This window comes from Maylandia zebra, linkage group LG8 (assembly GCF_041146795.1).
Source record: "Maylandia zebra isolate NMK-2024a linkage group LG8, Mzebra_GT3a, whole genome shotgun sequence".
Taxonomy (NCBI): Eukaryota; Metazoa; Chordata; class Actinopteri; order Cichliformes; family Cichlidae; genus Maylandia; species Maylandia zebra.
In genome coordinates, this window is record NC_135174.1 from 13861136 (window position 1) to 13963877 (window position 102742).

General features: G+C 39.1%; 7 protein-coding genes across 17 annotated transcripts in view; 5 read left to right on the forward strand and 2 right to left on the reverse strand.

Annotated features, from left to right (window-relative positions):
- The window catches only part of LOC101482104 (heparan sulfate glucosamine 3-O-sulfotransferase 2), a 5782-nt gene extending 3926 nt beyond the window's left edge, over nt 1-1856 (reverse strand). Inside the window, exon 1 of one of the 2 annotated variants that reach the window (XM_076887418.1) lies at nt 1704-1856. In XM_076887418.1, coding sequence (XP_076743533.1) covers nt 1704-1780 — 77 coding nt within the window. In that variant the 5' untranslated portion in view covers nt 1781-1856. Of the gene's footprint in view, nt 1-1046 lie in introns of both variants that reach the window. The other variant, XM_004571363.3, reaches the window with a different exon arrangement.
- Nucleotides 1857-13249: 11393 nt separating this feature from the next.
- lrrc4bb (leucine rich repeat containing 4Bb) lies at nt 13250-21939 on the forward strand. The gene is made up of 3 exons (XM_004571364.2): nt 13250-13840; nt 17801-18402; nt 18521-21939. The coding sequence occupies exons 2-3, from the start codon at nt 18160-18162 to the stop codon at nt 20495-20497; spliced, it is 2220 nt and encodes a 739-aa protein (XP_004571421.1). The 5' UTR covers nt 13250-13840; nt 17801-18159; the 3' UTR covers nt 20498-21939.
- Nucleotides 21940-35529: 13590 nt separating this feature from the next.
- Nucleotides 35530-43006, forward strand: LOC101482992 (testicular acid phosphatase homolog). Of its 2 annotated transcripts, XM_004571367.4 has the most exons (12): nt 35530-35680; nt 36156-36289; nt 37345-37440; nt 38395-38481; nt 39443-39589; nt 39828-39926; nt 40830-40925; nt 41367-41499; nt 41734-41816; nt 41931-42037; nt 42302-42483; nt 42690-43006. In XM_004571367.4, the coding sequence occupies exons 2-12, from the start codon at nt 36200-36202 to the stop codon at nt 42797-42799; spliced, it is 1230 nt and encodes a 409-aa protein (XP_004571424.2). In that variant the 5' UTR covers nt 35530-35680; nt 36156-36199; the 3' UTR covers nt 42800-43006. The 2 variants fall into 2 exon arrangements, with proteins under 2 accessions (XP_004571424.2, XP_076743537.1); XM_076887422.1 differs by lacking the exon at nt 39443-39589.
- On the reverse strand, nt 42995-69102 carry mybpc2b (myosin binding protein Cb). Of its 4 annotated transcripts, none has more exons than XM_012924734.4 (30): nt 68965-69033; nt 63751-63765; nt 61896-61916; nt 60677-60700; nt 53893-53961; nt 53637-53785; nt 53419-53536; nt 53259-53307; nt 53012-53068; nt 52730-52899; nt 52417-52549; nt 51762-51886; nt 51517-51622; nt 49718-49884; nt 49207-49372; nt 48988-49094; nt 48862-48891; nt 48614-48756; nt 47225-47384; nt 46984-47088; nt 46710-46898; nt 46464-46598; nt 46179-46346; nt 45931-46019; nt 45456-45651; nt 45210-45349; nt 44148-44307; nt 43617-43753; nt 43343-43529; nt 42995-43148 (listed from the first exon to the last, which is right to left on the reverse strand). In XM_012924734.4, exons 1-30 carry the CDS (start codon nt 68984-68986, stop codon nt 43126-43128), a joined length of 3360 nt encoding a protein of 1119 aa, XP_012780188.2. In that variant the 5' UTR covers nt 68987-69033; the 3' UTR covers nt 42995-43125. The 4 variants fall into 4 exon arrangements, with proteins under 4 accessions (XP_012780188.2, XP_076743534.1, XP_076743535.1 ...); XM_076887419.1 differs by having other exon boundaries at nt 60677-60697; nt 68965-69031; XM_076887420.1 differs by lacking the exon at nt 60677-60700 and having other exon boundaries at nt 68965-69055.
- A 17323-nt stretch (nt 69103-86425) lies between these two features.
- Nucleotides 86426-90639, forward strand: LOC143419996 (receptor-type tyrosine-protein phosphatase eta-like). Its single transcript, XM_076887860.1, has 7 exons — nt 86426-86651; nt 86761-87006; nt 87585-87830; nt 88562-88819; nt 88935-89165; nt 89780-90037; nt 90431-90639. The coding sequence occupies exons 1-7, from the start codon at nt 86441-86443 to the stop codon at nt 90637-90639; spliced, it is 1659 nt and encodes a 552-aa protein (XP_076743975.1). The 5' UTR covers nt 86426-86440.
- Nucleotides 90640-93957: 3318 nt separating this feature from the next.
- LOC101483456 (stonustoxin subunit beta-like) lies at nt 93958-96602 on the forward strand. Of its 2 annotated transcripts, none has more exons than XM_004571368.2 (5): nt 93958-94088; nt 95073-95105; nt 95242-95307; nt 95403-95545; nt 95760-96602. In XM_004571368.2, the coding sequence occupies exons 1-5, from the start codon at nt 94040-94042 to the stop codon at nt 96186-96188; spliced, it is 720 nt and encodes a 239-aa protein (XP_004571425.1). In that variant the 5' UTR covers nt 93958-94039; the 3' UTR covers nt 96189-96602. The 2 variants fall into 2 exon arrangements, with proteins under 2 accessions (XP_004571425.1, XP_023010101.1); XM_023154333.2 differs by having other exon boundaries at nt 95245-95307.
- Nucleotides 96603-99672: 3070 nt separating this feature from the next.
- The window catches only part of plekha4 (pleckstrin homology domain containing A4), a 15679-nt gene continuing 12609 nt past the window's right edge, over nt 99673-102742 (forward strand). For 4 of the 5 annotated variants that reach the window (XM_004571370.3, XM_004571372.3, XM_004571373.3 and 1 more), the window contains exons 1-2: nt 99673-99812; nt 100227-101187. In XM_004571370.3, coding sequence (XP_004571427.3) covers nt 101147-101187 — 41 coding nt within the window. In that variant the 5' untranslated portion in view covers nt 99673-99812; nt 100227-101146. Of the gene's footprint in view, nt 99813-100226; nt 101188-102561 lie in introns of those variants that run through there. The other variant, XM_004571371.4, reaches the window with a different exon arrangement.

Here is a 102742-nt window from a genome sequence, read left to right on the forward strand (position 1 = left end):
CAATAAATAATTCCCTTTCATGGCTGTCATGTTTAAATATTATAATAAACAAACACGACTACAGCTGAGATGTCTAGGAGTTACAGCGGGCATGCAGGACGCTGTTTGCACTGTTCGCCTCCAGAGGTTGGATTTTATGAGAAATTTGATGAACTGCTCTACAGTATGTCAAAAGAAGAATAAAAAGGGAGAGAGAGAGCGCGCCACTCTCCTGCCAGTATAAACACAGCACATTCCTCAGAACTTCTCTGCAATAAAGCTTGAAGTGAGTCAATAAACTGCAGAAAACACATCCAGCATGTTTACCCAGCTCCAAGTCTGATATACACAAAGAAGCACCAAAACAGAGGGTTCATATTCATCACTGATTTTTTTAGGGAAATCAGATGATTTTACATTCTGTTATTATATTATATTGTCTCTTTCCCCCCATGATTCCTTACCTTTTCAATTTTTTTTCTCTGTAGGAAATGTAAGTAAATTTAACCACTGCAGAATTTAGACCAGGACGGAGGGGAGAAAACAGATTCAGGCATAAAACAGAAGAAAATGAGGCGCTACACCGCTTACCTGAATTCCACTGTAATTCCCTATGTACCATGTGAAGGCACACGGTTATATTGGCCTGCAATCGTTATGACCTTTTAGAAAACGAAGCTGGAAATATAGTGTATCATTCTCCATAATTTACTATCATTAACATTTAGTTTGGTGGGAGAGAAACGGCCTAATCAGATATGCAGAATTATGCAAGCACAGCTGACTAGAAGCCACAAATTTCCAGACACACTCGTGGGTCTCTGCGGGAGCAGCAGCCACGAGAAAAGGCTGCTCTTTGACCAGTTTCTAGATTACATAAACTAGTTAAATTAGTTAAGCTAAAACCACTTTAACCAAGAATCTTAAAGTCAGATGTTGTGCAATAAAAGCTGACTGAAGTCCAATCTGGTGTAATTTCCTACTTATTACTATGATTTCTGATAAATTGCGGGATTTGTGGAGCAGATGGACATGCACCTGCACAGGTGAGACACACGTTGTCTTACCTGTACCACTCCAGGCCTCTGTCATAGTTCCTGTCGAAGAAGTGTGTTTCGGTTCCCGCCGCGCGCACATCCGGATGTATTCTTATGAACTCGAGGACGGCTCTCGTGCCTCCCTTTTTCACACCGACTATGATGGCATTTGGTAACTTTTTATTGCCGAACTTTAAATTGCTCATAGGCGGGCTGGGCGTGCCGTTCCCGGCGGTGTGATGAGCGAAATGGGGTCTTTGGTCGGCTTTCAACCGAGACGCCTCAACAGCGCTCAACCTCGCGTCCGACGGTAAAAGGCAGGAGAGGGATTTCTGAAGGCGCCTTTTGGCTCCATCTGCTCGCTGACAGCTGGGCGTCGGATCACCTGACGTTTGCATGATGGCACCGTCAGGGAATAGAGCGCAGTAGAATAAATATGAAAGGAAAAGGGATAACAAGCAGATGGACGTTCCTCTGAGCCGGTGTGAGAAGGGGAGAAGTCGACCGAAGAGGAGCACGCATGCCATCTCTCCATGAGTATGAACAGTGCATGATTTTTTTAATTGATTTTTGCGTTCCGTCCTTTTATGATTGTCTTAGCGGCTCCACGGGCTTTAAAGAAGAAAAACAGCAGACTTCAAGTCTGTTACCACAGTCCATCTGAGTCCCATCGCTTCAGCTCCTTACCTGAAAAGGTATCTTCCCCTGCGCACCGAGTTGCGAAGCCATCCTATTTTAAAACTCCTGGACGCGTCCGTGGCCATCACGCAAGGATGCAAAAGCTGTGCGCGCTCTCTGGCAACTTGAGCGGACTGTCAGCTCCAAACCGGCTGAGCGACAGAAAAATATTTCCACACAGTGACGTCACGGTGTCTTTGCATTAAAAATGGTAAAAAAAAAAAAAAAAAAAGAAAAGATAAAAAGTATTCATCTGTCTCCACTTGCTCATCTCACTTTACCTTTTATCACGTTTCATACTAACATCTAAGCACCTAGTCGACTCTTTGTTCATTTAAAGGTAAACATACAGAATGTTTGTAAGTATTAATATTTGAAGCACTTTATTAACGTAAAGTGAAACATTTTTGTTAATAAAATCAATAGTATTAGAGCTGATTTACACCAACACACCGGAAAACACGAGAGTAAAAATATCTTTAAATATCTATAATTTAACACTTTAAGATCCAGCAAGCTTTGCTCTTCCTGTTGGACCAATCACAGCACTGGTTCAATCTCTTCTGATGCGGTTAAATTTAAACACACTGAACACAGTTGGGTTTTTCCCCCCCATTTTTTTATGGTTCATGACCTTAAAACTGTATCCAGTCAGCAGAGAGTCATTCGAGTGTTCAGAAGGTTGGATAAAATCAACTCTCTAAAGTCCCAATGTGAGAATTTACCTCACACTCCATTACTGGGAAAATTAATCACCACCTACTAATAATCAGTTTCACTTTTAAGTTAAAAAAGGACTATGTGAGACTGATGTCTTATAACTATTCTGGTCTTCGTTCATTTGATAAAGCATGATCCAACTTGTCATGCCATCTGAACTTTCGTGTTGTGTCCTGAATTCCCAATTAAAAGTTTCCTTACATTAGCACAATCTGGCTGTAGGGGTGGGCAGATTGATCCAAATATTGATACTATTGATACCAACGCTGATATTTGCATCAGCTCGATACTAGCACGAGTGGATCGATACTTTGTATCCATCCTCTAAGTTAAGTATGTAGCCTTTTTGTGTTGACTGCCAGGCCTATTTTATTTATAGCCTATAGCACACTGTAAAAACAGAAGTTGACCCACACACATTTACATTTCAGGTCTCAACAAACAAATAAACCCTACTTTCAAAATACATGAAAAGCTGAAAAGGTGTTTTTTAATGTGTTAACTAATTATTGTGAAAAGCCAAACTCACAGTGATTTAGTGATCATTAACATGTGTTCAGAATTTGCAAATTCATGATGATTTATGTCATAAATCATAACAACTGCTCTCTCATACATAAGCTGCCTTCATAGGTTAAAAGTATCGGTATCGATATTGGTATCAACAATACTGTCCCTGTATTTACTTGGTATGGGATCGATACCAATATTTGCAATATGACACATGTTGTAAGACTGGACTTTCTGTGGTCTCAGGGCCTCTTTGGACTGGTTTAGTTGTCCACTTTGCTCCTTGTATTGTTTCCCAGCTTCTATATCAGTAGTCTTGTTCCTGATCTTGTTAGACCTCCCCTCTCCTTGTAGCAAGTAGGCATTAAAGCATCGTTGTGTGGTCATACACTTCCTGATGACAAAAACAAATGCAGACAAGCTCACAGTGGAAAAAGAAGAGGATGAAAGCTCCCCGGACTGCAGAGACGCATGGGGAGGAGTTGAAGTGTCACAGTGGTGCTCCTGCGGGTGTCTGCGCCCAATCTGAGAAGCCTCTGATTAAAGAATGATTTATAGGGGCTGGTTGGAGAGACCCGCTTAGCAATCCGTCTAGTGAATGAGATTTTTCCTCAGGAAGAGGGCGGGTAAATCAAACCTCGGGGTGAGAAGCCTGCTATGCTCAGCGATGGGGCGCAGTGATTAAACGTTATAATCACCTCTGCCATGTGCACAGCTTGACTTTTCAGTGGAACAATCAAAAATATTGTTGAGGAAAATCAGTTTAACCTCAGTTTCATTTACTGAACATACGGTTTATCTTGTTCTAGCTCATTACAGAGAAGGACAACTTTTTTTTGACTGATATAAACTATGACAGAAGTGCAATGTGGAACAATCTAGTCAGTGCCATTTTTTTAAGGAAAAAAAAGATATGAAAGACCACCCGGGCTTTCCAGGAGAAAATTTAAGAGTGAGACATTCCCCTCCTTAGCCATTCAGTTTAACTAAGACTCATATTTAGATTTGAGATTCCAGAGAGAGCGGTGGGGGTGTCAGGCTTGACAGCATGAGTCATGATCTATGTTTAAGGAATGAATGATGTGTCTGTAAATGCACAACATATTTCTTAAAGTGTTTGATTGTCTTTGGGAGCTCACTGAATACGGGTGCCAATGACCACTCACTCCATCAGAGGCACGGCTCATTTGTCAGAGGCAAGCGAAGCCTGGAGGGAGGGTTCCTCGGCTTGTCCTGACTCCGATCAGACACTGGGGGAAGATACAGATGAGCCAGGCAACTTTATATTACAGATGGGTGAAGAATCACTCCCACAGTTTCCGTTCACACCCTCTTTGGAAAAAAAAGTGCACACACAGAACTGTTTTGTTAAGTGACAAACATGTAGTCACACAGTGTTGCTTGTATATCAGGAGGCCAATTAACAACATTTTTATCTTCTTTTTTAATATACGGCTTGAAAGGAAGAATTTATTCTTGACTTCAGACATGCAAATTGCCATTCTGAACACAGCTGAAGGACTGATTCCAGATTTTTAGCAGGTGGCATCATGCACTGCAACTGGTCTGGTGTATTTTTGTGTCTTCAAATTCCCTTCTTTTTCAACATGCCTTTTTTAGGGGTTAAAAAGGGCATCCAGTTTTCTCCAGCTGTCAAATATATAAGGATCACTGGATAACATTTCTACATGACATCTATTTCCTTTCAGCATGCCCAGCAATGACACAACACTGACATCTGCCGGCCACACTTTGGCATTACAAAGTGCGCCATAACAGATAAGATCGCAAGTGAAAACGAAAGCAAGTCCTCAGCGTCAGGTTCCTGTATCAGAGGCTAGCAGTGAACGGAAGAACAACAACATGAATAAAAGTAAGTTTAACTGCTTATATATATATAATTTCTAATCAGAAATAGGTTACTACCACCAAGGAGCTTGAATAAATTGTTTTATAGAATATATGTGTGAAAGTGAAACTACAATACTGTGCAAAAGTCTTGGGCCTCCCCGTTTCTTTAAATTTTGTTCCAAAGAGCTGTGATTTCATGTATTTTCTTTTTTGGTCTTAAGTGGTCTTAAGCCATAACTCTCTTTTGACGGTAGCTGCTTTTCACTCATTTTCAGTCCAGTCTTTGTAGCTGACCATTTGGAAAGCTTTGTTTATGCCACCTAACACCGACCTATTAGCATTAGCAAGCATTAACAAGGCACCTAACTCAAGAGATGTACTGGTGTTATGCCAACACATAAAGAAAGCGAAGCAAATAAAGTCACTGTATCTTGTTAATAGGTGCCTGTTCCAAAACACAGCATTTGTTCCCATTTTGTTAATTTAATCCTTGAAACACGCCAAAGATAACTCAGCTTAAACAACATAAAATGGCATTTTTGCACCAACTATGTGACTGCCTAAAAACTTGTTACATGAGTGGAGGACAAAAGAATATGCGGCAAAACCTATATACAACAGGAAGATGAGTATCTGAAAGTCATACCTTTAAAACAGGAAAAAAAATCCAGCCAAGACCTGACACATGACCTGAGAGATCCATCTGGCTCCTCAGTTGTTCCATCTACTCTAAGGCAAATAGAGAAAAAAAGGCTGAGGTATGCTAAATTACTGAAGAACTGGACTGAAAATCAGCTGCAACAGGTCTAATGGAGTGATGAATCCAAATGTTACACCCCTAGCAGTTGCCTGTGTGGGTGTGTCCTATCATCTCATGCCTTAGGTGCCATCTTTTTCTTTTGTACAGCTGACTCACATCAGCAACTAAAGGTATTTAAGCCCAGAGAAAGGTGAGCTCTGGTGCCAGAGAGCTGTGTGTGTTTGGTGGTTGCAGCTAGTGAGCTGTATTTTGTGATTGCTTGCTCCTGCTCGGTGGAGAGGAGTGTGTTTGGTCACTAAACTGTTCTTTGCTTTTCAGTTAACTTACCGATGCCTGAGTTTTTGTTTGTTTCCTTAAATGGTGATAGCGGCTTGCCCGTCTCTTTTAGTTGAGTTATAAATAGAAACTTTAATAAAACTCTTTAATTTAACAATTTTGCCTCTGTCTCCTTTTTCTGACCCGGACACTTTTCAAATTCAAAATCAAATTTTGTTACTTTCCCTTATCACCTGGACCCCTTTTAAAGGAACGTAACACCAAATTTGAAATTTTTGGTTCAAATCATTATCAAATCATGGAGGAGGTCAGGAGGCAAGGCAAGTTTATTTATATAGCACAATTCAACAACAAGGTGATTCAAAGTGCTTTACAGAGACATTAAAAAACAAAAACAAATAAAAAGCATGATTTAAAATTGAAAAGGAGGTGAAACGGTGAGTTGTATCTATTTATCTGTAAAGCATGTTGGAGGCTCTGTCATGATTTAGGGCTGCGTTTCAGCCCCTGGTGTTGGGGGTTTTGTCAAAATTGATGCAATTAGAATTGTAGAAAAGTGGCATCAGACTTTGATTCTCCATCTGGAAAGCACTGTTTTAAAACAGCTTCATTTTTCAGTACGACAATGATCCCAAACACTGCCAATGTAGTAAAAGCACATTAGAAAATACACTACTACAATACTCCAAAGAAAAATACACACTAGAACAGCATCTGTCATGGATTGGCCTCCCGAGAGCCTGGACCTCAACATTATTGAAGCAGTGTGGGATCATCTTGGCAGAGAACAGAAAAAAGACAGAATCATCCAAAGAAGAGCTTTGAATGTCTTTCAAGAAGTCTGGAGAACTATTTAACTGTACAAATGAAGAGAAAGCTGACTAAGAGAGTTCAGACTTTGTTGCAGAATAACGGCGGTCATACCAAATATTGACTTTCAAGCTTGTTACAATTATATTTATGTATTGTATTTCCAGTTATCTTTGCCTATGTTACAGTAAATTCTGCCACTTATTTAATTTTTTCCTTGCTTTTACATTATTTCATCTTGGAAAGTGAAAAGTCATACAAAAGATTAAATTGCTAAGTATAAGAGTTGTGTGTACTTTTGAGACTCCCTGATCTCTGGGATCCTAGAGTAGAACAACAGGGCCTTGAATAATCTGAAATCTGATGCTATTCATTTTTTTCTTCCAACAGAAAAAGTAAAAATTTATTCACATGTTGATGGACAGACGATGGACTCTCATGAGAAATTTCTCAAAAAACTCTTCAAACGAGGAGCAATAAAAGTGGAGAAAGCTGATGATAGTGAGGCTGTTATTGTCTTCGTTCCCATTGTCAGTCGTTTTGAGACGGACATAAATTCAGCTTTATCAAACATTTCAGGTAAACACACCACAATCTATGATAAGTGTTTTGTTTGTTTTGGTATTTTTTCTGCACGTTATCACTCGTGTTTTCTGTTTGTCTGTCTCAAAGGAGATAAAAAGGTGATCGTGGTGGCCTTGCATCACACCTATGACCCAAACTACACTGTGCCACATAACAGAAAGATGGACGACAAACTCGTTGTTAACTGTTTGTTTTATGAGAAGAAAGGACTTCTGTCATGTCCTTGCAACAAAGAGGCAAAGAAGATGGTCTGCAAAGAGGTAATTACACAAGTTACGTTGTTTTTTAAGCAAAAAGTGCTGGATACGCAGATACAAATAAACATGGATTCATCTGGATTTGCATCATTTTTACATGTATTGGTCAACAATAATACAGACCAGACTATACTGGTATCTTCACACTGGCTCTGTGTGCCAGGTGGTCAGTATGTTGTTGTATGTTCACGCCCACAGGCAGAGGTGGAAACAGCAGTTTCCACCAGATGTTTTCTGTAATATGAGCCAAATAATCTAAGCTTGCATATAAGATCTTCCCATTTGGAATATTTGAACAGTGCAGTTGGATCAAAGTTCTGATATTCCAAATTACACATGTCCAATGGGAACACTCTCACTGCCTGCAGTAATTTCAGCAGTATTAGTTGTTGTTTAATTTACCCTGTACTAACTGCGATGCATTCATTATTTATTTATTTTTTGCAGCTGAACCTCCCAGGAAAATTCTGGCAAAGAAACAAATCAAAGAAAGATCCTCAAGAAAAGACCACAAAATCAGGAAAAAAAGAAAAGACAAAAAGTGAAAAAAACCAAAAATAATCTGCATAAATTTAAATAATTGCTTAGACACTTCCTCTAGGACTGACGTTTGTAAATTGCTTACTCAGCTTCGGTCCGATTGTACTATATTATTAATGAGTCTGCATGAATTTAATTGCTCATTATTTATACTTTTTCCTTTCCATTGTGGCTGATCAATTAGCTTATTTGTTGCTCTGTTACTGAACAAAACATTGTAGCTTGACTCGTGACACATTCTGCTCATTCAAATGTACAGAAAGGTTGCATCACATGTAGCCCTACCATGGCTTAATAAAGGAATTTTATGATCCAGGCTTAAACTGATTCTGTTGTCATCTATTAGACTTCCTCATTCACAGTACACAAGGCTAATGTCAACATGCTAGCATGTCCAAAAACATTATGTTAAAGTGCTTGATGAACCTTTGGTCGAAATCATTGTATTCATATATTAGCTGATGAAACAAGCTAAATTCATGTAAATACTGTCCAACCTAGTGGTGAGGTAAAGATAAGGAGCAAACAGAAGAGAATAAGACTTTACCCTCTTAGAACCATTAATATTTAATACAATGATTGATTTGAACTGTATTCTTAATAACTTCACTTTATAGGATTTAAGGTGGGACTTGACATGAGCTTTGTAATGTTACACCTGTTGGTTATAAATTTATGAAAATTGCTTTTAATTTTTTATTTATCTACAAAATTACAAAAGCAAATTTTCCAGTGTTTGCATTTCTATAGTCCATCCATTCGCTTCAGCTTATCCTTTTCAGGGTTGCGGGGGGTGCTGGAGCCTATCCCAGCTGTCATAGGGCGAGAGGCAGGGTACGCCCTGGACAGGTCGCCAGTCTGTCACAGGGCTAACACACAAGGACAGATAACCATTCACACTCACATTCACACCTAGTGGCAATTTGGATTATCCAATTAACCTATCCCCACAAGCTGCATGTCTTTGGACGGTGGGAGGAAGCCAGAGTACCCAGAGGGAACCCACGCAAACACGGGGAGAACATGCAAACTCCACACAGAAAGACCCCGGCCTGATGGTGGAATTGAACTCAGGACCTTCTTGCTGTGCGGCAACAGTGCTAACCACCGTGCTGCCTATTTCTATAGTACTATAGAATATTTAATCACCTGTTTCCTTCAATCACAATCACCCTGGCTGTGAATGCACCAGACTATCACCAGTTTCTACATCACATCAAAGTCCAGGGAGCTGACAGGAAAAGACAGACATATACATTGTCATGCCTGCTGTGTAATGTCTGGAAATGTCCAGGTTGCATTGCATGTGTAGATGTCTGCTTTTCTGGCTTGGGTTTCTGCAGCAGTGACTTTGCAGCCTTTGACTTCTCCTCCACTCTTCCCTTTGACTGAGGAAGCTTTAATGATAAAGATGTGTAGCGGAATAAGAATGACTTGCTGAAGTGTGCAACATTTGCCGAGGTTTGGCACACGCAGGACACTGATATCCCCTGGGACATCTTGTAAATCATATGCTGATCTGTTTGATGGTCTTTGTGTGTTGCTGACTTTGTTGATTCACGGAGGCCTTGCATAGTAATAATCTGTTCGCGGAAGGTTAAAGCTCGGTATTCTCTCATGTATTGACCCAGATTTTTGGCAGGGTCTGTGGTTTATGTCATGATCTTTCTTGGCAATTTCATTCAGTCATTTTGCATTTTTAACATTTTACAGTCACTCTGCCAAATTTTCTTGACACAGCTCTTGAGACTTGCCTCAGGATTCTCTGTACCATGTTTCCTGCAATATATGGTCTATATCAAACCTCCAAGTGCATAGGCACATCTCTCAATGTGTGACATGTTATGTTACATGAAATGGCAGCGACTCAAACTGAAAACAAACAAAGGAAGATGACTTTATTTTTTCTTTCTAAATTTGAAAGAATTTATAGCTGTATGCTTAAAGGTTGTGAGAGTTAGCACACTGATCAGGAATAGTACTGTTTTTTCAAACTTTGTGTATCTCAACCACTTTAGCTCCACCTATAGGTAGAAATCGGCCACACATGCAACATCTGATAATGTGCATGCATTTGGCAAGACAGGTATGACTGGATTCTCCAAGCAGACTTCATGGCATCCTATTATGACACTTTCTTCTTCTTCCATATTTTGACATTTTTTGCATTTTTAATTTTTTCCCAAACAAAAAGGGGGAGGGACGTTAAACCTTCTACTGTATGTGCCGATGGTCAGGCTGAAGGCCATGCATGGAATAAAGATATTTTTTAGCTATGCAAATGAATGAAATTTAGTACAAAATGTTGCTGGTAAACTCCTTAAAGGAAATCACTCATAACGAATGGTAATTGCACTACACTCTGTTGCTCACAAGATGGCAGTTGAAGATAATGTTTTCTCTGAGTGGAGCTCAGCTGGTGTTTAGGAGGCCAATATAAACAGAAGAAAACTCTTAAACTTGGTATTTTAGCAGTAAAGATAAAAAAGAGGAAAGAAATTAAGAAAATGCAAGTGTTTTACAAAGTGACAATGTTTAAGGAAAAAATAAAATAAACATAATAATTATCTTAAATAGGTTACAAATTATATTCATGGATGAAAATTAGTTGAAACCGGATGACTTGAACAAATATTTGGACCTAAACGTTGTGTCAGTATCCACCTTGATGTTAGCATCTTACACCCAAATTCACAAAACAGTGACTGAAAAACAAACACACAAGTTTAACTTTCCTCTTTCAGTTAATCTTCTCGCCCTCGGTGAAGCTGTGGATTACTTCCTCCTTGGATTAGCGCGCACACTGCGGGCCCACATCTGCATACGAACGTGGCAGCACGCCAGCGCACATCCAAGTCCTCCAAATCATATGCACAAACACACTGTGTACAAACCAAAACTGAGTTCTCACAGACAGGAAGTGATGTCACTTCTTGTCTCCAAGGAGATGGAGGCAGTTGCTAAGATACTGTGACACCAGGATTTTTCTCTGTGTTTTTTTCTTTCCCTCTCCCTCTCCAGCACGCGCGCACACACACACACACACACACACGCACACACAGGGATATCGCCACGAATAAGTAGAAACTCTCTCGTATCGCTCTTATTCTCTGGCACCAGATGGCAATGAGCGCCAACTCAACTTTTTTTTCTTTCTTTCAATAAAATCTCTAAAAATAACAGAAATATAAGTTGGTTTAAAATTTCACTTGAATGCCGTTGGGACCACTAAACAGATCACCTGTGTGCTCCGACTGAACCAAACGTCAGAGGTGCTGCTCCAACAATTAGCAACATTTTTATTCTTCGCTTTGAACTACGTGCAATTACTCAGTCACCCACTTCCAGACCGGCGAGGCCTGTCGCTCCTAAAATGATACAAGTGACTGATGTGTATCAGCACCCCTCCAAAGCTTCCACACAGTGTGAGCTGCACCTCTCTAGTGCTATCAGCATGCCACATATGTCTTGGCAGTAGCATGTTGCTGCCAAATCCTCTTCACCCTCCCTTTCTCCTCCCCTGTGGCTCCTAACACAGCATTAAGAGTTTATGGGGTTTGGGTTGTATTAGAAATGCCATGTGCCCGTCTTCTGGATGGCGGGATTAGCTCTCTCTGCTGTATTTCGCGTCCGAGAGCCTTCCTGCACTGATGACACAAGCAATACAGCAATGAGCGTTTGTTCATTTACTGTGCACAAATGCATGTCCTTCTCCCTCTCTCCAGTCCACCGCTCCTACACACACGCTCAAGGGTGCCTGCGCACACACAAGCGTACTATACATGCATAAAGGGAATATCAGATACAATGTGCAATGACACAGTGAGGACATAGAGTAGAAAGTGGGGGGAAGAAGGAGAGCAAAGGCACAGGGTGGGTTTGGCAGGGGCGGCATGGAATCATTTTAAATGGTGCGGGGGATGGAAGGCGAAAAAGATGTACGGAGAGAGGAGCCGAGAGTGGTGGAAAAGCAGTGAAAGGCGTCCAGGGCTGGATGAGAGACGGAATATGGGCTAAGATTTTAACATGAATGAGAGGGAATGAGGGAAGAGGAAGAAAGAGGGAAAGGAGGAATATCCTCTGCACCACTGTGTGACTGGAAATTTAATAGAGGGAGAGAGATAGAGTGAGAAAGAGAGGGAAGGGGAGAGAGGTAGAGGGGTGGGAGAGAGAGAGCCAGAGGAGGGGGAGGGTAGAGGAAGAGAGAGGCAAAAGGCACAGAGACCTCATTGCTGTGCAGCTTTCAGTAAAAGCTAGTGGTTGTGAACAATGCTCACTACGGCATTCACCGAGAGGGAGGGTAGGAGCAACTGAAAGGGTGAGGGAGGGAAGGAAGGCGCGAGAGAGAGATGGAGGGAAAGAGAGAGGAGTGCATATATCTCGGGGGTCTTTCTGAAGCATCACTGGCCTTTTCTGTCCTTTGACCTTTAGTGTGAGCTGAGACAGAGCAAAGATGCACTGAGATTTATTTTTACCCACAAAGTAGTCTTTGGTAGTTGTAAAGCTGCAAAGGGGGCTTCTCTTCTTCTGTACTTCAGACACGTGGACACATACATGACAATGCTCAATGGAGGGAAATCACTTGTGAGCTAACATCTCTTTAACTGGCCACTTACTTGGTCATACTGTTCTCAATTCACTAATTACATTACATGAATTGAAAACCTTAACAAAATATTTCACGTCTACATTTGCAAGGCTCAGATGTATGGTTTAATTCACGGTCAGGATCTTCACAGGCCTGCAGTGTATGTGTTCTACATGTTTGGGTGCTGACAGGAAGTAATAGTGCTGGTGGCTTCCTTATTTACAGCTTAAATCTAACAAGTCCAATACAGAAGCCTTTCAAGAGGGTGGGAAGGCTTGGAGTAAACACTCATATGCACAGTCTGCAGAAAGCAGGCCTCATTGATTTGCTAGATATAATCTTACAAAAACAAATGCTCTTGCTAGCTACGGGAACATTACAGAGTCTACAAAACTCTTTGAGTGAATCAGAAAGGTTTATTTCTGTTAATATTTGGTGGCTTTTAAAAGAAAGTGCCCATAAAATAATAATAAAATAATAATAATAATAAATGCTCAAAATCTCACTTGATAGGGAGAAACGAACTGACTCAGGTTACCCTCCCGATCATACAGTGCTGCTGAGTCATATTAATAAATATGTGACTACACTGCTACTCATAACAAGCCCAGAGCTTAAGTTTCACCGGGGGATGTGAGACACAAAACACGCGGAAAGCAAACACGTGAAATATCTCTCATTTTGGAATCCGGCTCTGAACGTTCACTTTAATACACCCAAAGAAACGCAGCCACATCCACGGGTCGGTGCTCCTTCGTCTCTTCTCCTAATGCTGTCTTAGTCGGATTCAGACTGAAACATACGGAATGTGCGTAAAGAGCCGCTTATGCTGGACGCAAACTGCTCTGCCCAGCGGGCGCCGTCGCGTTTGCTACCTGCGTTCCTCTCCAAGGATGATAAGGCGCATCGATGCACTCGTCCCCGACCTCGTTCCTCCGTGCCATAATTATAACACCATTTTTTTCCTCGGCGATCCCGAAGCCGATCTCTGTTTTTTTCCGCGCGCACGCGTGTGTGTGGATTGTGTTCATCTTTAACCTGCCATCACTGTAGCCCCCCGCGTTGCGTTGGCGCTGCGGATCTAGCCTACAAGAACAAGAGCCAGCTCACAGCCGTGGAAACAAGCGAATCAATTTAGGGAAGAGCAGGAAAAAAAAAGAGGAGAGACTGATAGCGAGGTTGGGAAACTGACGATCGGAGAGGGGGAGAGAAAACATCGACCTCACGCCGCAGACGCCGAAACATTAAGGTAGGCTATTTTGGCTGTACAGGTAGAAGGGAGGGAAATGGCTGGTGTAATTATTACATTTGTTACCTAATCGAGAGTGATGCTGAAAACAGTCATGAGATGCCAAAGGAGGGGACAAGAAATTGAGTGTGGCAAAAAGCTGAGATGCATAACAATTTAAGCAAATAATTAACATGAGCACACAGTCCACGTCGATGCCAGTGGAATAAATCTGTGCTAGTTGCATTAAAAGGAATCGCTTCTACGCGCAAACCTATGTATTGCACATCTACACAGGTGATATTTCCCAGTCAGCAATGAACCTAAAGGTTATTTTGCGTGCAGTCGTGTTGTTATTGCCGCCGAAGAGAGGATGGATGCAAGCCATTTTGTAATGCAGCATGTGCAGAATTAGGCCTATTCAGAATTTCAATTGCGTTCCCGAGAAGGTGCGCCGTAGTGAGCGCAGCTGCATAGATGAATAAGGCCATTCTGTTCAATTGTAGGAGATATTATGCTACAGGCTATATGATGAGGAGAGATTGCAGATCAGAGGTTGCGACTGCAGGGTAGAAAAACATGGGCAAGTTATGGGTTTTTGAGATGTGATGGAAAAAAATAAGAAAAATAGGGGGAAGAAGAAAAAAAATACAACAACTTGCAATTGTTAAAAGTCTGAAGACGTTTGCTACGAGCTTGTCTTTTTTTCCCCTCTCTCTCCCTCTCTCTAACAGTGGTTGATGTATCCATACTGGTGAAATACGTCCCATCCATCCTACCCCAATTCCCACGTCCTGAATCAATCTGGTGTTGTCATAGTTACAGTAGATGATCTTGGCCCTGCTGCACCTGTGTCGCTTTGTGTTCATCTTGAGCATCTGTAAATACATGAGGTCTAATTGGGGCTTGTATTCAAAAAAGCAACCCACAGCCTCAGTTTATATTGAAAACAACAGCACCACAATTTTTTTTCTCCATTTTTCTGTTTTTTGGCCTCTTCATAAACCTTAATGACAGTTGTGGAGTGGAAGACATTGATACAATCAGGCACTCGCGATGATGTGATTGGTTTGTAGCAGTTGGTCAGCAGCTTTTAGCTAATTTGTCTTTTAACGAGTGAGCGATCTCTCAGGCCTGATCGAATAATCAATATCTACATCGTTGCAATCTGCTTTTGACACGAACACAAAGGGCTAAAATAAAAAAAAAAAAACAAACAAAAAAAAAACAAAGAGAGAGAGAGAGAGAGATTCATTTAAGTGAAATTGGCTTGAAGAATTTAATGTGGCCAGTGTTTCAGCTATGTCAAGAAGCCCTTGAAAACACATTTTGCACAAAGATCAGAAAGAAGGCCAACTGCGACAGGATCAGATGGGCCAAGATTCTAGAAATAAAGACCATCGCAGTGTATTTTGTAGCTCTCGAGCTCTCCTTTTGTCAAGAACTTAAAGATGGCAGGTGAAGTCAACAGGCATGTTTGCAGGTTCAAGGTCTCTCCCACAATACAGCTCTTTACAATACAATGTGGTGCTCTCCGCTGACTGGTTGCACCACCTCATTTAGTGACATTTCCCATGTAATGCAACGAACAAATGCAGCTCAAGTGCTTAACTGTACTTAAGGGAAAAAATGCTGCATTAAACAACTTATTGATTACAAGGGCCAGCTGGTTTTTAATTCAAGGGGAATGCATCTTTCCCTCAGTGATGCAATGAAGGAAGCAAGTTTGTTTTAACAAAAGGCTGTGTGTGGGGCCAAAACTTCACCATTAGCTTACATTTCTTTCTAGACTTCAAGTGTCATGAAAGTGGCTGGAGGAATTTGGAAATACTTTCCATCCAGCTGTGTTTATATGATACTTTGTACACCGCTCAATTTAAAAGGAAAAAAAAGGGAGGAAAGAAAGGCATAGCACCACCATCGCTGTGTGTTTTTAATGAAGTAGCAGCGTATGAAACACTGGTACTTCTTTGGCCGGCTGAATATTAATGATGTTTTGCTTTGATGCTTTCATGAATCATTGCAACTATCAGACCTCTACTCTGAATCAGATACAATTCTGATGTCTAAGAGAGCCAGTCAGATTATTGAAATGCATAATTAGCTGTGAGATGGGGATGAGTGGGAGACTCTTCAAGGAAGGACAACAGTGTAAAGAGCACCATAATGAGGACTGGTGCAAAGGAGCTGCTTACTGTAATATTTAGGTTTATTTGTATTCACACGTCTACATTCATTAGCTTATCTGGGATGTACGTATGTGCTGTCATTTAGTTGTGTCAGTTACAGTTACGATGGTCGTAGATCTGGATGTGGGCATGTGTCGAAGAGAGAGAATGAGACAGGGCGAGAGAGTCAGTGGGATGTGCAAAGCATCTGAAAAAAGTCTATTTTTAGCGTACATTCCCTTACGAGCTTTCTTAATAGCTGCTTTAACTTCTTCGAAGTATGTTTTAGATGAAAACCAATGTTGACCTGATCCTCAGACCTTGACCATTAAGATTCGTTGCAGATTTGTTCCTGCTGTTGTTATGCTGAAGGCCAAAGTTCAACCCTGTTCTATCTCCTATGAACAGAATTCCAAAATTCAGCTTTGGCTTTTCTTACCGAGTGTGTTATAATAGCAAATACTGCAAGCATACACTATAAGCTTTGAGTTAAATGCATTTTGATTTAGACAGCAAAGGCGCTGTTTATCCATTTTGGACACAAAATGTTGATCAAGCTCAGCTAAACACAGTAATGTGGAATAGGGCACTGGACAGTAAAAACACAAGATGGTGAGTGAGCAGGTTGCCACAGCAACAGTGTTTCTAGGCGCATGCATCGTCGCTGCATAGGAGAGGAGATGCTAAGGACTGCCATGGAGCTGTTTCATAAAAAAAGAAAGAATAAACAGTTTATTACATTAATAAGAGATTCTTTTATTTTTTAAAATGCATCCAAGAGTTATTTTAAATGCCATATCGATAGAGGTGACATTGTGTTTATATTAGTGTCAGGAAACAAGGATCTTTTATCATTTGTTCTCAGACATGACAGACTTGTGACTGCCAGAGTCATAGTGACGAGAATTATGTGCTTGAGAAAACAATGAGCACTTTCTCTTTCTAATCATTATAAGGGGAACAGCCCAAGCATTTCTAAATTTAGTGAGTCTGCTGATGCTCGCAGCCATTTCTGTTGCAAGATGTGTGTGTGTGACACTCGATTAACCAAAAACAAGGCTTTTGAAAAACACAATGCACATTCAGGAATTCAACCCCCCCCCCCCCCCCCCCCCCCCCTCCAAAACAAACAGAAAGGCTTATTTTGCACCATTTTTTCCTCTTTCTGTATAATCCAGTTGTCATATTCATGTCTGGTTCATCAGTTTTAGTTGTTGGGGGAATCTTGTCCGATTTAGCGTGGCATATTGGGCACCGCATGTGCATTGCAGTAAAATGTCAAGAGTCAATAATCATTCCTTCATGTCTTAATTTCTAAACTACTGCATGCAGGCATCATTTGTTACCTCATTTGTAATGCTGTGCTGCTGATTCATGATGGATTGCATGAATTTCTGCATTAACCTTATGGCCACATGGACTTGTAACTGCATACAACCACTTTGCATTCTTTGGGAATGTGAGAGTCTACCTCTGTCAGTGCGTATTTGTCTTGAAGAATGCCAGTATCATAAAGTGGATGCTGCAGCACTTGTGACCCAACTTGCAGTTTTAGAATTTTGTGTCCATTTCAGACCATGACCCTGATGTTAGGTTTAAACCTAAATGGCAGCTGACTCAGTGGTTGATAGACATGTCTTTAGAATAGAAAATTGTACCATTATTCCAGAGGAGATATTGGTGATATTTAGAGATTTTCAGTTCAGTTCTGCAAATAGTCGCATGTGTGTGCTAGGCTTGTAAAGTAAATCTTTCTGCACTGTGCACTCACTTGACCTCCTTCCTCTCTCTTCTTTTGTCTCTTCCCTTACAGGGAGAACCAACAGTCTCCATCGTGACAACACTTTCACAAGCAAATCCTCCCCTAAATTTGATTTCTCTTCTAATAATTGTCATGGGAAGAAAATGCAGAGTTCTCTAAAATGAAAAATTGAGAAAGCCCAAGTATTTGATTACCAAGGAACTATGAGCAAAAGCAAAGTAAGAATCTATTATTGATAAAGTCTTTAATATAGCATTGCACTTTTTTCCTCAGTTTTTAAGTGGCTGCTTGAAGGAGCAAAAGAGAATCAGAGCGTTAAATATGAACATCAAGATAAGCACCTGAAGTCGCTTGATTGGAGGTGACCTATCAACTTCTTAGCAATAGGGGTAGGTCATGACTCAGTTGCCATGCGTGTTGTCATGGTGACCAGTCCAGGTACCCCTTTCCCCCTCCTCTGGTTGGTCCAACTTTTGTTGTGGTTTCACAACCATGGACCTCAGCTGACAGAGGCAGCACCCCCGTGCCCCTCCCCCTGTATCTGCTCCAATCAGGCAAGCCGTGTCATCTGTACAAGGAGGAGTTTAGATCAAATCCCTGACAGTATTTCAGAGAACACAAGATACCTCAATCTACAAGAGAACTCAATTCAGGTAATTTTGGTTTCATCCACAAATGGAAAACACATTAAGACTTTAAAGATAGATACCTTGAGAGCATTATGTTTAATTTTGCTACAATATGCCTCCCTTTTATTTGTTTCCACACTAGGTGATCAAGTCTGATACATTTAAGCATCTGCGACATTTGGAAATCCTCCAGCTCTCAAAGAACCACATCCGACAGATTGAGGTGGGAGCTTTTAATGGTCTTCCTAACCTCAATACACTGGAGCTTTTTGACAACCGTCTTACAGTGGTGCCATCCCAAGCTTTTGAGTATCTAAGCAAGCTAAGGGAACTATGGCTAAGAAACAACCCAATCGAGACGCTGCCGGCGTTTGCCTTTCATCGTGTTCCCTCTTTACGGCGTCTTGACCTAGGGGAACTCAGGAAGCTGGATTTCATCTCAGAGGCTGCCTTTGAAGGTCTGATAAACTTGCGCTTCTTGAATCTTGGCATGTGTGGCTTGAAGGACATACCTAACCTCACCCCATTAGTGCGACTAGAGGAGTTGGAGCTATCAGGGAACCAGCTCGGGATAGTCCGGCCTGGATCCTTCCAGGGTCTAGTTTCACTTCGCAAGCTGTGGCTAATGCACTCCAGAGTGTCAGTCATTGAACGCAATGCCTTTGATGATCTCAAAAACTTGGAGGAGCTGAACCTCTCTCACAATTCCCTGCATTCCCTGCCTCATGACCTCTTCACCCCTCTGCACCAGTTGGAGAGGGTACATCTAAACCATAACCCTTGGGTTTGTAACTGTGACGTTCTCTGGCTCAGCTGGTGGCTGAAAGAAACAGTTCCCAGCAACACCACTTGTTGTGCTCGCTGCCACGCACCCCCAGGTCTAAAGGGCAAGTACATTGGAGAACTAGACCAGAGCCACTTTACCTGCTATGCCCCAGTGATTGTTGAGCCACCCACTGACCTCAATGTCACTGAAGGCATGGCTGCTGAGCTGAAATGTCGTACTGGAACGTCAATGACCTCCGTGAACTGGTTCACTCCAAATGGCACGCTGATGACCCACGGATCATACCGAGTTAGGATCTCAGTGCTCCATGACGGAACACTGAACTTCACAAATGTGACCATGCAAGACACAGGACAGTACACTTGCATGGTAACCAACTCTGCTGGAAATACCACTGCATCCGCCGTTCTCAATGTATCTGCTTCGGACCCCAGCAACACCTACAGCTATTTCACCACCGTCACTGTGGAAACACTAGAGCCAAGAACAGACGAGGAGGAGTCTGCAAGACAGTATATTAACGAGACCTTCATAGATTTTCCTAATCCTACTGTCCACCAACCTGGTGTTACTATAACGCCTTCTCTCTCTTCTCTCTCCTCACTGTCTCCACGAATCAATAGAGCTCCTGAAAATACAGTGACTGAGCCCCCAGAACATGTAACTAACATTCCAGGCCTGGATGATGTAATGAAAACAACTAAGATCATCATTGGTTGCTTTGTGGCCATTACTTTCATGGCAGCAGTAATGTTGGTGGTCTTCTATAAACTCCGTAAGCAACACCAGCTACACAAGCACCACGGCCCAGCCAGAGCCATTGAAATTGTGAATGTAGAGGATGAGATCGGAGCCGGAGCAGGAAGTGGCATCTCAGGTGGTTCGACAATGAATTCTGGAACAGGTGGAGAAGGAACCCTACGGATACATCATCCAGAAATAGTCAACCTTCCCAACATTGGTCGTACCGATACGCTAAACCATTACTACAAGACACATCATTTTAACAACAATGTGATGGGTCTTAGTATTGGCACTGAAGGGATGGGGCCAGGAGGGATCCTGAGTAACAAGAGCCAGCAAGGTCAAGATATTCCTATCTCCTGTACCTCTGTCCCGATCTCAACATCCAACTTGCTCACCTCATCAGGCAACGGCACCAACACCATCCCCAGTTCGATGTCCCCACCACTCCCCATGTCTCTGCCTATGCCTACCATGGGCTTACATGGATCGATAAAGGGTTTCATGGGCCAAAGCCAGAATCCACAAATGGAACCTCTTCTTTTCAAGGGGAGTTCGAAGGAAAATGTACAAGAGACTCAAATCTAACAGCAAAAGTGAGAGTATTGAGTGAGAGTGAGTGAGAGAGAGTTGACGACAGAGAGGGGATTGATCTTGGGTTTATGCGCAGAATGATTAGACACTAGAGTGCACTGACATTACACTAGGAAAGAGGATAGACTGAAACGGCAATACACAAACACATAGACTTATCTGTGACAGTGTACTGAGCCAAGGATTACCACAATGGCCCACTTGTGTTTGTAGTAACGATCATGGCCATGGAGATCAAGGAATGGACATTGCTACAATGTAAATCTGTGCCAAAGCAAATGTTTTTTGCAGTTTCTACAAGCTGTGTCCTCATAGGAAAAAAAAAATAGCCTTTCAGAGTAATCAGTCCCCAAACCGTTGTTGGCCAGCAGAGTTGAAAGACACGCACAGCACTTGCCACACTGAAGATCAGAGATATTGCAGAATAAAATCCAAGAGACATTTTTCTTCCTCAAAAAACCACGAGCCACATTCTCTCTCTAGTGACTCAAAAGACTCCCTCAAGGTGAAAATTATGTAGGCATAAATAGATGGACAAAAGGGTACAGTGCAAACTACTGTGAAAAATCCACAAATTATATAAATATATTTTCATCTAAATATGTATCATTGCAGACTCTGATGCAGACATATTTTGGGGTGGATGTATAAGCTGGTATAGTTTGTTTCTTTGTGAATAATCAGGGGCGGCGATAGTTGAGGTTTGTTATGATATGTTTTAAGTTTGGCTACTTCTCAGAAACATAAGGGCTCAATTGCAACACTCATTGTGAATCTTTGAATTGGCTTTGTGGCATAAAGTCCATTTAGGTTGTATTACAGTAAATGCAGATCTCTGTTTGACAAACTTTTGTCTGTTGTTTCAGTAATAATCATTACAAACTTTTGTGTTCTGAAAGTGTATTATGTATTTTGTAAAAGCCAGCTTCTTGGTATTTGAATTGACAATTCTGATACTTAAATGCCAGCATCAATTAATGGTAAAAACAAACACGAACAGGTAATCCAATGCAATGACCTGTAAGGGTAAATTAAAGTGTTGACAATGTGTTATTTGAATCAGATCAGTAGCCAGATATTTGCTTTTAGACTGGAATTTGATATGATCTCCTTGCTCGTGGTTACCATAATCATGCCATGAAATGCTGTCATAAGGATGAGTCGACATCTATCTGCAGCAGCTTTCAAGAAGGGAGTGAACATCCATCTTAAGAAGATTGGAATGAAAGGAAATGTACAGTATATTAATAATAATAATGTCTGGTTGTATGACAATTGTAAGATCCACATTTTTAAAGTGTAACTTTCATATGTTAAATGCCATTTACGCTTCTTGCGTTTCAACTATGTATTTCTTTATTTTTGTTAGTTTGATATAATGTGTACAGTTGTCTAGCCATGTATCATTACGTGTGAAATAAATCAATCATATATTGGGTTGTATCGGGTCAATATGGCAACCACGCAGGTTAAGAGTGAGACATTGTGCCGTTCTCTGTGCTAAAACCTGGATTGAATGTATGGTTAGTGGTTTAGCCATTAGTCACCCTGGTAATGACACGTACTGTCTGTCCTGTTAACGCGGTCAGACAGGCTTTTAGCGACTTGCCTGTGGATGGGCTACACTTCTGGTTTTGGAAGATGAATGTTTTCATGATCTAATCCTTTAATGAAGGCGGGTTTGTCAAAAATTAGTCTTCGCCCATGGTAATTCTTCTGCTCTTGTGCTGACAAAGTTTGAAATGTGAACAGACAATTAAGGAAAAGTAATGTTTGTTGCAATTGAGCGCAAACTGGACAAGTAACCAGTTATTCCAGACAATGGAAAATCAGTGTTGACTGTAATGAAGGTCTAATTTTGCTGGGATGTGTGTGTGTGTGTGTCCCTCAAAGCTACACATTGTATATGAGGTATTTTCTATTCAAAAGAAGGATTTTGCCATTAGCAATGAGCTCATGCGTTCTGGAAGAAGGCATAAAATGAAGTATTGATAGTAACAGTGATGATAATAAGAGTGATGCTGCTAGACAAAATCCAGAATCGGCTCTCACATTGTTATATCTGTGAATGGAACATCTTCTAATGCTAGCAAGCTAAGGCATTTTTCAAGTATGCCTTGAACATATGTATTGATTTTTTTGTAACTTGGATTGTCTAAACTGCAGCCATTTCTCTATTATTTCTCAACCTTATGTTATTATTTCTGGTCATAAATATAATTAAAAAAAAATATATAGTCAATGTAAATCTGCAACCTGTCCAACAGATTTAGAGGGCAGGATTTGACTGTATCCCCACAGAGACACAAAAAGAATCTAAATTAATTCTAAAGACGTAACATATGGCTGCCCCCTTGATGTGCTACATTTGGTGCTCCGTCGTCAAATTTCAAAGAGCATACTAGATACCTCCTTGTGTGCCGGGAATGAGGGTACATTTCTCCACGTTAACCGTGGAACAAATCTTTTACCTGAACATTACTGTAGCAATGTTTTATTATGATGATGATGACTCACCTAATCAGCATGGAAATGTTCCTTTCAAATCTCTGAGCATCCGTAAAACACGACATGCAAGGTTATCATCGTTATTATTAACGTTTGAAGGAAACGCAGATGGCTTTTGTTGCATCTTAGTATTGTGGCTGCCATTGTACTCTGTGTTCGATGCTACTGCAGAGAAAGCTCATTCTCGTAATGTTCAGAACTATATGACCCCTTTTAATGAAGTTGACAAGCTTGAGACTGTACATACCGATCATCTGTACCTAACTGTAGCATTGAGTTTGGCTACAGATGGAGTTCTGACATGTTTGTATCCTCTGCATCACCCATTGCTTACAATGGATGCTTCTGTCCAAGTGACATTTATTGGTTTGTTGGAGGCAAAACTCCTTAATGAAATGGATTATGGTATCTGAGACACCAAATTGCGAGACAAGAAAGTGGACTGACCTTTTGGTTCTTTAAAGGTAAGCTGTTCTGTTTGATAAAACAATATTAAAAAGATAGTCTGCTTTAAAAGATTTGAAAGAGAAATGTGCAAAGCAACAGAACTTTTAGATTCCTTTACACAAAAAAACTATATATAAAAATGTCATGTGTTTTCTTTTCTTTTTCTTTTGTGTTTTATTTCCAGTTGTTGGTTGTATCTTAGTATGTGGTATTATCAGTTTGGGCCTTTATGGATTGTCATTAAATGTCATTTTTTCCCCTTCAGAAATTCATCCAGGTACACAGTGTGACAGAAGAGTGTATTTCTTGAGTTATAGCAAAATCAACATGTGCAATATTTACACTTCAATGACTGTCATGCAGTGACTGAGAGGTATTTTATTTCGCTGTTTACTATTTGTGTGATTTCAGTTTTCTGCTTCCTGTAAGGATATAGTCTTTTATTAGAAACATACCACTTTCCTTTTTTGTTGTGATTTCATTCTACAGAACACAACCACAACTATTCTAAATACGAAATGCATTAACAAGTTTAAAATGACAAAATGACCTTTCAAATAAGTTATTGCGTGAACTTTTATAATATAAAAGGAAAAATATGTCAAGTATAATTGTGTTTAAACTTTATTTTCTGACCTACTTTTCGTTTACTACACACGTTTGCTTTTTCAGAGGTTAATCAGGAAAGAGGAAATACTTTCAAAATAAGGTTTTGGATCAACACTATGGCTTGCCCCAGTCATGTTAAAAATAATTACATTTAGAAGTATCTTTTAGTACGGAAATGTAATTTTGTTTCTTGCAGAATTATAGCAAACATGGCTATATACACTCACTGGTCACTTTATTAGAGTTAGTACAGGCTGGGACCACCTTTTGTCTTCAGAACTGTTTTAATTCTTAATAGCATAGATTCAACAAGATGCTAAAAGCATTGCTCAGAGGTTTGGGTCCATATTGACATGAAAACATCACACAGGTGATGATGATGTGAAACCACATTCCAAAACCTTGAAATTTGGGGACAGTGAACTCATTTTCATGTTCAAAAAAACCGCTTTGAGATGATTTGAACTTTCTGATATGGCAGGTTATCCTGTTGAAAGCAGCATTATAAGATGGATACACTGTGGTTATAATATGATGGGCATGATCAGCAGCAATACTCAGGTATGTTGTGATGTTTTTAAACGATGCTTAGTGTGTACTAAGGGTCCCAAGGTGTGACAAAGAATATCCCCCACACCATTATACCACCATGAGCAATGTCGTTTATGCGAAATTCAAACCCTATTATATTGATATATATCATATGTTGCAGCAGAATTGGACACTTATCAGACCAGGCAATGCTTTTCCAATTTTCTATTCTCCAATTATGGTGAGCCTGTGTGAACTGTAGCCTCAGTTTCCAGTTTCTTCTGCTGCTTAAGCTTATTTCACAGCGTTGTGCACTCAGATACACTCTACTCCATACCTTGGTTGTAATCAGTGAATATTTAAGTGACTGTAGCCTTACTGCCAGCTTAAAGCAGTCTGGGCATTCTCCTTTGACCTCTGGTATTTCAGTCCTGAGAACTAAATGAACGATTTTCTGTTTTTTCTGACCATTGTCTGTACACCATAGAGATGGTTATGTTAGAACACCCCAGGAAATACTCAAATACTCAGACCAGCCACGTGGCACCACCAACCATGTAAAAGGACATTCAGAGTTACTTAAGTCACTTTTCTCTAATATTTCGATATTTGTTTTTTAATGTCAACAGGTTGACTTGACCATGTCTACACCTAAATGAGTTGAGGTGCTGCCATGTGAAAAATGATCTGTTATACTTTGCTGATTGAAATCATAAAAACAGATACATTTTTATCATTTATTTTGGAAATGATCTTTCTAGCAACATTGCAATTAAAGAACAAACATTTAACACAAAGTGCTCCACAACATCACCTGCAGTCTAGAGTTGGCCTACATCAAAGTACAACTGACACACACTTCATACTAGCTGCATTTGCTTTAACTGAGCTATACAGAAAAAAGAAGGTACACAAAGGTCATACCACTAAGTCCATAATTAAGGTGTACTAATTGAATAAGAGGTGCTGGTGTGCCAATCACAATCTATCAAATTCAACAAAAAAAACTAACAACTCTGGAATCACTATAGCGTGGAAACCACGTTAGTAAATCAACTGGTGCTTTGTGTTATATTAGGGTAATTATAAATTACCCACTCTGCCAATTTTTATTACTAGTATAAATTTACTTACAAACAGGCTAAAAAGGGAAATCAAACAAACAATCACTTCTTTCCGGTGATTAGACATTTTCCATGCAAGGCAACTGTGAAACGACTCAGTGGCTATGACACCAACATGAACAGAACTATGCGCCTGACACTGTGGCTTCTTCTTGTTCTGCATCATTATCACTACTTCTTTTTCTGAAAGGGTTGATTGTGTGTTGTAAAGTGTTCTTAAGCTAAGTGAAATGAGGTGAGACTGTATACGCAATCACAGTCTTGTCTGCAAGATGTATCATAAGTTCAAGCCGCATTATAAAACAAGTTCAAGGGAATAAGCATTGCAATAAGTGTTGCATCAGCTATAAGCCATAACCATGAATCTGAATGTGTTTAGATAAAATGTTTGGACCTTACATCGGGGAGATTGTATCTGAAATATCTTTGGGGGCACTATGTAAAGTCATTTTCTTGAATGTAATTGTCCTTGGCTTGTACTCCGGTCTCCAGAGACCTCAGTCCCCACGAGATGTCTTACACATAATGTTAAAGGCTTGCACACCAAAATAGCAATAGACAACACAGCTTCAGTATAATATGGTTAGGCTCTATTGAAGTATTTCTGAAGCCAGTAAAGACATCAAAAGAAATGTTCTGTAACACCATGAGAACACCATGAGATGACACATCTTGAAGCATATTATAATTATCTGTTCTGTAGCATTTTTCCTGTTTGTCAGCTTGTATTAATAGCGAGCAAACATATGGTACGGAGAATGTGCAAGACTTGACTTGAATTTGTCCTTTTTCTGCCATGTTTGAAAAGAGCAATACTCACATGGAGCGAGGGGGGTGTGAGAGCGAGAAAAGAGTGTGTATGCTGCAGAAAAAAATGCATTAAAATGTGCCGAAGATGAAAGAGAAATGCTCAAAAGCGAATACATTTTTAGCATTCTGTGATCTTGGCGTGCATATAATGTAATGCAAGAGGGGTACATTTAAATTAGCAAAGGTGGAATTTAAAATACCGGTTTCATCCCTTGCAGCAAGAAACAACCACAGTCCACAGGAGGTTTATATATCAACAAAAATCTCCACTTGTAATTTTAAACTGTGCTTTCTATTAAAAGGGAAAGAGGAAAACCTGATTTCTGTTTGCAAAATTCTCCCTGTGCAATCACATCTCCTTTGCACAGTTGTAGAGCAGTCATTTCCTATAAATCCACTGTGCCTGCACTATCCTCTCCTCTTCCCTTCTCCCTTCAAATTCAATAACCTCCCAGCTGTGTGTTTCTCCAGGGATTCCCCCAGCTCCCCTGGCCCACAGACAGACTGCAGAATCTGTGGGGAACCTGACACAACATAAACTCCACTGTGAAGCAGAGGTGTCAGAGTCTGTGGGCTGCATCGAGGAGCCATGGAAATGCAAAGGCCTTTTTATTTCTTCACACTTTAAAGGTTGAAGGGACAAATGCATGCGTAAAACACAAGAGTAAAGTGTTCGATATGAATGTGTGAAAAAGTACAACCTATGACCTATTTATTCATTGTAATGTGAAGATTCACTAACTACTGTCGGGCTTAACTCTGGCTAAGGAAGCATGAGAAAAGCTGTATGGAATTATATGAGAAAAATGTGACATTGACCCACTTGGGTATAGTTTATGCAAGACGGGTAAAAGGAAACCAGTGGCCCTTTGATTTAAAGTCTGCTCTTTAAAGATTCATTTTTGACTGTTACATGAAAGTATGTGCTTACTACTGATGTACTTTGAGGGCTTTTTTATACTGTACTGAACATACAGTGCTTTGCTTTTATTTTGGTCTATATTTAGACCCCCTCAGTATTATTAAGAGGCATTGAGCAGATCTTTTTTGTTTGGTGATACAGTTTCATTTTTCACCCAAAATAACTCAATTATTAATCCAGGCATAGAAGATAAACAAACATACCATAGGGAGACTCTTTTTGCTAGACATGTATAGCCATCTCGTGTAACTTGCAAGCACTCAGAAGCCCTTGTAACCCCAGACAGTTCTTTCCCTCTACTGGGGATAAAACACTCAACCTGACCAACAAGACTTGTCACCCGGAAAAAAAAGCTGTATATCTTTCTCTCCACTGAATATTGCCAAATGGGTTTGGAAATAGAGCCGCTGCTTTATGTGTGTGGGGAATTAGGCTGATGGCAACTTATGTCTGGTTTGCTTGTGTTCTAAGTTGTTTTTACTCATGCGCAAATACTTTTATTGAAATTAGTATTTCTTACGACTGTTTATGCATAAAATAATGTATATAAGGTAGGGCTGTTCAAAATGTAAAAATAATATAAAGGTGCTTTGGAAATCTGACTATTATTAATAACACATCAGACCATTTTAGAGTCTAATTTTCTGTATTAGGTCAGAGACAAAAATATCTCTTGGTGATGAATCCAAATGACAATCTGAAATAGCCTCTTTGAAAAAACACAAAGCAGGCTTTGTTATATTGCTTTATAATCATGTTATGTGCTACCACAATATAACACAAAGAAACCTCACCAGTGTTTGTTACACTGTAGGGAAGGTATATGGTGGGTGAGGAGGTTTAAAGTAATTACTTTCCTATTAATATTCTCTTTCCAGCATACATCGTAAACTGACACATCCTATGTATTTACTGGAGGAAGATCTGTAGTAAATTGTTCCCCAGTGCATTCACTCCCACATACTAACACATTTTTCAGGCAGTGGAGCTAATGTTGTTATTAGATTATTACACTTACTTGAATATTGATTTGCCGTAACTGCAGGTATAGGGCAATGCCTCTACTTTGCCTTGTTAATGTTGTGGCACTCTATGCATTTAATAGCACTATGAATTATCTAGAGACTTTTAGCCTACTTTGATGCTGTAGTGGTATTCAGATATTCAGCTCTAGCACTCAAGCCAGTGAAGGAGCAAAATATGAAGCCACAGCTAGCAAGCAGATAGCTTAGCACAACAACTTGACATGAGCCAGGGAATGGTATTTTGAATCTCCTGTCCAAAGGTAAAATCAGCTCACCTGCTACTCCACTGCTCATGAATTCGGTGAATAACTTCTAAATCTTTGAATTCATACTTTTTTTTTTTTCAAAAGTGGAAAAATTACACACTGTAGCAGTGGTTAGCCCTACAAAGCTAGCTTAGTTAGCAAGAGTAAGAAATAGCACAGCTGATGCTTGATGTACACTCATTTGTCATTAAATATTTTTATACATAATTGTTATGCACAATTATGCACTTAAAAAACATTCAGTGTTTGTGGCAAATGACGTATACAATTACCGTAAATTGCTTCCCTTTTTAAAGTTTGAGTTTAAAGCTAAACTTGTAACTATGTCCTTGAATCCTAGTTTTATTTTTTAGCATAAAATACGGTATATTATCTAATAATTATAGCCTAATTATTATGTTAACTGTGACAACCCAGGTGACAATGGACATGTCTGGACAGGTTGTCATCTCTGAGATAACACCTTGTACCTTGCCTTGCTTACACTAATACTATACTGCCAATTTAGCAACACTGAATCACCTACAACATGTAACTTTGGAGTTATAAAAGAAGACATAACATCTAAGCAAGCTGAGGGAGAAAATGCAAACACTAGACAGAAAGCCCAACTGACAAGCACAGTCAAAACAGATCCATCTTAATGTTAAGCAACAAAGTGACCTGAGAATTTGATCTCCCAAACAGTGGAAGAAATTATAATAAATGCCCAACAATACAACAGTGCAGCAGCACACATGTGACCAAGTCTGCTTATCCATAGTCATTCCAGCAAAGTGTGGGCTAAGCTTGTAGAAGAACAACAAACAACACAGTTTTCTCAGATTTGTGCTCAAAAATTTCTTCTCGTGTTAGGGAGCTGCCTTAAGAACCAGTAGATTAGGAACCTTTGTCGAGTTTAAAGTCAGAATTCTCTGTGTTATGAAAGCGGCTCTCTTTTTACCTGGATAAATCACTGTGATCAATTATACTGAATACACAACCTCAGTTTATATCGTGAGTTTCTGTTCGAATGATCACCTTTTCAAAGATTCTTTTGTTTAAAGAATTTTTTCAATTGCATTGCCACTAGAATGTGCATGTATTCATTTTGTTATTCATAAAATGTCTAAATGTTTTTATTCTTGATTCTAATCTGCTGCTTAATCTGTTTTACACTGCTGGAAGCTGCTAGGAAACAGGACACACATTTAAATCCATTCAGTCAAATTAAGATTAATTTCACTTTGATCTGCTAACAAACTAAAGTGATTTCAATGTCGTCTTTATTAGGCTGTGGGACAGTAACTTTTAATGACTAAACGGATCCATTTTAAAGTTTCAGAACTCTAATTTGCTGCGGTCGCCTTGGACATAAACAGTAGCACTGAGAGCGCACTCAGTGATAAAATAATTAACTTAAAATTTTTATTTTACCACTGTGTGAACTAAATCCGCATGTCATAATTTTCTGCAGAGTTAACCTTGTCTTTTTTGTAAGAGTGTCACATTTTTGCAGTTACTTTTTATGTTCTTTATAGATTTTAATCAACATGTTATCATAATTAGGTGACACTCATAGGCATCATTTTGTGTGCATGAAGAATCATGTGACCTGTGAAATGCCCCCTTTTTATGTGAGGCCTGAAGCAGAAAGCCTGAACTAAGAGAGAAAGATGAAAACTACTGCCACCACTATTGCCAACTGAGGTGTGGGTCATTGTCAAGCCAGTTGTGTTGAACATTGTAGTATACCATACCCCTGTTCTAGTTTGGTGCATTTCTTGCAGTAGTACCAACTGTGGGCCTGGCAATTTTAAGGATTCCTTTTGATGGGTTAGCTTTTGTTTAGTCAGAATGTGTGGAAAACCCTTTAAACTGGTCATCAGCCCCATTTTTTCAGAAAAGGGGGTTATGATTTGAAGTTTGATTACACAAATAGTAAAATGAAAACAATAATTTAATAGCAGAACATTTCTCCATAGACAGGCAAAATTGATATCATCGATGCCCACAGATATAAACAGATACTTCCATGTGTACCAAAAATATGATACGGTGATCAAAATGTACAAGACTGTAATTTCTCTAATGAAAGATATACTGACTTTTGTGAGAGTTAGTGGGTGGTGAATATAAGTAATGAATATAATACATTATTTATATAGTAATATATAATATAAATATTAATTTCCTTGTAAATTAATTTGTCAGAAATTGTTTTTTTTTATTTAATTTGTATTGAAGATATTTTTGAAACTGACCAGTTGCTTGTCCAGTTTTTTTTATTATTTTCTAAAATGCCTAAAGAGATTCACTCTGACTCCAAGATAAATGATGTAAGCAAAATTGTTACATTGTTGCATTTTTCTATCTGATATTAGCAAAGTGTTTTCTAAACTTGATATATATTCAGAGGAAAATGTGTTTGTGCATGAAAAGAGTTCCTAAGAAAAGGTGGATTGTCTTTTTATTTGTATCAAAAACATGAGATTTTTCTTGGTATTTAAAAAGATGATTCATGGAGAATAGAATACACTTACCTCTCCAGATTTTAGATGCCCATTTTGCTTATTCTCTGTTTTTCCTAAAGATGGACGTTTTTGTCCTGAGGGGGTTAAGAATATTGACAAGAAGAGTTACTGACTGAGTAGACAGCCAGGTTATTGACATGCAGCAGAGTACTCCAGGTACCTAACAGTCTAAGCAGTCATACATGTTTGTGGGTTACATGATACATATTTGATATGATATATTTGTTTCACTCAGGGCTGATCTACTGAGTTTTGCACAAGCAGTCAAAATTTTATAGAGGAAAGGGAAGGATGTGGGCGCTTGTTTGCAGGCCACATGAGCTTTGCTTGCTTCACATCTTTACATATTGGGAAATTGATGCAACACTGCTTTGTTCTGTTGGCTTACGATATATATGAAGAGATAATGAGATTGTGTTCTGTTCTGATTGAAGGGGATGATGACATCGATATGAAATAGCTGTGGTCTTCACATGGCTTCTGTGCGTGATCTACACAGATACATCTTTGTCTAATGGGTCATTTGACCTGCACCAGTTTATGCTGATTGAATCACAGTGAAATAAGCATGTAGCACATTGCCAGCTATATACACCAGGTAGGCTAGTCTGTTTCCTTTTTCTTCTTAACAATGCCTGAGAAATGATTGAAACTAGAGGCGACTTCTATAGAAAAAAAGCAAATGGCCAAGCGGACACAGTCTTCAGTATCACTTTGTGCACAGCATCAGTGATCATAAGAAACATACAGAGAAAATAGATTCTCAGTGACATTTATGCAAATGAGACTGTGGCATGTGAGTCTGCACCCAGCATGACGAGAGGGGAATTCACCATCACTTGGCTGCTCTACTGCTGCTGCTGCTGCTACCATTAGCATTAGCATTGTTCACACATCCCCTCATCTTAGGCTGCTTCCACACCCCTCCTTCTCATCCTCTCTACCCCAACTCCTGACCGTGTCTCCACCCTCCCAGTACCACCACCCCCACCCTCGTCTCTGCCTGCCTCTGCGTCCTCTCTTTCCTGTTCTCGCTGCAGTGTTGCTATAGCAACGGAGAAATGTGGGAATACCTCCGTCCTTCAGAGAGGGGGATGGAGGAGGGGTAGGGGGGAGATAGAGGCGAAGAGGAAGAGGATGGGAGAGAGACGGAGAGTTAAGCGGCAGACAGAAGAAGAGACAAGAGCAGAGGAGTGGAGGGAAGACTGTTAATTAAAAGACAGACAGAGAGGGGCTGCGACTCACTGAATGGACACCATTGCCTGTCACTGAGACTCCTGACTCACTTAGTGACTCCAACCGTTTGTCCATCTCCTCTGGCCCCTAAAAGCAACCCCCCCCCCCCCCCCCCCACACACACACACACACACACCACACACACACCACACACACTACCACCACCCTCCCACTGATATTCAGTCTCTGCGATGAAGAAGATGCCACTGTTATCAGGCTGCAGAGGGGTGTGAGTGTCTGTGTGGGTGGGGGTGGGTTCGACTCAGATGGCATAGTGTCGCACAGCCATGGCGTAGCTTCACGCTGAGCCTTACGCACGCCATTTGTTTGACGATCCATGTGTTCTGGATGTCTCCATTTGTAGTGAGGCTGCAGTTTCCATGACAACGCCCAGACTAAAATAGCACCCCCTTCCTCCCCCCAACCCCCACCACCAGCTCTTCTCTCATACACTCATAACTGTTCACTCCTGATCTTGAGGCTCGTTCTAGATGTCCCATACTGCTCGTCTCCATTCATCATATGGACTGAAGCACTAATACCGCCAACACCATCATCAGCTCCACACACACAAGTGCATACACACGCACACACACACACACACACACACACACACACACACACACACATGCATGCGCACGCATACACGCCACTCATCACATCTCCTCCCACCTCTTATCTCCCATTTTCAGTCTCTCGGTCGCCCTGCAACAGATTCTGTCAACACGCATCAGCCTCTGCGTTGCCATGGCGACGGTCTTGAAAATCGCTGCAATTATTTCAGCAAAGACAAAAAAAACGAAAGAAAAGAAGAAAAAAAAGGGAAAAACCACACTATAGCCACTCGGGGGAGGGAAACTGATCGAGTGAGAGATGTCTGCCTGTGTGTATGTGTTGGTGCTTTATGTTTATGAGAGCAACAGAGGGAGAGAGTGTGTGCGTGTACATGCATGTTTTGCGACCCTTCAATGAACCAGTGTGTGAATTTTAGCATTTTTCAAACAAATATGCAAATGTGGTGATGTGATTTTACATTATATATGAGTTTCTTTTGGCCCCATATTGTAAAAAGCATTTATTATCCTCCACTAAAAACCCTAAATGGATATGCAAATATATGTATATGTTACTGTGAGATGAGTGCAGGTGGACTCGCTGACCCATTTTTAAAGGGGTGCTTTTCAAAGCCAACTTGTACCAAAGTCTGTATCACACACATGTTGCCCCCATGCGTGTGTGTCTGTGTTTGTGTATCAGTGAGAGGATTACTGTGTAGTGCTGTGGTGTGGAATTGAAGGGGTTAAACAGATGTACACACAGACCACTGCACAGTATCAGAGTTTTAAATTAGTTCCGACATATGCTGAACGTCAGTGCACATATACGTTTTAAAAGCTGGCATTATAGTTGCTACAATGGACTTTATCACAAGTTCTTTAAGGTAAAGTTCTTTAATGGTCCCCATGCAGAACATTAAAAAGGACCAACAAGCAGGCAGTCAAATAAAATGTTCTTTAATGACTTAGAGAAAAATACAGAACAAAAGGCTCTGCAGGAACATGCAGATCTCTCAAGTGTCTCGCAGAGTTTCCAGAAAGGGAGCAAGGAAACCAGGAAAGCAAAATAACCAGGAATAAACAGGTAGATCACATGATGATATGGAAAAGATTGATGGAAAACACGCAGATTACACACTAGGGAGAATGTTAATAAGGCTCAGGTGAACTGAATCAGACGCTAAAGTGGGTGTGAAGAGAACAAAGAGAGGAAGTAATAGCACAGAAGCATGTGAAGGACTAACCTTTAAATTAAGAAAAAACAGAAAAGAATAAAGTCGCAGAGAAACAAGAAGACAAAGAGAGGCGAAACATGGAAAGCAGAGAAAAAAAGTAAAATACGCGAAACATGAGGGCAAAACCAATTACACTAAGGTTACAAGCTAAACTGTGGCAACTAAAAATACTTTAAATCCAGTGTGTTTCTGTTAATACTGTGTGACACTGTAAAAATTACTATAAGGCAAAGAAATAATAATACCTGATTTTTTTGTCTTCTTGAAAATAAATCCCAGTCTGCATTAAAAGGACAAAAACTAACAGCATTTTAGTCTTTGCATAAAGTACACATAATTAGCATTGCATACATAAACAACTGAAGTGGCATTGTGATAAAATCTACAAGCCTTTAGAAAACACTTTAGTGAACTATACAAACAGAAGAATAAAGATATAAATTATCACCAAACTAAAAGCAGAACTGGACACATTTAATCTTGTTGTTGTTTTAACAAAGTACGCGGGATTCTCGCTCAGTATACAAGCTGCCAGTTATGCTCTTTTTTTCTTTGCAGATCATTATCTATAAAACCTAATTTAGTATCTAAAATGTTACTCTGACACGCCACCTCAGTGAATACTTTAAATTGCTTGTTACAAAAGATGCTATCTTACACTTATCAAACACGATGGCAACGCTGCATAGCTCTAAATCTTTACACTTACTAATCCCATTGTATCTCATAAAGCTACTTTGATACTAACAGATACTTACATGTGTGCCATGTAAGGGAAAACACTCCAGGCCCTGTAATTTTAGGGCAAAACCAACAGTGGATGACATAGCAAGTTATAATGAGTGTTTGTGGCTCTGGGCCAGTGCTTAAGTGAGGACATGTGTGTTTACGCATGCAGGAGTACAATTTTAGAAGCCAGGTGGGTGCATCTACACTTTGTCATGGTGCTATTGTAAAGCATCTAAATGTGGGGGTGCTTTTAAAGTGAAATTATCCACACAAGGGTCACACGTTTTCATAAGATCAGAAGCTGACACAAAAATGCCTGCCGTGGCGGGCTGTCATGTCATGTGCGCAGCGGGGAATAGAAGGAGACAGTGACTTGGACTCCAGTTGACAATGGAGATAGACTGGGACCAATAATCCCAGAGGAGAGGTGGAGAGAAAGACAAAGAGGGAGAGAGAGAGAGAGAGAGCGACACCCACGCAAGGCCAGGTAGGGAGGCTATAAAAGCACTGCCTAAATTTACTGAAACATGCACTTAGTGTCAGCCTGGGTGTGAGTGAGGATTTGACACACCCACCCACACAAACACACACACACACATATATATATCTATATGTCTGCGAATCATTTGTACTACAACACCAAAATATGTGAACAAGCAGCTGAGGTAAGTGCAAATCTTCATTTATATTAAAAAAAAAAAGCATTTTGTTGCATGCATGCGCACGCTGCATATTGCGCTTTAAGGTTTTAATTAATGTTTGAATCACAACATAATAATAATTTCTCTTAACTGGAAAGAAAGAACACTATTATCAACAGATCAGTGGCTCAGCTTGTTAAAAGATTATGGAAATTTACTGAAAGTGACTTCAACTTTTAAGAACAAAGTAACCCAAATTAAAAAAAATATATATTTCAATGATTATGTTACATGCTTAGTTGATTCCTCTTATCATAGTCAACATGTACTTCGAGTAAAATATTATAATAATAATATAAACCATATCCTAAGATCATGACTGGTACACACAGCCCACTTTATCTCCATCACTGCACTGTTTCTGTTTCTTTTTGTTCCCTTATTTAATGGGAAATTGTGATTTTATAGATTAACTTTCTTGATACTTTTCGTCTTTCAGTGAAAGAATTTTGTAAAGCAGGTGACGCTCGACTAGCTGAAAAGATGCAGAAGTTGCAGAAGAGTTTGGGCTGTTTGTTCCTTCTCTGCTGCATCTGTTTGACTGAATGCCGGGTGCTGAAGTTTGTTGTAGCTGTAAGTTCCCCCATTTGTCGCCTCCCCCCCACAAGATGTTTGACAGCATTTCTTTGTTGAATCCTGTGATTATTATATAATCTGGAAGACACTTTGCTGTGCATGGTTACTGATTGCATTGTAGTTTTCCTGCCCGATCAGTATTATTGTTTTTGCACTTTTTTGTGTAACAAAGGATTACTTTGAGCCTAAACTCCAACAGTGTCTAGCATATCTCTCCCACACACTGCAGCTTTATACATAAACCTCTTTACATAACACCTTATTACCCAACTGAATGATTTAAGAAAAAGAAATCACACTATTCTTATGATTTGGCGTTTCATATTTTTTATTTTTTTGTATCCTTTAAAAAAAAACTTGTATGTGTATGTTGCTTAAGTGCTTTAACCACTTACCTTGGGACAGCATACAATAAAATTATATATCTGCTACATAACTATTACGGCTTAACCAACTGCTTGACAGTAAAAGTGTGTTATCAGCTAAATCCACTAAATTCCTGCTAGTCTTCAGCAACCTCGTATACAGCTCCACTGAATTTCATTGAGTTTAGATTCACAAATCTTTGGTTTTTTTTTTTTTTTTTGAAAACTATTATTTTTAGTTATTGATTTAATTACTTTACATACATAAAAAAAATCTCATGTTGTTGTGCAGCAATTATATTCAAAAGCCTTTGGATCTTTGCTGACTTGTGCTTGTGTTATTGTGTTATTTTTATGATGTGTTTCACTCGAGTGGTTTGTAAAATTACTGTGGGATCAACAAGAGTGAATCAGATGTGTGCACAATCCCGTTAATTCAACCTTTCTGTTATGTCACGGCTCAGAAAGTGAGCTGTCAGGTAATAACACTAATGCAACAGTTCTAACGATTGTGCCTTGATGACATCATCAGAATGACACTTGTGCCTCAAATCCTGCCCACGCTGTCCACAGTCACAGATCTCTATTTATTACCTCTGTCTCAGGGTGATAATCTTGTTTAAGTGTGCAGTGTAATGCTAACACAGCAGCATGGCATCATGTGACAATATCTGTTTTGCTGCTCAGGTGTTCCGGCACGGAGATCGATCACCTATTGAGTCATATCCCAGGGATCCATATGGGGAGGAAGTGTGGGCTCAGGGTTTCGGACAGTTGACTGAGGTACTTGATTTGTCATTGACATTTTGGTTTGTTGTTAACAAAACACGTGAAGAGATTTTGGTTGTATAAACTGAATTGTCTAATAGTTTTACTCTAGCTCTTGTTTTACACAAAATCATTTGGGCTGTGGTACGGAGGCCCTACAGTGCAGAAGAAACAAAAATTGTAGAAATTGCAATACAGCATTTTAGAAAAGAGAAGAATAAAACAAAATACATAATAACAGCATAGCAAGAAACAAACAACAAAACAGTCAAAGCTGTTATTTATCTTAACAAACAAATTAGAAAATAACACCAAGAGGAAAAAAAATTAAGTTACACAACAGAACACAGAATATTACATAAACCTTTTTTTAAAAAAAAAACCCAAAAAAACCCCCAAAAAACCACTGACATTTAAAATTAATAACAAAACAGAAAATTACATTTCAGTAGTTTACAAAGTATGTCCTTTCTAAATGTTTCTAGTTTTCTCTTTAATGTTATTTTGTTTTGCGCTTTAAGGCCACCATACTTGAACTGGGGTGACACACAGTTCACTAAAATATAGGTGAAAAAGTCAAACAAAAGAAAAATAATAATAGAGACTTTATGCTTATAATTTGACAAGAAATTCATAAACAGGAGGATCACAGGCTTAACACAATGAATGCATCACTGTACTTCAAAAACTGCTGAATTCATTTACTTAAAATCTTTCACTATAAAATACACTTTTAACAGACTTCGGGCTTTAATTAAATTCCTTCCTCCTGTGACTTTGCTCTGTTGTCGGGCAATTAGCTGCTTTACAGTGTATAAACTCATTATTTTGTCTTTGAGAAACACTGGTAACAGGGTAAAAGTTGCTTATCTATGTAAAAAGGTTGATTAGGACCATAAATCTGCAGCGTTTTCAGTCAAAAGGTCAAATTCTGCTAAAAATGTAAAATGCTGGCAATTTTCCTTCCAGCTGGGCATGAAACAGCAGTTTGAACTCGGCCGGTTTCTAAGGAGGCGTTACGGAAATTTCCTCAGTGAAGACTATAACAGCAAAGAGGTAGGTGTATCTGTGTATGCAAACACATATGCGTATCTGCGTGTTAATTGCTGTTTCCTTCCCCATCTTTGTTTAGGTGAACTCTGTTGTGAGCTTCCTAAGCCTCTTGTCATGCGTGCCCTGTAAAATCAAGTGCGCGTACGAGCAGTCACCATCTGTCACGTCTGTAAAAACATACAATAAGTTAATGAGCCTGACTCATTTTGGTGAACTCACTGTCATGACCGTGCAGTGTGCTAAACATGGGAGGGTAATGTAGCCCGTGGGCTTCATGTAAAGTACAGCTGTCAGCAAATATGCAGCTTCTGTGTGCTGGATCCTAAACACACTGACATTATAAGAGATTTGCAATTTCTTTTTTGCCTCTGCTTTGTCATACTCGTTACCTTCCTTTTTCTCTTGCTTTAAGTGCTCGTCTTTCTCTCTTAAACAAAACACAATTACCACAACTAATGACAGCTGTTCTCAGAACTTATCACTGACAATCTCTTGCCTAAATCTCAGTGAACTTGTGCCATACCTTTTCGCGTGTTGCCATGTCTGTTTTACGTTCACAAAAGGGGGGCAAAACAGAAGCACTCCTGGTATCACAAGAACATCCAACCTTATCTGCTTGATTTATGATGTGTAAAAACCTGATAGAGAGTGACAGAGAGCTATAGAAGAGGGAAGACTGATGTCAGAAGAGATCACAGCAAGACAGATTGTCCCCCCCTCCCCTTTCCTTCTCATTCATTTGACTCTTCTATGACTATTTGGGTTAAGGAAGTACCTCAGTTGACTTGGGATGAGTACTGCTTGCAAAAATAAAGGCAAAAACTTTAATGAGATTTCTAAATGTAGAAAAGAAACGTAAGCCTCATTTACCCCAGAACACAGCACATAGTCGGATCAGTGAAACCACTCCAGTACCAGCATATGAATGCTTTTTAATGCCATGTACTCTCTGTGATTACAACAGATATATGTGCGGAGTACTGACTACGACCGCACTCTGATGAGTGCCCAGGCTTGCCTTGCTGGGATGTTCCCCCAAACCAGACCCATCATGCCCCAGTTACTGTGGCGGCCTATTCCAGTGCACACCATCCCCAGAGCCCTCGACAAGGTGGGCTGCTGAGCCACATAAATATTTTCTTTTCACAGCAGCAGCCACGCAAAGCTGATTACAAAATTGTATAAATTATTTTGGGCTTTTCTCTGTAGCTCCATGCGGCCATCTGTGTGCATCCCAGCTGTGATTCCCCACAGTGTTAAAGTGTGAAATGAGCATACATTTGTGCCCACAAGAAGTACCTCGAGTTAACGTTCATTATTTCCACTGATGTTTAACTGCTGTTTTAAAGTTGCTGAGGTCTCCAGGTAAAGACTGTCCAAGGTTCAGCGCTATGATGACGGAGACCTTCGAGAGTCATCCCTACCAGAAGTTCCTTAAAGCTCACCAGGTAAGACAAAGGCCGTCTCCACACAGCCAGACAGACCTCTAAATACACTGTTCTGTAGCCCATCAGCATCTGTTCAGTGACGTGAATGCTCACAGCCCAGTTTGTGTTCAGCATATCTTTTCCGTGAGTCATGTGCCTGCTAACCAGTGAAAACTTGTTTGTAACCCCGTCGTTTAATATCATCAGGCTTACACAATCAAAATTGCTGCAAACAAAATCGTGTCCTTACCTCAGCCTCTCCTGGTCTGCTTATCCCGGCCCTAATTTGTAAATTAACTCACATGCTGAAATGCCTATTTCAGTAAGTATATACTTCACAGTTGTTGATGTCAACGTAATCAGCACCTCTAGTAGACGTGTTTGTTATGCTGAAGACATCATGTCCTCTCAGTGATTTTCTCAGGCACGGTGACTCCAGTGCCTACGAAAAGCTGCACAGTGCAATTTCTCTCACATTCTCAGAGACACTAATTAACGGTTAGATTGAATTAGATTAAGAATTACAATAAAATGGTTTTAATTAAATGGAGTCCCACATGCGGCCTATTAGGGTGATAGTTGAGATCAGGCCAGGGCATCCTGCATTGAATTTTAACACCCTCTGCTGGAGGCAGAGTACCTGCAAGGTATATACACAAACCAAACTGGTGCCACGTATCACCGTGTTATCTGACCAAAGGTTAAACTTACAGTCATCGCCACATTAATGAACTACTAATGCTAATTTATGCAATTTTTGATTATAAACCCCTAAAATAGATATCTAATCAGTGTGCCTGGACAAATATCCATAAATAAATGGAATGTTACTCATAAAAATGGTAATTAAACTGTTGTGTTCCCTTGAGCCTTATTATTTAAAGAGTTTAAACTGATGTCCTTATTCTTTTCTTCCCTGTGCAGTACTTTGTGGAGGCTCTCTCTAACCACACTGGCTACCCCGTGTCCAAGCTGGTTGGTAAAAAAATATGGAGGGTCCACGACACTCTTAACTGTGAGGTATACTTTAAAGCAAGCCCACAAATATTTCTGCTACCTGTATTATGCACATTACAAGCTGCTACAAAACCCAGATGCAGAGAAGTGACAGAGAAAAACACAAAAAAGGAACAATAATGTGCTTTCGTCAAAGTATCTCCAGAGAAATAGAGCGAGGGTAGGAGTGCGGGGAAATCACTTTATGCATACAGTAAAAGACGAATGGGGCAACATATTGAAATGATAATTAAAGCATAATGAGATGGGTGGATTCTAGGCCAGGTTGAATATGTTCATTCAAACTTGCAAAATGAGCATCTGTTATCTTCAGACTGGTGCTAAAAATAGACGGGATAATAGAAACTATAAAGTACGGCCATTTAAACCTCGTTTGCTGCCATGTTGTATAATGTGATTATTAGCGTAAGGCAGTGCCGTAATGAACATTCTTCTCTTTTGCAGAGGATTCATAACTTGACTCTGCCACGCTGGGCCACCCAAGAGGTCTTGGACACCCTGAAGAGAATAGCTTCCTTTGAGGTCATGTACAGCATCCTCAGTCACAAGCGAAAAGAGAAGGCCAGGCTCTCGGGAGGTGGGAATTCACATTAGAGGCAATTAATTTAGAGCACTCAAGAGGAAAAAAAAGAAGAAGAAGCTCTGTTTATCTCATGTGACTGCTGGCCGAAGCTTTGTTTATTAGCACATATGAGCTAATGGGACAAAGATGATTACAGGGCCAAGACAGGATGCTCAATAAGGTCAAAAGGATTGTCTTGGTATGTGAGAAAAATTAATTTGCACTGTTGACATTGTGGTAATTCTCCAGGGGTCCTGCTGAATGCCATCCTGAGGAATTTCTCTAAGGCTGTAGCGCAAGGGAGCACTCTCAAATTCATTATGTACTCAGCTGTAAGTGCATTGCTTGTGTACGAGCACACATTTATAATCTGCTGTGTAAACTGCTGCTTGATGTACTGTATCTCCTCGCCTTCTTATTGCTTTGGTGCTTGTTCCTCGTTCCAGCATGACTCTACACTCATCACCCTCCAGGCAGCTCTGGACGTGTATAACGGGCTTCTTCCTCCTTACGCTGCCTGTCAACTCTTTGAGTTCTACCAGGAGCATGATGGGTAATGACTTCCTTCCAGTTTTATTTCCTGCACTATTCTCTTTTGCATATTCAAGCACACTATGTAGGTCAGATGCCCACCACATTTTGAGGTATCGCGGTTTTCTGTTTGGATGCACCGAGCAAATACCTTTCCTTTGTGATCTGAGGAAATTTGGCAGCCGCCCAGGGCTGCAGTTGTGAAAGCATCACATAATACAAATACATTTGCATAACACTTACAGATGTGTGTCCTCTCATTGGATTCGTCCTAATAATTACCCAGATCCTATTCTGTGGAGCTGCACTACCACAATGACTCTCGGAACAACCCCTACCCCAACCCTGTGCCAGAATGTAACGGGTTGAGCCCTTGTCCTTTATCCTTGTTTAATGAGCTGGTGAAGGACGTACTGGCAGATGACTGGCAGGCCGAGTGTGGGTTTAAGACAAAATGGTCAAGCACAGGTGAATAAGATAAAGTTTATAATCTGTGTCTATGTCTGTATTTGGTGTTGCCACCAGGTTTCTCTGCAACATGTTTATTATTATTGGGGGGGGGGGTTTGGAGGGGGGGCTTGTCTGGGATTATTCAGAACACACTGCCTCATTTAAACATATCAAGGCTTTTGGATATTTGCCATGTATAGCTAAACAGTTGTTGTCTCCCACAGGTACCATAACAGCTCTTGCAGTGGCTGTGGGACTCCTGGCGGTGGCGCTGTTATTCAGTATAGGGGTGATAATCCTCAGGCGGAGAGGACAGTACTCCAGGGAAGTGTAGCAGAGATGATTGACACACTTGTACCATGAAATATATAAATATAAAAATGCTTCCCAACTAATGTTCACTGTAATATGATCGTGATAGTTATTGTGTGCTTGAGCAGATTTGAGCCTTCATAAAGAATACACAATATACATAAATAATCATGAAATAATTTTTTAACAGACATAAAATGTAATCAGAATAAACAACTTTTACAGCAAGGATCACTATATTTTATTTGATTCAATCTTGACAGTGTGCTCTCCTCATTGTGACGTCCACTGCTTACATTCACTGTTTGGCTCATAATTTGAATTTCATATTCGTTGCTGTCCAGTTTCTCACTTCTCTGGCTCTTTGTAAACTGTGAAAGAACAAGAGAGATAGTGGTTGTCAGCTTTTGTTAGATTGGAGTCCAAGTGTGATGGCAATCATTGTTTTGTTGTAAAGTGTTTAGCAGAACCATCAAGACTCATCCTGTCCTAAAATAACCAAAGTTCCTCCTGTTCCTTCATCTGTCCTCCTCTACCCGCTCAGACGGTTGCCCAGTGTTCTTACCTCGGACATCAAGTGTGCACTCCACTTCATCCTTGCCCAGTTCATTGACAGCCATGCAAGAGTATTTCCCTCCATCGAAGGTGCTGGGCTTTCGAATGTTGAGGGTCAGAACTCCTTGATTGTTCTGCATCAAGTACTTGGGATCCTCCCCAATAATCATCTTGTTCTTCATCCAGACAATCTTAGGCTAAGATTTGAACAAGCTGAGTTAAGAAAGCTAAAGCTAAAACTTCTTGGCTAATTAGTGGACTCAATTTTTAACATGTGCTTTTACCTTAGGAAAGCCTTTGACAGCACAGCTGATAGCAGTGCTGTAACCAGCCACAACACTTCTATCCATCAGCGGCTGAGTAAACTTGGGAGAGCAGCACATGTCTTTCTCCTTGTAGGGCTTTGATTTGAGTTCCAAGCCTTCAGAAGAGGGTGGGAAGTAAATCAGGGAAAAAAGGTTGCAAAAATCAGAAATGAACTGTATGAACTTAAACATGCAGCTCACATGTTTAAAAAGAACAACAAAAATACAACTTTGCCACTAAAAATATAAAGTACTTCTTTGAATTATATGCAGCATGAGTATATGAAATCAAAAGTTTACTTATTTATTAAATAGAAAATCATTAAGGATAATATGGTTGGTATAAACTGAATATACACCAATGAACTAAAGACCAAACACCACTGGAATAAATGGCTTACACTGTACTTATAACTTGGCTAACTCAGATGTATTTAGATGACTTAAAATCAGCATTTTAGGCCTAAATATGTGTTCAACTGCATGTAAATATTGGAAACACTGTCATACCTGTTTTGCCAATCACAGCCGTGTTCTTGCTCATGCGCGGCTCCTCGCTCAGGCCACAGAGATTTTCGCTGTAGATGCGGAACATGTATTCGTTGCCCATGACCAGATCCGAAACTGTGCAGTTTGTTCGTCTATTGTGCTCATAAACAGTGAACCATTCCTAGAAAGAGAAAAGAAGTGATAATATTATATTAAACCACAAAATCCCCCACAAATCTAGCATGGAGAACAAACCAAGTGTTGCTAAAGGTAAAAGAAGCAGCATTTGGTAGCTAATGTTAGCAAACCCAAGATTCAGATTTGGCTCCTTCTCTGATGCAAAGACGACAAGAGTAAGCAGGATTGGCCAGAACAAATCAGTGAATCAGATAAATAGCATGTTATTCTGTAATTCTCCATAAAGCATAAATAAATATGCTTTTGTGCGAATGCAGCCAAAGCACACACTTCATCCTGTCAGCTGTGATCTCTCTGCTTTGAATGCATGAAGCAGGTTGGTCAAACAGACTCGCAAGACCTGCAGCTCTTCATAAATCCACTAAGCTATAAACTGTTTATATAAACAGATGTCTGCATAATCTGTAGGCAGGGGCCAAGATTTCTGGTTTGCTTGTATATCACGTTCTGTTGACCAATCACGCTTGAGCAGGCTTTGGCAGCATGCCGATAAAACGGTCTATGTGGAGAACAAAAGAAAGGCCGCATTTGTTAAAAGGTTTTATTTTAACTTGGAGTTAGGAATAATCCTTGATTGCAAAAGTTAAAAATTAAGTTAAACAGTATATAACAAATAGCTTAAATAAGCAGAATGATATGTAGCACAATAAAATAGAATAGACCATGCCAAAAGAAACTAATCTGAAACCACTAATCTGAAACCACAACAAAGTTAAATAAAAACGTGAATAAAGTAAGAAAGCAGTGTCCCTGCAGGTAAAGTGAGTCATGAGCGATGATTCAGAGAGATAACGTCCTGCGTAGTATACAGGTCCTCGCTGGACATCTTGGCAGGTGACTGTGGCGCTGACGAAGACTGAAAACACCCCCATTTCCCTTTCTCACCTTGGTCTTCATGTCTGCCTTCTGGATAGTGTATCCAGAAATATCACAGTTGCCATCATCCTTGGGGGGGTCCCACTCAAGTGCTGCATTGAAGCCCCAGACGTCAGTCGCCTTCACATTCAAAGGTGGCCCAGGCTTGTCTGTTTGGGGTTAAACTTTTATTAGTGTAAGCTTCTAAACTCTGATGAATATTGCATCATCTCGTGTGCTGTTGGGCTAAGTCGTCTAGAGTCCTGGGAGTCATACCAACAATCCTGATGTTAATGCTGGCCCTGTCCTCCATGTTCTCAATCTTCAGAACCAGCTCATATGTTCCAGAGTGCTCTCTCTCTGCTGAGCGAATGAACAGAATGCTGTCCACGTTTGAGTTACGCACGTTGACCATCTTCTCGTCAAGCGGTTTGCCATCCTTGAACCAGTTTGCGACGGGGCGTGGCTTGCCCTGTGGTGCAAAAACATAATCAAGTTTTATGACTTAAAAAATGTAGCTTCAGGTTGTTTTTTTTTCTTCATACTTTCAATACTCAAATTATTAAAACGATGCACAAAACAAAAAAACAAACAAACTAAAAAACTAGGTTTTGTTTTCTAAAGTAAGCTCCTAATTTATTATTCTAATGCTTTTTAGAACATAAGAAAAAAACTAAATTTGGTTCTCACTAAGATATCACTGTTACTGATTGTTATACTGATTAGTGCACAGAAACTCATCCTTTCTAACCTGGAAGGGGATAGTCAGGTTGATCTTCTCTCCCACTTTCCTGATGTACTTTGTTCTCAGGTCACGAGGAAGGCGGATCTTTGGATGTTCTGAAGAAGAAACAGACATCCTGTTTAAACTTCTTATCATAACATGAGTATGAGTATGAGTCTCTGTGGTCAACACAAAGAAAAACTATGCTACACCCAAATGTGCTATTTACATTTATACTTGCTCACTTTATTTGGCTGTGAATCTGACTCACTCACCGACGATCTCACGGATGGTGACGGGCTGTGACATTATAGCAGGAGGACTGCGCCCGGCAATGTTTACTGCCACCACCCTAAAGTTGATCTTCTCTCCCACCGGGAGGCCGCGCACCACAAATCCCTGTCTCTCGCACAGCTCCTGGTTTGCCACCACCCACTCAGTGTCTACGTTAAAAGAAAACTTCATGTATTAAATTAAACTAAGTGTGATCTGTGTCTCTTTCTTTTTTTCATTCATTCAGCTGTTTTCATTTATTACACGTAAATATACGGCATTATCACCTCCTTCCTTGCAGTATTCAATAACGTAGCCGTCGAGGCCCCCAGCTCCAATCTTCTCTGGGGCGAGCCACTTCAAGCTGCAAGTGCTGTCTGTCACATCGTGGACTGTCAGACGCGTTGGCTCGCTTGTTGGGGCTGAGGATGACAGGAAAGGAGACTCAAGAGAATCAGTGACTGGCTTCACTGAGCAAAGGAGGGACAGGGAGTTGCTGAGAAAGAGCACGTAAGGACGACTGTGAAACGTACCAATAGGCATGAACGGTTTGGAGCTGAGACTTGGCTGAGACATGCCAATGCTGTTGACAGCGAACACCCTCATCTCATACAGAACACCTTCAATCATCCTCTTAGCCTCGTATGTGGTTGATTCGTACACGTCAAAGTTGAGCTTTGTCCATCTGGAAGAGCCTTTCTTCTTCCTCTCCATGAGATAACCTGGTGGAGTAATAATGCAGTTACATGAACAGGTTGAATAATAATTTTGTTTTCCTTAAACAAATTAATATAATGCATGTTCCACCTTTAACTGGTGCACCGCCATCAAATTTAGGAGGGTCCCAAATAATGGAGGCGCAGTCCTCTCCCACTCCTGTGCACTTGATATTCTCAGGGGGGTCGGGCACATCTGATAAAAAGATTGCAGTTTATTTAAATACAACAGAGAAGATAGGTCAAACTGGTATTTGCAAAAAAACATCCCCTTTCTGCTGCCCACTATGAGGGGAAACCAGCTGATGTTATCCTGTAAAACCTTCACTTACCCACAATCTTCAGAAACAGCACAGCCTTGTCCTCTCCGGCAGGGTTGGCGACAGTGATGGAGTAGTTGCCCTCATCGTCTCTCTCCGCCCCCTCTATGACAAAGCAGCTGAGGTCTTTCCTGGACTCCACCCTTACACGTCCTTCAGTGTCTGTGATTGGCTAACACACGATATTAAAGCAGTTAAAACATGCCTAACAATTAGGGTTTACTTGTAACTTAAAGTTGGGCTAATAGAGATTAGAGTAGGGGTATCAAACATAAGGCTTCGGGGCCAGAATAAACCCACTCACATATCTAAACCAGCTGAAGGCAGAATCTTCTGACTGTTCATTGTTTTTTGCACGAGGAAATATTGTGTTGCAAGTCTTTAAGAGTGGATCACATCATGGGAAGGGGCTGTCTGTGAACTGTTAATTTTATCCAAGCCAGAGGTCTGAATCATCCTCTGTTTTACAGCCAAAGACATTACTCAGGGCCTGCAGTACCACACTGAAGTGAGGCGGTTAAGCCAAAGAGCTGTGCCAGTGCTTTTCATAAAGTTACAGCAGTAGTGTTTCTTTGTAATAAGACAGAAGACAGAGCAGGAAAAAACTGAGGCATGGCGCATTTATGAAGCTGCACTTCTTTTTCTGAAGACATCTCAGACTTTTCATCATCTTTTTTGTGGATGGATAGTTCATAAAGTGTGACCATTACAAGAATGTATTGTTTATACTGCAGGGAGATTTATCTTTTTTATTCACTTTTTACTGTCCACTTGTTCTGCCACTTCAGTCTGCTAGTGATGAAATGGTGGCACATGAACTAAAACGAGTGTTAGCTGGTGGCACTTGTGCAAACCAGAAGGGCATGAATGGACCACTTGGACTGAACTTAGGTTGAGTGTAAAATAAGAAGAAGGGAGCTGTCTTAGTATGACACTGATGGCACCTAAGGTCTGCTCATAACTCCACATGTTATCATTAAATTATATTCTAAAAAGTTTTCATTTCCACACATGTCCTATTATTTAAGTTGTCAAGTTATGCAATTAGTTATTAGGAGCAGAACCACGCCTTCTTCAAGCTGTTCGTCTCGTTTACGTGCCCCACCCTCTGTCACCTTTTCAATTCTTTAACTTCTTCACTTCTATTTAGTACATGGGGACTTGCAAGGCCCAGGAGCCGCTGTCAGTCCCTTTTGAGGCTTTCCCAAAACCACAGCTCAATTCATGTCCAAGCCATTCACCTTTACCTACCTAAATGCTGACAAACTGAAAATGAGGCCCAGCTAGTGAACTAAGAATATTTCCTTTACAATTTTATCTCATTTTTAAGTTTGCTAAATCTATATGTCCATATATCTAGTTTAGTTTTAGTTAACTGCAGCTATTTTTTGGAGCCCTTACATTATCTCCTTTGGACCAGACAACAGTTGGAGCTGGCTCGCCAGTGATCTCCACATCCAGACGAAGCTTGTTCCCAGCTACCACGATGATAGTGTTTTGGGAGACCATGTTTCCAGTGGTGTCCAGGTGGATTTTTGGAGGTTCTGGTTAAAATACAGCATTCAAAGAGAGTCATCAATCAAGTAGGCTGTCTTGGGTTTGAACTATAAACAGGATGTTTAATTAAGATGTAAATTACAGGTACCTACCTTGCCTAGGCACATAGTCGATCTTAATTTCTGTTATGAAAGAGAAAAGAGGTGACAGTATTATCCAGGCTGCTGGTGACTAATTTTTCCACAGCAGGACCTTTGTAATTGTTCGGTCTTTCTCACCCAAGAAGTTCAGTTTGGCAGAAAGTGACAGGGCATATCCATCAGGTACAAATGTGTAGTCTCCAGCATCCTCTGGCTTCACATTATCAATGACCAGTCGGTGAAACCTGAGACAAGCAGTGCAAAAGATATCATGTAGTTTTATGGAAACATCTGTGTCAATAAAACCCCCCAACTTTGTTCACATGAAGGCAAAACCGTTTGGTATCGTCTTTTCACCTTCCAATGTGGGTCATTTTGATGCGCTCGCTTGGCAAGACCTCCACGCCATCTTTGTACCACTTTCCTGTGACCTTGTCGTCAGACACTTCACACTTGAACATAGCCTGATCTGTTGCCCTGACTGTCAGATCAGCGATGTCCTGCAACACCTCCAGTTCCTTTTCTGAGGAAGGCCACAAAAGCATAGATCAGGCAGGAGACAGACTGTGTAAGTGTAGCAGGAGAGGAAATAAGGACACCCACTGATCCACTCATCTTGACACCCACTGCCATGAGTTGTTACTTTGTTTTTAAAGAGAGATGCTGAGCCCTTGGGCCAGCAGTCTTCTGCAGTGAACGTTTAAATGAGAGAAACCCTTGGCTACTGTATATATATTACCTTTTGATACACATGTGTGAATGCTCTAAAAATATTATCATTATTAGCTTGGCTTTTCTAAAAGTTTATGTTTTACTCTCACTCAAAACTAAAATAAAGACGTGAGATTATTATGATTTCATGTGGTACCTTCCACCTCCAGTTCTCCTTTGGTATGACCCCCATTTGTCCAAGCGTGGTACATTCCGATGTCATCCAGTGTAGCTTCCTGAATGATAAGTGTGTGCTTCTTTCCATCCTTCTTAAAGCGATATTTTGAATCTTTGTCTTTGTGAATCTCTTGGTCTTCAAAAAACCTGGAAATTAATATAAAACAGATATTTTTTAAAAGTTGTCACTAAAACTCTCTAAAAACAAACTGTAAGGTGAAACCAGCTCTAACTTTACAAGTCACACTGCAAAATGACTTTGGAAATGTATGATTTTAGATTAATCAAGATTTTACAAGATAATATAAATCTAGCTGTGTATACCACGTTTTTAAAAATATAATTAATTTCATTCTTTTGCTCTTTGTGCTTTTTATTAGGTTTTTCAAAATGCACCTTTAAATAAGAAGACACAATATTAAATTTAGCGACGCTGTATCAAAATTATCTCAAAAATAAAAACTCCAGTGAAACAAACTGAAATAAACTTCAGAATTTGAGCTTGAAATGCTTTTGTTGACTGACGATGTTCAAAGCCATCTAACTTCCATATCAAAATCTACACATTTGGTTGAATTTGTGACAAAATCTCCTGAATCAAGCAGATCAAATAGCCTCCACACATTTTGACCAGAACCAAGATTTCCTACAATATAGTTTCATCTGATATGAAGATGAGAAGGTCACGTTTCTCTTAAGGTTCCAGCGCAGCATTTTAGGTTGAAGTCTGAACTTTGACCGAGTCATTACAACACTTCCTGCTGTTCTTAGAATCATTGTCCTGCTGCATGACCAAATTTGGGCTAAGTCACCTCACATTTGACTTAGGAATACTTTAATATACAGATGAGTTCATGGTCAGCCAGATCATTAACCCTCCACTACCGTGCTTGAGAGTTGGTTTGAGGTGTTTGTGCTGATATGCTGTGTTTAGTTTTTGCCACACACGGCCCCGTGTATTATAGCAAAACATCTACAATTTGGCCTTTGTACAGTGTACATTGTTCCAGAAGTCTTGTAGCTGATTCAGATGCAACTTTTTACACCTAAGCTGTGCTGCCATGTTGTTTTTAGAGGCTTTCCCCTGGCAACCCTTCCAAACAAGCCACACTTGTTCAATCTTACTCTAATCTTATTCTCATTAATCTTATCATTTTAGGTGCTAAAAGAGGCCTGTAGATTCATCTTTTGCAGGTTTGAGTATTGCATGGACTAACTTTGGGGCGACTTTGCTGAGACATTTGCTCCTGGGAAGATTGTGACATTGTGTTAATGTACATCTGAATGCTTCAGATCACCAAACTGCCAAATCTTTTCTTTTATAGCGCTCACACTTGCTGATTGATGACTAATTGATAACTAATCAAGTGTATTGTCCTCTTATGCACGCGGTAATGGTGTTCTTACGTTTTTTGGAGAACTTTATGGAGTCCTGTGAAAACTATTGTTTTCTACATGTGACTTTAAATCAGGGGTGGGCAATTCCAGGCCCCGAGGGCCGGTGTCCTGCAGGTTTTAGATCTCACCTTGGGTCAACACACCTGAATCACATGATTAGTTCATTACCAGGCCTCTGGAGAACTGCAGGAGCTAGTTTAGCCATTTAAATCAGCTGTGTTGGTTCAAGGACACATCTAAAACCGGCAGGGACACCGGCCCTCGAGGCCTGGAGTTGCCCACCCCTGCTTTAAATGCTTTTGTAAAAAGAACAAGTTAAAAAACTTTCAGCATATGTACATAACCTGAATCTTTATTGCTGATAATGTGAATTTCACTCACCACATCACGTGGGCACCCTCTTCCGACACCTCTATCTCAAACTCCACTCTTTCTCCCACAACCACGTGATAGTCATCCATCAGCTTGGTGATAGTCACAGGGGGCTCTGAACACAACAGAGGAAGATTTTACAATTCATGAACCAAGCACTGAAACTTCACTTTTCATGCTTTGGGACAAGACGTGCTGCTTTACTGTATTCTCAGATCGCTACTGTTACCAAACAAGCAGAAGAGAAAGTGCACCTTTGACAAACACCTCTGTGAAACACTTGTCTTCCCCAACCACGCACTCATATGCAGCATCGTCTGCCAGGGTTGCCTTATTTATGGTGAGTGTTCTGACATTGCCGCTCGTCTCCATGATATACCTTAAAAAGACAGTGTTTTTTCATCAAAAAGAAAGCACCTCTGAAAGTATTTCCACTACTGTATAGTATCAGATCCTTCCGTTTTAAAATGTGGATTTGAATCAATCTTATGACAGTTGCAGTGGTACATATTTTGTCTAGCAAAGCCAACACATATATTACAGTTTTCTGCCAGGATACAGTATTTTTCCCACATTGGGACATTTAAGGAAACAGAGATCTTTGTCCTGCTTGAGTTTCTGGATTTGGGGCATATGATGTCTTGGCAGTATGACTTGCTTTAACCCACTGGGAGGCCTCTTATGACTGCCTAAAAATAAAACATGTTGATGGCAGCATCGTTTCTGACTGTGTCGCACAGATAATTTTAGCTTGATATTTTTAAGCACTGCCCACCAAGTCAATCTAAGCTTGATGATCTGATGATATGACACACTACTGTTTAATTAAGCCGTACCCTGTACAAAGCACACAAAAAGATGCGTGTGGATAACTGGTGTGTGTGTGTGTGTTTATGCTTTTAATCATACTTGGCTGAGGGTTTGATCTCCTGACCATTCTTCAGCCATTTGACCTGAACATTGGGATCCACCACTTCACACCTCAGGGTAATTTTCTTGCCCTTATCCACTGAGTAGCAAGATTCAAGCTTCTTCAGGAAAGCTGTAGTTGAAAACACACAGAGAAAAACCTTAAATTAACTCATTAACTCACGTATGTCATACCCGCTCAGCCTCATAGTGCCCATCCTCTTGCCTTCTTCTTTCTATCCTTTTCCTCTCAATCATATTTGCAATACTCCTCCACTTCTTCCCCTCCCTTCCGTTAATTGACCCGACTTACCCTCGCTATGTATAACAGGCTCGGCCTTCATTTTTTTCAGACGCTTCAGCATGCCCCTCAGGTCAGTGATGCCATACTTAAAGGCGATTTTCTCATACTCGCTTGGGTGGGCACTCTTAAGCAGTTCCCACACATCTATCTCTGGTTCTACTTTTTCAGGTTTCTTCTTCCTGGCAGAGAAATAAAAGGGGGTTTCTTAACAGGTAGGGCAGAAGAAGCACAAAATACAATGAGGAAATCATACTGTCTCCTCGATAAACAAAACAATGTCAAGATTCTCACTTAGCAGCTTTGAGCAGAGCGCTGAAATCCAGATCTCCCTCATCCTCTCCAGCGTCACTGCATGTACAGAATCAGACTAACTGTAACACACATAATGCATTTTGCCATGGCACAACATTAAGTGTACTATACTGTCAAACCAATGTGCTGTGAGACATGTTCACACATATATACACAGAAAAAAACATTTTAAAAAGTCTATGCATGCATTTTCCACAAGATGAAACACAAACCCCAGAGCACTTACGCTCTCTTGAAGGCAGACAAAATATCTGCCTGCTCGTCCTGATGTGCAGCTGTAATAAGAGAAGTTGCAGAGAACGCACATTATTCCTGGATCAGATCAAAACATCAGTATGTATAGAATCCGTGGCAGCCTTAGCAGGCGCGAGTCTGTTTTCACTCACCCTCAACAGAGATCTCAAAGGTGGAGCTGTCACATTTGTCTTTTGAAGTCACTTCACACCTGTAACCACCAGCGTCTCCAGGGACCACTTTGATGACCTTCATTTCATAAGTATAGATCTTAGGGAGAAAATATTCATTAGTTCTTAGCTATTTCTGAAGGAAGAGGATCGGCCAACACGGTACAAAAAAAATATCTATGTCTCTCTTTGACACACACTTTAGTATTTCTGTCGTAAGTTTCTTTGAACTGCAAATGTTTTCCAGCCTTGCTGCCAAGGTCCAGCCACTTGCCCTTCAACCATTTCATGGTGGGTTTTCTTGTCAGGCTGGTGGAGTCGACCTTGGCTATGAAAGTGACATCCGTTCCTGCCATTCACAAGCAACAGTTAATTCACATGACATTATATACTCAGATTGCATATTACGGATTACTGGAGACAGCAATAACACAAGCATTCATTTGTGTATCTAACCTGCGACAGCGACTACATTATCCGGCGGTTTCTCCACAAAGAGCCCAGTGAGCTCAGTAGACTGAGGCTCTGAAAAGAAGGAGTAAAAAAGATTTGTTAAATCAGTAAATCATTAAAATCTGGAGCCCATTTTTATAGATTCATTTAAGACATGTGCTGCAAAATAACATACAACAAAAAATAATGTTCAAAATGCCAAAATGCAAGAGACACGGTGAATGGTTTGGATATATCTTTGCTTATACGGAGGATCTAAAGTACATATAAAACACATACAGTATAAGTCACATTGTTTCTGAACAATGATACTTCCATGCACGATGGGGGCACTTTTTGGACACTTGCTTGCTGATAGAGCAAGCTCAGTAACAGCAGATGAAGTGTCCTGCTTGTTCACAATCACTATATAAAAATCTGAAACTATTAACAAATGCACCTGGTGTCCTTTATGCATCAGCTTTTTTCTACCATCATCCAAGATTTGGCATTCAAGGTGCTACTCTATAAACAATGCACACTTGTAATTGGCATTAGGTTCTTTTGTTGCGTCCTACTCTACAGTGCAGCTCTCTGCTTTGTTTTCTGACAGGGAAAATAAATGTGCCTAATAAATTCAGTTTACTAAACAATCACAGCCAAGACTTGGCTTGGAAGCCATGAGAAGCTACTCAGGAATACAATCTCCTCTTTGAGCATGACCAACACATAGCTGGCACACATCTGAATTTCATCACGTTTTCACGCATTGCATTGTCACAGTCCTGCACTGTGCTTTCACATCGTCCTCATTCTCCCTCCAGTGCAGGGTCTGCTACAAAAAACAATTATCCCACTTTCACATTTGAAAGTATAACACTTCTAAGTTATACTGTACCATAAGTCTGTATAAACTCAAGGTAAGTAAACAACAGTTACACAATGATTATTTTAGAGTCATTGCATCGAAACAACACACAGTAAAATGCAACGATTCTCTCATAATGATAAGATCATGATCTCAGTAGTCATGATCTGAGCTTCAAATAATCAGTTTAATCATCAAACATCGAATCTAATATTTGAAATTATCTTGATTACTTCTGCTGGACTGATTTCCAAGGCTGCAATCAAATCAGATACTTTACCCCACACAGAGCAACAACAGAACACCCCATGCTGCCTGAATAACAACACCCCCCCTCCCCCCCCACAAATATTACACAAAAATCCCAAGCCAGCACTGAGTTTAATTCACATTCAAACTGCTTAGTATTTACAAAAAAAAAAAAAAAAAAAAGCTCAAGTGTTTATGGGAAAAAAGGTAGATCAGAATCCAGGTGTGGGTTACAGCGGTCAACTGAGAAGAAGTGATGTCCAGTCAAGTGGCACAGAAAGCACATGCTAAGGTTTTATCTATTAGGACATTATTATATAATAATAATTATAAATAACACAGTCCATATCAGGTTCTTAAATTATTTAAATACAACTAATGACATATTATAGTGTCCCACAATTTGTTAATTAAATAAATAATAATTTAAAAAGGCATTTTAACTTACTTTTTTGTAAAAAGTAAGTTAAAAAGCAGAAGCAATTTGTTAAGCGCCACCTTAGTGCTTCTATGGGAATTAAGATGGTAAGTAGCAACCAGGTGTTGTTGATCAAATGCGCTTGGTTAAATGTGAATAAATGTTGAATGCAAAAATTAAAAGAACTTGAATTTATCATTTATATACTGCTTTTAAATAGAATCAAACGACAACATTAATCTCACATACTTCACCAAATAAATCATTGAGGTGTGATTTAGATTTAACTTAAAAATCTATTTTTATATCCTGTTCTTATAAGTTATAAATCTAATACGTAGTATAAACTTAGTATAAATTTTGTTGCAATAAATTCAGCCAAGGGAATGTTGGATTCCAATACTTTTTTTTTAATTGGCAGTAACTTTTTTGCAGACATCCATTACTAGTATGAGAGCCCCGAAACAAACTGCAGTTGGCCAAGTGATGATAATCCCCCCACACATTATACCCCTGTGAGCATGGCTTTAAACAGCCTTGGTATGATAAGCACTTCCCACACAGAAATTGACTCTTAAGAGATACATTAAAGGCAAACTCAACTCAGAGGAGTGGAATAAACTTTCTGTAGCCAGGACAGGGGATCAAAGAAACGGCAGACCTGAAAATATTTTAAAAATCTATAAATCTATATTTAAAATGTGGACTGTATACAAAAGATATTTGACCCCCCTGATGATTCTTTGAAATTAAATTTAAATGCCCTGAGTAATTACTGCATGACTAAATCAGTGCACAAACTCAGCCATATGCCACAGTGTTGAGTCAATGATGTTGTTCAGCCTGATATATTAATAACATTGATCTTTGAAAAAAAAAAAGACTTCTCAGATCTGACTTAATGAGGATGAAAAATATATTTTTTAGTGACATTATGTTGAATTATTAAGATAAATTAGTCTAGAATTTGATATAGACATCATAGCTTCTACATTAGGCTGATTTTGGTACATTTCTTCAGATTCCCTCTGTTTCTATCTTCATCCTGGCTGCGTTTGTCTGTATTGCTAACCAGAATGGTGTGGCTTGGTGGATTCGTGGTGGACGATGGTGATGATGAGAAACTGTACTCCCAGTGTTGGGGTGAAATATGGCCGACAGCTTAAGATCAGTGGTTCTTATGTTTCCCTTTGAAGGTTTTGCACATGTTCAAGGTTTTTTTGTCTTTGTTTCATGCTCCAGTTTTTCCCACTCACACTCTACCACTAAGCTTACCCTTTCTTCTCTTATATATGTGCCATGCTGAGCTGTGTCTGGATCATCTGCAGTACAATGTACCTTTCCTCCCTCTAGGCAAATGTTGTCACAGCAGGAGTAGCTTGCTGAGTTCCACATTCAGCGATGGGCATTCATGACATCAGAGGAGATGCACACTTATGAATGGTAGGAAAGGAAAAAACTGTGGTCATACATCCACCCCTGGCCACATTTGACAGGAAATTTATAGAGGTGCCCAATTTATTATTCATGACCTCATATTGACTCTCTAGCCCACTTTTTGCTTGGCAGGCCACTACTTTCTGGTATGATTCAGCACAGCAACCAGCCTTCCCTACATGGCTGCCTTGTTGTGAGGACACAAAACAGTCTTGACACGTTTGATAGAGTCTGTGACTTCTCATCTTTCCTTTGCATACCTCCACGTCCATCATCTGTGTATTTCCAACAGTCCAAAAAAGAAACACTTTGGCAATCGTCCTGGTAATACTGGCATCGCTCCCAAGGTCCAGTCTGCCAGTCTTAACTCCAAACATATTCCTAACATATGACAACATACACCGCAGGAAAGAATTTACATTTCTCAGTTGCCACTAATGCTGCACCTTACCTCATACTAAGAACACATAGATGTTCAAATTGGAAAAGGAAAACCCTTATAAGTGCTGTGTTTCCCTGTTAAGCACAGCAAGTCTTGGACATTTTGCACACTTCTGAAAAAGTACACCAAGAAATTAGCACCCTTCAGCTCCCTGGGGCCTTCACCCTTCCAGAACCATTCCATGCAATCTCCATCTAGTTCATAGGTGTCAAACTCTGGCCCGCGGGCCAAATTTGGCCCGCAGCCTAATTACATTTGGCCCGCGAAGCCATACCAAATTACTATTAGAGCTGGCCTACTGGTATTATACAGCTAATATATATATCGTTTAGTATTAAGCTTTGCTTGTTCCATATTCAGTTTTTCAGCAAAACTTGTTTGAGTCCATAAGAAAAGATTCATTCTTATACCTGGAGGAAGATTTTGTTTTTCAATAAATATTAGCGTTAGCCCGCGACTTTGTTCCAGTTTTGAATTTTGGCCCACTGTGTATTTGAGTTTGACACCCCTGATCTAGTTAGTCAAAATAGAGCAGACGTTCAACTGATCACTCTGGCGTCACTAAGGCAGATGGGGACAGCTTTGTATCAAGAGCTCTTAAATTTTTCTTGTAAAACCTGAGCTGCAGCACTGTAGCAACACTTTTAGATTTAGCCTTTATGACACTTTAACGAAGTTTAGTTAGTCAAACATCTCAGATCCTTTGAGCTGACAAGACATGAGCCTATATGCAGATCACATGCTCTCTGGAGGAACTGCGTTTGATAATGTCTTGGATGACCTCACTACCTGACCTCTCCTTGCAGTTTCCTAATACAGCATGATGTTAAATTTGAGAAGCAACCATAAAAAGTGTCATAACATCAGATGACACTTGGCACGTTAACAGCAACAGCTGCTATTGTGCCCCAATGAGTGCCGCACACGAACCACAGCTGTGTTTCCACTCTCATTGTTTAAATTGCCTGAGGGACAGACGCACAAGAGGGTTGGTATCATAGGTCACAGATGGAGAGACAATAATTTTCACATGGAGAAACAAATTCTAAATTGCTGAAAGAACATAAACAAAATAATTTGTCTGTGAGTTGTCTGGTAGCATCAGTGGATACCACCAGTAGGGGACAGAAATGGATGAATGACATAAGAACGCTGTCACACACTAGGATGCCTACAGTGTTTTCTCTTTCTGAAGCTGCTACTGAGATAGATACACAGACAAGCCATCTTTAAAAACACTGGGAGAAAAAGTGAATAACATGATTATCTCTGTACACTCCCACCTATCAAGAGATTAGATATGTTAGGCACCAAATGATCTGACATATCAGGATGACATACTGCTGGCAGAGAAGAAAAGAGAAAATAAAAAGGAGCCAAGCTGACTGGGTTTCAACATATCCAATATGACAGCATTCTGGGATCCAGTCGTGGGTTGCCAAACAAAGTGTAACCAATGACTTCAGGAGAAGGACAACCTTCTAGCACCCAAGGTTCACTTACAGAGTGAAGGTTGGACCATGCAGTTAGACACAACGTGCCCTTTAAGGTGATGGATGATGCACAAATATTTGTGCCTGTCACTCCCATCTAGTGTGATGGGGTGAATTTAAACTTTTCCTAACCTTAACCAAATAGTTACCTAAAGATAAATATGTGGCATTTAGTGCCTAAACCTAATAAGTGAGTCAAAGTGAAAAGTGTGTGAAAAACAGAAAAAACCACGAGCAACCATCTGTTTGTCTGGGTTTCTCTCGGGAAGACAAGTTAGAATCCTGCACCATGGGAAATAGCTAAGCCCGTGGCGATAGTGTGACGCTCTGGGCAATGTTCTGATGAGAAAATGTGTCATTCGTGTACATGTTTGACTCGTATCACATATCCCGTCAATCGACATTGTTGCAGACAAAGTAGAACAAGTTATGGTAATGTTATTACCTGACAGAAGTGGCAAACCTTCAGGCAAACATTGCATACAGCAGAACGTTCAAATTTGTTCATGAATTAAACATTGGAGTTTTGAGTGTTAACTCCATAGTTCCCAGTTTGATTAAACATCTGTGGGATGAACCCAGAAAACAAGTCAAAACTATGAAGACCCTACCTCACACTTTACTACTATACCTGACAGGAGCAAGGTATTCAAGTGCCTTCAGGATCTCTGAAGGTAACTGAATCCGTCCTGCTAAGTCTATCCCATGACAGGTCGGAGGAAACTGTACAATATTAGGTTATTGTTTTAAAACTTATGGCTGATAAGCACTGAGAGAAGTAGAATCTCTTTTTATAATCCCCAAGAGGAGCTCTGTGGCATACCACAGAATTTTGGTCAAACAGCTTCATGCACATTTTATGAGCTCTGTAGTGAGTGATACTTTGTCTTGGCAGACAGCTATCTCATCGCAGACCAAGAACCTTGTGTACAAACAACTTCAATCCAAAGAAGTTTTGTATGCAACCAACTGGTTTTAATAATATATGTTGTAAAACTGAAAAAATAAAAAGCACCACAAAACCTCCAACAATGCAGCTCCCTCTCTAGGCAGTGTTTTCTTTTAGGGGAATATTGTATTTTGATATAAATATTTTGGAGGAGCACATAATGGCTAATAGATATTAATTTGTAAATAATTGGACGTGAATAAAAACAAATATTATACTACAGTATATTTCTAACTTTCTTTAAAGATATAGCACATTTAAAGGCAGCTTGAAAGAAAGGCAGATGTGAAATGTCAAAATGAGGTCAGAGGTCAAATATGACATAATATTTGGATAATAACTATGCTGTAGAATTTTAAACAAACTTAAAGAAAAAAATACATTTTATGAAATTTTTTATCTTAATTGAACTTAAAGGTCAAAGTAAAGCATAGCTCTGTATGGCATAATTATGACTGATCTTCAGATCAAACTATTGATGTTAAAGGAGAGGTCAGAGGTGAAATCTTTACATGATATTTTGTCGACAATACTTTTAAGATTTGTACTTTCCAAGTTATAAGGCTTTTTGTCAATTTTCATCCAGAAATCATAAAGTTTATTTTGAAGGCCTTGGTGGATGTAAGAAAAACATTTGTTGACTGTTAACATGACCCAACTCTACAGTTTTATCAGAATTGCGTTTACAGACAGAATGAGGCACATGCAAATGCTAGGAAAACAAATAACCTCCAAAAATTTAAAAAAAGCATTAAATCTGTCCAAACTGAAGTAATCAAATGATTTCATCTAATAAACTGGACCCAGGCTCACTAAACGATATATTATGTGACAGTTTGACTAGCACATAATACCGATATTTCACTGATATTAATCTTAACACTCAAACAGATGATTTAGAAAACTATAGTTTCAGCAAACACATCAACATAAAATGCTGCTCTTTTCTTACCATCTCCATCAGCTTCTGTATCTGCTGCAGACAAGGAAGCAAACAAAACTGAAAAAAGCAGCTATGAAGCAAAAATGCTTATTGTTGCACAAAAACCACTTATTGCTGCAACAGAGACCAAGCAACACAGCAACATGGCTGTAACACAAGCATCATGCACTGTCACATTTTTCATTAAAATTCGCTAACATCCAATCCACCTTGAATATGCAAATTCAAATATTTTCCTATTAACACATTCAGAGTTGCTAGGTAGATAAACACATTAACTATGGAATTTTTTAAAAAATAGAAACAGAAACATACTTTTAAATGATGTAAATAACAAAACTGTGCAGTTTTACTCGCTACATGTGTTTCACATGTTTAGCATATAAAGCTTAAGGTTAAAGTCGACCTATTGTGCTCATTACCAGCTTTATTTCAAACTCTTCTAGAGTAGCTCCACATGTTTCATGGTTCAAAACAACCCTCATTCATTTCAAACTAGGCCTTGGTGCAGCCACATTGGTCACCCTCTGTTTGAAGCAGCTCCTCCCTTTTTAACACCTTCCTCCCTTTAAGGAAACTTTCTAATGCTTAACTCATCCTTGCAAGAAGAAGATTTGAAAAGCAGGTGGGAGCTGGTGTGCTCACTACCAGAGCAGTGTATTTCCTTCCTATGACATCATACAGATCTAATAGCAGAGCAGTTTAGAGAGCTCTGCTTACATGTACATATGGTGACCTCGGTATTTGAAACCATGACCATGTACCGAGGCAAAAAGTAAAGCATAGTAGGTCCACTTTAATTTCACACATAACATATACTATGAGGTATATGTATATAAAGTGTATTAAAAAAAGAGCCAGGTAAGAAAAATTATCACAACATGTGAAATGAATAATCCTGTTATTCATGTCATAACAGCACAGCAGTCAGATATGTTACAGTCGGTAACGTATCGCTTAGTTCTGTGAAGAAAAATCTTTGTGAAAAAAAGAAGATTTAGCCCATTTCGAGAATACACAACAAAAAGTTGCGAGGATCACCTGAGACCAACCTACAAACTTGCAACCTGAAGGAATCATGCACATACTGTAATTTTCACACATTATGTCACATATGAACTCATATGTGAGGACATTAAATTGATACCACAGGCATATACATTAAAATATAACACTCAAGGTAAATTTAGTGCCTCCATGTCAGTTCATTCCCACGATTCTGCCTTACCTCCATCTTCAGCAGGTGCATCTAAGGAAAATGAAGGGACATTAACTTGGAGTTCCAATATACACTAGAAATAGTTACTACGTGCAGTGAAAAAGAATGTCTTTGTACATTAGACAGACACTGGGGCACCTACACATTACACCTACAGGGCATGGAAGCTCCTGGTGCGCAGTTTTTATGCTGATGTTCATGGCAGAGGAGATTTGGAGCTCGGGAGCTACTGAGAGCTATGGAAACTTTCATGCACAATCTCAGAACTCGGTGACCCTACTCGACCCGACTTTGCAATAATACTATTTACAGTTGATCATGGTTTATCCAGGAGGTAAGAAATGTCCTTCCTAGGTCCTTGATTTTATACTTCATTATATAATGTATGTGCTTTTGTGTCGTGACCCTGAATTACATAAAAGGAAGGAAAGGAATGGCTGGATGAATGGATATACTTTAGTCCTTATAGTGTATTATTCCCTGACACTAATAGACCACCACATCTTCTTCAGGATGTGGCAGAGGGAAAATGAATAATGGTTAAGTAACTAATAACAACAAATGTTGAGACCTGGAAAATGTTATATTTGGAAACGCTGCAAATGTAACAAAACCAAAAACTCACAAAAACTCATACAGTGCATGCCTGCAGTGAAATGCAAACCAAAGGTCACAGTGAGAACTCAGAGTCTACAGATGTGGAAAATGCATCCAGTTGCAGTCAGTCAATGAACTATGTTAAAATCCTCAAAGACAGCTTGTCCTGTCTGCTTCACACACACAGTTCATTTCTGTACAATCCAAAACTATTCATATTAACAAAGAAAAGAACAGTTGTTCTGAAAAGGAAAAGCAAAAGAAGGAGTAAAGACGATGATTATTTCTAATTAGAATGGTTATGAATATAAACAAACAAGCATGTTGCTTTGACATACACTGCATTCATGTGCAGATAACATGGTGTAATTTCCTTGATTTTACATAATCACAGTGTAATATTAAAGTGTCTGCTTGTAGTTAGCTCTGGTGATGAGATGTGATAGGCCAGCTAAAAAACGCAAACACACTAAATGGGAGTGGCACAACAATTTCATTATTCCATTCAGCAGTTTCCTGTTGTCTCATGATGTGATTGAATTTTAGGCCTGTCTTCTTGACTCAGTAATTGCTCAACTCATTATCTAGCAATAGCAAAACCATTTGTTCTGTATTCATCAGGTAATTAGTTTTACAGATTAGTTAAAATGCATTTTTCAACACTCAGTTCAACTCAAACCCACTCTGTGTCACTTATCAACAATGCACAAATCCTCAAAAGTCTCAAAAAAAGAAGCAAAGAAAGTCATTGTCCTTCTTCTTCTTCTTCATCGGCCTCCACTGGGGCTACAATTAGTGGATGTTTGTTGGACATAGAAAAATAAAAAATAAAACCATGACAGTCCCATAGGAAAACTAACATTAGAGACACATGGCCACACTAAAATATGGCTTGTGGAAACCAAAGCACTTCTGCCAGAGCTCTTTCTGTATGGCTACATAATTTGAAGACATTGGTTAAACAACAATTTCATAATCCATTTCATAAAATATTCTCAAACACTATAAGATAAAAATAGAGACCACACAGTCGCATGTAGGCATGCAGGAATAAAATGAAGATGCTCACTCGCTTGATAAAAAGTTTATGAATAAATAATATCAGTGGACACTGATTACACGCCATTATAAGCTGAAGCCTGCCTCTGTCTGATACATGCAGTTGACATGATATATGAGTGAAAAGTGAAAATGTGAGAGCTATAATCATGTCACCATGTGATAATGTAAGACACGCAAAAGGTCAGTTGTGGAGCAGTTTACTTACCCACCGCTGGTTTCTCTGAAAAACACAAAAAGGGGAAAAGGGTTAGAAAAATATATTCAGAAGTTATAGAAATGTACTGTGATCTGTTACATTTAAGAATCCTTTATCTGTTTTCAAAGGATCCTTCCTCTCAGGGAAAACGATATCTTTAGTAGACTTACTGTTTTGCATCTTTAATAACACCTAGTCTGACGATGGTTAAAGGTCCTGTTTGTCTGAGGGTAATGGCTTTCTACAAAATGATGACGTTTACCATGTATCTTATTTATTAGTGAAGCTACTAATCCCAGAATGTAAATTTTAAATATGGCATACGGTAAGAAGATACATTTTACATACAAAGTAGCCACTTTTTAAAAAGTAGCTTTAACAATCACATCCAATGTGATTGTTAAAGCCTAAATATGGTAAAAGCAACTTGTCAATGGAAATAGAGGCTTATAATACACCCGACTTCCACAGTGTCTTGCTGGGGGTCACTGGAGTAGCTGCTAAAGGCCAGGGATGGTATCTTATGACCTCCCTGAAGTCATACCATATTCTCTTAGCTACACAAAGTTTCCTTGAATAGCCACTCCAACTTGACCTGGTGTGGTTTACTGTCCACATGTTGTAAATTTCTGGATAAAACAGGTGTTGTGACAGAAAATATAATCATGATTTATTGTGTTTCTCTTTTTAAAAGATCTTAAATGTGTAGAATACAATACTAATACATGCCTGCATGCCTCATAACAACATTATATTTAATGCTACAACTGCATTATCTCATATGACATTGTGCTAACAAAAGGAAAAAATGAGACAGCTTGATAATTTTTTTTCAGTAGAAGAAGCTGGAAACAGATATAAATTGAAATAGTATTCAGAGAAAAACGAGCTTTTGGTTTTAATACTTCATATATCCTGTTTGAGGATTTAAGACCTGCATTGAGTGTAAATCTGCACCGGCATCTGCTATGTAAGTCCACATGGAGAGAGAATCTTGATCATCTTCAACAAGTCTGTGATAAAGCAGTGTAATGAACTTCTGAACAGCTGCTTCTCACAGTCAAAATAGTCCCCTCAGAGACTTTCGGTGGTTTCATGTGCAGTTCTGCTACTCATATAATTAGGAGGCTTTTGAAGATGCGCTGATAGATGTTAATATACAAGTATATTAAAAAAAGAACAAGACTTACATTATCCTTATGACAAACACAATTATTGACATTTTGGTGCACAATGTCTGTGGCGCAAACCTGACGCCACAGACATTGTGCACTTTGGAAAAGTGGTTGCAAAGCAAAACAAAAAAAAAAAAACAAAGAAAAAAACTATAAAATTAGCCCATAGTGATATATATTATAAAAAAGATTTTTTTTATAAATCTTTTTTTTAAAATAAATTTATAAATTTAAGAAAGACGCACACACAAACAATAACAACAATATATATTTTTGTGTGAAAATATAAAAACATTTCATTGGTATAAACATAATACAGAGATGTCATCAACCAATAATTCTGGCCGGGCAAAGACTGCTTTTAACTGGCAGAGGTGACAGGAAAGAGGCGCATTTTCACACATGCATAGAGATCAGAAAGTGACACTGTTTACTGGAACAATGTGTCAGTGAAGCCGACACATTGTTCTCAAGAGTGTGAAGTCACACTATTTAATGCATGTATGTCAAGAGGCAAGGGGTCGGTGTTATAAAAAATCATAACTCTTTGAATTGTTGACTTATATTCAAAGAGTTTGGCTTCTGTAAGAGTCAGACCTGTATTTATGATACTTAGGATACTTTTAAAACCCAATTTTGATGACCTAGAATGCTTTTTGTGAAAGTAATATTTGTGTAATAAGTTTCAACTCCATCTCTGTAGTCGCTGTTTGTGATTTCTAGGTGATTATACTACACTGGACACCTGGGGATAAGTAAAAACTAGGTTTAACTAGGTACTACACTTCATGCATTATTAAAAATTCCTAACAGCTTGTCATTACTTGTCAAACAGAAACACCAACTTTACACAGATGGTCAAAAAATGTAAAAAAATGGCAGGATTACTCCATTTAAACAAGTTGTCTGTCCACTCCTGTCAAAATCTTCTAACTTGAAGTGACAGCTTCAGAAAACTTGGCTGAAAGTCGCTTCTCTTTAGTACTGCCATCCATCTCTGCCTTCTAAGTTTATCTTTTGCGAATCAATACAAAAAATAAATCAATCTGAACAAGACTAACCAACTCTACAGCTCTGCATACTTTTATAGGTACAATTCAGCCACAGAGATAAGTTGCCAATGTATATAAAGCACCCTGATGCCAGAAAACCCCTTTTAAATTTTGATATGCTTGAACTACTTTGCATATGAACATATACTGTAATGTAGCTGACTGACAAAAACAGCTTTGTATAATTTTACACTGATACACTGACACAGAGTTTCAGAGAAGTCTCAGAGGATAAAAGTCATTTTTAATGACTGACATAAACTAGATATAAGTATGATTGTTTAGTGTCAAATGTCTGCAATACTAAAATAATGTAAAACAACATATAACATGTTAAAACAATAACACGGGCTGCGCTAGCTGTACTATACTCACGGACATCTTACTTTGAAGGAATTGATTTCTGGGGCCTGGAAATTGAACAGCTAGCTGTGGAATGCCACTGTATTACTTTCAGAGGGAATTTTCCCGTCACTGCTGCTGCTATTTGAATTCAGTTTGGATCAATGCACTGCTTGGATTCCTCCATCAGCTGATGCAGAAGTCGTCCAAATGACTGTGGTGAATGGTTATGGATAATAAATGGATAACCCGGACGTTTCCCTGCACCAGGCAGTCAAACACGTTCTCTGATGTCTTGCTTCAGCACTGCTGCCAGGAAAGATTAAAAAAAAAACCTTTCTTGCCTCATGCCACAATATCTGCATGTGCTTGCTAAATTTTGACGATTAAGCTGCTTATTGTGTTATATATGCAGTTAATGAAAGCTCTGCCACTCAGTGAGGAAGTGACAGTGGTTTCTAGTGGTGGTACTTTATTATATGGATTATGAAATCACAGATTTTGCCATCAAGAGTGACTTAAAGACAAATGTCTTCGCCAAGTGGACATTAATCATTTCATCATTTTAAGTTGAGGTTTTTGAACCCTTTTGAAGATAAACAGCGCAGAGGGATTGGAGAAACTTCACAGAGCAGTTTTGATTCAGCTTGTGCTCATTGTGTTTCATCAGGACACAGCGATGAAAGGAATTATGACCGTGGATCATACCATTGCTTCCAACCACTGACTAGAAAACTGTCACACACTTGACTGACTGCTCTGGAGCAGTGCCACATTAAAGAGGGCATCAGACCTGAAGACCAAGAAGGAACTCTTTTGGTGAAAATGACAGATTACATAATGATTTATCTCAGCCGGGACTCCAAAACTGTTAGGCAAAACCCGATACGTCAGGGCGTGTGAAACTCTATGAAAGTAGAAAAGGTCAGGGCTTACTGCAGAGTATTTTTAGCTGTTAGTTGAGGGTGTGATCTGAGTGCTGTTAAGTGAAGTAGCACAGAAAATCTTTGAACTAATGTGGAAATGTGAAAGGTAATTCAGTTTGTGGGTAAATAGTGGTGTTGCACGCTAGGTACAAAATGTCACCAAAATTCTTTTCAATAAGAGTATTAGTTGAGAAAGTATTTAAAAAATATATTTCGTCAAATATTTCCTAGAAGCACCAAGCACAGCTTAAAAACGAAAAAGTGCCAGGTTATCTGATCTTTGTATTTGAAGCTTTGCAGTTAAGTTTGGCTTGGAATGACAGAGCAGTGGGTGGTGCAGGCAGAGTATGCAAAGTGGAATCATATTCATAACACTTTGGCTCTATATGGTGAATAACAGCAGTGCCTGGTTAGGTTTCTGGGATAAAAATAAAAGGGCCATGATTAGATCTTTAAAAGGATTAGGGCAAGGACAGATGCTGGGAAACAGAATCAAATATTACACAGTAGAATTAAGAATAATGTGTGAACAACTCCAGCAAAGCCTATGACTTTCACTATCACAATGTGGTCAGCGGGAGACCCCTTGGGGGAAAGGGTTTGGGAGGTTCAACACCCGTCAGCACAATCTTGCCCTACAAAACTCGGCTATCCCAAGAGATCTATCAGGGCAACTGAGACTGTCTGCAACCTGAGCCTGCTATCAGCTTAGTCGGTTGATTTAAGGTGATACTGAATGGGTCAATGTGGAAGATAGTAGTGAAGGTCAACAGGCAATTATATATGAGAAGGCATGATGCAATCAAGGATGTCAAATCCCTATCCTATTGGGCATTACATAATCCAAAATGCAGATTATCATATATAATAGCAACAACAGTTTTTCACCCTGAATGCTGCATTGAAAACAAGTACTGTGTATATGTTCTATGAAGTGAGTCAGCTACAGTGACACAAGCTGACCTTCATATAGGACTCACGTAAAGCTCCAGCAGTATTTGCTTATGGAGCTGCTGCAGCTGGAAGCTTGCCAGTTCAGCCAACAAGAAAGCAATCTGTGCTCCGATGTCATAAAGATATTCAGTCTAGTGATGTAATAACAACTGGCTACGTCATTATTTACTCCGTCTCAAATCTTCTTTATGGACAGATAACAAGAAAGCAGACAGGTGAAATGGGAATATCCTTGACAAATGCGTAGTATCAATAGTGAATTATTTCATTTATCAATAAAAAATGATGGCTATTTTCCATCATATTTTGTATCAATCACTTTGTAATATTAATATCGGGTTCAAACTCATGGTCAGTCTCACCAGTAGCTATAACATTAATACCAAAGCCACTTTCACCTCATTTAAGTTTGGTCATCTGCTTGTATTTTCTGCCATAACAGCAGACATGCTGCACAAAATACTACAAAACCATCTTTCATAGTACTCTTGTTTGTTTTTCACAACCTATAGGATATGTGTAGTGTAAATAAATATGCATATATTATTTTTAAAATAAAATTTCTCAGTTTTAGTGCACTATGTAATGATTATATATTTAACACTGAAAAAATGAAAACAAAATATAGGGAACAATTCACATTATCCATTAATTTCTACAACATTTGTGTGAATTTACTGTTATTTATATTTTTCAAGTCAACACACCTCAGTATAATGAAACTCTCTAAACTAATTACAATGAAGTATGATGTTACAAAAAGTATCTGCATACCTTCAGGGACTGGCTCAGGCATGGTTATTCCTGTGTCTTCTGTTTGCTGCTGGAAGACTGAGGGCTTGTGGGGCTTTTTTCCTTTTTATTTCTCCCCTCTCTCTCTTTCTGTTATTCAAAGCTTTCCTGGCACTCAAGTCACCCACGCCCTCCAGTGAGCGAAGAGTTTTGGAGATATGACACCCTTGGGGAGTTCAAAAAGAGACGCACCCAGAGTGAGACCTTGTTAAGGTGGAGACAAAAGAGGATAATGTGATGTTGAAAAGGGTCACATTTGCAGGATGACGAGATTAATAGGCTTACTAAACCTGTTGAGCTTTTGAAACTTTGCTGGACACATACAGAATACACTGAAACGAGTACTAGGCGATTAAGTTTTTGACACTTTATCTAGCTCCTTGCAGTGTCAGACTAATCTCTCACTTATCACCTTTTATGCTCACATTAAAATTGAGATCAACAAGCATTTGAAAGATTATCTTTAGGTTTATTTTACCTCACTTAATACTTTGTTAGATATGCTGTACTCCCTTAGATGTAAGCTATGTAGCTATATATGGTAATACATGGCTGACCCACCTAACATACATTAAATTATATATATTTGATAGATGCCTACAGTTTTTCAGAATTTAACAAGTTAGCAATCATCTAGCCTTGCATCCATGTAAAACCTAAATAATTTGCAAATTTTTACACTGAGTACAACTATTTATAAGATTGTGTAAGAATATTTAGAAAATATACTTCATTTGCTTTCTAGCAGACAATTAGAGAAAGTGCAAAATCATTAAATATGAGAGAAGCTACTTTCCTTTAAATATGAGAGAAGCTACTTACCTTAGCACGAAGATAGAACAAAAAGGAAAAACAATTTGTCTTTAATTTCATAAAATCAAGACAATTTGCATATAAAGTAAGCATAAAAAAATTGTGGTTTCTTTATTAGCAGTGGCATGTGTTTGGTGTTTTCCCCTACTGAGAGGCTCAAGCTATTTTTTTTCTGCTAAGCTAAGCTAACCCTTTGCTAACATTCCTTTCATTAGCCATCTCCTTTTATTTCCCTCAAGAATTGCGCTCAAGTTCTTACATAAGCAAAGGTACCAACATGTTGTCATCTAAAGTAATGTTAGTTTGTATTGTAGTGCTCCAAAACGTGGCTTTTCTTTTTCCTCAAGACAACTGAAAGCAACACTTAAAATACAGGTCAATACCTGAAGCTTATGTTGGTGTGAACAGTTGCAGCATGCTTTTATAGGGTTTATAGAGTTACCCTTTGCAGCATCTTCTTTTCCCATACATTTGTTTGTATAGATTCAGATACTATATATATCTTCATCAATGGATGCCTTCTCCTCCTTCATTTATCAGAAATGTGCAGGCATCAGCTAGAGTCAATTTGGAGACAAGACCTCTGCCCCTGGGGTCAAAGTGTGAATCCCTGAAAGGGACAGGAATGTCATCCGTGGGCCCAACTGTCTGCAAGTTAGATAGCCTAGTGGTAAGACAGGTGGTCCCTAACCTAATATAACTTTAGTACCTACTCTGCAGTAGAGGCTGGCATATCTCTAGAAAGGGAAAAAGATCATTGGACTCAGGTAATTTATCTGATGTATGGTTATTTGGCTTTGGACAGGGCATCTTTATGCTGATACCTATTTTACAAAATATTGAAGCAATTGTTTTTTTAAACTCTTTATAATGTCAAAAGCTGATATAACTGAGTACAGTTCCTTGCACTATGATAACAGCATGTAAGTGGTGAATAGTAAAGCTCATGCATGGAAAGTAGACTGTGCTGTTTAAAATAACCCTGATGCAAGAAATAAAATTACAAAGAAGTTTGCGCTTGGCAGCTAGAATGACTGTGTGCATGCGCAGTAAGAGACAGATAAGTCCAGCATGTATATTAAGTTTCTCAGAGAACACTTTGCGCAGTTTAGCGCTGCAAAAAGCATTTTAAATAGTGATGAGATGATTAATTGGCAACATGAAAATAACCCTTCCTACTCAGCACCCAGTGTAGCTAATGTTATTAGTCAGTGATTATTCAGGAATATGTGATAGAGTTTTTGAGGCAGTGTCTGCAAGCAGAAATTTAAATTTTGAATTGAAAGCATTCTAGCTGATGGAGCAGGTGGACTTTAAAACAGCATTTAAGAAGAAATGCTGAAATTACCACTTCATGCCTCTAGCATTCAACAGCTGTTAAACTGACAAAACCCTCAGGAGGCCGGGGATGCTCTCTTATATGGCTTTGTGTTATTCCTGTTAGGTTTTTTTCACCTTCTTACATGTTGAATTGCATGCTTCACTGTTTTTATCTAAACAGTGTAAACTGTATTGCAGATATTGACATACTTAATATTACCCCTTTTATTAATCTAGAGCCACAGAAGTTTGCAGATGATTCTGACGTTCGTGACTTTGTGTTACGGCAATAATTTTTAAACTTATACAAGATTTCTTCAAATACTCTCAACAATCTGATAAGAGAATGAAACGGAGGGAAACTTGAACTATCTAAGGACTTTTACTGATCGACAGTCGCAGATGTAATTTGTAATTTGCATTTCGTTCTCCTGAAAGAAAAGCACATCTTTCAACATCTGCTAATATATTATCATTCTGATTTACCAGATTTTATTGCTTTAGCTGTCTGACTTGCAGTTGTTGATAAGCTTTTATGAGGAGCCCCGTGGTTACTGCTGAAGACACAAATAACTGTAATCTATGGCTGTCGTGCCAAAAGATTTGCCTAAAGATGAATTTTTTTTTTCTAACTCCTTCTACACATTGAATTAATTTCAAAGCAACAGGAACAGAATCTTTTTTGTACCGTCTGTAATTAGATGGCTTAATTTAAACATAAAATTCAGTAGCAGTACTTCCCTGCACTGCAGCAGCTTGGTAATTTACGCTAAAGACTGACCAATCACTTCACTGCCTGGTGGGCAATATAAATATATTAGGGTTTGTTTTATTTTATTTTGTTATGGTAACTCCCTACTTTAAGTGCATATAAATATATATTTTTTAAAATCTATTTATTTTCACGGGGTGTCTTAATACTATATACAATCTGAGCAACCCATATTTTCTGTACCTTTAAGACAAATGAAGGTTTATGTTACAAGTATTCACATAATGAACACTCTGTCATCTACATTCAATAAGTCTAATGGCATTTTCTGCCTGAAATGTTTTGTAATTAAATTAAATGTAATTGATATCAATATTTTTTCATTAGCAGAGTCATTAGTCAGTCATCTGGAAAATATGTCAACAGCTTGGGGCATTAAAAATGTCTGAGTTTGTATCTTCCAGTTCAAAGTGTCTTTTTATAATCCCACTATTTTTACATAACATTGAAACAATCCCAGCAAATGATTGCAAAATTATTGGTTAAAGGCTTCATTGTGTTAACCTCCGGCTAATGTGTGGCATGATGGCTCCATCTTGTGGTAATATTAGGAAATGTCAAATACAACTATGAAAAACTCAACTCAGGTGACTGAAAGTACTGACAGTACATCAGTGATAGTTATGAAAGATTTGAGTAATTTGAGTGAATTTAAATGTCCATCGGACAGCTCAATTGCAAGGGCTTCATCCTATCAAGATTCAAATTTCAAGATATTTTGCATGATGGTGCTCAGTTGAAAACACAAGCACAAACAAATACTTTAGACTTTACTTTCGTTTTACATTTAACTTTATTATGGTAAAGCACATACATACAAATACATAACATTCACAGCCTGAACTTAAGTACATTTTGTGCATTTGACTGAACAAATGTGAGCATTTTCTTGCAATAAAATAATTGTGGGCCTGCAGTAAGATTGCACATCAAGTGAAACTCCAAAATAAAAATCTGATGCTACAAATATTAGTAACCAAATTTTCAATTTTGCCCACTTCCCTTTCTAAAAGCACAGGGCTGAATTATAATTTTTATTTGTTGTTGTTCTGATGCATTTTTCATGTTTTGTGAAGCCATAAAGCACTTATCAAAAATCATGTCTCGCAATATATACATTTGAATCTGCATCACTTAATTTAGTCCATTTAGTTGTCATTAGAGCACCATAGGGCGAAAGGTGGGTACACTCTTGACAGGTCGCCAGTCTGTCGCAGTGCTGGGATAGCCTCCTTGGATGGATGGTTATAGCTGTAGAGTTGTCACATGTTGTATTTCACAGACAGGTGCCTCCACAGCACCTGCAAGCTGCTATAGAGTGTCTTCTATAGCAGCAGGTCCTGAATCCTTCCAACAGTAGCAAAAAACAATTTGGATTATTTTTTAAAGAATATACTATCCCAATATTATTTTGATGTTTAAACCCAAATACCTGAAAAGAGTCGTACAGCAGAGCCAGAGATCTCAGAAAGTTACCGAATCTGACACACGGTGAAGAGAGAGAAATCCCCTCCAATGCTGACGGTGGATCAAGGAGGCCAGCGCTTATGCTGCAGGCCCGGATGCACTGTCTACACTGGCTGTCTCTCACCCTTTACCCACCCCTGTTGCTTGTCATGTGTTTCTTTGGTGTATTAAGAGTTTTTTCATGTGCTATGTGCAGAGGTGTTTTTTTTTCTGTTCTCAAACTGAACCCCCTGTTGGAGCTCAGTCTGGGGGAGTTATTTTTTCTCCTTATCTTTCCTCATGTGGTGCATTTTCCATTGTTATACCTCTCTGACCTGTCTTCCCCATGTGATGTTTTTGTGTAATGCATGTATGGTCGGAGGGTAAGATGGCGCCTCCATTGCGTGCAAAAGGTCGGCAGCCTTAACATGAAATTTCCCCTTGTGGGACTAATAAAGACATCTTATCTTATCTTATCTTATCTTATCTTATCTTATCTTATCTTATCTTATCTTATCTTATCTTATCTTATCTTATTAAAATAGTAAGATAGTAAGAACGATCTGCAGCTCTCTGGGGAATTACTCATCTGCAGTAACAAACCAGTTTTATTACAGATTGACAAATATGGGACATTCATGCTGATGAAGCACAGTTTATTAAAAATGATTTAATACATGAAATGCAATGGTCCTGGAGCTGCCAGGGAAGAAAAGATGTTTAAAATCCAAGATGAAAATGCAAGTACTATTACATGGGGTTAAAATAGTGTTTTGTTGAAGTCACACCCACAAAAGGCTTTAATACAATATTTCCGACATTAGATGCTAAATATCTAAACCTATCCGGCACCCATGGAGGCAGCCTACAGTTAGAGTTGCCCAGGAAGAAGGGTGTGGATGCGGTCTCATCAATGTTACCTAGAGCAGCCCTTCTAAGAGCGTGAGGCCCGGGTTCGAATCTTGCCCATGGCAGCATGTTTTCAGCGGACTCTTCAAGCTGAAGGAACTTCAACCTGTGCAGTTTGTTTCAGCGAATTGTTTTGCTTGGTCAGGATTTTGGCTAATTTATTACAATTTGCAAAGTTTTTATGATTTCAGCAACTTTTCTAATATGGACTCCAGCTTCTACACCTGTCTTCAGCAGACAGTTCAGCTTCTTCATGTTGTGCCAATTTTTCACCTTTCAGCAACTACTACTTTAAATGGAACTTCAGCTTGTTCAGCGGACTGTTTTGGTTGTTTAATATTTCTGCTATTTTATTAAAATTCTGCAAAGTTTTTATGATTTCAGCTTCTTCAACTGTTTTCAGCAGACAGTTCAGGTTGTTCTGCACCCTGCACATTTTTTGTGTCATCATATCTCTTTTTGAAATGTGAATTGATTTGGCTCACTGAGATGAGCAGCTGCCCTGATTCTGGTCGACACAGGTTCGAGTCCTACCCGTGGTCAGTAGCGGTTTTTGATACTGGCGGTTGCCCAGGGCAGCATCGTGGTGGGGGTGGCATCAAGGACATGGGCAAAAAAAGTCGCTCGTATTCATGCTGCCCTGAAATCATGCCAGCGAATTTTGGGGATGGCATAGGCACGGATCAGTTTTCTATCACCCATTTGCTGGGAGTAAGGGCGCCCTCCGTTTGCGACGTGCGCCTGCTGCTTGCGGCACAGAGAGGAGAGGGCGGGGCGCCGGGGGATTCGCAGCATCTAATAGCCTACCCGCAAAATAAAACAAAATAAAATAAAACCCAACAAACACGAGACATAATGATACAGATTTATAATTTGAATTGATGTTTTTTCGAAATTCTATAAGCGAAAAGTGAGCGCGAGAGCCTTCGGTGCGCCTGCTTGCTACTGAAGTCAAAGTAAACTGTATTGTCATCTCCGCTTCATATAGTACAGTACATAGAGAGACGAGACGATGAGGCTCCAGTTATGTATCCTGAAACAATCAGAATCACAATCAGAATACTTTATTAATCCCTAAGGAAATTATGTGGGTCACAGTTGCTCCAAGAAGAAATGGTAAAAATAGTAACAGTAACAGATAAAACTCCAAACAATACATTATGTTACAGGTCTTAGACATTTAAGAAATATCAATAATATATACAGATTACTCAATTATAAATATCCAGGATTGACTGTGATTATAAATAAATATCAAGAAAATTGCCAAGAATATTACAGAGTAGAAAAGAGCGTGTGTAAAAAGGGTGTAACTACTGCAGTGTTTACAGTGTATTAGATGGAGGAGTTGTACAGGGAGATGGCCACAGGCAGGAATGATTTCCTGTGTTGTTCCGTGGTGCTTTTTGGTAATCTCAGTCTCTCATGAGCATGTTCCTGTGAGTAGCCAGCATGTCATGGAGTGGGTGGGAGGTATTATCCATGATTGTCCTTATCTTAGACAACATCTACCTCTCAGACACCACCCTAACAGAGTCCAGCTCCATCCCCACAACATTACTGGGCTTTAGGATCAGTTTATTTAGTTTGTTGGCATCTGTGACCCTCAACCTGCTGACCCAGCAGGTAACAGCATAGAGGATAGCACTGACCACAACCGAGATAGAACATTAAATTGTAGGGATAGTGAAAACTTCTGTTTACATTTGTTAGCCACTTGGCTATGATAGTAAACAGTAGACACTGATGTAGCCTACTGAATCTTTCGGACTGTGTTCAGCACAATATTAATTAGTGATTGTCAGTTGTTGATTTGTCCTATTCTCATTGTGTGACGAATTATGACGGCTGTTTGTTAGCCGTTTGCATACTATGCATACTCTCTGTCTCTTCATACATATGTGTGTGTGTGTGTGTGTGTGTGTGTGTGTGTGTGTTTCTCTGGTTAAATTCAGTATGGTTCTGACAACAGTTTTTACAATAAAATATGTGTACAATCCTTAATATGTTTTATGTGTGGTTGGGGGGTGGGGTGGAGGGTATCGGGGCACCAGAGGGAGTGTTCGCCTAGGACGCCAAACAGGCTAGGACCGCCACTGCTCGTGGCAGTTGCTGCACAGCTTTCTTGCTAGCGCTCGTTCTGCATTCTTGACACTCTTCACTTTACCCTTTCAAATAAAGCTGTCTTCAGCAAACAGTTCAGCTTCTACACCTCTTCTCGGCAGATATTTCTCCTTTTTCAGCTTTTTTCGGCAGATAATTTCCGCTACACTGCATTCACGCTGCATTTTCACAGGAACTTTTTCTAGTCTTGTTTAGTATCACTTCGATTCATTAAGACAAGAAAACATTTACTCCAATAAAAGAGAAAAAGTGGAGGTCCCACTTTTAACAGTGTAACCTTTTGGACAAAACATACTTTTGACTCTCCATTTAACATATTCCATCCAATGCTGACAAAGCATATCAACAGATACCCTGTTTTCTTGTCCCAATTTGCACGTTTGTGTGATTTGTTGATATTTTGTATTATTTTCCTATGGTTAACTAAAAAACTTTTGAAATGCTCTATCCTGTTCCAAACAAGTTTGACTCTTGAAACATCTCCTAGAAACCACTTTTAAAAGGTTCAATCAGCTCAGCTTCTCTCACAATAACACTACCATGTGGTCAGCCACACAGCTACATTTCAGAACACACTGCCTGTCCTTTATATTGCATTCAGTCTTCTCCAAAGTTAGTCCATATCACTGTTGGAAGACCTCAAACATTACCCATATGTTTGATCTAAGATAAGTTAAAATATCTGGAGGTGATCATTCAAAGCAACGGACAGTACAGATGACAGGTACAGGCAAGGTGGAGTGATTTGTGACAGAAAGGGATTAGAAAGAGTAAAAGGAAAAGTTTACAAGATGGTAGTGAGCTGGGTATTATGCATGGCATGAACAAAATGGAGGAACTGAAAAAAAGCTTACCGATGTCAAGCATAAGGGTGCTATAAATATTGCTGCTTGCTGAGACTGTACAAAAAAAAGTTAACACGTTTCACCGTAGCGTCAGAGAAACCAGCCACAGAGAGTAAACCAGACAGTTTAGTTTCCACCACATTCTACTTTCCTAAGAAGCCATTAGACCCAAATCATTTTTAAAATTGTTTAAAAATATGAAAGATATGTAATATGAAAATAAGTTAATATTGGCACCAAATTTAACTAGCACTAATAAACATGAAATGAGCAGATGGAGGTGAAAGATCTCAAGGCGCAGAAGGAGAAGTAACTATTTAGTTAGTCACTTGCCAATAAAAGAGACCAAAAGTTATAAAGTTAACAATTGAGCTGTAATATCCCAGGATCAGAGAAATTATTATTGTTAGAATATCATGTAGCTTGTTCAAGGTTATCTTAGGAAAACAAAGGAATTTGTACAGTTCAAAATATGTGGTGTCATTTGAGATTCATATGAAGCTTTTATCTTTCAGTTGTGACCACTTGATGCTGTGTAACTTCCTGAATCTACTTTGTTTTTACACATCGTGATGATCAGATAAAGCTCACTGTCAGTTACCCTGCTAAGAGGAACTTATGCAGTCAAAATGATGATCTCTTAAATATTAGTTGGTGTTTAAAATGCATCAACAATTTACAAAGAAGTGTTACACAGTGCAAACAATTTGTCTCAGTGTCACTAATCTACTATCCTTTCTTCTAAGAAGAAAAAGAGCATGAACATGGAAATGATGTCAAATCTAAATGCAGCGATATCTTAAAGACTACTTACATGTTGTAGTCTATGCAGAATTAATCAGTATGGAGTTTAAATTTGGATATTAAAGGAAAACGTATACATATGTCACCCCTTTTCTGCTCTTAGGGTGCCTCTGACCCCACTGCAGCAAATACACCAATAGTGAAATCTACTGGACTTTGTAATGTAAGAAAGTAATCAGTGAAACAAACAATGAAAGCAGCATAATCAATGCTTCAAATGTGGTGTTGACTTTTTTTTTCTCGTTTTTAGTAGCATAACTCTCAGGATAACATTGCTAGGAGGCACCAAGTCCTGCCCCATCTCACCTATGGTGGCTTTTGTTTTAAATGTGTAAACACACCTCTGTGCACCAAGATAAAAGCAAAATGTTTGTAAGTTACCCAGCTCAATAAATTCAGTTAAATTCAATTCAATTTTATTTATATAACGCCAAATCACAACAAAAGTCACCTCAAGATGCTTTATATTGTAAAGCAGCTACAGAGAAAAACACAACAATCATATGACCCCCTATGAGCAAGCACTTTAGCGACAGTAGGAAGGAAAAACAGGAAGAAACCTCCAGCAGAACCAGGCTCAGGGAGGGGTGGCCATCTGCTGCGACCGGTTGGGGTGAGAGAAGGAAGACATGCTGTGGAAGAGAGACAGGGGTTAATAACAGATATGATTCAATGCAGAGCGGTCTATTAACACATAGTGATTGAGAAAGGTGACTGGAAAGGAAAAACTCAATGCATGACAGGAATCCCCTGGCAGCCTACGTCTATCGCAGCATAACTAAGGGAGGATTCAGAGTCACCGGGTCCAGCCTTAACTATATGCTTTAGCAAAAAGGAAAGTTTTAAGCCTAATCTTGAAAATAGAGATAGTGTCTGTCTCCCGAATCCAAACTGGAAGCTGGTTCCACAGAAGTGAACTGAAAACTGAGGGCTCTGCCTCCCATTCTACTTGTAAATAATATAGGAACAACAAGTAGGCCTGCAGTGCAAGAGCGAAGTGCTCTAATAGGGTGATATGGTACTACAAGGTTATTAAGATAAGATTGGGCCTGATTATTTAAGACCTTGTATTTCCTTGGAGGCCATCTTGTCTTGGTGGTAAAGAGGAAAACCGCCTCAAATGCAGCTCTTTTATAGGAAATGGGCTGGCAAGAGTAGGAGTTTGGTTGGTCAACCATTTGCAGAAATTTAGTCATTAGAGATGTGTAAAATGACCTTTAAAATATGTATTTTCATACATGACACGTCTACTTTCATTTTTGACAAGTGATTGATAATGTTAGGATTATTTGTGAAAACTAATCTTCTTTGTTTGTCCCTCTCTGGAAGGATTATGTCATGGGGCGGTTTGAACTGAGAAGGCGTGGTCTGAAAGGGTATAAAGGTGGACTTAGAGAAAAGAGAGAAAATCGTTTGGGAGTCAACACCTCTTTTAGTCCACACTCCAGTTGGTGGTGGTAATACACCATTTTGTTGTTTGCCAACTGCCAATAAAACTTAAAAGAAGAAGAAGAAGAAATGGATAGGCTGCCATTTTGGAAGTTTCTGTGTGTGGGTGTAAAAGACTGGCCAATAAACTCTGTTCCATCAAGTCAGAGTGATGTCTGCTGTTTTCCATTCCACACCTCTCTGTGATCCAAATATATAATATAATGGCAATGGCATCAAAATAATGCATAATGTTTGTTTGTGTCATGTCCAGTGCTGTAGCAGGCAGGATGGGGACCCAAACGCAGGACTCAACAAAGTAGGCAGCTTCACTGCTGTAGAAACAAACTCCAAAACAAACTCATGACCAGTGTTGGGACTAACGCGTTATTAACTCATTCACTGCCAGCCATTTTCAAATCAGGTAACTCCCCACTGCCAGGGTTTTTGAGCATTTTTACTCATTTTTGAAGAGCCACAGAAAACTGTGTGTTATGATCATATAAACGCTGAACCTACCAAAATGAAGAACAGACTCTCTTCTTTCATCCAAAAAAAAAAGCTTGTTTCTACCATTTTCCATTCTTTAGTAATCAGCTGTAGAGGAGAGGTGGGTTCCACCAAAAATGCCTGTTTTGACCAAAAAAAGGGAGAAAACGAGCTTTTTGTGAAAAATACATTTCAAGCAGAAAAGTGCCTTTGACACTAATATTTCTTGCTCTGTGACACCTCTAACATATAAAATAGTTATTCACTTCTATAAAACAGAAATAACACTGAGAAAGGTTATGTTTTATCAAAACAATTTATTTACAAATATATGAAAAAATAAAATGTATTCTAGCCCCTCCCATTGAAAAACGTAATTGACGTCTATAGACGTCAATGGCAGTCAACGTAAGTTTTTCAATTGACGTCTATAGACGTCAATGGCAGTGAATGAGTTAAGTAACGCGTTACAGTAACTACGTTATTATTGTGGTAACGAGCACGGTAACTAGTTATTATGCCAAAACCAGGAACGCGTTACTCGTTACTGGGATTTAGATAGGCTCGTTATTCGTTACTTCGTGTGGTGGCTATCGCGGAGCTTCCACAGATTCAATAACATTAGCAAGTGGTGGAGGCCAGCAGGTGGATGAAGGAAAAGGGAGGTAAGAGGAGAGACCCGAAGCGGCCACTGGTCCGAGTGTCAGGTGAACTGAACTTCACGTAAGAAGTTATAACCTGCAGTCCATCTGGGTCAGATATGAACCAAGTTTAGGTGGAGTTTATTTTCGTTGTGCTGACTTTTTCTAGCTAGCATGACGGAGTTTACAGCTGGGTGGGTGCTATGTTACTGATGTTGAACTTTATTTTGTTCATAAGGTTAATTATTAGAGTTGCCAACCGTCCCGTAAAAAATGGAATCGTCTCTATTCAGAGAAAATATTACGCGTTTCTTATTGAGGTGAAAAGGAACAGTTTGTCCCGGACTTCAGCTAGAATGGAAAAAGACACAAAGCTGGAGTTTTTCTGCGTCTTTACGCTGTCAGCTGCCTCTTCTCCTCTCATTCTCTCCCCCCTCTCCTGTTTCTACTTCAATCATGAAACTGATCAATGATCAGCTGATCGGCTTTTGTCTCTTGTTTACAGTGGCGCAAAAAAGTATTTAGTCAGCCACCGATTGTGCAAGTTCCCCCACTTAAAATGATGACAGAGGTCAGTAATTTGCACCAGAGGTACACTTCAACTGTGAGAGACAGAATGTGAAAAAAAAAAAAATCCATGAATCCACATGGTAGGATTTGTAAAGAATTTATTCGTAAATCAGGGTGGAAAATAAGTATTTGGTCAATAACAAAAATACAACTCAATACTTTGTAACATAACCTTTGTTGGCAAAAACAGAGGTCAAACGTTTACTATAGGTCTTTACCAGGTTTGCACACACAGTAGCTGGTATTTTGGCCCATTCCTCCATGCAGATCTTCTCGAGAGCAGTGATGTTTTGGGGCTGTCGCCGAGCAACACGGACTTTCAACTCCCGCCACAGATTTTCTATGGGGTTGAGGTCTGGAGACTGGCTAGGCCACTCCAGGACTTTCAAATGCTTCTTACAGAGCCACTCCTTTGTTTCCCGGGCGGTGTGTTTTGGATCATTGTCATGTTGGAAGACCCAGCCTCGTTTCATCTTCAAAGTTCTCACTGATGGAAGGAGGTTTTGGCTCAAAATCTCACGATACATGGCCCCATTCATTCTGTCCTTAACACGGATAACTGTCCCCTTGGCAGAAAAACAGCCCCATAGCATGATGTTTCCACCCCCATGCTTCACAGTAGGTATGGTGTTCTTGGGATGCAACTCAGTATTCGTCTTCCTCCAAACACGACGAGTTGAGTTTATACCAAAAAGTTCTACTTTGGTTTCATCTGACCACATGACATTCTCCCAATCCTCTGCTGTATCATCCATGTGCTCTCTGGCAAACTTCAGACGGGCCTGGACATGCACTGGCTTCAGCAGCGGAACACGTCTGGCACTGCGGGATTTGATTCCCTGCCGTTGTAGTGTGTTACTGATGGTGACCTTTGTTACTTTGGTCCCAGCTCTCTGCAGGTCATTCACCTGCTTGCCTATTGTAGATTCACTCTTCCCAGTCTGGTGCAGGTCTACAATACTTTTCCTGGTGTCCTTCGAAAGCTCTTTGGTCTTGGCCATGGCGGAGTTTGGAGTCTGACTGTTTGAGGCTGTGGACAGGTGTCTTTTATACAGATGATGAGTTCAAACAGGTGCCATTCATACAGGTAACGAGTGGGGGACAGAAAAGCTTCTTACAGAAGACGTTACAGGTCTGTGAGAGCCAGAGATTTTCCATGTTTGAGGTGACCAAATACTTATTTTCCACCCTAATTTACGAATAAATTCTTTACAAATCCTACCATGTGAATTCATGGATTTTTTTTTCACATTCTGTCTCTCACAGTTGAAGTGTACCTCTGGTGCAAATTACTGACCTCTGTCATCATTTTAAGTGGGGGAACTTGCACAATCGGTGGCTGACTAAATACTTTTTTGCTCCACTGTATTTATCGCCCACTTTGCGCCAGAAAGAGGAAACCAGCGGATGTCGCGATAAACAACAGCAGCACTTTTAAGCTTGATCAGCTGTTGTTAGAATTTATTTAATATTAATTTCTAGTATCAGTTGATGTTGACTGGAGCCACAGCTGTAAACCTGCTGGTCATGATATCGGTTTGAATATGTGGTGAGAGGGAAACATGAAGATGAAACCAGGAGATGTCCTTACTGAATCATCAGAGCTGTGATGGAGAAACAGGTTTACCTTTTAGTTAACATGAATGAGTTGAAGGGAAGTTATGAACTGTTTCTGAGAGACAAATAACACCAGGATCCTTTTCTAAGTAGCTGACAGCTGGTAACTGTGCAGGGGCGGATCTAGCAAAGTGTTGCCAGGGGTCCATGTAGGGAATTAAAAGGGAAAGGGGGGCACAAGGAAATACTTTCTTATTCTCATTTAAAATGTCTCACTTTTAAAAAAATAATTATCTGAGTCTTACAACAAACAATTGATAGATTGATACATATATACCATCAGAACAGTGTACATCACTGTCACAACAGTGTTTATTTTCATTCAAAGGCTTTATGATTTTTCCTATAATGGCGGGCCGGTCTCTAGTCAAAATGCCCGGGACCATTTTTTTGTCCCAGTCCAGCCCTGTATGCAGCTCATCTGCAGTCTGGTGTTACCTACATCTTCCTATTCGGAAGGCAGAATTTCCGAGTTCTGAGTACAATCGAAAGCACCACGACTGCAGTTTTTGTGTTGGATGTAAAAAGCAGGCTAGGATAGAATCAGGCGTGGGATTTCTCTCGTGGAAATGTGCACATTATCTTTTCCTTTCTATTGGTAGGTGGCACAGTGCACTTGTGGCAAGTAAGCAAGCTAGAAGACTGGCAATCTTGCTGGGTATCCAGTTACGGAAGCAACACATTAACAAGAGAATTCTGAGTAAAACCAAAGTTACTTTCCCTAGTAACTAGTTACTCTGAAAGTAACGAGTAACTTGAAGTAACTGAGTTACTTTTGATAGAAGTAACTAGTAATGTAACTGAGTTAATAATTTAAAGTAACTTACCCAACACTGCTCATGACAACAAACATATACTGCTGGTGTGTAACATGTTCATGTTCAGAACTGAACATGCTACATACCAGACAAGGAACTATCAAAATAAAACAGAAAACATGAGACACAGACTGAAATGTGGACTTGACACTGGGACCGAGGACGACTAGGTATGAAAGAAAGAACACAGGGGAGAGGCACAGAAACACAACCTAAATTCTAGAAACTACAAAGAATAACTGAGAAACAAGACTATGACATGAATAACACTAAATCAAAGAATATGTAAAATAACACCCAGTAAAAACCCATTTTTATTTATATCTAAATACACAATCAGCATGAACTAGCAGTTACAGAAAATGTAAAGTGATTACCTTTAATAAACACATAAAACAGACAACTTGATTAATGTACCCTTGACAAGCAGCAGACAGTTAATAATGAAGAAATGGGCGGGGCAAAGGTCTCTGTATTTATGCAAGGCCCTAAAGGAGAAGCAGCTATTTACTTCACCACTTGCTAATATGGTTACAAGAGGAGCATAGTTAAGAATTACAGTCTGTGTTGGACAGTAACCACCCAGGTGCTGAGAAATCATTTGTGTTTTTGTCAAAATACCAACAGAGGTGAATGTGTAGTATGTGTGCCAGTTACGAGTCCTGAAGACGATGAAGCTTTTATCTCTTATCTCAGACCACTTGTTGCTCTGTGTCTTCCTGAGTCTACTTTGGGTAAGTTTTTTTTACCATTCACTTTGATGGTGATCAGATAGTGAAGCTCAGTGTAGGTTACCCTCGACAAAAGGAAACAGTGCAGTCAAAACCACAGTGAAGCCTAAATGCATGACATGCTTCATTATGTATTTGAAACACTATAGTTATGTTTTGTGAAATACTGGTTTGTACAGAAATACAAGAACAACAAAATCTTGTTAAACGGCATGAAAATTCTGGACTTTTCCAGATTTTGAAACATGAATTTATTCCTTCTTTGCGACACCGATCTGTTTCCTCTGAGAACAAAAAGAGCACGAAAGAAGAAAATTCAACAATATCTTAAACACTTACACGATACAGACTTAATGATTTAATCAAATCAGATGTGGAATTTTAAAGAGTGTGTCCGAGGAGAAATGTGTTAGATATTTCATAGGCCAGTAACTGTAAGTAACTGTAGCTATAATATACAATATAATAATACATATGATTTGCATTTTTAGTAAAAGCAAACACTTAATTAATAGATTTTTTGCCAGCTCTGTGAATTTTATGTTACAGATGTTGTTAGTTGTAGAAGCTGACACATAAAATGCTAAAATAATTTGACACTGACTTAATACTTAAACTCCCAGAGACCAGCCATTTGGCTTTTCTACCTATAAAACCCGGAGAGCTGCCAAATGGCTGGTAGGCTTTTAGCTAAGGTTTAGCTTCAGCCAAGTGTTTCCTGCACATTATTTTTTTTATTTTTAGTGAAAGTTTTTGTTCTTATAAAGCAGAAAGCTCAGAGGATATCTCGAAGTATTACTGTTCACATAATGTTTATGACATAATGTAGATGTGAAATTAAAAGCAGCAAACATCGCTCTGTGACTCTGCCACAGACTCGTGTTAACTGGGTATTCAATGGTGATTTTTTTTCACAGATTTTAGATTCTGTAGTTTTCACTCTTTTTCTGCTTTTAGGGCACAACTGACTCCAATACAACAATCACATCAACAGTGACGACGACAGTGACAGCAGGACAGAAAAGTACAGCAAAAACAACACAAAAATTTATTCCACTGGCTGAAACAAGTCCCACTCCACAAACTTCAACAGAACAAACAACATCTACAACAGGAAAAGCCCGTAAGAATGAAACACTATACTTCGACTTTTGTTGGTTATCAGTAAAACTGAAGTGAATGTCATTCTGGGTTTTTATTGTGGTAAAAGGTGAACACCACTCTCAAATCATCACAGCTCCTGACGATGTAACAAAAAAGGAGTGAAAGCAGTATAGTCAGTGCTTCAGTTCTTGTTCTTTTTTAAACTTTTTTTGAACTACAACCACTGTGTGTCTTTTCTTTTTCCGCTCCAGATAATGTTGACAGAGTGAATGTGACCACACAAAATGAGAACAGTATAACTCTGACCTGGAACAAGGTTAACAACATCTCAACATACATACTGCAATATGGTAATATAAGAGAAGATATTAATAAAACTGAAGAAGGACCCATAGTACATGTGGTCACTTCTCTGACTGCTGGGACAAACTACACATTCACTCTCTTCACCACGTCTGATGGACTCAACAGCAGTGGATACAGATTCAGTGCTGTGACAGGTTGGTGAGCACTGAACAAAACATTCAGTCTAATTAAAACATAAACAAAATACAAGATGTTGTTGGGAACATTGTTTTAGTTTCTTTTGTGTGTGTTTTTCTATTCTAGCTCCTCGTAATGCTGAAGAATTCGAGGCCGTTGGTCAAAATGAGACCAGCATAAAGCTGCAATGGAAAACAGTCTCCAACAGTGACAGTTATCTACTTGTGTTTAATGAAAGAGAGATCAGCATTAGTAATTCTGAAAAAGAATACAGAGTGTTAAATTTGACCAGTGGAACCAGATACAATTTCACTCTCTTCACTGTGTTTAAAAATGTCAAGAGCACTGGAGTAAACTGCATCGCAGTCACTGGTAAGATATATTTTCTCTAACATAGACAGATAAACCAGGATGGACCGGCTCATTAGTACTTGAAACTTTAGCTGATGGAGAGTTGTTGTTTTTTTTTAATCAAAGCCACTTTCCTCTGTTATCTTTAGCTCTACAAAGTGTTAATAATGTGACTGTGGTGCATCAAAATGAGATGAGTATACCACTGGAGTGGGACAAGGTTAACAACATCTCAACATACATACTGCAATATGGTAATATAACAGAAGATATTAATAAAACTGAAGAAGGACCCATAGTACATGTGGTCACTTCTCTGACTGCTGGGACAAACTACACATTCACTCTCTTCACCACGTCTGAGGGACTCAACAGCAGTGGATACAGATTCAGTGCTGTGACAGGTTAGTGAGCACTGAATAAAACATTCAGTCTAATTAAAACATAAACAAAATACAAGATGTTGTTGGGAACATTGTTTTAGTTTCTTTTGTGTGTGTTTTTCTATTCTAGCTCCTCGTAATGCTGAAGAATTCGAGGCCGTTGGTCAAAATGAGACCAGCATAAATCTGCAATGGAAAACAGTCTCCAACAGTGACAGTTATCTACTTGTGTTTAATGAAAGAGAGATCAGCATTAGTAATTCTGAAAAAGAATACAGAGTGTTAAATTTGACCAGTGGAACCAGATACACTTTCACTCTCCTCACTGTGTTTAAAAATGTCAAGAGCACTGGAGTAAACTGCATCGCAGTCACTGGTAAGATATATTTTCTCTAACATAGACAGATAAACCAGGATGGACCGGCTCATTAGTACTTGAAACTTTAGCTGATGGAGAGTTGTTGTTTTTTTTTAATCAAAGCCACTTTCCTCTGTTATCTTTAGCTCTACAAAGTGTTAATAATGTGACTGTGGTGCATCAAAATGAGATGAGTATACCACTGGAGTGGAACAAGGTTAAAAACATCCCAGAATACATCCTACAGAATAATAACATAAACATTTGTTCAATTTTCCAATTTGAATATGTCAAATACTAACCCGACCTATAATCCTAGACTGCTTACTGCTAACCTGGTGGAGGTTAACAGATTAAAAACATCTAAAACAGTCATAGTCCTTTAAAATGTTCCACAGTTGATGCTCCTCTACAACATGAACAAGAGCAGAGCTCTATAATGATGTTTAAGGTTTCTCAGAAACAGAAGAGTGTAGCTCACCTAATATTTTTCAAAAGGACCGATAAAAATACTGAAACTGAAGCCTCGCTCCATGTTTCTGTTTCTGACAGAAAATGTTGTTACAGTTTCTTGTTTGTGCGTTTTTCTATTCTAGCTCCTCGTAATGCTGACGACTTTAAGAAAAATGGACAAAATGAGACCAGCATAACTCTGGAGTGGAAAACAGTCCTCAACATCGACAAATACATTCTTGTGTTTAATGAAAGAGAGATCAACATTAGTAATTCTGAAAAAGAATACAGAGTGTTAAATTTGACCAGTGGAACCAGATACAATTTCACTCTCTTCACTGTGTTTGGAAATGTCAGAAGCAGTGGAGTAAACTGCATCGCAGTCACTGGTGAGATGTAATTTCTCTATATTTTCTCATTTTTTTGGGGAACATGCTTATATACTAGCTTCTCGTAACATAAACATTTGTTAAATTTTCCTATTTTTTGTCTGATGTACATTTACAACATTAGACAGGGGACATTCGAATTTGAAATTTAACTTTTATACTTTCTAAAGGCTTAGGAAACATCAATGGTTACTTAAGGATGAAACATTGTGAATCAGACTTTGTAAAATTGTCTTTATTTCATCTTTAGCTCCTGATATAATATATTTAAATGGACAATATAAGTCCAAGTCGATATTCTATATTTTCCTTCTGGCCTGCAGTGCCATTTATTCATCCTGGCTCCACCCACCAACCATATCTCTGTGAAGAAGGAAGTGTGCATCTAACCCTGATGATAGGCTTGTGCTTGTGATAGAGCAGCAAATATGGATAATGTGCTCTTAGCGAGCAGCATGCTTAATTATTATATTTTATACAATAATTATCTAATTATTATATTATTAGTACACACTATTTATTTATTTAATTTTGACTGATCTGATCACCTGATTGGAAACATACATTGATGCTGAGCCATTTAGCTCACACACCTACTCAGACTTAAGTATGTAAAAGCTTGTGTTAACTGAACTAGCTCTATGCTCCTGTATGTTACACAGTCACATGTAGCTATTTCATTTTAAAAGAAAAAGATGAACAAATTCCACTTCTGAGTTTTGTTTTTTCAGTTCCACCAGTGGTGCCTTGGGTCAGTGTGACTGAACGATTTGCTAACAGCATAACTCTAGAGTGGGAGAACATGAATAAAGCCTGGCGATACGAGCTTCAAATCAATGGTGGTGTGTCAGATAGTGTGTCAGACGTCTCCTCAGATACAATCAGAAAAGTAGTGACATCTCTTCAGCCTGGATCACAGTATGATTTCAGCTTAACCACAGTGTTCGCTGGACTCAGGAGCACTCCTTATACGAATTTCACAGTAACAGGTAAAAAAAATTATCTCTGTTAGAGTTTTATAACTTTTTCTTGTCTCTTTTCAATGAGTTGTGTAAAAAAGAAGAAGCAGGTTCATGCATATAACTGTTTTCTCCTCTATTTCAGCCATCGACTGTGCCAGTGCAGACTGGAAAGTTACCAACTCATCAATCAAAGCAAAGATTGAAGGCTTGTTCTCGACCGCAACGGCCCGTAATGGATCTAACGTTCATGTCAGTGATGGACGTGAAAATGTGTCGTTTACTGGACTTTACCCTGGTGCCACCTATAACATCTCTCTTGTCTATGAAAAGTCTTCCAGAGTTTTCCTGCAGTGTGAACACAAATTAACAATTCGTGAGTACAACAGAAACCATTTGAAGGACTAGAATCTGTAAATTAGTTTTTAAGATCTTAAAGTATTCACTCATATTGGTTACAGAAAGGTTATCTGTGAATTTATTTAATTTAATTTTTAATTTTTAGTTTTCACCCTTGCATTCAATTTTTAATCTTAAAAAGGTTTATTGCAGAAAAATAATTTTGTTAACATACCTACATACCACAGGTTAACACAGTTACATAATATGATTCAGTATTAATATATAAGCTTTAACTAACTATCATTTTATTACTAACTGAAGAATTCATTCTGATGAATTAGCTCAAGAAATTAAAAAGGTTAAAACAGAAAATGAGTAATTCTTTCAATATCTAATGTGTCAATGTTGAGGTCTTTATTTTTAGTTTTTATATGAAAATTCCAAAAATATAATAAACTTTATAAACTGTAGGGTACTGCTTTGAATTAAAAGTAAAACAAATAATCTTTCTATTTGAGAACAAATTTTAAAATGATGCACTTTTCATAGACTCTGTTTTATAGTATAAAAAGTTTAATTATACTCACTGTAAGTCATATATTTTCTGCTTTAGTTTTGACTGTAAAACCTTTTTCTTGTTTTACTCAGTTCCTCCTAATCTAAATGCTCACTGTGAGTACTGGGCAGCTGGATACTCTGTTCTTATTAAATGGACAGTTCCAGAGGGCGAGTGGACCAATGCGGAGGTGAATGTGGCTGGAAAGACTCACACAGTAGCTAGTCCTGAAACTGAGATCATAATCGATGGATTCCAACCTGCCAAAAAATATAAGGTGTCTGTAACTTCACTGTCTGGGGTGAGGAGTTCTGAACCGCATGTGTTTTACTGCCAAACTGATCCAAGGGGTGAGTAAAAGTAACTACATTACCATGTTACTGCTTGTAATCATAACAACATACAGTATTTTCAACTTTGACTTGATTACAAATCGTTTCATTTCACTCAAGTTTAAAAATAAACCTCTACATTTTTTAACTTCGTTGTATTTTAATAATGCTTTTGCTCCCTTTAGAAGTTAATTTACTTGAGTTATCTTCGTCTAATATGAAATGTGTGATCTGAAAAACCTCATTTTAACAAATATGCAAAAAGCTTAGAAGTCATAAAGAGAGCACTGTATACTGTCCCTAAATGCCATTTCATTGACACAGCTATTAAATTTGACAAAACATAAATAGTCTGTCTCAATGCTACAACACAAAACATCCCTACTTTAAATTTAACTGGCGCCCACTCAGGTTCATTTGTGCTGAGACTCTTCCGCCATCTAGTGGTCTTCAGTCCTTACTGCTTTTCTACTGGTCTGCTTCTGTCTATCTACTGGAGCAGGAAGATGACAAACAATCCAGCTGTCTCCATGGAGATGACCAAGTGTGATGGAGGAGGAGATGAATTATATGAAGACTATGACAATGTCACAGTGCTTGGCACCGAGCATGACTTCTAAGCAGAAGAGACCAGTTATGTACTTGGTTAGTTTAAAAACTAGATAAAAAATATTCTACTAAGTACTCTAAGTACTCAATTTAGATTAAAAAGTACTCATTTTTAGGCAAGAAAAGTACTAGTTTCATATGGCGAAAGTATTGTTTTAGTTTAGTTTAGTTTAGTTTAGTTTAGTTTAGTTTAGTTTAGTTTAGTGCGCTCTCTGCCCTGTCTTAGAAACCACACTTTTTCCCATGGAGGAAATGTAATCTGAGGAGCTGTCCTGTCAGCACTTAGCTTTGGCACAAATTGATGCAGAAGACACTGCCAGTGCCAAAGTGCCTTTTGACTTTGCTTCATGTGATCTGTGTGTGTTTGTGACCGCTTAGGCTTTCTCTGAGGAGAATCTGTGAATTGCTTTGTTGACCGGTCTCTGCTGTGTTTGTTCCTGTGTTAGTTAGTAGTAGCAGCCCGGCACTTACTTTAAGATTCATCTTTAATAAAAACCTTTTGTTTTTGCTCGTGATTGTGTCTCACTGTCTCCTTTTTTAGACAATTGTGTTACTTCTCCACATAACCCTCAGTGTTGCAAATTTCATGATACTTCCCATGTCCTCTGTTTGCATCTATCACCTTCTGAGCCTTGTTCAAACACTGCATGTTGATAGATTTAAAAAAGAAAAATTTAGAAGCATTAGAATGAATGTCCTGTGATCAGTAAGATGGGAATGTTACTGTAAAAGTTCACCCTGTGTTCAAAGAGGGGGAAAAAAATTGCAATCGAAGCAGTTAAAAAGAATGCGCTCTCTCATGTTCAAGAAATCTGTTTAACCATGTAACATTAATATGATGAAAAACTTGTTCCAAATCGGCTCTATAGGAGTTTACTTTTATGTAATATTGTTATAAAACCCCTGATGTCTTCAAATGATCCAAAATTTTAGTTTGTAGTGTTTGCTTTTATTTTTAAAGACTAATCTATGGTGCAAAAATATGTCCATCCAAGCCGAACAACTGCTGAACATCTGGCTGTATTGCAGAGGAGCTATTACAGTTTCCAGATTTGTTGGGATATGTTGTTTCTAATGACAACCAGTAGGGGGAGACAGAGACAGCTTTTCCTTACCCACAAATAAAGCATGGTCCACATTTCTATTTGACAGTTTATAGTAGGAGTCACAATGGCACAGTATCAGCAGTAAAAGAAGATATATTTAATTAAGTTATTTTGTTGGTTTTACTACTACTACTACTAATAATAATAATAATGCTCAGATTATGACTTCAGTTAGACTTCATACAGATCCCCGTGCAGTTTATCCATGAAAATTCTCAGTGCAATCCTGTAATTACTGATCCTTATTCCAGTGTTATGAACATATGTCAGCACTAAGTTTGGGTCCATACCTTCTGCCTAATTTACCGCCTATCATATCTATGTGCTCGCGTGCAGCCTTGTTCATTACTTCTCAGGATCTGCTTTCATGTCACCCGTCTAATCCTCTAACTAACTCCCCTGCTTCCTGTTAACAAGGTAAGGTTAAGAGTGAAGAGGTCAGGGCAGCTGAGGTACAGTTTGAACAGTTCATCTGACACTGATGGATTAACGTTCCCAGGAGAGTATAGAGAAGGGGAAAATCTCCTGGAACGAGAAGAACGTTAATGACATGCAGTGGTTGCAGCACTGAAGGACAAGATTGAGGAAGGGACCAGAGAACCCTATAGAGGCCCACAGTGTTAGTGACACTACATACTGATTGTCATGGTCCGGGTGAGTGCCGGGTTTTTCCAGAGTCCACGTTTCCACCTCTAAGCTGAGTTGCTTTGATTTGTTTTGTTTTTTTGTTGTTTTTTTTACATAATAGAGATATAATTAATACCATCATGTTCATTAATGTGCTCATCCTGTCCAGAACAGAGGGGGCCTATTAGAGATGGAGATGGATAAAAAGATAAATCTGGTTTATTTGGTTTCATTTGAAGTGGAACCAGATTCCACTGTTGTTTTAAAAACATTACTTTAAAGTAAACACATTTTTCTTTATTCCTTTATTACTAGTTTTATATAGAACTTGTGTTCCCATTTTATATACTGTTTTTGGTAGATTTTTGGTCTTTTCCCACTAAGCAACATTAATAAAACATACTTATATTTATTTATTTAAAAGTTTCAAATGATCAATGCATTTGGTTTATTATCATCATGTGATTGATGAAACAAAGTATTTCAGACACAGATGTAAACACTTGGGCACTCTGGGACACTTCTGACACCACAGTGCATGGCATGTACGGCATGTACTATTTAATGTCAGCACTGCAATCAGCGCTTCAGTGAGTCATCTGCTTGCACATGCAGGAACACAAGAATCATGTGGCAGCCTTGACATGAGGTTTGGCAGGTTGCCGGAAACAGTAAACACCTCAGTCTGCCGTGGAGAGCAGAGAGATGATCACAAGAACGGGTTTACAATCAGCGACATGCTTTTTTCTTTTAACCCGACCTGTTCACATTGAGGCATCTGTAATGGTGAACGGTTTATGAGGAAGTGATGTGGGGCATGAGCACAGCTGAGCCTGGTACGATGAACCAAGGAACCTCCACTCAGGCAACTCCCTGTCGCAGTATTTGGGTCACACTTAGTCACATTAAATCCGGTTTTCAGGATTAAAACTTGAACTTGAACTAGTTTTGCATGTGTGCTGATATGTACAGTGATATGGATGTTGCATAGCAATTGTAAATGCATTTTAAAAAGTGAAAACAAAAAGAATCTATCCTCTTTTCAGGTTGCATTAGTATTTTAAGTAACAGAATTTTAAGAACATTTTACCATAGTAACAACCTTCGTAATGATAATAATTTAAAACAGTTAAATTCATATCTAAAGCTACTTGTAACTGAATTTATTAGTTTTTTATTATTATTTGTATTGCTGTAAGGACATAAAGTATCATATCTAAAAGCTAAAGTTGTTTTTTTTAGATTGGTACTTAGAATTTGTATGTGTGTGCGTTTGCATAGCTTTGCTCCCACATACATCCACCATAAGTACATCAGCACTGTCAGTGGGCAATGTACAGAGATCACTGGAGGTGATGTAGAGAGAATAGGGTGGGGTTTACTTGGTAAAAGGGGCGTCCTAGAGACGCCGAAGAATCCTTCTATACTTTAAAAGGAAAACATACATACACAGCTCTCATTACAGACCTCCTGCCTCCCCTTCTTTTCTATTGGTAACTTTTATCTCTTATGTCACCACCAATGATGATTCCTTCATCTCTGTCCTGCACCAAAGGTATATAAGCACTGCATTAAGTTGTCACATAGTCCAGTCAACGAATACTCTTCATCCTCAGTGAGACCAGCCACATCAGGTCGAGATAGACTCAAGCTACTCAAATAGCAAGCTGGTATCAAGATGCCTAACACCAACAGAATCATTTCGGAGACGAGGAAGGCAGAAAAAGGTGATTTTTTAAATATATTTTATCTAAAGATATATAACTTTTTTTTCCTTTCCTTTTTCCAGCATGTACATACTACAGTGATATGCTTTAAATGTACTCACTGAGGTGAACCAAACTGCATTTTCAGCAGTGAAGTGTTTTTCATCCTCACAGGCAGATCCTGAGAGAACAGTTGACCAGAGTTTGTCTGTATAAAAATGTCTTTAAAAAAACCTATATTTATTTACAATACTTTCACATTTCTGCTTGTTGTTGATGGGTTTATAATGGTATTATTCCCTGGGAGCAATGGTTTAAAAACAAAAAGCATCATCTGCCTGAACCAGATGTAACCCATGGGAATGCATTTATGTATTATACTGTAAGTTACAAGAACAGCTTCGAAAATGGTCACATGTTTTCAGCCTCCACTGAAAATATCACTTTCATATCTGGCTTAAGTGCCTGTTATGCAACAATTAATCAGTTAGAAATTAAGAGGGAAGTGATTTTGCTAAGATCAGCCTTCTGCATTATTAATTTTAGGGATGCCCATGTTGCATGTGTTGCAATCCATTATCTTCACATTAACTCTGACTTTAATTCAGCTAGGTGTGACTTGACACTTGGATGACTTTCCTATGATCTTGTGGCAATAAGCTAGCTTAGGATCTAGATCCCCAACTTATCTGATTTGCACAGACAGATCATGTCACTCTTCTCATCTCATAATCTGCTTTGAGCTTCACGCTGCACTCTAGTGTGACTGAAGCCAACCCCAACAGCATCTGAGATGTCTTGGTCATTCCAACTGCCTGGCATGAATCCACCACTGACTCTGGAAAGCATGCAATCTCTGATGTGATGATCTGACAAAGGCAGATGCTTTTCTAAGTATACCCAGTTTTCCTGTGGTTCACTTCATCACCGCTTGAGATGCACCTGTCACCTAATATTTATACCAGTTAAGAATATTGATGTTAATAAAGGTTTCTTTGGTTTCAGGAAAAAAGGCCAAAGTGGTAAAAACGCCCACAGGTAAGACTTGAATCCTACCACAGGTTGGATTATCTTTTTGATTTTCTTTTTTAAATCATGCCTTCTTTAAAGGCTGGCCCCACTATGGTTCATCTAACGTTTAGTATCTCCTGATATTTATTGTTATTTTACTCAGCAGAGAAGATCCCAGGGTATGAGACAAATATCCCTGAACCCAAATGTAGAGCTGATCTTATCAAATGTAAGTTTGATTGTGCAGTTTTGTTTTTTTATAATTCTTTCCAAGCACCATTTGTTAAGTTATTGTTTATTATTATTTATTTTTTGCTTTGTCAGATTGGATTAACTTGTCTCTGGATGACAAAACAGCCAATAAAATGCTGTGGATCACAGAAGGTGGTGCCAAAGTGGCCAGAATGACTGATAACCTCACGTGTCCTGTCTTGGACAGACCAGAGCGATATGAGTACGCTCCACAGGTAGAGTATGAGGATGCATTTAGCCAGAAATGGCATACATTACAAATGTATTTTCTGCTCATTTTAAATGTTTACAATGGTGTAAAATTAGATGTGCTTGGAAACAGTATGTACCCCAAGTTTATTTCAAACCTGAACCTACTGGTGTTGTATTTCCAAAAGGAGAAAGCAATGCTGCTTGTATTATAGTGACATTATCACCTCTGTGCATAAGGTTCTTTGCAAAGAGGGAATCCTGGGAAGCCGAGGCTACTGGGAAATGGAGTATTCTGGATGGGTTGTGATTGGAGTCGCATACGAAGGAGCTGGAAGAAGGAACAAGGATGGGCCCTGTGGCCTGGGAGAAAACGAGGAGTCCTGGGGTCTCGGCTGGAGTGGTTCCAGCTATCATGCCTGGCACAACGGTCGCATTACACAGATTGTGGAGCTTCCCAGGTGCTCCACAATAGGTGTATATGTTGACCAGCCTGTTGGTGTCATTGATTTTTATGCTGTGGAGGATGTGATTGAGGGAGGAGAACGCAATGGGAAAAAGGAGGTTAAACTTTTGAAGCAGTTTAAGAGCTCCTTAAAGGAGAAAATGATGCCAGGTTTATGGGTAGGAACAAACTCTGACTGTGTAATCAAAAAGAAGGAGGAATAAAGGAGTGGAAGCATAGAGGCAGATTATAATCATATCTAAAATTGAGTGGAGCTGAACTCTTGTTGGGTGAGGAGTGAAGTAGCTGTTATCCTATTGCAATAAAGCTGCAATAAGGCTGTTTTATATTTTACCAAAACACTACAGTATCTCTGAGGAAAACAGAAAACATTTTAATCAAGGGAGCAAAGTGCAATTAGAAGATATTCAGAAAGGAGTCACCTTCTGAATGTTGTCCACACTGTTGGATTTTTCTGAAAACACAGGACCACTCAAGGTTTATACTAATATATATGTGTGTATTTGTATTTCTCTATTGTTATTGTTTGCTAAGAATGTATATTTAGTTAGACATAAGTGTATGTAAAATGTTAAATATGAAAAAATGTTAATCAAAAATAAAGTATGGAAAAAGGAGACTTTTTTTCTTTTTTTTGCTAATGTGAATGTTGCTATAGTATGAAGACAGCAAAAATATGCAAAAAAACAAAAACAAAAAGTAGGGACAGAATCAGGATTTAAGCAGTACAGTAGTACACTCACAAGGTGCATGTTAGACTCATTGTAAAATCAGACCAAGTCCCAAATCTAATTGTGATTCCCCAGAGTGCTGCTATGGAAATTACATAAGGCTGGTGTCTAACTGTGTAGTAGGTGTAAAATTTCAATTGGCATAAATGAAATATAAATAAATAAAATCCAAAAGGGATATTGCAACAGAATTAAAATGATGAATCTAAATATTTGAATTAAAGCTTATTTTCTTACCTGGCAGAAAGACTTTCTCTTTATTCCTATTATCTAATATAATCGGTATAATTTAAATTAATTAAACATGCAGCATATTCAAATTTGGATAAATTCGGGATTACATACAATTCATCTTTTTGAGATTTGTTTTTGGTTCTATACTGAAAATGAAATTAATTGCACGTTTTCTGTCTGTGGTCAATGTCTGAAGCTTTTTAAGTAGTTAAAATAAAGTCGTATGCACAGTGTTAAGTTTGCACAACATAAAACTCCTTCAGTGTTGTTCAGTAAAGAAGACTGACTAGAAACTGCTTCCCTGGAGTTTAAAGGGGCTCACTTTGACATGTGAGATGCTCCAGCTCGAACATTAGTTTCTGTCTTTGACAGCTTGACCTTACCTCCCACTGCTTTCAAAACTAAAGCATCAGCTTAATAGGAACTAAAAGTGGCACTCATTTAACTGTTATCCTGCCCACAAGGCACCCACAGACGTCAGTGGTATATCAGCTAAATATGCTGCAATTTTTTTAATGTAATGTAATATTTAGACAGAGATACTGACCCCTTGGAAGACCCCAGTTGGATGTTAGACATATTGATATAGATTTAACAAGTGCCAAGAAAAGCCCCAGTAAGCAATGCATTCAAGTCAATCAGGTATTTGACACACTTAAACTGTTGTCATTGCTTCTGCATACTGTACATACAATGACAGTCATGTCAGCGTTGAGACAGCAGAGGACATTACCCTTCCAGAAGCAGGTCAGTAGAAATCTCACTCTTCAAAGGGGGTCAAAATGAAGTCACGTGTAGTCAAATCAATGCTTTCTGTACTTTATCCATTTACTTATTCTTAATTAGTAATACTCAAAAACTGCACCTCTAGCTTTAGGCAGTTAAACACCAACTAAATTGAGCTTAGCTTAGTTTATTTAGGCTATTTCAGTGTGATTCTTGTGATGAGTATATATAAGAATTTACAGCCAGTACAGTTAAACCGATATGACAGGTACAAACATCCATCATTGACCAAAGAAAATGAAACCGGAGACTTGGATCCAAGAGTAATAAAACCCACGGTGTCACCTCACTGCGTGTTTTGGATGTGTATATGTGATCATATGATAGGTATGAGAGTTGGAAGAGTGGAAACTCTCTGCTGGTGTAATGAGCAAAGTGATATATGCTATAAAGCAAATGGCACATATGGTCACACATATAGCATGGCATAAGGAGGATGCAGGGTGAGGGTGGGAGGAATGACCAGCAATCCCTGCTGTTGTGTGAACATGCTTTGCAAACAATACAGACAGAATTTAAAATATCCCTTTAAATATTTTTGAATTGAATGTTAGAACGTTTTATGTATCTTCCCGTAGGAGCGTGATATGATGAGAGTTGGATTTTCTCCAATGTCCTGTTTTCAAACACTCTCCGAGCTTTTTGTGTGCAGCAGATAGAACCAGTTACTGACCAGTACTAAGTTCTGTTTGTTCCAGTGTGCTTCCACAATATTATTCCTTCATGGTTCCGCACCACCTGATCGACAGCAGAAGCTACTCAAGCATTACTGTGATGAAGTTATACTGGTTCCAAAAGATTTGTTGTCACGTATCTACTAGCCCACATTCACACTATCTGCAGTCTAACATGGACTGATAGGGTCACCAGTTTCATGTTGCTCTTTCGCTCCATGTTATCTATACATAACACTTTACACTGTTGTCATGCTCTGCTGCTGGACAAATGTTTCACATGTATACTTTTCTGGTTGCAAGTAGCAATTGTGGCTTTTCTTTTCCAATTGTGGCTGTACTACTCTCTATTTACTATTAAAACATACAATAATAAAGTATTTTAACATGAAGCTAATCAATGTATTTTTTAAACATATTTTTATTTATCATATATGCCCATAATGAAAAGTGCCCTCAGCAGAAACAGTGATGGACGAAATTATTAAACAGCACCACCTGCTGGATCGTACTTGTCAGTACACCACAACAGAAAACCAAACCACGTGCACACAAAAATTGATTTCTCTTTTTTGGATCTTTCGTTTTTGTATGGAACATATGGAACATCACAAAACATGTTAAAGTGCTATTGTGTGTACTTTTTTTCTCTAGAAAATTAATCATGAATGTTGTTTAAGGGAATATGGGGAAAATTATGTTCTATGTTATCACTTGTCACATAGTGTAGATCACGAACTTTAACTATTTTACCTATTACTTCACAACACAATACTTACAATGAATAACAAATTATTATCTAGAAAAATTGTTTTCATAGTAGGAACTAATTCAAAATGACCTTAAACCTTATTGTAGATTGTAGATAATCTATGTGTGTATTATGCGAGATCTACATTATTAGGAAAAGTCTAATCAATTGAAAATTAAATAAATAATTAATTAACAACAAATTAAATAAATAATTAACACGGTATAAGCTCAATCAGTGAACGGGCATCAAACAAGGTCGCTTTCAAATGACAATACCAATAACAAACCTTTGACCAGAGAAATCTTCCTGTGATTTAATCATCTGATGGATGCAGCTGAATAAAATGTTGTTGGTGTGATTTATGCTTGACCTTTGGCCTTTCAAGCTAATGTTGCCATTTTTTCCTCACTAAAATAAACTGCATTTCCCATAATCCTATGAGAGGGCCCCACAGGTTGTTAAGCGTGTAACAGGAGACTATTAGTAGTCATGCAGCTGTCTGTCACTGCATGCGGGCGACTGCTCACTATGTTAAAAGGGAGTGGTCAATAATTACTGTAGGCTAGCTGATTTGTCCCACGTGAGAACGGGACATCCTGAGCATCCTGGATAAAGACCTTCCTGGATAAAAGCAAATGGCCTGGACACGTGAGCTAATTATAAGACAGCACGATTATTATTGAGTGTTGAGAAATAGCTTGAGTGTTTGCGTCTAGGTCGCAGGATTCTGAAAAGCTCATTTCACAGGAGATACTCTTAGATTAAAGATACTGCCAACCAGGCTTCAGGACGCTCCTGCTTACACTTGACTTTTCTCTTGTCTCCCGTGTTCTTATCATACCACTTAAAATGCTTTTGATATCTTACTCCTGTGCTACAATAACACCAGCTCTCCTGAGGCATGTGTACACTGCTGATTATCAGCATTCAGCTTCTCTTTGAGTGCCTTTCTTCCCGTTAAGCTTTTGTACATATAAGTATATAACAGGCATAGTTTTAATTACTCTCAATCCGTCAACCTTAAAGCGCTGTACTTTCTTTCTTCTTCTTCTTTTTTTATAGCTGTATTAACGGAGCATCATTAGTTTTCTTCTGTACTCTCTACAATCAGCTATACAAGACGCTGACTTGGCATAGCAGAAAAAATATATAAGAAGGGACCATCTCGGAAAATTATTTTTGCCTAATTGTGGGAGCCTTTCAAGTCTAGACAGGCTAATTATAAAATAATTGGTTATCTTATATTTTAATGCAGCTTCTGAAGGTTTTACATCTGTTCTCAAGGCTTCTTTTTCTTTTAATAATTTAAACTTTAATAGATTTAAAGTGCCTAAACAATCCATCAACCAAATGTCAAATTGCTTTCCTAACTCAAAACTTTACTTTGTCTTGCACATGGCATGGTTTTGGAAGTAAGCCAGAGCCTTAAAGCCTTTGTCTCATTGTGCCCCTCATTCTCTGAATATTTTGGCTTTTATTGGGGGTGCTGACTCAAGACTGGCATCCAAATCTCTGATTGTAGTAAAGCTACACTGAGAATTTAAATAATGCAAGGGGCAAAACAGAAGCACGAGAAAACAGCTGTTTTTTGTTTTTTTTTAATGTGTGTGTGGGAATTCTTGAGTCACAAACCCACACTCAGCAAAAGACAGAGAGGCTGTTAAGGGCAGGGCAAGAGGGAGGGACAGTGAAGAAGAAGAGGGGGAGGAAGAAAGAAGGGGCTCACAGAGAGTGCACTGTTAGTGGACAGAAAAACAGACTGAGTGCTAACAGCCAGCGTAGGTACAGCACCAAGCGAGGACTGCTGCTACAAGTCAGACCAGAGTGAAACAGTCGACAACAGAGAGGGAGATTCACACGTCCACGGAGAGCAGCGGAGTGTAGCAGAAGAGCGTTGTGACTGTTTGGGCAACAGGAGCTCGTGGTAGCCAAGAAGAAGGCTGCCAAGCCTGAAGAGATGCTGTGAGGAACAGTGCCAAGTGATGGAGCTTGAAGCAGCCAGCAGGCAGGCGCGATTAGTCAGGTATATACAGCAATATGGCATCTTTATTAACATTTATGTCTCATGTAGTTCTAGATGGTTGCACAGTTAAACATCACACTTCTTAATCATTTATCTTTATTTAATCTTTGGTCAATAATGTGACAAATTGTGAGCAAAGTTGCTAAAGGTTAACAATACTGTGAAGCAGCTTTGTGGCTGATATTTATTATCTGTGGCTGAAACACTCAGTGGCCCCCTGAGGGACCTCTTTGAACCTGTGCTAAACTTTTCTGTAGTAACTCAGCAAGTTTTACTCTTATAAGCATCAACTTTATGGCTTCAACACCTTAAAATGTGCAGCAACCAGCAATCTCGTGTCCTCAGAAATGACAGCCCAGTTAAGAGTCGAGAGAGTGTCCTACGTCACTGCTTTGCTTATCAAGGTCAAACGTATTTTGATAGCTTTCGTTGGCTTTTAAAAGTATGAGAATGTGGGAGACATGCAAATGTTTTTGTTGATAGAGAGAGGGAGAGGATTATTTTCTGGGGCAATGTATTCAACATGGTCTGTGTCCAACTTCACATGATGCTTCAGAGTCCTCGGGCATCACAAAGCGCACTCTGTGTCGTGCACAGACCCACCGTTTGTCCTCCCCACCATCCCTCTTTAGCATTTTAAGTCTTCTCCTCTCTGAGGTGGTGACCCTCACTGATTAAAAAGGAGATTTTCCAAATATTTCACAACACCCACAGAACCCCCAGTGGCTATGAGGTTGTTGGTCTCTAACAAAGACGTGACTGAGTTCTCTCATTTACTCCATGCCGCGCTTGTAGGGAAATGTGGTTGATACCGGCAGAGCTTGTGGATACCAAATCATATCAAACATCTGGTTCATCCATGCAAGTGTTTGTGGTGGCTCAACGTGAGATGCTCCTCGTGATTTATTTTTTCATCTTCAAGTTCATCTGTATTAGTGTTTCACAAAGGTCACAAATGAGCCAAGAAGGCCGTAAAAATACATCTTTGATAAGGAAGCTTAAGCAGGTGTAACTCGAAATTTCAGTTTCTCCATTGGAGTTATTTTGCTGTCAAATATTTATGGACGAATGCAAATGCCTTACATAATATGCACACACAAAAGAAATGTAAGGAATATTTTTGTTGTAGTACATGAAGAAATATATAAATATATACTGCACACTAATAGTAAAAGAAACAGTAATAAGAAAGTAGTTTAACATAAAGTACCAAATCCACTGATTGTTGTATATTGTCACATATAAACATGCAAAAATTTTATTTTCCCTTTTATATTTAATTTTTTATACTACTATAGCATTATTATTATTATTATTATTATTATTATTATACAAAGTAAACAACTTTTACTTTCCCACCACCATGCTCCTTTATTTGGGTTTTCTATTCTCAGCGATCCACACTGCAGTTATGCAGTTTGGACCAGATAGTGTCTCATACCAGCCCCGTCCCTGCTGCCAGATTGGTTTTCACACAGTCCCAGCCCCTCCCTACCACCACAGCGACGCAGCTGTCACCTGTCAGTTTGCATGGTGGGGATGCGCATCGGCCTGT

Coding starts and splice junctions, on each gene's coding strand:
- lrrc4bb (XM_004571364.2), top strand. CDS start 18,160: ATGCGTGTTGTCATGGTGACCAGTCCAGGTACCCCTTTCCCCCTCCTC. Junction 18,403..18,520: donor TACAAGAGAACTCAATTCAG/GTAATTTTGGTT, acceptor TTTCCACACTAG/GTGATCAAGTCTGATACATT.
- LOC101482992 (XM_004571367.4), top strand. CDS start 36,200: ATGCAGAAGTTGCAGAAGAGTTTGGGCTGTTTGTTCCTTCTCTGCTGC. Junction 39,590..39,827: donor TCCCCAGAGCCCTCGACAAG/GTGGGCTGCTGA, acceptor GCTGTTTTAAAG/TTGCTGAGGTCTCCAGGTAA. Junction 39,927..40,829: donor AGTTCCTTAAAGCTCACCAG/GTAAGACAAAGG, acceptor TTCCCTGTGCAG/TACTTTGTGGAGGCTCTCTC.
- mybpc2b (XM_012924734.4), bottom strand. CDS start 68,986: ATGCCTGAGCCAGTCCCTGAAG. Junction 49,373..49,717: donor AGGAGAACTGGAGGTGGAAG/GTACCACATGAA, acceptor GGCCTTCCTCAG/AAAAGGAACTGGAGGTGTTG. Junction 46,020..46,178: donor CACCATCCGTGAGATCGTCG/GTGAGTGAGTCA, acceptor TTTCTTCTTCAG/AACATCCAAAGATCCGCCTT.
- LOC143419996 (XM_076887860.1), top strand. CDS start 86,441: ATGAGTATACCACTGGAGTGGGACAAGGTTAACAACATCTCAACATAC. Junction 86,652..86,760: donor CAGATTCAGTGCTGTGACAG/GTTAGTGAGCAC, acceptor TTTCTATTCTAG/CTCCTCGTAATGCTGAAGAA. Junction 90,038..90,430: donor CTGCCAAACTGATCCAAGGG/GTGAGTAAAAGT, acceptor GCGCCCACTCAG/GTTCATTTGTGCTGAGACTC.
- LOC101483456 (XM_004571368.2), top strand. CDS start 94,040: ATGCCTAACACCAACAGAATCATTTCGGAGACGAGGAAGGCAGAAAAA. Junction 95,106..95,241: donor AGTGGTAAAAACGCCCACAG/GTAAGACTTGAA, acceptor TATTTTACTCAG/CAGAGAAGATCCCAGGGTAT. Junction 95,308..95,402: donor TAGAGCTGATCTTATCAAAT/GTAAGTTTGATT, acceptor TTGCTTTGTCAG/ATTGGATTAACTTGTCTCTG.